This window comes from Polyodon spathula, unplaced genomic scaffold (assembly GCF_017654505.1).
Source record: "Polyodon spathula isolate WHYD16114869_AA unplaced genomic scaffold, ASM1765450v1 scaffolds_825, whole genome shotgun sequence".
In the NCBI taxonomy this organism is placed as follows: Eukaryota; Metazoa; Chordata; class Actinopteri; order Acipenseriformes; family Polyodontidae; genus Polyodon; species Polyodon spathula.
The window spans coordinates 17754-139649 of NW_024472312.1; the positions used below are offsets into that span (position 1 = coordinate 17754).

General features: G+C 42.6%; 8 protein-coding genes and 4 non-coding genes across 59 annotated transcripts in view; 4 read left to right on the top strand and 8 right to left on the bottom strand.

The window, feature by feature from the left end:
• The window catches only part of LOC121309002 (RNA-binding motif, single-stranded-interacting protein 2-like), a 20890-nt gene extending 17252 nt beyond the window's left edge, over positions 1–3638 (top strand). Inside the window, exons 9-13 of one of the 2 annotated variants that reach the window (XM_041241791.1) lie at positions 47–97; positions 219–329; positions 1085–1165; positions 1970–2070; positions 2811–3638. In XM_041241791.1, coding sequence (XP_041097725.1) covers positions 47–97; positions 219–329; positions 1085–1165; positions 1970–2053 — 327 coding nt within the window. In that variant the 3' untranslated portion in view covers positions 2054–2070; positions 2811–3638. The remainder of the gene's footprint in view (positions 1–46; positions 98–218; positions 330–1084; positions 1166–1969; positions 2071–2810) is intronic. The other variant, XM_041241792.1, reaches the window with a different exon arrangement.
• Positions 3639–10171: 6533 nt separating this feature from the next.
• Positions 10172–38449, bottom strand: baz2a (bromodomain adjacent to zinc finger domain, 2A). 5 transcript variants are annotated; one of them, XM_041241837.1, is made up of 30 exons: positions 38139–38449; positions 32976–33110; positions 31157–31858; positions 29783–29995; positions 28964–29290; positions 28039–28452; positions 27538–27598; positions 27093–27201; positions 26684–26785; positions 25959–26175; positions 25574–25635; positions 24949–25014; positions 23607–23909; positions 22542–22796; positions 22062–22276; positions 21843–21917; positions 21373–21544; positions 20987–21049; positions 20287–20431; positions 19321–19883; positions 18969–19218; positions 18421–18576; positions 17906–18066; positions 17491–17556; positions 16168–16466; positions 15387–15522; positions 14721–14867; positions 13871–14133; positions 13087–13230; positions 10172–12578 (listed from the first exon to the last, which is right to left on the bottom strand). In XM_041241837.1, exons 1-30 carry the CDS (start codon positions 38140–38142, stop codon positions 12422–12424), a joined length of 5982 nt encoding a protein of 1993 aa, XP_041097771.1. In that variant the 5' UTR covers positions 38143–38449; the 3' UTR covers positions 10172–12421. The 5 variants fall into 5 exon arrangements, with proteins under 5 accessions (XP_041097771.1, XP_041097770.1, XP_041097773.1 ...); XM_041241836.1 differs by lacking the exon at positions 38139–38449 and adding an exon at positions 35129–35219; XM_041241839.1 differs by lacking the exon at positions 38139–38449 and adding an exon at positions 35052–35195.
• A 1469-nt stretch (positions 38450–39918) lies between these two features.
• LOC121309010 (prostaglandin E synthase 3-like) lies at positions 39919–46347 on the bottom strand. Its single transcript, XM_041241841.1, has 8 exons — positions 46181–46347; positions 43481–43594; positions 43140–43209; positions 42853–42951; positions 42439–42528; positions 41932–41991; positions 41380–41407; positions 39919–41193 (listed from the first exon to the last, which is right to left on the bottom strand). Coding segments are annotated over exons 1-8 (483 nt in total). The 5' UTR covers positions 46183–46347; the 3' UTR covers positions 39919–41173.
• Positions 46348–49057: 2710 nt separating this feature from the next.
• naca (nascent polypeptide associated complex subunit alpha) lies at positions 49058–69717 on the bottom strand. 42 transcript variants are annotated; one of them, XM_041241815.1, is made up of 21 exons: positions 69611–69717; positions 68294–68365; positions 66151–66327; positions 64860–65036; positions 63989–64165; positions 62769–62930; positions 61908–62069; positions 60981–61157; positions 60112–60273; positions 59242–59418; positions 58383–58559; positions 57511–57687; positions 54349–55040; positions 54265–54294; positions 52848–53934; positions 51664–51743; positions 51208–51285; positions 50720–50866; positions 50219–50347; positions 49775–49897; positions 49058–49189 (listed from the first exon to the last, which is right to left on the bottom strand). In XM_041241815.1, exons 2-21 carry the CDS (start codon positions 68361–68363, stop codon positions 49175–49177), a joined length of 4176 nt encoding a protein of 1391 aa, XP_041097749.1. In that variant the 5' UTR covers positions 68364–68365; positions 69611–69717; the 3' UTR covers positions 49058–49174. The 42 variants fall into 42 exon arrangements, with proteins under 42 accessions (XP_041097749.1, XP_041097743.1, XP_041097734.1 ...); XM_041241809.1 differs by having other exon boundaries at positions 52848–54126; XM_041241800.1 differs by having other exon boundaries at positions 52848–54234.
• LOC121309032 lies at positions 49298–49369 on the bottom strand. The gene has a single exon (XR_005948594.1). It is a non-coding gene; the product is annotated as a small nucleolar RNA SNORD59 (small nucleolar RNA).
• Positions 49996–50070, bottom strand: LOC121309030. The gene has a single exon (XR_005948593.1). It is a non-coding gene; the product is annotated as a small nucleolar RNA SNORD59 (small nucleolar RNA).
• LOC121309029 lies at positions 50609–50684 on the bottom strand. The gene has a single exon (XR_005948592.1). It is a non-coding gene; the product is annotated as a small nucleolar RNA SNORD59 (small nucleolar RNA).
• On the bottom strand, positions 51024–51099 carry LOC121309028. The gene has a single exon (XR_005948591.1). It is a non-coding gene; the product is annotated as a small nucleolar RNA SNORD59 (small nucleolar RNA).
• Positions 69718–71022: 1305 nt separating the features above from the next.
• prim1 (DNA primase subunit 1) lies at positions 71023–77801 on the bottom strand. The gene is made up of 13 exons (XM_041241787.1): positions 77551–77801; positions 77145–77302; positions 76161–76267; positions 75973–76046; positions 75678–75814; positions 75267–75325; positions 75049–75158; positions 74130–74221; positions 73917–74049; positions 73008–73077; positions 72519–72616; positions 72098–72196; positions 71023–71559 (listed from the first exon to the last, which is right to left on the bottom strand). Exons 1-13 carry the CDS (start codon positions 77654–77656, stop codon positions 71540–71542), a joined length of 1263 nt encoding a protein of 420 aa, XP_041097721.1. The 5' UTR covers positions 77657–77801; the 3' UTR covers positions 71023–71539.
• A 1671-nt stretch (positions 77802–79472) lies between these two features.
• dtx3 (deltex E3 ubiquitin ligase 3) lies at positions 79473–88896 on the top strand. Of its 2 annotated transcripts, XM_041241852.1 has the most exons (5): positions 79473–79901; positions 80244–80291; positions 82507–83219; positions 84450–84667; positions 85417–88896. In XM_041241852.1, the coding sequence occupies exons 2-5, from the start codon at positions 80279–80281 to the stop codon at positions 85490–85492; spliced, it is 1020 nt and encodes a 339-aa protein (XP_041097786.1). In that variant the 5' UTR covers positions 79473–79901; positions 80244–80278; the 3' UTR covers positions 85493–88896. The 2 variants fall into 2 exon arrangements, with proteins under 2 accessions (XP_041097786.1, XP_041097785.1); XM_041241851.1 differs by lacking the exons at positions 79473–79901; positions 80244–80291 and adding an exon at positions 80409–80660.
• Positions 88897–89878: 982 nt separating this feature from the next.
• On the top strand, positions 89879–93427 carry LOC121309001 (probable E3 ubiquitin-protein ligase DTX3). The gene is made up of 3 exons (XM_041241790.1): positions 89879–90900; positions 92087–92304; positions 92903–93427. Exons 1-3 carry the CDS (start codon positions 90496–90498, stop codon positions 93006–93008), a joined length of 729 nt encoding a protein of 242 aa, XP_041097724.1. The 5' UTR covers positions 89879–90495; the 3' UTR covers positions 93009–93427.
• A 16914-nt stretch (positions 93428–110341) lies between these two features.
• Positions 110342–117125, top strand: LOC121309024 (rho-related GTP-binding protein Rho6-like). Its single transcript, XM_041241869.1, has 5 exons — positions 110342–110631; positions 111257–111344; positions 115034–115143; positions 115252–115386; positions 115959–117125. Exons 1-5 carry the CDS (start codon positions 110512–110514, stop codon positions 116202–116204), a joined length of 699 nt encoding a protein of 232 aa, XP_041097803.1. The 5' UTR covers positions 110342–110511; the 3' UTR covers positions 116205–117125.
• The last annotated feature ends 4771 nt before the right edge of the window (positions 117126–121896 follow it).

Consider the following 121896-nt stretch of genomic DNA (forward strand, 5'->3'; position numbering starts at 1 on the left):
TGTCTTCTCATCCTTTATATAACTTTTAATTTGGTCTCCCTCGCAGGTCCACAGCCCCTCCTGGATGCATCACCAGTCATACCTCATGCAGCCTGCTGTGAGTCTCACTGATATTCTAATACTACTAATAATCAGATCGTTCTTGCTGGTGTATTGATTCCTATGCAGGGGATCCCCTTTGATAATGTCTCCCACTCACTGCTGCTTCTCTTCTCCAGGGCACAGTACTGGCTCCCACCATGGATCACACCATGTCCATCCAGCCCACCTCCATGATGGGACCCCTGGCGCAGCAGCTCAGCCACCTCTCGCTGGGCAGCACTGGCACCGTGAGTCACATGACTGGGGGAGCATGCCGCCTTTGGCGATTATTTTAAGCGGCTTTACTCACATGCTGAAGAATGTGCTTGACTAATAGACGTGGCAAGCATAACTATAGAGGAGGCAAGAGTGCGTCTGCCTGTGTCTGTCTCCTCTGAACATACTGCGGTGACTGAGTGCAGAACTGGAATCGGGTGTCTGTCTCCTCTGCCTCCTCTAACGAGCCTCCACTCGTTCACACAGGCCCTGATCTGTGGAAATTCAGTATGTTGACGTAACATTGTTCAGCAGATCTCATTGGACTTTGTGAAGCAAAATTAGTTCATTCTATAGGGTGATGCAAAACCTTTGGTCACAGCGGTCCATCTACATGATGATTCATAATTCACACAGCATTGTTGTTTTCTGTTCCAGTTCAGTGTTGACATCATTGAACAGCCACCTAGTGGCCAAACGGTGCATCACAGCGCGTCTCTGCCATTGACATTTCTCCATTGCGTCTCACCTCCATTGCATAGATCGTCAATCTATCAATATACACACACGTGTATCTAGAGGGTCAAACCTCAGTTTAGAACTACGTGATAAGTGTGTAAATATAAATGTCTTAATGTGTCAATGTTCAATATTTCTGCATTTAAATGTCTGCGTCGAATTATAAATTAGAAGTCATTGTCGCGATTGCTGAACCAGAATCCGGTCAATGGCTAATCCTCACTATGAGAACGCTGATCTAAATCTTCATCTCTGTTCTCCTCTCCAGTACATGCCTGCCACCACGACTATGCAAGGGACCTACATCCCGCAGTACACAACAGTGCCTCCTTCCAGCGTCACAGTCGAGGTAGGGTCTCGCACAAGCATCTCTCTGCAAGGCGTTTACTGTACACTGGGGTGCAACAACAAGAGACGAGGGGCTGGGTTTGAACAGAGCAGGAGTGGCCAACCCTGGTCCTGGAGAGCCACAACCCTGCAGGAGTTTCTTCTTTAAACCATCGATTGTGAAAGACCTGGTGAAAAACCGTTTGTGTTGACCAATTGGTTCCCATTGAGAACTCGGGTGGAACGAAAACTAGAAGACCCTGCAGCTCTCCAGGAGCAGCGCTGGCCAGCCCTGGATTAGAACCTTACAAAATGATTATTCGATTATTCGGATCGCGCACTCCACAGGCGAGGGTCGCTGGTGTGGATCGGGTGTGATTCGACCATTCAGAGTGAAACAAGTGAAGAAGCAGCTGCCTGGCTTTGTGTGGATCGCTGTTCTCCGCAGAGTCTTAAGAAAAGCAGCGATCGCCTCAGATTGTTTTCTTCAGTTGTTTCAGCTTGAATGGTAAATTAGCTCAATTCAAATACGAGATTTGATCACCCTGCGTCATAACACATGCAAATGAAGAATGCAGTTGGATTCAAGTGTTCCTATTTTTTTTCAAGCCGTAAATGCAATGCAGCTAGGCATGGTATCACTGTGGCTTAGCTGGCTGTAGGCTGATTTGAATAGTAGAAACAGTTTTGTCTTGTCCATGATTTTCCTTTAGTAAAATGGTAACTCCTGGATGCTTTGTCTTTGTTGTGAAGTATAGGGAAGCAGGCTGATTGATTGCGATCCTTTCCCAGTGTAATAATTCAGTTACCTGATTTACAATGACAGGAAAGCAGCAATCAGCAACAGTCGCAGGTTGCCATAGAGACGCCTTCTGAACACACTACCTACGCCTACCAGCACAGCAAGTGAACCCAAGCAGAGGACAGGTGAGGAGCTTGTGGGTCTTTAACAGGATCATTAGAGTCTGCGTTTTACAAAGGGCTTGCAGTGGAGCTCTGGAATTGAGATCTGTCTGATGCCGCCACTGACTGAAAGCTGGACCATTGTGTTAATTTAAAGAGGCTGAAGCTGAAATAATAATTATTATTTTCTGACGCCTTTACCCAAGGCGGCTTACAGAGACTAGGGCGTGTGAATTATGCATCAGCTGCAGAGTCACTCAACGTCTCACACGAAAGACGGAGCACAAGGAGGTTAAGTGTCTTGCTCAGGGTCACACAGTGAGTGAGCTGGGATTTGAACCGGGGGCCTCCTGGTTACAAGCCCCTTTCTTTAACCTCTAGACCACACAGCAGGGCTATTCAGAATCTAGATCTGAAACGTGTCATTTGGATAGAAATCTTTTTTAGAACATGATATGTGGTACTACATGAGTTCAAGAAATCTCTGTTTGCACGCCTTGCTTTCAGTTAGTTTTGCACTTCCTGGGCCTTTATCCTGTCTTTAAAATCTTTATCAAAGCATTTAATTGCATCTCAGGGTCCTGAAGATCATCGCTTTCCTGATTTATGGTGTCAAGAGAACCCCTCGATGTAATTATAACCTTATAATTCACGGCAGCCCATCTGTTATTCTAGATATAAGGGAAACTGTTTCTCAGTGTGAAGTAGATTACAGGAAAGCAATCTCATCTGTAATTAACTGGTTTCTTCCATCTTTATTTCAGATTTGTTCAGCAAGCAAATTCAAATAGAAACACAAACAGGAACACAGACTGCCAGCGCTGGGGAAAAAAAAAAGTTTCTTCAGGACAGAACTTGAGAGCAACAGTTTTTTTTTTTTTTTCTTTTGAAAAGAAAACACTTGTGTCGTCGCAGACTTTTCTTAAGTCGAACAACCAAAGTTGGGAGAATTTCTGTGAAGGAGATATCTATTTTAATAACAGGAAAAAAAAAATAGAACGATTTAAAACAACAAAAAAAATAGAAAAAAAAAAAAAAAAAAAAAAAAAAAAACGTTATTTTTGTGCACGTAACATAACAAAATTGTTATTTTTTAAAACGTTCTGGAGATGTCCGGGTTGAGGAAAGGAAATGAGTTAAAATAGTCTTTTTTTTTTTTTGGCTTGGTTTTTCTAAAAAGAAAAAAAGAGTTTTTTGTGTGTAAAAATATGCAATCTGTTTCGTTTTTTTGGTTGTTTTTTTTTTTTTTTTTTTTTGACATTTTATTAGCTGCGTTTAGAGAATTTTGTACAGATTCAAACCGTGTGATCAGTGCATTTGTCCAATTGTGCGATGTTGTAGATTTAATCGTTTTTTTAATTGTTCTTTTTAAAATAAAGAAAAAAAATACAAAAAAAAAAAAAAAAAAAACAACACACACAGTGTAAAGTAACTTCTTTATAATCTGTTCCCATCAAAATGATGTAGGTGTGCCCTACACATTTCAGAGAATACAGTGCAAGCAATAATAGGGCTGGATTATATTAGAAAGGGAATGTTTTAAGGCATTTGAATTTGGTTGGCCACATTTTTGCAATTTCTCCCACTCAAAAGACATAACAAAAGCAAAAGACAATCAAAGTATTTAAATATATGGGGGTGTTGGGGGGGGGGGGGGGGGGGGGGGGGGGGGGGGGCATCGTTTTTTTTTTTTTTTTTTTAAACATGTTATAACATTCACTAATAGATAAGCTGCAGTTTGTGTCAATGCATTCACCACACATACAAGCTTTTGAAAAATGCAGGTTTTCTTTTAGTAGGGAGAAAACTATAATAACAAGCACACATCAATTCCAGAAAGCAGCAGTTATTCAATATTTCAAGAGAAACGCGTTATGATTAATGAACATGGTCAAATAAAAACGCATTTCAGCAATATTTCAGATGAAGATTAATTTGCAGCCTTAATCTGCTCTAAACGGTGTCGCGTCTGATACCGTTGCTTTGCAATGGGAACAGATTTTAAGAGGTGCTTTGAAGCTGTTCAAGTAGGTGTCAAAACGCTAATGTGAATTTGCTTGGTTAAAATGAATTGTCTTAGTCTAGCGAGTAGTTCCGTACGGGGCAGTAGAATTGCTAAGAATTAATGAATAAAGTAAACACTTGGACTGGCTTGTTTTGGTCCATCAACGCTTTTGTCTTTGAGGTTAGGGGATTAAAAGTGTGTGTGTGTGGGGGGGGGGGGTCGTTTTTAGATTTCGCTTCACAATGCTGCTGATTTTTTCTTATATCTGTTTTTTTTTTTTTTTTTTTTTTTAAAGAGAGAATTAAGAAATTTTCTTTGACTTTGGCTTTTAATTCACTTGAACCATTTTTTTTTTTTTCCTTGTAGACGCGGTTTCTTTTAAAAAGTAGTTTTAGAGATTTTATAGGAACGCAATTGTAGAAATGTTTTAGGATTCAGTCTTTTCCTTTTCAGATTTGTAGGACTGTTTCGATTTCAGTCTGTGAGTTTGCGTGCGGCGAATGCAAGCAGTCCGGTGAAGTTCTGTATTTCTGTTTTTTACTGACAAACGTTTTTGGGTTTTTTTGGTTTTGTTTTTTTTTTTTTTTTTTTTTTTGCTTTTTTAAGAATTTTTATTAATGTTGATATTCATTGTTTAAATCATATCGTTACAAAAGGCCACCAATGTTGCGGGGTTGTTTGCAATTCCATCTGTAAAAACAAATTTGAAAACCACCTACATTTTTCAGCATGTCTATATTAGGGCTGTCAATTAATGTTAATTAACGCGTACAATTTTTTGGGCGATCCATTTTTTTTAAAATGCACATTAAGCACACTCCTGTCTTGTCCCTTAGCAAACAGTAATTCATTTCCAGCAGCACCATTTCAGTGCATGCCAGGACTTACTGACTGCAGTCATTGTTTGAATATAAAATTAGTCACGGAACTGCATTGTGCAGCAAAGCACTCAAACTGAAGGACTTGTGAATGGGAAGCTGTTTTCTTTCTGACGGTGCATTGGTTAGAAAGTGGGTTACTTGTATCTGTTGTGGAAGTGAGTTTCCAGTATCGCAGAAGTTCATCTAGTCTGCTGCACCACCTGCGTGATAAACATGCTTCCACTGCTCCCAGTTACACCTAGTAGTTGTTCTGTTATAGTCAACAATACAACAACACATGCAACCTGTCAGTTTCCACAGAGCACTCTCTGAGAAATTCAGGATCGCTGCAAACCCATGAATCAAGCTCAGTATGATACTATAACCAGTGCTGATGGATAGCTTCCCACTGCAGCCCTGCTAACATTGCAGCTCTGTTTCACTTCAATAACCACATTTATTTTTCAAACAATATCATTTACAGTTATGGAGGATGTAGCCATTACTCAGTAAATGTTTTGTTTTATTTAGGAAATTTCGTTATTAATAAAAGAGAATTTAAAATTATTATTATTATTATTATTATTATTATTATTATTATTATTATTATTATTATTTATTATTATTTAAATGACAATGAAAAACATCAGTTTTATGAGTCAAGGACACTGTAAAGGAAACCAATAATTGTAAATGCAGTAAGGTGAGTAATGAAGTGACTCCATTGTGATTCTGCAGTTGCTTCAAACATTTTAACAGTAAATGCTGGATTGTAAATAAATATAGAACTATAAAGAGAATCCAGAAATAGGAAAACAGGGTTTTTATGCTGGGTTGTTTTTTGGATAATAATAATAATAATAATAATAATAATAATAATAATAATAATAATAATAATAATAATAATAATTTAAATGAGATGGATGCAGTAATTGTATCAATTAAATGTGCGATTAAAACCAAGATTAACTGAGATTAATTTTTTTAATCTCAAAATTAACTGAGATTCATTTTTTTTAATCTCAAAATTAACTTTTTTTTTTTTTTTTTTTTTTTTAAATCTCAAGATTAATCGGGATTCATTTTTTAATCGCTTGACAGCCCTGTTATAAATATTTATCAGTTAACCTTAGAATTGACGTTTTGTACGTTTAGCTTTTATTCTTGAGAAACCAAAAAATAAATAAATAAATCGGGATGTTATTTTTTTACTAATATTATTTTTATTAATCAATTGTCCTGCTCATAACTGTATTCACGTGTACCAAGTTCAACAGCGCCATCTGAAACCAGGGGGCAAGCTTCACCAAGCACTGCCAGCACAAAGCAATATTTTAAGATATAATGATGAAGTTTATAGTAGAAATCCACTCACTAAACATACAGGAGATATATATATATATATATAATATAATATATATATATATATATATATATATATATATATATATATATATATATATATATAGTGTTACTGTTACCTGGAAGGACTTTGTGCAACTAGCCCCGTGTTTTCATATAATCTACATGTGCAAGGTCTTTGAAATAAAGGAGAAATTAGTTATTTGTTAGAGGTTTTGGGCTGTAGAATTTTGCACCTAAAAAAAAAAAATCTTACAAAAAAAAAATCCCCACACGTTGCAAATGAATTCTCAGTCAGTGACCGGAGCATAAAGCGCTAGGCGGAGTTCGCAAGGCTTTCTGCGATGCTATATAAACCGTAATATAATAATTGAAAAGTCGTGAAATGCTATCGCATTCATAGGCAATGCGCATACTGTATGCAGATACGGGAAGTGACGCAGAAACATGCAAATTAAAAAATAAATTAATTAATAAATCCAAGAGCTAAATCCAGAATCATAATTCCAGCCCCAGCCTGTGTTCATTATCACGACTGTGTAGTTTTATAGAGGGTGCTGAGCGCTTGACTGGCCTTCATTCTTCCTCTAGTCTTCTATTTGACAGGGTGTTCAAATCTACTTCCAGTTAGAGATTTTTGTTTTTCATTATTTTTCCGTCCAGCATTTTCGGTGTTTATTTATTTTTTTCCCCCTAATGATGTTACAACTCCATATAATCTATTAATAGTGGGGCTGGATCCACATGGGATCTAGAAATTGCATATACAAAAATAAATAAATAAATACATTGAAAATTCCATTTTTTTTTTTTTTTTTTTTTTTTTTTTTTTTTTCCAGGCTCACTACTCTGGTACAGATCGGTTGTTTTTAAACTAGTCGTGTTTGAAAACTACTGCTCTGTGCTTCAAATACAGTGCAGTGCAACACGGACTGCAAACGCAGATACAGCCCGTTTTTTTGTTTTGTTTGTGTGTTACCAAAGACTCAGAAGCCATTCACCAGTCAGAAAGCTTTATCTTCAACGTTGATAACAGCTGGACCACCTGTCAATTTTGAGACGCTTTTGTGATTTGTTTTGATTTTGTACAGATGTACATATTACCTTTACAGGTTCTCCGTGATGCACCCATGAAGGACAGAGTGTGTTTGTTGTATCTTGATCAAAGTTTGTATCAGCCACTACGTAAAGTTTGAGATAACATATATTAAAAAACGGTTTTGAAACTATGAAATTGCAGCTGTAGAGTGCTTAGTACGGGGCTGTTCCAGCGAGCGCCCTCCCCTCCCTCCGCAGACAGCAGCTTCATTCGGGATTCCGGCTGGAGGGTGGTTTGCAAATCGTTCTCGGTGCACTGCAAAGCTCAAAAAAGGCTATTAATAAAAAAAAAAAAAAAAAAAAAAAAAAACGAGGCACATTCAGCAGTCTTTGGATTTCAAGTGTCACCGTTGCGTTGAACCCCTGACCATTATAAAAACACGCAAGGATTTAGTGTTACTGTATGTCAGTGGGAGCGGTTCAAAAAGCGTGTTGAACGGTTCGGTTTGTCAAAGTCCAAAGACACCGGGTATGGAAACTGCAAAGCTACAAGCCCACGGCCATCGCCTGTATTTCTTTCTTTCCTGCCGTATAGAACCGCAGCCCCCCTGAAATCTAATCGGCTTTCAAGATGATTTTCATAGTTTCAAAACGTTTGCTGCTGCTAATGATGTGAAAGTAGTCTCTAAATTGTGGGGAGCGTGTGTTGGATGGTTTATATATATATATATATATATATATATATATATATATATATATATATATATATATATATATATATATATATATATATATATATATAAAATGTGTGTGTTTATTTGGGAGAAACCTGGAGGCGAGGAGGGGGGGGGGAGTTAAATGCTGAATTTATAAGTAGAATGTGTTCATTATTTTCCACATGGTTGAGATTTTACGTCTTTAACATGAGTAGTGTTTTTAATTAAGAATTAAACCGACTGTATTCCACTGGGAGGATAAAGACTAGCGCCAGAGAGTTATATTAGATCGGCTTCACAGACCCTGATCATTCCAACCCCATTCCCAAACCTGTACAATAGATACGGAGGTGAAATGCTCTTATTTAGATACGCACTACAACAGATGCAATGGTGTTTCATTGCAATGGTATTAACAGTAGATGTCGCTATTACTAACACTACTTAAAGATTGAATTATTAAATGATATTCTGAATCAAGTGCTATTATGCATGTAGTGTATTTTTTATAGTACAAAGTCTAACCCTGATCCTACATAACAGCGTCTTAGTTGCTATGCACAGTAACCATATAATGTGTGCTAAATAACACAGTATATAAATTGTCTCAGTTACGCAGCATCTTAGTAGAATACATAAGACGATTTCACTAGTATTTATTGTACTGTGAGTGGAGAGCGTGTTGCACCCTCATGCATGACTTAATGTTATTTTACGCTGAATCGGGGTCTGTGAAAACTAGATGCATGTGTTTAACTGTGGATATAATAGAAAAGTAACACTGGCCCCAAGTCACAGATTTAAGTGCCTTCAGTGCTTCCAGTTAGCCTGGCCCTCAGCATCCAGGCTTCAGTCTGGATCCAGAGAGCAAGACTTTTCCCTTCAGGTTTCTGCAATCCATATTCAGTAACAAAAGCTGGCCCCATCTCTCACAATACAGCTGTCTGTTAATGCATTTTTTTATTATTATTATTTATAAAAAAAATCATTTTGTACAAAATTAAGAAAAATTCAATTTTTTTTTTTAGTTTTGTATTGTTTCTTCTGTGCCATAAACTCACTGGTTATAGTTACGATCGTTCTTGTTTGATCTGTTTTCACGGGAGCTTTTTTTATTTTTATTTTTTGTTTTGTTTTGGTTTGACTCTTGAACTTCGTTTTGTCAATTTTGAATTTTTTTGGATTAAAAAAAAAAAAAAAAAAAAAAAAAAAAAAAAAGTTTTCTCCGTTTTTTTTTTTTTGTTAATTATTTTTGTATAAAGATTTTGCAAAGTTTTAAAAAGTGTCCAGACTGTCAGGATTGCAAACTCAGTGTACGATTCACCTCGCCTCGTTTCCCTGGTAGTGCGATACACCTCAGATTTGACCTACTCTACATACAGCTGTGGCCAAAGACGCTGCATCACCCCATAGAATTAACCCACTTTGCTTTATGAAGTTGAATGAAACATATTGAATTACATACCACTTTGAAGTTTATTACACTTGACAAAAAACTGACAAACTGGAAAATGCCACATTTTGAAATCTGACATGAAACAATACTACTGTTATGGCTTCTGGTAGACTTTTGCAGTGTCGTTTTGTAGTTTCTTTGATTGCATGTTAATTAAAAGATCTAAAATTAATGTTCAAATATAATTTTATTACAGTCACAATCCAAAAATTCTATGTGATGCAAAACTTTTGTCCATAGCTGTATAAGCAGACAGAGTTTGAATTAAAACAAAAGCCTTCTAAAGCAATTTATTTAAAAATAATATATATATATTTCCACTAAAGAGATAGAGTATAATCCTTTTCATCCTGGATACACACAGGAGGAACGCTGAACTTTGACACCTGAACTGTTTCCATGGCAATGTCTCTAGCACAGCTCCTGTGTATAAGGCATTGCTCCAGCCCTTTCCCCTCTATACCCCGCCAGGTAGACAAGCAATTGAGCGGTTGTTCAAACTGTTTCTTCTTAAACACATCTGAGAGCAACTTAAGTACAGCCAGGAGGAAACTGAACATTCGGATCAGATCCAGCCTCAGTAAATTTTAAACCCCGTTTTTCGTGCATTGCAAAAAATAAGCAGCACCATTTTTCTCGGACACATGTAGCTCAAAACAGATAAACTCAAGAGAGACACCAGACATGCTCAACTAGATGTGGTTTATTCAACTCACAGTATATTCTACAGAGATGCACAAGTGTTACATCACATCAGTACAACATGTTCCAGAGACTTTGTTTAATACCTCCTTTTAAAAATGATATATTGGTCCTAAAAATATAGAAAGGAATAAATTTAAAGTCACAAAAAAAACTGTACATTATTACAAATTATTCACTAAAACACCACATTTTGGTTGTAGAAAAGTAGTAGTCCCGTTTCGGGTCAAAAGGAACGTTGCATTTCTTTTGTTTCCCCATCACTTTTTGTAGATCTTGTTCTCACCTTGAAATAAAACTGACTAAGGTCACATTACAACTTCAAAATGGAGTTTAATTCATGTAGTTGCAGTGCGGTGTCACACTTGTACCAAAGAAAAAAATAAAGTCTACACCTGATCCATCACTAAAATCAGATCAAACTTCAGGAGAAACAGACAGACCTATATATCTGTAATAAAAATAATAAAAAAAAAAAATGAAAAAGTGCCATAACAACACGTTGAGGTTACAACGCCCACAACTCCTCAACCTGGAAACAACCGCACAGAATTACAGCACAGCAGTTTGTAACTGGTGGTCTTGAACCAGACATCAACGGCGCAACGCAGTTCAATGAAACTATGCAGTGGGAGGTTCCATCTGACCGGGAGCAGATTTCCACAGGCGTGATAAATCGGAGCCGGATAGGTCACTGGGTTTAATATTAAAACCATTCCTACAAGGTAAGAGGTTATTTTAAACACCACGCAGGCAGAGCAAGGTGGGTTTCGGCTCCACGCTAGTCTTGTTACAGTATCTTGTCCCCACAGCATGCTGGTTAGCATTGCAATGTTCTAGATTATGCACCATGGGTGATTTTAGTTAAAATATTAACCAGTTGGCTTTTCGGAAGGGTAAAGGGTTTGAAACTCTAGCAAGTATAAACCCTTCTAGTAATGACACTAGTCCTTTATATAAAAACAGTCCGTCCGGCCTGGCAGGCTGCTACATTAATTACATCAGAAGTTAATTTAAGGGGCTACTGTTTAAGCAGGTCCTGTCAGTTAATATTTTGTGGATAAGGGGTGTTGAACTTTAAAACCAGGCAAGACATCAATTCCACATTGAAATCACGAGCTCTATTTCAGTAGCGATAGTGTTACACAACACCTCAAAACAAACACCGTTTTCAAGAAACTGCACAAGGAAGGGTTTTTTTTTTTTGTAGCCATCTTAAAATAAAAACATGTTTTGTATTTCTATGTTGAGGTAGCAAACCCCAGCCTGGAGATCTCAAACAGAACTACATACACTGAGAAGGGTTCTGTATGTGTAATATTGGTCATAATCACACACACAAGTTCAAGTTTAAAAGTGAAGATGCCTTTGAACTGCATACAATGAACACATGGACTGGTCAGCCCAAAGAAATCAACTGAAGCTGTATGCTTGTTACAAAAATCCCACCATACGAAACATCCAAACATTTTCAAATTTTAAAAGAAAGCTACAACAGATCTCCCTCAGAACAGTTTATTTACTCACTTCCAGAGACAGCCCTACCTACACACAGACCAGCGTCAATCTCTGCAAAGTGCCTTTGAAAATATCGTTTTGCACTTCACCCCCTCTTGAAATAGAAAGAAAAAACAGTGTTGCACTGAACGCAGAGAAGTCTCCAGAGCCGAACGCACGCGCCAGTCAGTCAGACACAGGCCTGGTTTGTTTTCCAAAACAACAAGGAGGATATTTGCCATCTCGGCACCATCAGTGAAGGAAAGCAGCATGGTTTTGTGAAACAACACAAAGAGTTAGTTTTACTGGCCATTTAATGCATTTTTCTTGGAGACATGACTAACATGTGGTCTGTACACATTCACGATCATCTATTGCTATTAAATATTCCCAGCTATTTTTTTTTTTTCTTTTATTTATAATATATATTTATATATCAAAACAAAAAATCTACTTTATTTTTTGGTTTGGAGTTCCCAGATTCTTTCAAAACTGCCTGGGCTACATCAGATTTGACCCACAGCAGAGAAAAATGTCAAAACCAAAAACGGAGAACTTTCCTTTTTATATACACAAACCGAAAACCAGCTGCGGCCTCCAGCAGTAGTCTTAGCAGTGGTAATAATAGTAGTCGTTGTCGTACAGCGGCCACCTCCAACGCCCGCGCCCTCCCTGGCTAGGATCTCTTCACTGGGGGGGGGAGCGAGCGTTGCCTCTGGCCTCTTTCCTGCATCTTCTTTTACTTCTTTGCCTGATAAAACTCATCCCAGCGGTTTTCAAAGAATTTCCTCATGGAGTGTCCAGCCATGCCTACCTCGGAAGTGTCTTCGTTGAACAGCTGGCAGTTATCAAACACCAGCTGGGCGTCCTCTGAGAATTCCTCACAGCTGCAGTATCTAGGAGAGACAGGGAGAGATGGGTTAAGGGCTGATGTGTTGCAGTGAAGAAGGGTTTGGGAATTTTGCTGTCTGATCACCTTGTAAAATCTATCAACTGATATTTTCTGTACAGCTGTGGCTAATGGCACTCGACATGCTTATTTTGTATCTCTAGCGCTTGTCAGCTTCACAACCTTCCTCACCCTTAAAGTCCCTTAAACACCTGATGAACATAATTTAGATCTTATTTACCATGTAATCAAAGAAACTACAACATTCAAAAGTCTACCGGCAGCCATAATGGTGGTACAGTATTTCATCTTAGAGTTCAAAATGTCACATTATTAAATGTCAGTTTTTTGTTGAGTATATGGAAAACTGCAAAGCGGTATGTAATTCAATATGTTAGCGTTACATTATTCAGCAGGTTTCATTTGACTTTATGAAGCAAAATTAATTCTACAGGGCGAAACTTTTGGCCATAGCTGCAGACGTGGCGTCCTGTGGTCCAATGCCAGACCCTTACCCTCCGTGCAGCAGCTTCTCCCGCATGCTGAGGAAGTCCATGGGGTTCTTGATGATCTTGCGGTACCCCGGGACCAGTCTGGGGTTCACCGGCTCCAGGAAGGGCCAGGCATCTTCATGAGACTCCATCTCCATCAGAATGATCCTGCAGACAGGGGGGGCAGTGGAGTTGGAAACACAGAAAACTACAACAGCAAACCTACACCATTGGGAGAATCGAGAGAAGACCTTCAACTGAGTCTAGTTGGTGCTAAACGGGGCACTAAAGCACATGTTCACCCTACAGCTTACAGGGATTACAATTATGCTCAAAAGACTGTCTGCTGCACTACTAAGAACATACGGTTTTTGGATATTCAAGTGGCTACAGTGTCTTACAGTTAAGGCAGTATAGGCATATTAAAACTGGGGTGAATAGCCAAGCAAAGAGGAGCACATTCAGATAGTTTTGATTTTTGGTGCAGACTGTTATAGACCGGATGCCAGACTTGACACTGTATATCGAGCTAGGTGTTTGGTGTATCCTATCATATCCCCTTCGGTCACAGTGTGCATAATTGTATCAGGTTAAGTGCCCTATCTATGTACCTATCTTACAATGTAATATGATTTTTTGGGCAGGGTAACCTCTCCAGTTCCACTGAAATAAAACAAATGGTTTTAGAATTTCTAAAAAAAAAAATCTAGCTGAAATTGTGAGAAAAGGGGGTACTGCAGTTTAAGTCAGTCGCTAGATCCACATGGCAGGCATTGGTGCGTATGGACGGACGGACGGACGGACTCACTCGCAGAAGGCCAGGTCGGGCTGGTTGCGGGTGGTCATCCTCCGGCGCTTGGCCGGAGAGAGGCCGTTGTCCCCTGAGAATCGGGAGTGTGCGAGCGTGGGGGGGTCCCTCCTCCGAGTCTGCATGCCACTCCTCCTGGGGCTCTCGTCCTCCTCTTCCTCAGAGCACTCCGACGAGTCGTACCTCCCGCTGTACCCCCGTCTCTTCCGCCCGCGCTGGGATTGCTTCGGGGAGCGTTTCTTACGAGGGGTCCCGCCGTTCACCTGCACAGAGATTGAGGAGGGGTTAGTGCCAAGACAGGAGCAATCGCATGAGATGCATCAGCGCACTCAAGCATGCTGAATTGTAATGGCTAAACAGTCAATGACACCCATATGACATACTGATATAGACTGAAAACCCAGCACTACAACAGCGGCTTCCTGTTCCTCATCATCACACAAGTGGAAATGTCCAAGCATGTGATTTTCAACCCTGTTGATTAAGACCAAGTTTAAACTGTGATTAAATAATAATGAAAACAGTTATTTGGCAGACTCCTTTAGTCAAGGCAACTTACAAGGTAGTACAGGGTTACAATGCAAGGTCAATCGTTCAATACAGTACAGTTTACAGCAAGTGCAAATTATACTACTAAAATTACAAGTTAGGATTACAAGTTATATCTAGTAACGTAGCGCTGAGGTCAGGCGAATACAGCTCATAGCAGGAGCGGTAGATCAAAAACCGCCCAAGAGAAAAATTACACACCAATCAGAAAAGGGAATTCCTCCTCACACTCTCCAGATTCAAAATGCAGTATGATGTGATCAGGCGTAGAGCGAAAGCGTACCTCGACCCCCTCTCTCACCTTGGAGACGCAGACAGTACAGAACCAGTCTCCCTCTGGGATGTCAGTGATTTTGGGGCGCAAGCAGTACATGTGGCAGCCGCGATCACAGCCATCGCACAGCAGGAGGTATTCATCGTTGTCCCCTTTCCTGCACACCAGACACGTCTGCAAAAACAGGGAGAGAGCCCATGAGAGGGGGGCAGACCCTAGCGATTAATACAGATTACAATGTTGCCTTGGGCAGGGTCGGGGTGAATTCCTGTTTTTCAATCCCAACTCCTTTTTAAAATCCCACTTTATTTTGAAGGAATTGATATTTTAGGAGACATCGTTTGTTGTGATGGCTAGTCCATTCAAAATCGGCTTCGAATGAAAGCAGATGCAGAAGTCACGTGTAGCCGCTGTGAGAAGCCTGTTTTAACAGAACGCTGCTAACTGCAATTCTGATCAATGGTGTGTTGGAATTGATTACAAGGGAGTGGGAAATTGATTTAAAAAAAGGAATTAACCCCAAGCCCTGGCCATCAGTATTTGAGGTAGTCAAAAAAAAAAAATTAGCAAAAGATAAAATAATTCCAAAAGCATACTCTTGGCTTAATTTGGTTTGGCATATTTCACATTGTATTCAATGCGTTTGCCTAGCTGTACAGCTGGGAAGGAAGTGCGATGGGCAGGCAGCATTACCACTTTGACGATGGAGCGCTCCCAGGCGATGGCTCTCTCCAGCTGCTGGATGCACAGGGAGACCTGGGCTCCACTCCGACAGCGATCCAGAGCCTGGCGCCACAGCCGCAGACGAGGGGTGATCTCACTCTCAACACTGCAGGGGGAGGGGACACACAAACACAAGCACCTTATTAAGAGTGCTTTATTAATACCAACAGCGATTCTTAAAACGGCTTGAGGTCTTTGTCTTTCTAAAAGACACTCAGCATAAATTAATCCACGAATACAATTTAAGCAAAAGGGAGCCTTTATTGTAAAAGGCTCTAGTAAAATACTGTTGCAGTTTTTTTTCAAAACCGCTCGTGTCGGTCCTCCAGAAATATAACCCTGAATGTGACCAATTAAGAATTGCATCTTATTAAACATATCCTACAAGCTCAGATCTACATATCTGGCTAAAAAATCATATATAATTTAGATTTTATCAAAATGCCACAAAAAAGTCTACATTTGTCACTTTTTTGTTAAGTATGTGGAAAAACTACAAAGCGGTAAGGAATTCAGTATGGTTAGCGTAAAATTGTTCAGCAGGTTTCATTCAAATTCATGAAGCAAAATTAGTTTTACAGGGTGATGCAAAACTTTTGGCCATAGCTGTAACCAACATAGTGTGATGTGGCTAAATCCAGCATAATGGCAGTGTCTTATCTATGCAAGAAGGATCATAGAGAGTAGAAGGACAGAATTTCATAATTGAAAATCATAATTCCAAAAAAATGCAAGCAACAGTTCCCCATACCCCTCTGTTCCCGGGGCGCTGTCCGTCCCGTCCTCCGTGCTGGGCGGAGGAGTCGGGGTCCCCTTGTCGGCGATGACCTCGCTGAGGTTCCAGAGCGGTTCTTTCAGATAGCGCCGCTCGATGTTGTGCTCCAGGCTGGCTAGCCGCTGCACTGCCAGGTCGAGGGGGTGGGTGGGCACGCGCAGGCACTCGCACGGCTCCTTCTTGGTCTTGATGATCCAGTCATCGAGAGGGTCCACCGGGTGCTCAAAGTACACCAGATCGTCCCGGGTAGAGTCTGGGTCCGGACAGGTCCAGCCCTACAAAGATTGAAAAGGGGTCTAGTAATGCAAATTTTTACTATTGCCCAGTTTGAACAGAGATTTCCAATAGCTCGCCACTCCAGCACTGCACTACTGGGAGCATCGATTCCTTGTTTTATATAGCTTTTGTCAAAATAAGCCAGGCTTGTATTGTGGCACTATCACAATACAAGGGCTTGCTGCATTCGAAGTTTTGCACATCGTTTTCATAATCCAAAAACAGAGACATGCTACCTAAGTCGCAAATACTCGAGTTTACCCTCCACTGCAAAGCCACATTACATACAAAATAGAAACAAGCTCTGATTCACTGTGGAAGGGAGGGGGAGTGCGTCACAATCGAAGGCTAGTTGATTCAAACTAACTAGCATCAAGACGGCTTGCACTTCAGTCTCAAACGATCAGTGGCACTGCTGTAGAAGTAGAGGGACAAGCACTGACAAACGTACAACGGCGATCTGTTACAGTGCATTTCACACGAAGCATCAAATACAGCACGTGTCACAATGCATCACATCAATTCATCTGCAGCCGCCAGCAGCGAGCCAACGCAAGCCTAGTCTTGACAGTGTGTGTTTTAGTTCATACAGGAAATACTTAACCCTCTGTTGCAAGGCAAGACTGAAACTGCCAAAACGCAGTGTGTGTTCAACCAAGACTAAATACTGGAATTAGCAAATGGAAAGCTCAATGTATACAATTTATATAAAAAAGGTGTTTTAATTGTTAAAACGTCTATAGCTTGTGTATGATAAAAGACTAGTCAATTACATGATTTAATCTTGTAAAATATATATATATATATATATATATATATATATATATATATATATATATATATATATATATATATATATATATATAAAAAAAAAAACAAAAAACAAAAAGGAAAAAAACATATAAAGCTACAAAACCAACTAAGGCATGGCATCTGCTGACATTAAAAACCACACAGCATCTCATTATTGTTTAACAGGTCCACCAAAACACCCAGATCCCCAATGTGCACCCAGCGTTGTACCTTGGTTCCAGAGACAGCATTTTCCGCACAATTTTCATTGTCGATCCCTCTGCAGTTGGGTACCATCTTGAAATATAAATTGTGAACATGTGATAACTGCCATGGGCCTAACCCTGAGTCTTTAGGGCACAGACATGCCTTCTCTATGTCCATTTTGAATGGAAAATGTAAAATAACTGCTGACTTCAGCGTGCTTTACCCCGACCCAAAATGCTGCTAACATTTTATTTGATGAATAACAAAAGTAAGAGAGAGCAGATCAGAAAGAGGACAAGGTCTTTTCTGGATCGCAGGGCAAATGCACCTTCCTTGGCATGACATCTCTACCCCATCATGCAGGGGTTAGAGGACACCAGAAGCAGCCTTAGCCATCACTGCAAAACTACATTTCCCAGAATCCCATTTGGTGCCTCACCTTGCGCTGTAGGTCCGCCGCCAAGACCCTCTGCTCCAGGTCCTCGACCCACTGCAGGACGCTCAGGTCAGTTTCAAGTGCCCTTTGGGTTATAGACCATTTCTGTAAGGTCTCCTGAGATACTGGGCTGGCCTCATCTGGAATGAACTGGAAAATTGGATCTGAAAGAAACCACATGTTTTATATCAAAGGCTACATCAAGGATATCCATGCACAAATAAAACAGCAGAGGCTTGCGTGCTAAAGAAAATGAATTAAAGCATGTGTCACTTTAAAAGGATCAAAATCTGAAACTGTAAAGCACAGGACTAAAGTTTCACGAGTGGGTAATTGTAATATTTTTGACAAAAGACATTTCTTCTCATTTCAAAAGACAGACAAAGATTAGCAAGCCTTTAATGTCTGAGAACTCAAATTCAAGCTACGTGTGCCCAACTTTCCCAAACCCCTAGGAGATTTATTTCCACCCGTGGAACCGTGTGGGAAGCCTGTTGAGTGTGGCTGCCAGGACGTACCATTCTTGGGCCGGGTGCAAACTTCAGAGAGGTATTCCAGGTGTTTGGAGAGGTGCTTGTGCAGGGCTTTCTCGCGGATCCCTCGCGGGTGAAGCACCTGAAGGAGGGCTTTCAACTCCTCTGGGTCCTTGATCCACCACCAGCCCCTCGTCATCTCTGCAAGGGGACAAAACGCACAGCTCAGACACACCAGCTGGGACTCTATGCTGCACAACATCCCCAAGTGAAAAACATGGAATAGGAGTGCTGGATTACAGTCATATCACAAAAACAAACCCCTAAACATTTACCACATTTCAGCCGTCCATAACCGATCCAGGATTTCCACAAACATGATGTTTATGGGTAAGAGATTTTGAATAAAATGACATTTAAAAGCATCAAGAAGCAAAACTACCTTCAAAAATGTTTTAGGGTATTCACAGCCTTTTAAGAACCAGCGCACATTGTATAGTTATGCTAGCTGAGCCCGGGGGTGTGTTATATTGTGATCAAATCTTATTACTACAAGCCTACAGAGCCTGGTCTTTGGAGAGGGTCAGACTTACCATATGGGATGGGCTGGGCTATGAGCTGGGTGAAGTATTTCTGCTCCACCTGTTTGAGGAACTTGGTGGGCGGCCGTCCTCTCCGTTTCTGCAGGCCTGGCAGGGAGAAGCCCAGGGGTCCTTCGAGGGGAGGGGCAGCACGACCGGGGCTGGACCTCCTCCTCCTCTGGGGCCGTTGGGCCGGCGTGGAAGAGACTTGAGGGGAAGCAAGCAGGGCTGTGGGCTTCCCGCCCATGAGAGCGCCCGTCGACTGTGGAGATAAAGGGAGATCATTACATAGCAATCGCAAGGTACTGGACTTTATTTTCAGTATCTGACTGTTCCTCCAGGGCTGGCCCGCTGTGTATCGTACCTGTGCGCGAGGGCGGGTCTGCTTGGTCAGGGAGGTGCGTGGAAGCGTGTCTTTGGAAGGTGTGAGCGGGTCAGAGCCGGAAGCCTCGCAGGGAGTCTTGGGCAGCAGGTTGAACCACTGGCCCTGCTTCTCGGCAGCCTCTTTAACACTGTCTGTGTGAGCGGAGCCGTCGAGCCCCGAAGAGTTCCGATCCGCCCCGTTCTGCAGAGAGCCCTGGGTCTGGCTGAGCCAGGACAGGAATGCAGATTGGTTGAGGTCTTGCTGGCTGTGATTGGGCAAGTCCAGAGACTCTTCTGGAAGGCCACTGGCCAGCGTGGCTTTGCTGCTCCGCCTTCGCCGCCGAGCGCTCTTCAGGTGCAGCTCCACCTCGGGTTTGATCTTCCTGGGGCGCCCCCGAGCCCTGGGGCTGTTCATTAGCGAGGGGGCTTCCGGATCAGGGATTTCGATGGGCGGATGAGGAGGGGGTGGGGGGCTGACCTCTGGTTTGGGCTCCTTCTTCACAGGGGAGATCACCGGGACTGTGATTCGGAGAGACTCTTCTTTCACGAAAGGTTCCTCGGAGGCTGGAAGACCATGGAAAAATAAAATTAGTACAAGGACAAAAAGATATCTGGTGGCAATAAAGCATTTTTGTAGCAATTTATAATGTTCAAAAATCATGCAAAAGGAATCCTGTGTTTCTTTGTTTAGTAGGTAATTTGGTGGGTTTATTTTTATTACATTTATTATTATTATTTTTATTACAATTATTTTTAGCATGTATTTGAAAGAGTGGAACATAAATAAAATTAACTCATGTTTGTCCCAGCACTATTATAAAATACACATGCTGCTCAATACAGCACAACAGGCAATAACTTGCAGAATAACTCAAACAGGTTGGCCATTTAGTTGAATAAGTTTTATGCACGCAACCACCCCCATCAAAAAAACTGAACTAATCCAATAACTGCTATTTGCCCCTACCTTGAATTTCCTCAGGCCCCTCCACTAGCACGCCCCCTGTGTGTGGGAGGACCCAGTAGCGCCTGCGATACCGATCCTGACCCAGAGACAAGGCGCGCAGGGACTGGGAGGAGTGCAGCAGCTTCTTCCGGAAGAAAACCTGCCTCTGCAGCGCGGACAGAGAGAGAGAACACCAAGGAATTAGGATGGAGAGGTGCAATGCAGTCTTGCCTGTATACACTAATCAATATTCTACAACTGAGCATTGACTTTTCAGGTCAGCATTTAAACATTTACAAACATTTGTTGTATAACAACATGATAATTTTGTAAATGCAACAATGCTATTTTTTTTCCTGCTTTAATATATGTTTAAAAAGTGAAATCTCAAAATACATATTTTTAGACCAGGAAATGCCATGAAAAGTCATTTTTCACTGAAGAAAAAACTACCAATAAGACTACCTTGATGAATCCAGTGCTAGAGGCGTTTACCACTTACATAGAAATACTGCATTTACTGTGAACACCTAAACAAACATCATTAGCAAGGTACTCCCGATAAACACTGATAGAATCAGTTAACCATTACACATTACACGTGATCAATCCAGATTATCAAATTTAGAACGACAACCAGGTGGTTTCACAAACCCTGATTAGCACCACCCTTAGGGTCTGTGAAACAGACCATTATTCTAATATGATACAAATGGTTTACCTTTGTTAGCTTATCTATCTGTCTCTCCAGTTCAGGGACACTGGCTGTGGATGGGCTATCGCCCTGTTGAAAGAAGCAGAAATAGTAAATAAACCAATAGATTTTTGCAGAGATGATTTGAAGAACCTGATTACGCCACCTGCTGGACATCTCACTCTACTACACCAATAGACAGGTAAATAAATGAATTGTAAAACGGGACTTTGGGCAACTGAACATTAAAACAAGCATTATTACTCTTTCCCTTGAAGTGTATCATTGAAGAACAAACGGTTGTGCTCCATGAACACCAACATGTGGTTAAATCGACAGGGACCAAATGGTGTATGAATATTTAACTGGAATCTGGCACAGCGTGGCTCAGTGAAGTGGTGCACAGACAGTACCTCGCTGAGCTTGGCCTCCTCCCTGTGCGCTCTGCGGGCCCCCCTCTCCTGCTGAACCCCCTCCTCCATGTCTAGGGTCTCCTCCTCGGCGACACGGGCACTGCGGCGCCGCTCCTCCAGGCTGAGCGCCAGCTCCGAGCGCCCCGTCTTCTTCGCCAGCGCCATCTTCAGCCTGCGTTAAAAACAGACAAGTTTATAAAATCAGTTCGAGAAAAGGCACGATTTAGAGGTTCCAGGGTTGGGGTCAATTCCTTTTTTAAAATCAATTCCGAAATCCATGTTTTGAATCCACCCATTTAGCAAGCTTATTTGTTACAATATAATTAAAATCTTCCGTCACAAGGTGCAACAGGTAAGACCACACTGCAAGACGGAATGGCACGGGGAAAATCCTGCATTCATTGTATTTAAATGGGAGGAATTTGTCCATTGACACACGCTGGTAATACATTAGAACTAAATTGAAATACCTTCGCAGCTTGCCTTCAATGACCCACTTGCTCTTCCGGTACACCGACATGTTCTCCAGCGTCTTGTCTATTTCACTGCGGTGAGAGGGGGGGGGGAGAGGTTCAGAAATGGGAATCTTCAAAAGGGCAGCTACACGTTACACACAGCGGTTTGCATCCACCCACGTCCGAGCTTTTGTGCTTCCGCTGTGGGCTCGCTAGCCCTGCTGCTGCTCCTACCTGATCACGGTGTTGCTGCCGTTGAGCTCGTTCACCAGGAAGGCCAGGATGGCTGCCTTCTTCTCCGGAGGGTGCACCTGGAAGGGTTTGCTCTGCAGGCTGTCGCAGATTTCCGGCTCGAACCCGCACCCCTCCAGGAAGATGCGCAGCCCTTCAGAGACGCTGCTCCGATTCAGCTGGATCTCCGACAGCTTCTCCCCGAGGATTTTCACAGACTGGGCAGTATGGTGGAGGGGAGAGGGGGGGGAAAGGAAATGGATCACAGGTAAAGGATTTTTAAGAGACTACGATAATGATTTTTCAGGAGAATCACTTTCTAACTAACAAAAGGAATACTAAAAACATACATTTCACAAGTGGTTAAGCAATTTTCAACAGCGCAGCGCAGCACGCATGCAACACAACTTAAGGTGACCAATTACCCTTCTGTGCATCTCTTGTCTATTTGAAATCAAACAGAGATGTTTCCACAGCACTCACCTGGTAATAGTGAGGTAGGCCGGGGTCGTGCAGTGCGGCCTGCACAAGCTTCACCAGCAGATCCTGGACCTCGCCCAGGCTGTCTCCCACGTTGAGGAGCCCCTCCTGTAGGGTGCTGAGGGTGGGGATGTCCCGGGCTACGTCGAAGCCCAGCACCTTCCCGTAGCTGTGCAGGAACTCCACGATCATCAGGCAGTCGGAGAAGGCACGGCCAGACATGACCAGGCCTGGGATCCGGGAAAACTCTGGCAGAGGCTGGAGAGGGAGAGGAGACAACAGCAAAATAAATACTAAATTAATTTTAAAACTCCCAAAAATCGCACTAATCTTGGGCTACCTGATGTCATTTAAGATTGCGCTAATCATAGCCTGTGAAACCAGAAGTTGCAATCTGAAGATGATGTAATCTAGCACTACAAATATTAGCAAAGTAGGTCTGGCAATTTATTATTATTTTTTTTTAAATGCAGTTCATTTTTCATCACAGAAGACAACTGCAAGAGACAAACCAGTCAAGAGCTTTAGCAAACGGCCATCTGGAATTTTACTTAAATACCTGCCGAGTGTCAGACAAAACCTGCTGAATGCCCTTTTTCATCCTGCAATGAGTCTTGATTATACAGCAGCTTGTAATGTAAACAGCATACAGTGTAGCGTATAAACAGAAATGAATGCCAAGCCAAATAAATGTATAAACACGCGAACTGTCCCCTTGTACTGGGCAGAGCGATCTTTAGCACACATATTTCCATAAGATGCCGCTGGTGTCTTTTTCGCTGAAGACATTTTAAAGAAATCGTGCAACTCCATGCAGTGTGTGTTCATTTACTAGAAGCAAACTAAACCAACTGCCAGGTTCCTAAATGCAGTGTAGCAGGTAGGGCGTCAATAGAGCAAATGCTTCCTGTATGTATTTAAGAGATACAAACTGCTTAAAGTCGACTTACACTATTCTTTCAGAAACTGAGTTCTCGTAGGGAATTGCATATTACAAAAAATGTCATTTGTCGTTTTGTAAGGACCCTTTCAGCCTGTAACCCAGGCAGCGCCCCAGTCAGTACTGACCTGGTGGTCTGTGATGCACATGTCCTCTGTGGGTTTCTTCAGCTCCTCCAGGATGAGCTGCTGTCTCTTGCGCTCTTCCTGCCTCCTCTGAGCCAGCACCTTCTTGTCCACCACCTTGCGGGCTGCCTTCACCTTGGCCTTTCCTTTCTCTTTCTCCTTGGCTGCCGCCACCTCCTCCTCCTCTTTGATCTTGTCCGCTTTCCGTTTGCGCTGCCTCCTCTTCTTCACGGGGGGCTCCCCCGACTCCAGCGCTGCCGCTTTCTCCGCTGCGGCCGCCTCCTTTTTTTCCTTTGCTTTTTCCTGCTACAGGAGGTGGGGAAAAAGAAAAGAGAAGAGAAACACCAGCTTAAGTTAAACCGAAAATCCAGCACATCAGAAAAGGACAAAGGTCTAACAGAGTGTCCCTCAAGACCCATTCCAACCAGGTCCTGGACTGATGACTCGCCTATTAGCAGGTTTAATCCCAGCAAGCTCAAATAACTATTTCAGAACCTGCTTGGGAGTAAAAACCTGGGCTGGACTGCACTGGATCTCGAGGGCCAGAACGGAGTACCATTGGTCTATCGGATGGGAATTTTGGCAACAAGCGAGCCAAATGTTAAACTTAACTATGAAAATTGTTTAATCTTTAATTCATCTACTTGAGTATATTAGCAGAAACTAACTTGTCTTTTCCACCCCCGAACCCCCACACGGGTGTAAGCCAGCTTGTGAAATTGTGCCAAATTTAAAAAGGTATCTTTATCTTTTTTCTTTATGTGAACAGCCACTTTAAAAGTATCATATTCCAATATTTCTCACATTTCATAACGCAAATCATACTGAAGTTGTTTAAGTATGACTTGATTGCAAGTTACATTTAAAAAAAAAAATTAATTCGTAAAATGACCCATGTGGGCCATACACAAGCTATACCGCTAGCTAGTGCTTTTCATGGTTCAGCCACAATAAATAAATGAAGCGCTTCAGTAAAACAAGACCAAAGAATAAAAGAAGAGCAAAATAAAAACATGAACTATAAAAATCACACTCCAAAGGCTTGACAGAATAGGCCTTGAGCTTTGCCAGGGAATCAGCATCTCCGATAATCCCTGACAAAGCATTCCAGAGAGCCAGAGCTCGGTGAGGAAAAACCACAACCTCCTAGCCTGACACACCAGCGGCCCTGATCTGGCAGCCAGGGTTATGTGGAGGAATAGACCCCATCAGAATGTCATTGAAGGCAGAACAACTTAAGTTTCAGTCTTCATGTAATCTTCCAGCGGATAGGTTCAATATCTATTAACCTGCGAATGGCCGTAATTATTTTTACCACGCTGGACCCAGAGGTTAAAGCTTTTACCTTTTCCTTTTTCTGTTCTTGCTTTATCTTAGCAGTTTTGGCTTCTTGTTTTCTTTTGTCCCTGGCCTAGGAACACAATTCAAATCAGAGATTTACCACAGGAACGGCAACACATCCCTCCCACCAGGACTGGGGTCAATTCTAGCTCCTTTTTAAAATCAATTCCCCATTCCCTTTTAATCAATTCCAACACATCACAGTTAGCACAATTAAAATGAGCTTCTCACAGTTCACTCCAATTGAAGTCGCTGTTCGTCAATCAATTAAATCTGCTTAAAAATAAAAGCAGTTGAACAAATCACAACCGTCTCTAAAATTGACAATTGATTATAAAAAGGAATTGGGATTGAAACACAGGAATTGACCCTGCCCTCCACAGTAAAGGATGCCTCTCCCTTTACAGCCATTACTCACTATGTGTGAACTGCAAAGCCACAGAATTTGCTAAATGCAGTGACATCACCGGACAACTGGTCTGGGTGTGAACATTTCTTATTTACATCATGGTGTACAATTTAAAAGCACCAACAGTACAGACGTTTTCTGACCGTCTATAACAATACATATGCTTGCATTTGTTGTTACAGATGCATACAGTTAAGTCAGCACAGTTTTATGCCTCTACCTTTCTTTTCATTTTCTTCTTGATCTTGCCGAGTTTCACTTTGTCTTCATCGCTCAGGGTTTCTATCGGGAAGGAAAAACAAGAAACGTTACAAGAAACGTTTAAAATGACAAACGTTTTCGACTAAAGTCTTTCTCGATGCCCTGAAAGCAATGGCAAGGTTTAGCACTTTGAAATGTATTCTCCAATAAAAAACGAACACTCGCACAGATTAACAGGTTCAGCGGACTCTGATTAGATACACGTGCCAAAGCGAACAAACCACCACGTCACGATAGAATTAACCTGTATCCTAGAGCGGACGTTTCGAGTTTTGCTTAAGTGTAGCGTGTGGGTAAGTGATTTAAAAGCCTGAGGTTTGGAGGAGAGAAAGCCTCAGCCTCACCCTGTGCCTCCAGCTTCTTGAGCAGCCTGGCGTCCACTTTGCTGAGCAGATCCACCATGTTGGTCTTGGCCGGCCTGCCTCTGCTCTTGCGCTGCCTGGGTTTGGCCCTGGATTTGGGCTTCTCCTTGTCCAGGTTGCGGGGTCGGCCCCTCTTACCAGTGATCGCCTGGATCATGGATGGGATCTCCTCGTTGGTTAACTGGAACCACTCCAGACCCTGGACAAAGTAAAAATAAATAAATAAATAAATAATTACATTAACATTGTGGCCTTAGCCTTTTTTTTACCCCCTAACTAAGATCAGTAGTTAACCCTTTGCAGTTTGTTTTCAGGCATTGAACTGCAAAAGTACACTGCATCTCCAGCCAAACCCCACCCCTTGATCGCTGCATTTTTCACATAGCTCTTTATAGTCGTGCATACTGATAAATCCTCTCCTGATCACTCGTTTTATCACCAAACTCCTCAATAATGCGATCCGAGTCTTTATTTTACAATAACATCAAATACAAGCTCTGGAAATGTCTGTGATATTCTCCGAGCGCTGGATGCAGAAGCAGCTATTTCCTTTGTTATGTTTTGATTTTGGTACATCTGCCTGCCAAGCGTTCTCCGTGCCTGAGGATTAACTGGGCACAGTAAAAGCACTGACATTTAAAGTTCACTGTTCTTTAACAAATATATATACAGGCGTTCAAGTACTATACTTTGATAAGTCTACCAACCTCTGGAGTTTCTCTCTCCTCATAGTAGTCTCCCACTGGCATTCGGGGACTGAAGCTGAAGTGTTCCCTGGTCACAGCCTGGCTCTGATGTCTGTTGAGGTACTGAAACAAATAAGGAAAGAGATTCACGTTACTATCAGTATCCATTTCTCTGACACACCTAGTAGAGAGTGTCTGGACCAAACAGCATTGTAACATAACCAAGTCAGGTCAAAGACTGAATTGACTCCTGCAGCTTTTACAACGTTGTTGCAATGCAAACTAGCGATGAATGACGAACACAGCACGGTAGGAGAATGGAGTTTTCCAGATTCTGCACCGAGAATAAAACACGTTATCCCAACGTCTGCTACGGGGCACATGCGCAATCAGAAAGCAGGATCGTGTCTTGGCTGGGAAATGGCACTACCTTAATGACTTCAGGAAACTGCTTCATTCTCTTTCCACAGGGAGCGTAGTACCAAGTCTCTCCTTTCAATCGAGATGCACTTTTCTTAATCCGAATCTCTCTCCTCCACCTGCAGGACAGATTCATTAGACCACTACATTTAAAAGGCTCCGTGTCCAGTTAAGAACAGCTTCCTCACCACACTGATACACGAAACCGCATCACTGCCATTCACAATCACATTTAATTGGCGATATCAGAGTATTAGTTAACGTAATCTGATGTTTGTTACCGGAATCAAATCGGGTAGCTATTTCAACACAATATCTTAAAATCCCACGGATTTGCACCATCAATTCATTTGTAGGTCTTTTTCTCCCCCCAGGTAAATTAATTAGTTTAGAAGCTGTCTTACATTTAAATTCCCAACTGCAGATGTATATTAACAAAAAACAGAAAGCATTACCCATATAGAAGAGGGAACCGCACTTCCTGCTCCGATGCTATTCTCCTCCTAGCACCCCTTCCTGAGGAAACATCAAGCACAAAATCAGACATTTAAGCACAAAAATTGTGGTATAAGACTAATACAGCACTCAGGAAATCACTCCTATCACCTTGGGGATATCTGCAAGACAGGACAAGACTTTGGCACCATCTTCAGCTAATGTGTTTCTAGGCCTTTTCCCACATTGTTTTAATTTCCATCACAACCAAGATACTTATGTAGCACATCTGTTTGCAGATTAAATGAAGTCTTTGGGGTCACACAGAACTGAATGCAAACTGTTACAGTGTCTGATGACCGACACCATTCACGACAAAGGCCTGGCTAAAAGACTGAGCAGTTCTGTAAATAAGATAAGCAAGGGCACATTTGCTTATTAATAAAGGCACTGCTGCAATAGGATTGCAGCATGATTCAGCATAGCTCTACAGAAGCCTTTTGCAAATCAGGAGCAGTTACCATTGGGTGTGTCCTCCCCATGCCCCTCCTCTTCCTCTTTGACATGCAGAGGGGAGGGGCTGGGCTGGGCAGGCTCATTCTCGGACACGTCGATCTCCGAGGTGGGCTTGAGCGCAGAGTCTGCCGTGTCGTCACAATCCTCCTGCTCTTCCTCAGCTGCCTCGTCGCAGTCCTCCTCTGTCTCATCACAGTCCTCCTCCATCTCTCCAGTCTCCTCGCAGTCATTCTCCTGCCCCTCCATCTCGCCAGTCTCCTCCAACTCTCTGGTCTCGTCGCAGTCATTCTCCTGCCCCTCCATCTCGCCAGTCTCCTGCCCCTCCATCTCTCCTGTATCCTCGCAGTCATTCTCCTGCCCCTCCATCTCGCCAGTCTCCTCTTCCCCTTCGGAATCGCCATCAGACTCATACTGGGAATCTGCAACACAGACATGGTTATTTTTCGCTCGCACAAAAACAAGACTTCGATCCCACATATTGGGAAAGTCACTATCAAACTGAACAAACAGTTTCCACCCTTCCTCCTTTCTCTTCGTGCTTTCATTGATCGCTACATACCATGATATTCATGGAAAAATCATTTTGAAAGAAGTTACATTTTACTATACCCCTTTGCTGGATCACTGCAGCTTCCGTGGACCGAATTCTGCGGTTGATACATAAAACCACACAACGGAGAAAAAGGTTTTGGGTTTGAGTCAAGCAACCCACTTGAGCTGTGATGATCCACGCAATAAAATAACTGTCACCCATCTGTGCTTATTATCCAGCCTCAAAAGCCAGCGTTTTCATACACACGCTGTCGGACAGATCTTTTATTTTGTACAAGGAACACCAAGCATTTGGAGTAAAACCTGGAATGGGTGAAACTGCCATACAACAGGATTCTTTCATCCCTGCATATACAAGCAACATCTGATCAGACTCACGATTAACTGGAGAGGAAGCCGTGGTGTTGAAGAAGGATGTGGAGTGCTTGCTGGAGTCATCAGCCATTGCGTTGAAGGAGGCGGAGTCTGCAGTGTCGTTGAAGGAGGCGGAGTCAGCCAACACATCGTAGGAGGCGGAGTCTGCACTGGCGTTGAAGGAGGCGGGGTCAGCCAACGCATTGAAGGAGTTGGAATCGTCCAGGGAGGGGATGTGAATGAGAGAGGGGGCATCGCTGTCCTCCATCCCGTGGACACTGGAAGAGTCTTTCTGTGGAGAGGTGTCCACGGCTGACGAATCCTGCTCATATTCGCTGTCCGAGTCTGGATCTGTCGAGAAAATAAAACACACCAATATTAACCCAGCACTAAATTCTAGACTTTTCTGAACGAATGTTAACTATGGGAAATGGAGCAGTATCTGTAAATGATGTCATAGATCATCTCCTTTGTTTAAAGCATATAACAACATAGATTAAGAAAGACAAGCAAACACCAGTAAGCATTTTAAGGTTGCGTTTCAGGCCATCTGAGCAAGGATACAGTCGATTCCAAACAGACCTTACTGGAGAGTCTATCTAATATTGGACCTTAAATTATGCATTCACAAGACAACTACATTAGACGATGCAAGGGGCATCATTGAGTCTAAATTTCATGTCAACTTGCCTTAGTGTTTTTTTTTTTAAGTTTAAGCTCATTATTGTGTTAAACAAACCAGGAGTTGGCTACTAGAGCACTTGGATGTAAAAGTTGAAGTTTACACTGTATGGGATCGGGGTGACACAACCAGGCTGAGGATTAGGGGGAGTGCAGTTTTACCCTTTTCAGATGAAGAGCGTACAGACACCATGTTATCGCTGGTGGAGTTGAGGGAGTCGTCGATCACAGAAGAGTCATTCAAAGGCTTCTCCGGGTCCAGCTCGGGTGCGAACGCTTCCGGTTCTGGACAAGGGCTGGCTGCTGCTGCTGCTGCTGCTTTCTTTTCCATCCCATTGTAACTGTTGGCCTCTTCATACACATCATTCAAGTGCTCTGCGGAGACGAGAGACAGCAGGAGAAATTGATCCCAGGCTCACAGCCGATGGGACTACAGCGTGGGAACGCACAATAAACTGTACAGTGCTGCTAACCAGGGCTTTAGTACCAAGACATGGCAGGATTCACAGCAATCGTGACTGCCCTCTACAGGCAAGGGACTGTCAGCCACTTTACCCAAGCCTTACAAAATCAGGTGTTGCAACAGACCTTTTAACAAACTCCCATGTGCATCCTGTTGTCTTACAAGTTTTTGTTAACCTTATTGACCCTGTTTAGGGTTTGAACGGTGACAACAGATCGGGATCAATTGCTTTTTCAGGCCAGCTGATGTGGTAAAACAGTTTTATAGCACCTTTTTCGGCTCCAGATGGAATGAAAACAGAGCAGTACGATGTGCAGTCATGTTTAACTTCCCAAGCCTTCCAACAAATAAATTATTCACAAAGCAGACATGCAGCAACCTTCAGGAAACTGCCTGAAACGGCACTCAAGCTCAACCAATACAGTCACATTTGACAGATTCCATGCTTTACTGCAGGAAGCATCCACCAGCCACCTACAAGAGGAAGAAAGGGCTGATGCAGATAAGAACACTGGCACCCAGCAAGAGCCACAGTTATACCCCCCCTGCCCAGCCCCTCTACTGGCGCCCTGTGCCCTACACACTGGGTAAACTGGCATCACATGAAAATCTGAGGTTGCAATGTAATTTATAGACAGTCTGGTTCTTTATTTTCAGGATCGCAAAATAAAGCGAACAAGTAATTGTCGCTCGGTTAATAAGCTGCTCCTAATTTTGCACAGCAGTTGGTGCCATTTCAAGTTCTCTCCCTGCACTGCTTGTGAGCACCCTGCAGGTGAATCCAAGCTCGGGTCCCTCCCTTATTAATTGCTGCCAGCAACGGGGAATCAATTGCTTTATTGATCAGTCACCTATTAGATTACATTTAACAAGACCAGAATCGAATCCCGGTGATCAGTCACAGTGGTTGCTACTTTCTATTTTGAAATAACCCAAGGGTTTTTTTTTTTTTTTTTTTTTCTGTATATAGCTTGGCCACTTTCGTAGATCTTTACATGGCCGGCCCCATATTCCGTTTTTTGAATAGATTACTAGGAACACGTCCTTTAAAACTGTGCATTCAAAAAAGTTACCTGGTCCGAGCGGTGGGTGGCTGGCACTGACAGTCGAGTCACTGATTGACGCGGCTCTGTTCTCAGGGGTGCCACTCACTGGCGGACTGACTGCCACAGCTGGCGGTGCCTGTGAAGGTAATGAGTTACTGATGCTAACATGCTGCTGCTGCTGCTGCTGAGGACTACGCTGTGAGGAGGAGAACGTCTGCACAGCAGCAGGCATCATCTGGGGCTGGGGCTGGGAGACAGCGTAGTACGGAAGTCCATTGGGCACCATGCCATAGTGCTGCTGGGGTGTGGGCGTATGGGGCTGGCTCTGGTAAGCGCCGTACATGCTGTGGGAGTTGAAATTCATCAGCGAGGAGGGGGAGGGGTTCTGCTGCTGGCTGCTTGTGGCGTCGCCGCCCCAGAACTGCTGCCCAACTCTGCCGGGGTTGGCTGCTGCGTTCGGGGGCTGGCGCATCCCCACGCCTCCGTTGAGTTGGTACTGTCCGTGCCCTTGGAACTGTTGTTGAGTCGCCACTCCCGCGGGGCTGTCCTTATGGTGCGTCCCGCCCCCCATTGCTGAGGGGTACTGAGCCAATTCCCACAGATAGTCATAGCCCAGATTGGGCTGGTGATGGTTGCCCATTAAGGAGTAGGCTGTCGAGGGCAGAGATCCAGACCCACTGGTACCAATTGCAGTAGTGATGCCGTTGACATTCATCTCGCTGTTCAGATCTGTAGGATAGAAAGCGGTAGATTAGCGTTTGTTACTTTGCTTGCTGGTGTTGTCTGCAAGGTACACTGGATAAGGACAAGGAAGTGCAGACAGAATTGTTATCAAATGGACAAGTAAAACCGGCAGGACAAAGATTTCTTATCTTATTATTTACGTTAAAGGAAATGTCTGAAATGTGGCGTCTGCCGCGTTGCTAAGTGCACACAGCCCCAGCTGTACCTCTCAATAGAGGAGTCTATCTTGTGCTTTCTGCTGACTTTATTCTTACACATGGGGCTTGCAGTTTGGTTCCCGCTGTTCTGGTTCGTCATGGCTGAATGCACAACCACGCAGCGAGTTGCATGGATTAGAGTCTCCTGCAGCATGCTGCTCACCAGAGTGAAAAAAGGGGGGGGGTTCAGTCTGGCCACGCACAGCCTACCAATAGTACCTTTCAGCAATCTGGGGAGCTTCGGATTTCTATACATTTATCCCACACTGAGCCAATGTAGGTCAACACAGTCCTGTATGTTCGTAACTAGGCTACATTTACTCCCTGATAAAGTCTAGAAGGTTAACAGGTGAAGTCTTTAATAGAATGGAAAGTAGTGACAAGTTCCCTCCCATCCATGAAAGGAGCTATTTACAAGCACTGCCTACCATACTTCAGCATGGGGATCAGCCTAACCCTGTTTCTCTTGCATCTGGTGCATCGCACATTCCCCTTAAGCATCTGTACTGCTACATAACACCGATGAATGCACTAGAGGAACATTCTGTCTCCCGATAACTTTCCCTTAGATTACAAGTGTTTTTTGAAGTGATGGATGTGAAGTAGAAAAACACCACAAACAGATATAAGCCATTTTGCTCAGGGATGCATTGCATTTGAGGTAACCCAAGACCATGAATGAATTTTGCAAGCATTATTTGGCCTGTTAGTCCATCCAAACTAACCCTAACACTGATGAAGGTGTAAACAGCTGAAAACACTGGCTACTACTAAGGTTTCCACCGCAATCAGAAATAAAAGCCTTTGTTTCACAAACGCATTCGTTTTGAGCTCAATCAGCACGCAGTAAAACCTGGGCTGGCTCGCACTGCTACACACTGTACTCTTCTGGAAAGGGTACTCACTTTTCCCCTGCTGAGGGAAGCTCATGGTGGACCCGTTTGTATAAAGCGTCTCCCCTGAAGTACGCTTCAGTCCTGAGGATGAAGACATAGAAGAAGAGTGCCCGGAGAAGTTATAATGGTTATTCGCTTCCATATCTGCAAAGAGAAGGAAACTTCAGCTCATAATAGAATGATAATAAACTATTTACAAGTCACAGATTAAACCAGTTTGGGGGTCTTGGTTTAGACGGTAGTGTAGCCCACCTAAAAGCAGTGGACAATTCATCTAAATTTTTAAAAGTCAGTCCAGTGCACAAAAGGTAACTCGCCACAGCTTGTTCATTTCCTGCTATGTGGACTATTTACATAAGCAAACTTTCAAAAGTGCTTGTTATATGCACCATATGCAAACGCATTTCAAATATGTATAGAAAACATGCATAAAATCGGGGGGGGGGGGGATACTGGCAATACATTTATACATTTGCAATGCATGTAAACATCCTGTTTATGTTGGCCTAGGCAGTGAGGCTAAAATAAATAAAAAACACAAGTTATTCCTTTCAATACAGTAAGTTATCTTGTAGACAGTCTTGGTTATAAATGTAACTTCAAGCACACATATACTGCACTGGATTGTACAATACTGACAAACCCTGCGTTTGCATTATTGATTGCATGGATCGCAACACCCCACCAAGCGCAGGCTCCTAGGGAGGCAGTACCGCGTGCAGGCGTTGTCATATTAAGGCCGTGTCATAACTGACAACAGCTTTGCAAAACCACTTCCCAAACATAATACAGCCCAGCGTGCATGTCGCAGTAACTGAGGGAACATCCCTCATTGTATTAGGCACCCCTAATTCAGTCAACCCATTCCCCGCTAACAACAAACCGTAATCCCTTATAATGCAAGCAGCTACTCCAATAATACCGTATGCAAGCCTGGAATAATGCACGATAGCTGGTACGATACGACAGCACAGGGTCAACAGAATTAAGATTTTTCATTTTTACAAATGCAATAAGCTAAGAATTAGAAAAACATCTGTTTTAAAACATCAAATACGTTGTTTTTGTTACCATCCATCACGCACTACTATGGCTTTTTTTTGTTTATAAAACTGGCATTAAAATGTAATAGAGTCACAATGTAAAGGAAAAAATAAACGTTTGAATGTAAATTATTAAACTTTTAGGGTACCAGGCAAATGCACCTGGGATCCTAAACATAAATCGTGCGTTAAGTGCCAGTGTTTTAACAAAATGCACTTCACCCGGCTTTTCTTTAAATGTTATCCTTTAAATTAATGGTATCGCTTTCTATGTGCAGTAAAACTTCGTTATTGTACAAACGAAATTAAATAATGTGGGGTGAAAACGTGGCCCTAAAACGCTTAATGTTTTCTTTTTTTTTTTTTTTTTTTTTTTTTTTAGTGGAAACCGATATTTAAAAAATTACAGAACTTCCATTAAGAAAAACTTTAAAAATGACGTCTTTTTTAAAAACATCAAAAATGACTAAACACGATTGGGCCTTTTCACAAATAACAGAAACGATGGCCACCCTGAAATCGTACTTAAATTTATTATACACTTAAACATTTAATAAAAAAAAAATTAAAGTCTAAAGTTAAACGCCGTGTGTTCTTCAAAAAAAGAAATGCAAATCTAATTATTTCTTTCTAAAATAAGGCCGGTTTGTGTACACCGAGGCCTTCGCTTATTAGCTGAACGACACATCCACATCAAGGTTATTTAAATAATTATGAAACTTAATAAAAAAAATGCATCAAAACAAAACAGAGAGTCCCTTCAAAAAACTTTTTCAGTAAATTGGGTTTTTTGTAAATCGTTTTACCGTCATAAATTCACAAGTCGTCTTCAAATCGGGCCTTTAAATTCTGCTTTTTTCGGTGAGCAAGTTGGATGCTTCTCTTTTGTTTAATAAACTCACATTGTTTTCCTCCTGCACTGAAGAAATTTTGAAACAGCAGCACCAGCAACCACACACACACACCAAAAGTTTGTCCCCCAAAAATTTAATTAAAAATAAATCCGATCCCAAAAGTTACCCCTGGTAAAGAATAACAGCACCTTTAAGCTTTCGGCTGAAGGAATATACAGTTGAAGGGGGTATAGGAGATGTAAATAAAGGACAGGTCGCCGCTAACCTTTAGGTTTGAAATTAGCAAACATGGCTGGTGCATTTCAGTGAAGCCATGATCATTGAAAAAGAAAGAAATTGAGCCGAGAGGAAGTGAATGGGGCTTTACACACACCGGGAGATCCGTCTCCCCCCCGGGTCATAAAGCCTGATAAATTACATTCGCATCTACATTGAAGCCCTCGATTAGCATTGGTAATATTAATTGATTTATTAAAGACCCTCTCAACAAGCAAGATCTAAATCATATTGCAATCTCACATACTGTATAATACAGTGAATCTATAGTCATCTCAATATAGCAATCATATTTAAACCCTTTATGAGTGATACAAACTAGCTGTCAAACTAGCAGCATACACAACTAATCTATTTAGTTCAAGTATTTTGTCAGTAATATAGATGTGTTTTTTTTTTCCACATATGAAAATCACTGTTGTGGATTTGAAGGGCTGGTTCCACAGATCACGAACAGCACTAATCTTGGACTACCTAATGTAACCTTAGGTAAGATAGTCCAGAATTAGTGCTAATCAGTGTATGTGAAACAAGCCCAAAGTGTTGCCGACTCTGAGATATCACCTTTGTATACCCAACCCTCATGTAGAGGAAGAGATGTCAGCGGTATTAATAAAACAAGGATTAAGTTTTATTCTGCGTTCAAACTTGCTTTTCCAATCCCCACAGAATTCACTGCCCATTGTTTTATATACAGGGACTGGACATGAATACAACACACACGTGTGAAAGTGGTCTGTCACTGACTGCATCGGACTGATTTATTTGCCATTGACAAAATCTTTCTGGGTGGTGATTGGTTCTGATGCTCAAAAACTGAATTACATCATTAATTGCTAAATCGCCTTTTACCAAGATTGTCTGGAGACTGGACTGAGCAGTTTCCCTCATTCCATTCAAATAATGTGACACTGTGACCTTTCAACTATGCAAGCGACCCCATACTGTACATCTATACAGACAGAGTAGGTGCAGCCTGCAGATATAAAAGGTTTCACATGGTTTGAATAGAACAGAATAAAAGGTTGTTCAGTCCTGGCTGAAAAGAGCTCCAAGCCAAAGCAAGTTATATTAACAAATCAATACTGAAGGAGCAGAACAGCAAGCACCCAGAGAATGGATGCAAAAAGAAGAATGTACAAAAATGAAATTAAAATGATACCTGCAAGCCACTCTTTAATCTGTGCATAACTAACACCCGGATTCAATTAAAAAATGTGTGTTTCATTTAATCTAAGACCAGGAAATGTATAACAGGAGGCAAAGCGTTTCTAGATTTCGACTGCTGTTTAACAGAAGCTGCAGGAGCAAGTGTTAGATGTTAAGAGGTTAAAAAGTAAGCCTTGTGTCTACAGCAGTTTTGTGAAGCAGGATTCCCAAGCTGTACTACAGTGTAGCTAATCATCTGTTTGGGACTGTGTCAAAAGCTTTGATCACAGATTTCTACTTGGTGGGTTTCTTTATGAATCCTGGGCAGCTAAAGCAATCTGTTCTAAATGTGGGGAGGGGGAGGGGCATTTGAAAGCCACATGGCAGTTCATAGCAAACTAGTCAGAAGAGAGTTTTACTGCACGCTTTCCAAGATGTACCAAAAATCGCACAGCCTTTAATCCAGGAACAGGACAGCCTAATGCACTGTGGATTACAGAAGACAGCCACACCCCGATGACAAGAGCAGGAGCTCTTTGCAAGCAGTGGCAGGTCACACCAGTAAAGCTGAATAAGGGATTGGACACTGGCATGAATATTGCCCTGATTTATTTGACACGCAATTCTATAACATGTGTATTCTGAAAATACATTCTGAAGCAATTGTCCAACCCACTCCTTTTACTATGGCATGAAACTGGCTGCATACAGCAAATTGCATATTATTATTATTATTATTATTATTATTATTATTATTATTATAATAATATATATATATATATATATATATATATATATATATATATATATATATATATATATATATATATATATATATATATAACCACATTGGTACAGTCTTGGCTACTGTTTTGGGTTAAAATGAAGACACATTCTGAACTGGAAGTACAGTGATAATATTTAAACTGCCACTGCCATTGTGCAACCAGCGTTTCATTATTTATTTCTTTTTTTTTCATATATTTAAATAGGCACCTTTCATCACAGTAGGATAACTCGTTCTAAAGACCCTTTGATAAGACCACTAAGAACACTGTCACTGGGGTGTGTCTCCCAGCAAGGGAGGCTAATTCTATAAACAACAGCCTTCCTTTCCTCCCTGTTATCTTTCCTCGTCTCCTGATCCCAACACCAAAACCAGAACCAGACCACAGGAAGCAATTTCCTCTGTGGTTCAAATTCAGCACCTCACCCTGGGATAGGTTTAATGAAACCGCTTGCACTGCTCACCGTGTCTGCTGCAACTGAGCCCCCTGGTGGACCCAGTGCGTAACTGCACCCTGCATCCCAGATGCTAAAGTGGGGTGATTGAGTTGCTGTGCGTAAATGTAAAATGGTACAAGGTTAGGCTAAGTATGCATGACACCGCCAAAGAAAGAAAGAAAGAAAGAAAGAATGAAAGAGATGCATTCTATAGTCACTATTTCCTTGGTTGTCAATATCACACAACCCCAAGCTTCAATTCTATTGCGTCTAAAGCATAAGTTCTCCTGTTATAATTTGAAATATAAGAGTTAAACTGAGGAAGCTGGGACTGTCATGCACGCCTCGTTTAATTTCTGCTGATCCTCTCAAGAGGACCACTTATTCCCAACCACTGTATCTGACAGAAGAGACATTGAAAAGAAAGAGAGACGCTAATCTGGATACCTTTAGGACACTGGAGACACCGATGCGCTCTGCAGGAAGTGATAAAGCACACGGTCTGCGAGAAAGAGGGATACAAACAGGAGGCGTGGGACGAAACAAAATGGATTTCAATTAATAGATAGCCGTTGAGAAATTAGCTAACGGACAGGCTTTAAAAAAATTAATCTGTAAACACATACCCATATTATAGAAGCTCGGGCTGCAATCCAATGCAGTTTAACAGTGATGTTTATTTTATTTTTTCTTGATTTGAGCAGACGCGTGTTTCAGATAAGAAGTGAGATGAAACAAACGTTTAATCCGTGTTTTTTTCGTCCCGTTTGTGTTAGGGAAGGTCGGCTGGTTTTTCTTTGGTGGGGGAAAGCTGGTGATTTCTGTGATGTCAAGCGGATCAGATTAATACTACACAGCAGCAACACTATACACACAAGCGTTTATAATTGCGTGAAACAGTGTTTCTTAATATCGTTATAATCTATCTTTTTGTTATCGCCACCTTGTCGCAGCCAGCATGCTGGGAGTCAGTTCGGTTATTGTCACACTCCGGTTAAGACCATCAGTGAAAACTGATCTGCCCCCTGATTTACTATCACGTTGTTAATCGTATGCCATTATCCATAGTTACGTGTAAGTAAATCGCTGTATTGTGCTGGAATGTTCTGACACATACTGTAAATCAAGCTGCACAAACACGTTTTATAACGAACGCTTTTGTAAGTCTTATTTCGAGTTGGTGAACCGTGATAAAGTCTACTATGCTTATTATCAGTCTCTCTGATTTGACATTAAAGAATTTTACCCCAGCCTATAGTAATCATTAAACCAGATTTGTGGCACCGTTTCTATTGAATTACTGCAACTGAAATTACTTATTTTAATTATAATTTGTTTTTTGAGAATGCAGTTATTAAATTTCTAATACTTTAAAAGCCACACATTTTAAACAAATAGCACTCTTGAATTATCGTACACGATACAGAAACATACCCAAGGCAATTCATTTTGTGTAACTTGACTTCACGGCTGAATATGGTTTGCACATTTAACCCCTAGTGTTTTCTGTAGCTGCATCTCCTTGTATCAGTTTCAGTCAGGATAGGCAAGACAGCTAGTTGATAGGTTATCAGTTGTACTCTGAATAACATAAACACAGCTTATTCTGAGAACCAATCATATTTTATAAATGTCATAAGTTTTATATAAAAAAAAAAAAAAAAAAAAAAAAAAAATTGATTGATTGGGGGAAAAAAATGAGCTAATTGGGTCGGAGTCTGAATTCAAGTGAGTTTGATGGTCTGAACATAACCCTCAGCTGATACAGGAATCCACTTTGCAGGGAGACTCTGCTCTCTCAGCCCCTATAGGGACCACTGCTGCTTGTGTTGTGTCTGATCTGTGGACCGCTGACATCTCCCTCTGGAGTCCGGTTGACCAGATGTCAGTACAGGAGCACTGACAGACAGGTAACTAAATTACACAAGCACACGCTATACAGCATTTACTCAGACTGTGTGTTCTTGTGCTCCAGTGCCAGCTCCCATCAAACAAACGAAAAAATCTTCATGGACCCCATTTATAACTAACTTGTTTTGGCCCCAAAACAGACAGGTCGTAAAAATTGAAGCATGTAGCTTGGAGTTCAGTTCCAACACAACTTTACTGCCTTTTTGTGGTATTCATAAAAAATACTATTTGATAAACTCTTATATAACAAAAAGCAAGTGTCTTGATAATTTTCTCCCCAAATAAGCACAGAAGAGACAGAGTATTATTATTTTAAGAAATGGTCTAACAGTGATGCTGTAAAAACTGTTACATTAGGTAATCCAAGATTAGTGCTAATCAGGACACGTGAAACCAACCATAAATGGCCACGAAAAATATTTTGTGAAAAAACCCCTGGCAGACGACTACAACAAGAACTGTAACATTGTAAGCAGGAATACAAAAGGGAATATGTGAGTCTCACACAGTTTATTAGAAAGATGTAGACAACAACAAAAAAAAAAAATCCACTGCATTCAACATAAACTGAAGTTCTCCAACCGGCAGGCTGACACACATACCGTGAACAGTTTTTTTTTTTTTTTTTAAATCACTTGTATTCTTGTTCTGACAGTGCAAATACAATTTGGTCATCTAAATGTATATATAGTTCACTTTTTCAAGAGACAGAAGCAACACATATACAGCTGCAGTTACTCTGCTAAACAGTTGTGTAGGTCCGAGGGTCAAATACCAAAATGTACAGGCTTCATTATTGATCTTCAAAATGTTTTCTTTTTGGAAGCAAGAAATGTGCATTGTCAATTTGTCTCAAAGTAACTGCATCCTTTTACTCTGATAAAACAATTTAACACATGGTAACTACTTGCAGTAGTTGGGATTAGCACAATATAGTAGTGGATGTAATATTTAAACATGTTTTATAAATTAATTTACTTAACGTTGCAATTAAAACCAATTACCTGGAAAAAAAACATCAATTTGCGATGGATATGTAAGCAGGCACCACTACAAAAAATAAACTCTACTGTATCAGGATTAAAAAATGCTTAAATCCTACATATTAAAAAGTTTACTAAGAATGTGGAAAAGGGAGTCGCTCCCTTTATTTGCAGTTTTATCACAACACTTAAGATTGCTTATGTTGTAACAACCCAAGAACTCTGTCTTAGATGACGAAAGGATGTGGAAAAATGAATTTCAGACAACACCATGAACGAATGCTACTAGAACGTCAAACCATTGAATTGATTCTGTAGTTTGCGAAATCCTTCAGTTGTTTCTTTTTTGATAAATCAGGACATCAGAACAATCCCAGACAACTTAAATATATTACCCAAGTGATAGTGAATCGTAAAAAGAACAATTGGTTTATTTTTAATTTGTACACTTCATGTCAAACCTTTTCACACACCTTTCACCATAGCTTGTTTTTAAACAAATAACTATTCATTATGAAGAGTCTGGTACTATCCCATGCATAAACAAAACATTTAAGTACAGCACTGTCAATGGAGTTAAGACAGGCCAGTACAATGGTGTGTATCAACCCTCAGTGAAGCCTTTTATACTGGGTGAGAATGGCTTTAAAAGATGCAAGAAACAGTCTGGTACAGCTACCAACTCAAATCTAGTTTGTTTTTTTTTGTTTTTTTGTTTAACAGTTGTGAATTCTTCTTTCCAGCTGTATAAGTATTCATATGTTTCTTTACTCCAGATCTGGCATTTCTAGAAAAAAAAAAAAAAAAAAAAAAAAGGTTAACGAAGGAGGAAAATAATTGATAAAATGAAAACCAATACGACAGGCATGCAGTTCAAACACAACCCAGAATTGAAACAAGGATCACATAAATTAGACGCAATCTGTATTTAGAAGCTTTTAGACATGAAACCAGAATAAATATTTCAGCTTACTTTCATCATCACTATCAGCAGATTCCTCCTGAAGAAAAAAACAAAAAAAAGAAACATTTAAATATTAAATGAAACTTAAATGGAAAACTGAAATTTTGCAACAAACCTACACTGATTAAAACAAGACTGGGCAGGCACAGTTTAAAATGCACAGGATCTCAGGAACAGTTCTAAATAGAGCGGTCTTTATCCTACAGTACACGCCTTCATGGGAATCTTGAAACTTACAGACTTGAATGTCAAGCAGCCTAGAGTGCAAAATATAAAAGCAACAGGTATTCACACACTGACAGTTTCTCCAGTTTATAAAAGCATTAACATTCTCATCAGCAGTTACCACCTGTAGTTAGCTTTTGCTGCAGCTGACGATCTACAGATAATGACTGTTGATGTCAGATATTAATTTAATTAGCATACGTGAAAGTATGAGTAGTCCTACGAGGCACTAGAAAACACAGCATCACCTGCAGTCTTTTTTTAGCTTTCCAAAATCCTTAAGTACTTTGCCGTTTACACATCGTTACAAGACCTAAAAAATAAACTGTTGCTTACATCCTCTGCTCCATCGACATCTGGCAAGTCATCTTCACCACCTCCCATGTTGTTCATCATCTGAAGAGAAGATTACATTGAGTTGCATGCAAGTAACATTCCCACCAAGGATCTATACGCCATGCTATAGGCGTCTACCGTGAAATTACATCAACATTACTTAATGTAACTCAATGTAATCTTTTTATATATATATTTTATTCTAAAAACCAGACAAGCCTATCAGTTCTCTAGACCATATCCGATATTTTCATGCATAATATTTCCCACATAAAGCTGAACACCTAGATTTACCCTTCCGTCCAATAAAGAGGGCCTCCCAGCTGTGGTACTGGCTGAATACTTGATCACATATGACTGAGTGAGCACCACTACTTTTAACAGTCTAGCTGTTCCCTAGCAGTTTCCCCATGGGCCCAACCGTGCTCAGAGCTTACAAGTATAATCAGATCACAACACAAAACATTTAAAATGATCCACTCTAATCCTACAGCCAGCACTACTTACATCTGAGAAGCGATCAAAGCTGGACACTTCTTCATCTGAATCATCTTCCCAGTCTTTCCAGTTATTGAAATCAACGCTGAGCCAGTTCAGCTGTGGATACATAACAAAAAAAGGTCCATCCAATATTTAGGACAAAATACAGCTCTACATATAAGGACAACTGAAAGGTCAAGTGTTAAACAGACAAAACTCGTCACAGTGGCTGCACATGTGTATGTGCAAACAGTTATGTAAATGGACAACACTAGCAATATTCAGGAAATCTTTACTAGAAGCGATAATGTATTGTAAACTACATCCAACATTCACCTCCTCTGACTGCTTACTATGCAGTGAAGACTAATGGTCCCTACACTAGTGCAGAATCCAGCTGGTTGCCTGCTTTTACTTTCTACCATCCTCTGTACGACCAACCTTTGTCTTGTCTTTTGTGACCCTAGGCCACGACTTGCCAGCTTCAGCTTTCCGTAAACAGCACAAAACAGATCTGTCAGTACGTTTGTGTTTGGATACCTGAAAAAGATCAAAACAGCTCAAAAGACATGCTCCTGTTTTAAATTTACAATCAATTAAAATGCTGTAGAGTGACAATAACTCATCCAACAGTACTCTTTATTTGAAGTATGTTTCTTTGAATAAAAAGAACCAGTTACAAAATGTGAACGCGTTGCAGGACATGGTGCATCACCCAATATACTTACATTTGGATCAACTGCATCAAAAAGGTCAAGTTCATTTAGATATTTAACATTATCTACTCCTCCAAGACAACTACAAAGAAAAACAAAAGGACACGTCACTGCATTGTACACTGTATAGGAAACCAGAAACGTGTTACACCTTATATGGGAAGTGAAAACTGCACCAGTAAAAAACAATATAACTTGGCACATGTCAATGAGGTATCAGAAGCTTTCTTTAGAAGAGCGTAGCCACAAACCAACCTAGTTAGTTTACTGTACATTGTGTGTGTGTGTGTGTGTGTGTGTGTGTGTGTGTGTGTGTGTGTGATATATATATATATGAAAAAGAATGAGCTTACCTGAAACTAAGCTTTGAGTTTTCAAAATTAACTTTGACATCTTTACTGTCTTCAACACAAAACTCAATAAAGACTGAGTCCCTTCTGTCATACCACTTTCCAGTAGCTGGCTGCCTACAGAGAAGGTGGAAATCAAAGCACAGGTCAAAATAAAACAGAAAGCTACATTTTATATGCACGGCGTTTAAGAGAAACATTCAAATGCAAGAGAGGCTTGGCTTGAGCTCCGTTGTGTTTGTAGAGGAATCACACTGGCAGCTTAGGGCACTTTCCAGGGTGACTGGAGTAAGTTCAGAATAAGATGTTGACCTTTCAAAATGAAGTGTCCGAACCAAACCTTGTGCTTCTGGGAGCTGTCATACCTCATGTGGTGACTGGGGTCTACAGCACCTTGCATGCCCAGCAATAAAACAGAAAAGCTGAAAAATGTGATGGGCGCAGATTCGTTCTGCTTGCAGTGCCACGGGCGGCAACAGGGAGGCCGAGAAGCTCGTTCGGTTATGCTGGTATACTTGTGAAAAATCCAACTGCCTCTCTAATGCAAAAAGTCTTGAACCCGTTTTAAACTGTTACACATGGCTAAACGCAACTAGAAACAGGAGAATGAACAAAAACCATGCAACCACTGGGGCAAAATGTAATGCATCTACTGCATGGCAACATGGCCTGTACATTAGAACATAAAGTGTGCTGTTTCTATATTCAAGAAATGTGATCACATCACTGCAATGTGGAAGGCCAGGTCACCAGCGCATTTAGCATGCAGGCATTGAAATTATTATGTCACTACGGCAAGTTATGTCCGAGTGGCGGCGGCATCTTTGTGGCATAAATCATTTATCTTGTACAACATGTGCACCAAGTATAAAGCAAAAAACTCAAGGTGTGATGTCATCATTTGGAAACCAAAAAGTCACATGACCCCCAATATGGCAGCCATCTTAGGGTACTGTTAGATTTTTCCCCAATGAGTTCACTGAAGATCAGAATTTGGCAGCTGATTTGGCTTACGAAATATTAGCAGCAGGTACACAGAAAAACCACACGCTCCCCCACTGAAGGATGTTTAAAGACTACCCAAGTTTCCATTACTGCACTGTGACATGCATCACCTGAACATGTGATTACATTCAGCTACTGGCAGCACAGTCCAAGAAAATACGCTGTTCTTTCTTTCAGTTTGAGCAGCTAATAATTATTTTAAAACTTTTTGAACAATGACAGCAACAGGAAAAACGTGATGTTATATGTAATTATTTTTTATTTTATTGATTTGTTAATTTTTTTTACAAAGTTGTATAGCACCTCAAAACTCAAGCTGGGATCCCCAGAGTGATGTAACAAAGAAGTTCAATGGATCCGTCAGCTATTAACTTGATTAAAAACACAATGCACTTGGGCGGGTTTTTTTTTTTTTTTTTTTAAAGCAGGTTTAACAGTATTAGGTTGCCTGTGTTTGCAACATACCGCACATTGAGAGTCTCACACCAGAGAATTCTAAACTCGCGTCGTACCCATGATTGAGATCAGAATAATTAGCCATCACCTACATTATCACTCCTATTACTGGATTCATACAATATGAATGAGGTCACACTGATAGGGCAAAAATATTTCATTAACTATGCTGCAAGGTTTCTTTCATGTCTTAACCCTTACACTTCCAAAGGTTAATTCCATGATGTTTTGAAGCAGGATCATGAGCGATAAAGATTTCAGTTCCTCCTAGAAATACATAACGTACTTTTCTTTGGTTCCAGGTACAAAGGTAAAGCATATTAAAATCTAAATACTGTGGATATCAACCACTAACAAAAGCCATGCACTACCTACCGTCTAAGTTTAAATGTTAAACGATGTATTTTAATAATTTTAACTACATCCAGGTACTCAAATCAAACGCAATGAGGACGGCTGTGGCTTCTGGCCAATAACTGAGCACCTGTACGTGAAGCACAGGCAGTCTCATAACTGGAATGAGACAAAACAGTTTAATATGCTAACTCATCGAAAATAACACGTTATATACATATATATCTCCCATGCCCATCACGTTTCATGCTGAAGTTTAACGCCCTTCACAAAATCCAAAACCAATAACTTAATTTAAGGAGTTAACAAAATGTGCACAGTTGTGTTTTATAGATGTTTAATTTCCGAAGGGCTCATCATAAATCGCCTGCAATCAATTTGATCACGAATTGCAAAACGCGCGGCCGCCTTCAGACACACAACGCTCACATTTTCATAAACTCGCTGTACACATTCTTTAAAAACTATCAGATTTTGTTCATCCGATTTCTTAAACATCTTATTTATCTAATATATATATATATACACACCCGCGAATCTGTCGGGATAGTGAAACCGGTACCGATGCAGAGACGCGGCTAAACATTCCCGAAAAACAACGTACAGTCCTCGGACCCAAGAAACTGACATGCATATAACCCGCAGCACACAAACCGACCCCGAGGATTATCTCTCCAGCAGCTCTTACTCATTAAAAAAATAAAAAATAAAAAAAAAAAAAAAAAAAGCGAGGCCTACCGCCCCGGCCCTCCGTCCCTCTGCAGCCCGCCTCACTAGCGTGTGACCCGGACGAGCTCTTCCCTGGCTTCAGCCTGCACAACCCTATTTAAAATATAATATCCAGCTACAATTACAAAGGCGCGTCCCCCCCCCCGGACCCCCACTCACATCTCGGTCTCTGTCGGGGGGTTTCTTTTCTGAACGGGTTGTTGTTTTGTGTGTTTTTTTTTTTTGAATGAAGTGAAAAGCCGAGCACGAGCAGCACTCCTCCTCGCGTGTCTCTGTCCTCGCTTCTCGCCCTGTGTGACGCAGCTCGTTCGACGCTTCTAGAGCGCTGAGAGATTCTCTCGCATTCGAAAAGCCCCCCCCCCTCTCTTGTGTTGGGTGCCATGGTTACCAGGGGAAGGTTTAGAAGGCAGCGTGAAACTGGCGCGCCGTGTTCGCCATGTGGGCTCCACGATCTCTATAGCTTAGCGGTGCAATGCAGCCCTGTCCTGGAGCCACAATGGCGTCGCTTCAACAACGTTATTTACAGGATTTTTATTTATTTGTATGTTTGTTTCACTTCAACTCGTACTTGATATCATCGATATTCGTTAACCAATTCAGCCAGCATTGCTGTTTATCGAACCAGCACGACCGGTTAAAAGCTATTAGCTTGTTGATCAATCTGCGGACCGGTCTAACTTTTCTATAACGACGAGCTGGAGCGATAGAGGTGGAGACTAAGCAGCTTTGTTTGATGTGTCTGCACTACACCACACAGCCGCTGTGTCCTGCCCTGTCACGCACAGACTCTCTGAGCTGCTTCAGATAGGACAATAAATGCTCTGTACACGCTGTACTATATCAACGAAGCAGTAGAAATAGAATAAACATTAAACAATAAAGAGAGAGATTTCAATGCAACGTCAATTATTGTCTTTCATGTGAGATTGCTAACATGTCTCTCAAAGTGTGACTTGCAAAGATCCACAATGTGAACGGCAACTTCCCGAAAAATGCGTTTCTCGTGTTTAAACGCCCTCGCTCTCTTTGCTGAAATCCACGCATTCGTTGAACTGTGGAGTCTTTCGTACTGTTGTGTGCTGCATACACGCATTGCCATCGGGTTTTATTCTGTAGATCAGCTGCTATTGCTAACGTGGATACAAATAAAATACGTGTTTGTTTGTTTTTTTTACTGTGACAGTCATCAAAATAATAACTGGGACCTGCCTGTAGGAATAAAACCCCTAATCGTTTGAAACCTGGAGTCTGTGATCGAGTCTGGAGAGGTCGAGTCGCCAGCGCATGGAGACGCGCTCTCTCTCGATCAGTGTTAATATCTGAAGCCTTGCTCTCCTCTCCATAATGGCGTGTGGTTGGTAACTCCCGCCACTGTTTCAACTCCAAACACAAGAGTATTTGTACTACCCACTAACACCTTGCACTGATGGTAGTTTCTGCTAAAAAAACAAAAACCTTTTATTCCTTTTCTATTGTCTTCAAGATATTTAGATCATATGAATTTTGATGCACATAAGGTACACTGGCACCAGTTTTCAGATCTGGAAGCCACTGTAATTCCATGCTGACCGGAACTCCACTTCCTCGCTATTCATGTGATGTTTTTTTTTTTTTTTTTTTTTTTAATATAATAAAACATATAAAAAAATATTAAATAATTTAATATAATATTTAGTATAGTGTCCAATTATAATTTAATTTTGCTTTAGTGCCAACTGGTGCTGGTTTCTGCTCTTCACTGTGAACTGCAAACTGTAATAAAGCAACATTAACAGCGATGTCGTTTTTTATTTACGCCGTTGCTGCAGAGTCTGCCTTTAAGGTACTCGGAGTTAAACAAGCTTCACACTCAGATGCTGGGAATTTAAATCTGTTTACTTTTTCACTTTAATCCACAATCCAGCTAAAGGAGACATCTCTCCTCAACAAAAAACAGCACTATATAAATATCATGTGTTATTACATCCTGCATCCACTATTCTCAAAACAGTTTTGCCAAATTATTCTTCAAGCATAATTTCCTTCAGAACCCAACCTCTTTATAAATCAGATTTCAGAATGGAGGCATTTTAAATAAAACTTGTGCCGAATTAAAAGGGTCCTTTTGTACATGTATATGATTTCTTGTTTGACCAGAAAATTACACCAAACTTTTATTCTTTTGCATGTGTTTGGGAAAAGGGAGGAATAACCAAAAATAAAAGCTTCAAAGGATCAGTGAGGATCACAGGTTTGAGGTAAGAGAATCCAATTCAATGGATAGCGAATGGGTATTTACCTCTTAAAGACCCAACACCTGAATAAATTACATGAAAGCTGCTAGCATAGCCTGCGACACAGTCCTGTCCTAACCCCCCTGTCCAAATATATACGGATAGGGTCACGTGAATGTTTATGGACTTAAAACGTTTGCCTTTAACACAAAATTCGTCCCAGTTGCTCACGTCGCTCTCCTCCAGCGTAGAACCACCTTTACGTTGTTCGATCCCTGGGAAGGGGAGACTCAAACTGCCGGCTTCACACAGTGCACAAGGCCGCAGCGGGATGTAACAAACAGGCTGTAGTGCACAATATATGCGTAATAAAAAATAAATTGTTTAAATAAATGAGCGCATAAATTTTGAAAAATATAATTTGTGAAAATGATACAGTAAAACAGTAACAAGTACTTAAGAGACTCCTGTCAAGTCAGTTCTTGAAGAAAAATTGCAATGAGATGTGTGTATGTCCTCGTGGGGGCTGGACAGGACTGGGTTACAGGCTAGGCTAGCAGCTTTGATATATCTTATTCAGGGTTCACGTCTTAAGATACATACCCATTCTGTAATGGTTACATTTTGTTCTTGAAAGGGAAACCCACTTTATTCTGGATAATCCCCAGGAGGCGCATCCACGCTTCTTTCCTGCTCTAGCTGTGCATTAGGGATCGACGTCACCAGCAGTATCAGAGCTAATGAAGTACCTTAAAAAGCATACAAATCCTTAAAGGATCGTTACAATGTGATGGGAACACAAAAGAAACACAGACCAGGACAGTTCCATCGCATCAATCCACAGCTTTATTAAATCTCCTCAGTATAAATTGTACAAATGTTATTTGTAGCTACAACAGCAAGACCTCAAATAACCCACAGCTCTCTCCTCCTCAGACGTTTACATCGTCAACTCCTGCAAGAGAAAACAGAAAAACAACGTACAGGAGACAGTCAGAGGAGTGCTGTGCTTTACGGCTCATCTAGTGAAAAATGTTTTTCAATGCTGTATATTCTCCTTTTTCCTTCTCAGGACAGATAGTTTGGCTTCATGAAACTCAGAAGAACGAAAGTATGTTTAAATCATCATCAAAGGAAAAGAGGAATACAGCTTTCTCCTACTGGATCTTTCTCCTATTGGGGGGCAGGGGGGAGGTCTTTCAAAGAATTTCATTAAAGTCGCAAGCGGTCTCAGTCTTCCCTTGGTCACTCAGTCCTGTGAAATACGCACTGCTGCGGTAGTTCTAGCCACTGCAGATTACCCCTGGATTATTTCACACTTGGACTACAATTCCCATTCGTCCCCAGATTCTGATACTCTTGTAAAACACAATGAACGCAAGTGTGCCTTTAGTACAGATCTGTCATTGAGTTAATAAAACAGTCTTGGTTAAAACCAATGGTGTTCGAGCTATTGAAACTGTGTGCCAGGATCGGTAAGACCAAGACCAGCAGCACCTAGTAACTGGACTAACACAGCAGAAGCCCCCATGACTCTTACCATAATAGCATTAACAATATCGTTGTTGTTGTTCTTCAGTGCACGGACAGCCTTCGCTCGAGACACGTTCGCCTGGGACATTACCAGCTCAATGTCCTTGATCTCGACACCGGTCTCGTCAATCTCAAGAGGAAATTAGAGGGTGACATTGTTAATTACAAATAAATAAAAGTCACTTCCAGCATAGCGTGCTGTATCAGATTGTGCACCCCCCTCCCCTCTCTTCTCAGGACAGATAGCTTGTCTTCAGTAGACTCAGAAGAACGAAAGTCATACTGTTTAATCATCACAGAAGAATACATCGAAAAGCTCAGGACTGATACACCACAAGTTTAGCTAGAAAGGTTGGTCGCTATGCACAGATGGCTTTACAGACACCAGGGTCCATGCATCTGCAACATACTGATGAGTGAAAGCTACACCAAACTCGGGCAGCCTGCTTACCTCTTCCTCTTCGCTCTCCTCCTGTACGGTAGGAGTCTGTGTGTTTTCTTGGATGTTTGAAACTGCTTCTCCCTGGACCTTGAACTTCTCTGCGGCTGCCAGCTGTGCCTGCTGGGAGAGATCTTCAATCTGGGAAGGAAGAGAAAAAAAAAAAACATGACGAGAATTACTAAGTACTTGTTTATGTGCACTTCATATTGTCTGTACCAGAGTTTTAAAAATGTAGATTTTAAGCCACAATTTCTGAACCTTTCAATGCGCGAGATGATCTCGATTGCATTTCTTTGTGCAAACAGAACGGTACTAAAACTGTGTAAATAACTCTTAATAAATTACTTGTTCGTATCAACTGTCAAATTTCTTGGACTGAAGACAACGTTCCCCACTTTCCCTTCTCAGGACAGACAGTTTGTCTTCAGTAGACTCAGAAGAACGAAAGTCATACTGTTTAAATCATCATCGAAGGAAAAAGCGGAGCTGTTTAAAATGCCGAGGGCTTACCTTGGCCTCTCCGAACACAATGTAGGTGTCTGACGCGGGGCTCTTGTAGACGTCTGGTTTCGTGATGACAAACAGGATGTTCTTCGATTTCCTGATAGTGACCCTGGTTACCCCTGTGACCTGGCGAAGCCCCAGTTTGGACATGGCCTGGAGAGAAGGAAACAAAAAAGTCTAAACCTCATCCACAGCTTTCAGTTATATTGAACTTTGTGCAAAAGACAGGTGGCACGTGCTCCGTCACGACAAAGGATCCTCTTGAATGACCGCAATGGTAACCATCAATCTTTTCTGTAATCTCACTTTCCCTTCTCAGGACAGATGGTTTGGCTTCACCAGACTCAGAAGAACGAAAGTCATACTGTTTAACTCATCACTGAAGGAAAAGGAGACTGCTTTCGTAATTCAGAAACACTTTTACAAAAAACGCCTTCGCAAAAAAGGTTAGTCTGCAACTTGTCTACGAAGTCAGCCCTCATGCAAAATCTTACCTTGCGTGCTTTCTTCTCACTTCGGCTCTGTTTTGCTTTGCTGACTGGTTCTTCGTCAATCTCGGCAGCTGCAGCAAGCTGGGCAAATAGTCATTCGTTAGGATGAAATCAAAGACATGCGAGGTGTATACAATATGTTTTAATTGTGCAAGTATCTTTTCTTAATTGGTGGCAACTCGAACCATCTATACAGGTTTGCCTTGCATGTAAAAAGTAGCATACCATAAAACAAATGTCTGCTGCAAATTAACAGGGCTTTTGCTCCAAGTAGGATGACAAAACAGAGTTTTACCTTGGTGCTAACTAAAATAAAAAGTGGTTAGAAGTGTACAAACAAAAGAACGATCCAAACTTGCTAAGATCACACAGCTATCAATCCGCAGTGGACTGAAAACATGCATCCGATGTGGCCAAAGGCAGTAAAACTGAGCACAGAATCTTCCGTCCCTCCCTTACCTGTGCCTGCTGCGTGTGCGTGGAGTCCTGTTCCTCAAGATCAGGCACGGACTCGTCACTGTCGGACTCCGTGCCAGACCCTGCAAGGTAACAAAAAGGAAATGCATTTTAATACACTCTGTTTATACACGTTAGGATCCCAACAGAAACATGACCCATAATCCACTGGGGTTCACCAAAATGCAGAAGCATTAATGGGTTTTAAACCAATTACAATGAACCCGAAGCAGACAGGGCCCTCCATCTACTTGGGATCCTAACACAAGCCTAACTGTCAGGGAACCAGCAATATTCTTGTATCATTAGATTTAAAAAGACTGATTGTTAGCATACTAGCAAAGAGACGTCCATGTTGATAAGGTTTTCAACTTTTCTGGACAGAACATAAAAAAAAAAAGTGACCTGACATTTTTAACCTGCATTTGTGTCACCTTGCAAGGTGATTCTTGATCTTTTGTTTGGTAATTTCTGAAAACGAGTCAATAAAAAAACAAAAAGATAAAAAAAAAAAAGCATACCTTGAGATGCCCTTTCTACATCAAACCCCGGCACACACACACATTTCCGCTGTTACAAGCGCAACACCCTTTTTAAAAAAGCAGACCCACACTTTAGTAACAATAGTGGTGACACACACAAACAGGCAAAGGATAAAACTACAGAACAATCTAAACACAGCGTAACACAAACCAAACTATTGCAGCATTCAGTAATCCCAAGAAATCCTACATTGTTAATGTGATTAGAACATAATCCCCTACCAAAAAAAAAAAGTGCATTTGCTATACATCTTTGTCTAAAAACCTCTACATTGTTAACATGCAAAACACACAGGATCTAATTCACACCATTTAATGCACTTTCGCCACCTGCAAAATGCCACGATCGTAGCGCTAGATCAGGGTTAGGAAACTACAGCCTTACTGCTGCAGACTGTTCTACTTGCACAAAAAAAACACCACACCAATCTGAACCACCAATCATTAGACTGGATGGGCATGGAGAGCAGGTATGAGGCATGCTAGTCACAGGATAATGTGCTGATCCCTCATCACTATACATGGGGAATGACAGGACTACCTGGTTTTTATCAGGAGGGGCTGAGTTGTCTGCCATTTATTGGAACAGGTTACAGCAAGGGTAGGAAGACACCATGCGCATTTAGAAACGAGACAGAATTATACCCTTGTCATTCTTGATCACAGGCTCCTGCTTGGCGGGAGCTTTAACCGGGGCTGGTTTGGGGGTGGCAGGAGCAGCTGCTTTGGGCATCTCTACCAGGATGGGGGGCTGGAAGTCAATCTCAGGGGTTGGCTCTTCGGGGGGAATGAGGGGTGGCAGGTCTTCATCGTCATCCACGACAGCAGCAGCAGGAGGAGGAAGAGTAGATGCTGGAGCTGGGGCAGGTTTGGGGGCTGGAGGGGGGGCAGAAGACGGAGCTTTTTCTGCAGCAGATGGAGACGAAGATGGCTTAGGACTCAGGGAAGAGGAGGGGGCGGCAGGCACTGCAGCCGCCACAGGAGGTTGAGGCAGGACAGGGGCAGAGGAGGAAAGAGGAGGAGGAGCAGCAGCAGGGAAGACAGGAGCAGGGGCAACAACAGCAGGAGCAGCAGTGCAAGGCTGGGCCACAGCGGCTGCCTTTTTGGAGGCAGGCTTCTCGCTGGGTGCAGGGCTAGCTTCCTTAGCAGGCGGGGGAATTGCCGCAAACTTGACCTCCTTAACTTTGATCTCTTTTGGAACAATCTTCGGGGGTTCGGTGCCGGAGTCGGCAGCTAGCTCTGGGATTACAGGGCTGGCTGTGGGAGGAGCGGTTTTATCTTTGGATTTGGGATCTGCAGGAGCAGCAGCAGCAGGTGCAAGCGTAGATGCTTGTTGCTGGGGCATAGCAGCTGCAGCAGGCTTGGATTCAGTTGGGGCTACATTTGAGCTGGGGGTGGTAGGGGCAGTTTTGGGAAGACCAGAGGCGACGGCTGCAGCAAAGGAAATTGGAGGAGGTGCAGCAGACTGGGTAGTAAGCTTAAATTGGGTGGGGGCTGCAGCAACTTTGGAGGGGGCGGGAGTATCAGCCTTGGACAGGGTATGTGCTTCAACATTGGAAAGGACATCAACCCCGGATGGGGCAGGGGCGGGTGCATCAGCCTTGGATGGGACAGGGACGGGAGTATCAACCTTGGAGGGAACGGATGCATCAGTCTTGGTTGGGGCAGGAGCATCAGCCTTTGGCGGGGCAGGGGCGGGAATATCAACCTTGGAGGGAACGGGTGCATCAGCCTTGGACAGGGCAGGGGCATCAGCCTTGGACAGCACAGGGGCAGGTGTCTCTGCCTTGGATGGGGCAGGGGCGGGAATATCAACCTTGGAGGGAACGGGTGCATCAGCCTTGGACAGCACAGGGGCAGGTGTCTCTGCCTTGGATGGGGCAGGGGCGGGAATATCAACCTTGGAGGGAACGGGTGCATCAGCCTTGGACAGGGCAGGGGCATCAGCCTTGGACAGCACAGGGGCAGGTGTCTCTGCCTTGGATGGGGCAGGGGCGGGAATATCAACCTTGGAGGGAACGGGTGCATCAGCCTTGGACAGCACAGGGGCAGGTGTCTCTGCCTTGGATGGGGCAGGGGCGGGAATATCAACCTTGGAGGGAACGGGTGCATCAGCCTTGGTTGGGGCAGGGACGAGTGCATCAACCTTGGACGGCACAGGGGCAGGTGTCTCTGCCTTGGACGGGGCAGGAGTATCAGCCTTGGACAAGGCAGGGGCGGGTGTATCAACCTTAAGTGGGGCAGGTGCAGGCATCTCAGCCCTGGACGGGGCAGAGACCGGTGCAGCAGCCTTGGATGGTTCAGGGGCAGGCATATCAGCCTTGTCTTCAGCTGGACATTTTGGTAGAGCTACTTCCTGGGCAGCAGAGAGATGAATCACCTCCCTTTCTGGGATGGGAAGAGCCACTGCCTCTTCTGGCTTGGCTTTGGCAGCTTTTGAAGCTTGCTGCTGCTGCTGGGCTGCCTTTCCCCCACCTTTCTTGGATTTGCCTTGTTTGCCCGCATGGACCACTTTAGGGGGAGGACCAGGTTTGGCTCCCTGGTCTGGGGTAGGGGCTGCAGACTGGGGGCTTGCAGAGGTCAGGGGGGAACAGGGGGGTGTAGAGCGAGGAAGGGAGGCAGATTTCGAGGAGGATGGAGACGAGTCAGAAGCAGACAGGGACGGAGAGTTCGGTTTGGCGACAGGCACAGGATTGGAGGAAGGCAGAGGAGAAGGAGTAGACTTATTTCCTTTTGCTTTTTTAGCTTTTGGGCCGGCAGAAGTGTTAGCAGTTACAGAGCGAGGAGGAGTGGCAGAGGCTTTCTTGGAAGCAGCAGAGGAGCCAGAGGGAGGAGCAGCTAAAGAAAATAAAGGTTGTGAAAGTTTGAAACACAAAAATACAGTTGAACTTACAGGGGAAAAAAAAAATAGACACAAACCCAAGCATGCTTAGAACACAAACCGGAGCAGAACTCAGTTAGAAATCTACTGGAACCTTAATTTAGTTCAGATCATACAATCCTGTTGGAGTCGTTTCTAAAATTATTTATTACTGTACAGTATTTTTAGTTGTACACTTTGAAATTCAAAAATTACTAAATGGGAAAGTAACCCGAACAAACCAAAGACCAACACACAATCATACTGGAAAACGGCAACTAACAGATAAACTAAAGATTCTTCGTAATCACCTGAACAGGTAAATGAAGTGAAAGCCTAGAGAGTTAATTCTGCTTCAGGTTAACAAAGTGCGTTAATGAGGCACTGCACGCCACAGACCGTTAGTCAGTTAGGGGGTCATTTCAGTCTACCTGGCTCCTTTTCTGCATCAGTGACCATAGGCACTGCTGCATCAGCAGCAGCAGCAGGGGGCGCTGCAAGCCGAGCTGCAGCTGAACACAGTGAATCAGAGTAACAGTATTACAAGATCCCATTTTGCTAGGATGTTTGTAAGACACGTGTCCACACCAAATGTTGGCTTGGCACACAGCAAACAGAGCTTCGCGGCTTCTTTTATATCGCATGTTGTGCAGCACAAAAGTTAACCACAAAACAAACAGAAAAAAAGCAGAGTGAAGAGTCTGAATCGTAGAGGTTTAGACTCTAGCTACCACTGCAGACATTACTTGAGAAACACAATTTACTACTTTTCCCGTCTGGAACGAATCACTCTGGGATCTGTGCTGGATCCAATCCTATCGGCTTTTGTGTCGAATGACTTTCAGGTAACTGCTATTGGTATGTCCAGAAGGTGAAGCTTGTTATAATTTTTACACTTCGTATTTCCACGCTGATTTACATGTTGATCTCCAAATGGTGCTAACCCCTAATCCTCCTTTAACATGCATTTAATAACTGAAGGCACTGTCCATGTTTGCAATATCCTCTAAATGATCAGGGATTGCAGAAGGGCAAGTCATTCTGAATTACAGAGACCCAAACAAATTGAACCAGGTCCTGAAGAAGCCAGCTCTGTATGGAAACAGTTGCTACTTAAAATCACTAATTGGAAGCCAGCAACACACCACACCCTAACAGCCCCCCCCCCCCATCTTTATACACAGTACTGCACCTGTGAATCACAGGACGCCAACACCCCAGTTACTGAGCGCGTCAATGCCTGATCAACACAAAGAAAACCACCAGCACAGCTAGAATGCAGATCTACACAGTTGACTTTGGGCTGTGCGCTCAGACTGACTTGTGCTGAACAATAGCAGACCAACGGAAACCCTCTCAGTCACTGATAAAGCAAAGAGCTCACCGTGCTGTATAAACATGTAACCATTTAACGATTGAATTACATGTAAATGGACACAGAGATAAAAAAAAGCCGTTGGTCACCATTGTGTTTTCAGGAACTGTAAAAAAAAAAAAAAAAAAAATAGAATCACTCCCCTCCCTCCCTCTCGATCTTTTATTAGTGATTAGTGTTTGAACAGATTAGGTTTTGTTTGTTTTGTTTTTAAGTATTTACTTATACCAAGCTTAAAACAGCAATGAAATATGTGTCGGAGAGGAGGGGTTGGTGGTGCCGATGCGAGCTTTTCAACTTGAAACACTTTTTTTATTTCAGTTTTAGAAAAATAGCTTTGCGGAAAAAAAAAAGAATTCACACTTACAAAACGCTCTGTATTCTGGACAGCTGTTTGAAACCGAAGAAAACGAGGTGGTTTATCCAGTTAATGAGAACAAACACACTAAACTACTGGAAACAATTAAACAAGAAGCAAAACACACACGTACAACAGAGACCCTCCAAGTCCACAGCTCTGTTTCTGTTCAGTGTAAACCCATTAAACGCCTGCTAGTGACACTGCCTGTCCAGTCTTAAGCGTTGGTCAGCATTTCGTTGCTAAGATATAGCAACGACATGTTTTTAGGCTGCAAAGGTCTGTTTACAAGCACTTTTGTGTGCATGAGTGCCTAATCTGCTCCACACTGAACTGCAAAATCTAAAATCAGTGGTTCAACACCTGTCAACAGTGCCGTTTCTATTTGAACCAGCACAAAGGATGTATATACGATTTGCCTTGATCACACAATATCTGTAGCTGTTATTAGTCTGCATGTGTAATCAGGATTATGAATTTAAAAAAAATAAGTCTGAAAGTTTAAACCGGCTTTCGCCTTTAGAAAGGATCTATACTGTCTTGGTCAAATAGAAGCCATCAGGATTGTCACAAATGTTTTTCATGACTTAAAACAGAAATCCACTTGCATGAAAGGAGACTGAATTTCGGGGTCAGTGACGCTCGACTCAGCACACAAAGCACATTCAGAAGGCAGGGGAGAGAGGCGGGCACGCTTCTGCTAACCGGTACCCACCTGAAGGCTCCTGGGCAGTGAGAGCCGGGGCGGCAGGGCCTGAATCTGCCTCAGTCTGGGCAGCCTCGCTCGCCCCCTCAGGGCTGGCCCCCTCAGGAGGGCTCTCTGTGCCGGCCTCTTTAGTCGTTTCAGTTGCTTCCGTCACTGGAGCGGAGGAGCAGCTCACTTCCCCCGAGGCTGGGAGGAGTCACGGCAATGACATCATCATCATTATCAGCTGTTTTGAACTCTGTCCACCTCCACCACAACCCGTGCTACCCACTCACTCCGCGTTCCCCGCTCTGTGCACGCCATCACCACATGGTGCAGGACACTGCGTTTAACACTGACAGGACGGTGTGGGTGTGCAACGGCCCTTACCTACCAGGCCGGCGCTCGGCCAATTGTGTGCCACCCCCTAGGAACCCCCGGTCACAGTCAGCAATGACACAGCCTGGATTCAAACCTGCGATCTCTAGGCTATAGGGCGCATCCTGCACTCCACGAGGAGCGCCTTTACTGGATGCGCCACTCGGGAGCCCCTAGATCACATTTTAAAACAAAGACAAACGCATTTTTTAGGTTTATACCAATAAGGGGAGAGGGATTCTAAAGCTCATTCCTAGCAATACCACACACGCACTGTTCAGTTTAACGTGCTCGAGTGACTATAGCATGCTGCATGAAACAAGTGTACCGTTTAAAACAGGTGTATTACCAAAGCCTGACATTAACTGCTTCCCACCTAATCAATCCCTGCTTCCACTAAAAGGATCATGCAGTGCCCACAGCCACTGGACTACAATTCAGGGTCAGTGACGCTCAACTGAGACAAAACACATTCAGAAGGAGAGAGAGGAGGGTACGGTTCTGCTAACTGGTACCCAACCCACCTGAAGGCTCCTGGGCAGTCAGAGCCGGGGCAGCAGGGCCTGAATCTGCCTCAGTCTGGGCAGCCTCGCTCACCCCCTCAGGGCTGGTCCCCTCAGGAGGGCTCTCTGTGCCGGCCTCTTTAATCGTTTCAGTTGATTCTGTCACTGGGGTTGGAGAGCCGCTAACTTCCCCTGAGGCTGGGAGGAGTCACGGCAATGACATCATCATCATCAGCAGTTGAACTCTCGATCCGCCTCCCACCACAACCCGTGCGACCCACACACTCTGCGTTCCCCGCGCTGTGCACTCCATCACCACATGGTGCAGGACACTGCGATTAACACTGACAGGACGGTGTGGGTGTGTGCCGGCCCTTTTCAACTACAGACTAAGCTGTCAAACAACCGAAGGTTTTATAATACAAGGCAGTCTTCTACAACAGGTGGGCTTTTGACACACACAAGTTTAACCTTTTTTAAAATTACTCAGCCCTGAAGCCTTGTTTTCCCCACTAGAGCAAATTTTAAAAAAAATGGACACAAACATACTTCAGGTTTATACCAATAAGGGTAGTTGGAATTCTTAATCTCAATACCAGCAATACCACACACCAACGGTTTAGTTTCTCAAGCAGTTCCTGGTGTGCTTGTGTGACTACAGCATGCTGCATGAAACAAGTGTACCGTTTTAAAACAGGTGTATTACCAAAGCCTGCGATTAACTGCTTCCCACCTACCAATCCCTGATTATCCTAAAAGGATCATGCAGTGCCCACAGCCAATGGACTACAATTCAGGGTCAGTGATGCTCAACTGAGACAAAACACATTCAGAAGGAGAGAGAGGAGGGTACGGTTCTGCTAACCGGTACCCAACCCACCTGAAGGCTCCTGGGCAGTCAGAGCCGGGGCGGCAGGGCCTGAATCTGCCTCAGTTTGGGCAGCCTCGCTCGCCCCCTCAGGGCTGGCTCCCTCAGGAGGGCTCTCTGTGCCGGCCTCTTTAGTCGTTTCAGTTGCTTCCGTCACTGGAGCGGAGGAGCAGCTCACTTCCCCCGAGGCTGGGAGGAGTCACGGCAACGACATCATCATCATCAGCAGCTGTTTTGAACTCTGTCCACCTCCACCACAACCCGTGCTACCCACTCTCTGCGTTCCCCGCTCTGTGCACGCCATCACCACATGGTGCAGGACACTGCGTTTAACACTGACAGGACGGTGTGGGTGTGCAACGGCCCTTACCTACCAGGCCGGCGCTCGGCCAATTGTGTGCCACCCCCTAGGAACCCCCGGTCACAGTCAGCAATGACACAGCCTGGATTCAAACCTGCGATCTCTAGGCTATAGGGCGCATCCTGCACTCCACGAGGAGCGCCTTTACTGGATGCGCCACTCGGGAGCCCCTAGATCACATTTTAAAACAAAGACAAACGCATTTTTTAGGTTTATACCAATAAGGGGAGAGGGATTCTAAAGCTCACTCCTAGCAATACCACACACGCACTGTTCAGTCTAACGTGCTCGAGTGACTATAGCATGCTGCATGAAACAAGTGTACCGTTTAAAACAGGTGTATTACCAAAGCCTGACATTAACTGCTTCCCACCTAATCAATCCCTGCTTCCACTAAAATGATCATGCAGTGCCCACAGCCACTGGACTACAATTCAGGGTCAGTGACGCTCAACTGAGACAAAACACATTCAGAAGGAGAGAGAGGAGGGTACGGTTCTGCTAACCGGTACCCAACCCACCTGAAGGCTCCTGGGCAGTCAGAGCCGGGGCGGCAGGGCCTGAATCTGCCTCAGTCTGGGCAGCCTCGCTCGCCCCCTCAGGAGGGTCCCCCTCGGCGGCCTCTTTAGTCGTTTCAGTTGCTTCCGTCACTGGAGCGGAGGAGCAGCTCACTTCCCCCGAGGCTGGGAGGAGTCACGGCAATGACATCATCATCATTATCAGCTGTTGAACTCTCGGTCCGCCTCCCACCACAACCCGTGCTACCCACTCACTCGGCGTTCCCCGCTCTGTGCATGCCATCACCACATGGTGCAGGACACTGCGTTTAACACTGACAGGACGGTGTGGGTGTGCCGCAGCCCTTCCCTACCAGGCCGGCGCTCGGCCAATCGTGTGCCACCCCCTAGGAACCCCCGGTCACAGTCAGCAATGACATAGCCTGGATTCAAACCTGCGATCTCTAGGCTATAGGGCGCATCCTGCACTCCACGCAGAGTGCCTTTACTGGATGCGCCACTCGGGAGCCCCTAGATCACATTTTAAAACACAGACAAACGCATTTTTTAGGTTTATACCAGTAAGGGGAGAGGGATTCTAAAGCTCATTCCTAGCAATACCACACATGCACTGTTCAGTCTAACGTGCTCGAGTGACTATAGCATGCTGCATGAAACAAGTGTACCGTTTAAAACAGGTGTATTACCAAAGCCTGACATTAACTGCTTCCCACCTATCCCCGCTTCCACTAAAATGATCATGCAGTGCCCACAGCCACTGGACTACAATTCAGGGTCAGTGACGCTCAAATGAGACAAAACACATTTAGAAGGCAGGGGAGAGAGGGAGAGGGAGAGGAGGGTACGGTTCTGCTAACTGGTACCCAACCCACCTGAAGGCTCCTGGGCAGTCAGAGCCGGGGCGGCAGGGCCTGAATCTGCCTCAGTCTGGGCAGCCTCGCTCACCCCCTCAGGGCTGGTCCCCTCAGGAGGGCTCTCTGTGGCGGCCTCTTTAATCGTTTCAGTTGATTCTGTCACTGGGGTTGGAGAGCCGCTAACTTCCCCCGAGGCTGGGAGGAGTCACGGCAATGACATCATCATTATCAGCAGTTGAACTCTCGATCCGCCTCCCACCACAACCCGTGCGACCCACACACTCTGCGTTCCCCGCGCTGTGCACTCCATCACCACATGGTGCAGGACACTGCGATTAACACTGACAGGACGGTGTGGGTGTGCGGCGGTCCTTTTCAACTACAGACTAAGCTGTCAAACAACCGAAGGTTTTATAATACAAGGCAGTCTTCTACAACAGGTGGGCTTTTGACACACACAAGTTTAACCTTTTTTAAAATTACTCAGCCCTGAAGCCTTGTTTTCCCCACTAGAGCAAATTTAAAAAAAAATGGACACAAACATACTTCAGGTTTATACCAATAAGGGCAGCTGGAATTCTTAATCTCAATACCAGCAATACCACACACCAACGGTTTAGTTTCTCAAGCAGTTCCTGGTGTGCTTGTGTGACTACAGCATGCTGCATGAAACAAGTGTACCGTTTTAAAACAGGTGTATTACCAAAGCCTGCGATTAACTGCTTCCCACCTATCAATCCCTGATTATCCTAAAAGGATCATGCAGTGCCCACAGCCACTGGACTACAATTCAGGGTCAGTGACGCTCGACAGACAACACATTTAAAAGGCGAGAGAGAGAGACACAGGATTTCGGGGTCAGTGACGCTCGACTCAGACACAAAGCACATTCAGAAGGCAGGGGAGAGAGGCGGGCACGCTTCTGCTAACCGGTACCCAACCCACCTGAAGGCTCCTGGGCAGTCAGAGCCGGGGCAGCAGGGCCTGAATCTGCCTCGGTCTGGGCAGCCTCGCTCGCCCCCTCAGGAGGGTCCCCCTCGGCGGCCTCTTTAGTCGTTACAGTTGCTTCCGTCACTGGAGCGGAGGAGCAGCTCACTTCCCCCGAGGCTGGGAGGAGTCACGGCAATGACATTATCATCAGCTGTTGAACTCTCGGTCCGCCTCCCACCACAACCCATGCTACCCACTCACTCTGCGTTCTCCGCTCTGTGCACGCCATCACCACATGGTGCAGGACACTGCGTTTAACACCGACAGGACGGTGTGGGTGTGCCGCAGCCCTTCCCTACCAGGCCGGCGCTCGGCCAATTGTGTGCCACCCCCTAGGAACCCCCGGTCACAGTCAGCAATGACACAGCCTGGATTCAAACCTGCGATCTCTAGGCTACAGGGCGCATCCTGCACTCCACGAGGAGCGCCTTTACTGGATGCGCCACTCTGGAGCCCCTAGATCACATTTTAAAACAAAGAAACGCATTTTTTAGGTTTATACCAATAAGGGGAGAGGGATTCTAAAGCTCATTCCTAGCAATACCACACATGCACTGTTCAGTCTAACGTGCTCGAGTGACTATAGCATGCTGCATGAAACAAGTTTACCGTTTAAAACAGGTGTATTACCAAAGCCTGACATTAACTGCTTCCCACCTATCCCCGCTTCCACTAAAATGATCATGCAGTGCCCACAGCCACTGGACTACAATTCAGGGTCAGTGACGCTCAAATGAGACAAAACACATTTAGAAGGCAGGGGAGAGAGGGAGAGGGAGAGGAGGGTACGGTTCTGCTAACTGGTACCCAACCCACCTGAAGGCTCCTGGGCAGTCAGAGCCGGGGCGGCAGGGCCTGAATCTGCCTCAGTCTGGGCAGCCTCGCTCGCCCCCTCAGGAGGGCTCTCTGTGCCGGCCTCTTTAGTCGTTTCAGTTGCTTCCGTCACTGGAGCGGAGGAGCAGCTCACTTCCCCCGAGGCTGGGAGGAGTCACGGCAATGACATCATCATTATCATCAGGCTGTTTTGAACTCTGTCCGCCTCCACCACAACCCGTGCTACCCACTCTCTGCGTTCCCCGCTCTGTGCATGCCATCACCACATGGGGCAGGACACTGAGATTAACACTAACAGGACGGTGTGGGTGTGCGGCGGTCCTTTTCAACTACAGACAAAGCTGTCAAAAAACTGAAGGTTTTATAATACAAGGCAGTCTTCTACAACAGGTGGGCTTTTGACACACACAAGTTTAACCTTTTTTAAAATTACTAAGCCCTGAAGCCTTGTTTTCCCCACTAGAGCAAATTTTAAAAAAAATGGACACAGACATACTTCAGGTTTATACCAATAAGGGTAGTTGGAATTCTTAATAATACCAGCAATACCACACACCCACGGTTTAGTTTCTCAAGCAGTTCTTGGTGTGCTTGTGTGACTACAGCATGCTGCATGAAACAAGTGTACCGTTTTAAAACAGGTGTATTACCAAAGCCTGCGATTAACTGCTTCCCACCTATCAATCCCCGATTATCCTAAAAGGATCATGCAGTGCCCACAGCCACTGGAATACAATTCAGGGTCAATGACGCACATTTAGAAGGAGAGAGAGAGAGAGAGAGAGAGAGAGAGAGAGAGAGAGAGAGAGAGACGGGCATGCTTCTGCTAACTAGTCAACAGTCCAGTTTTTATTTGAACCAGAATTTATATGCGCTTTGCCTTGCACACACAAGATATCTGTAGGTATTCGCCTGCGTGCCTAATCAGGGTTTTGAATTTTAAAAAGTCTGAAGGTTTAAACTGGCTTTCACCTTTAGAAAGGATCTATACTGTCTTGGTCAAACAGAAGCCATCAGGACTGTCACAAAATGTTTTTCGTGCCTTAAAATGGAAACCTGAACTGTTGGAGTTTGGACTGAAACCCACTCGTGTGAAAGGAGACAGAATTTTGGGGTCAGTGACGCTCGACTCAGACACAAAGCACACTCAGAAGGAAGGGGAGAGAGGCGGGCACGCTTCTGCTAACCGGTACCCAACCCACCTGAAGGCTCCTGGGCAGTGAGAGCCGGGGCAGCAGAGCCTGAATCTGCCTCAGTCTGGGCAGCCTCGCTCGCCCCCTCAGGGCTGGCCCCCTCAGGAGGGCTCTCTGTGCCGGCCTCTTTAGTCGTTTCAGTTGCTTCCGTCACTGGAGCGGAGGAGCAGCTCACTTCCCCCGAGGCTGGGAGGAGTCACGGCAATGACATCATCATTATCATCGGCTGTTCAACTCTCGATCCGCCTCCCATCACAACCCGTGCTACCCACTCACTCTGTGTTCCCCACTCTGTGCACGCCATCACCACATGGTTCAGGACACTGCGTTTAACACCGACAGGACGGTGTGGGTGTGCCGCAGTCCTTCCCTACCAGGCCGACACTCAGCCAATTGTGTGCCACTGCCTAGGAACCCCCTGTCACAGTCAGCAATGACATAGCCTGGATTCAAACCTGCGATCTCTAGGCTATAGGGCGCATCCTGCACTCCACGAGGAGTGCCTTTACTGGATGCGCCACTCGGGAGCCCCTAGATCACATTTTAAAACAAAGACAAACATTTTTTAGGTTTATACCAATAAGGGGAGAGGGATTCTAAAGCTCATTCCTAGCAATACCACACACACACTGTTCAGTCTAACGTGCTCGAGTGACTATAGCATGCTGCATGAAACAAGTGTACCGTTTAAAACAGGTGTATTACCAAAGCCTGACATTAACTGCTTCCCACCTAATCAATCCCTGCTTCCACTAAAAGGATCATGCAGTGCCCACAGCCACTGGACTACAATTCAGGGTCAGTGATGCTCAACTGAGACAAAACACATTCAGAAGGCGAGAGAGGAGGGTACGGTTCTGCTAACTGGTACCCAACCCACCTGAAGGCTCCTGGGCAGTCAGAGCCGGGGCGGCAGGGCCTGAATCTGCCTCAGTCTGGGCAGCCTCGCTCACCCCCTCAGGGCTGGCCCCCTCAGGAGGGCTCTCTGTGCCGGCCTCTTTAGTCGTTTCAGTTGCTTCCGTCACTGGAGCGGAGGAGCAGCTCACTTCCCCCGAGGCTGGGAGGAGTCACGGCAATGACATCATCATCATTATCAGCTGTTTTGAACTCTGTCCGCCTCCACCACAACCCGTGCTACCCACTCACTCCGCGTTCCCCGCTCTGTGCACGCCATCACCACATGGGGCAGGACACTGCGTTTAACACCGACAGGACGGTGTGGGTGTGCGCCGGCCCTTTTCAACTACAGACTAAGCTGTCAAACAACTGATGGTTTTATAATACAAGGCAGTCTTCTACAACAGGTGGGCTTTTGACACACACAAGTTTAACTTTTTTTTTTTTTTTTTTTTAAATTACTCAGCCCTGAAGCCTCATTTTCCCCCACTAGAGCAAATTTAAAAAAAATAGACACACACATACTTCAGGTTTATACCAATAAGGGCAGCTGGAATTCTTAATCTCAATACCAGCAATACCACACACCAACGGTTTAGTTTCTCAAGCAGTTCCTGGAGTGCTTGTGTGACTACAGCATGCTGCATGAAACAAGTGTACCGTTTTAAAACAGGTGTATTACCAAAACCGGCAATTAACTGCTTCCCACCTATCAATCCCTGATTATCCTAAAAGGATCATGCAGTGCCCACAGCCACTGGAATACAATTCAGGGTCTGTCGAGCGTCAATGACAACACATTTAGAAGGCGAGAGAGAGAGAGAGAGAGAGAGAGAGAGAGAGAGAGAGACCTGAGAGAGAAACCCACTCGTGTGAAAGGAGACGCGCACGCTTCTGCTAACTAGTCAACAGTCCAGTTTTTATTTGAACCAGAATTTATATGCACTTTGCCTTGCACACACAAGCTATCTGTAGGTATTCGCCTGCGTGCCTAATCAGGGTTTTGAATTTTAAAAAGTCTGAAGGTTTAAACTGGCTTTCACCTTTAGAAAGGATCTATACTGTCTTGGTCAAATAAAAGCCATCAGGACTGTCACAAAATGTTTTTCGTGCCTTAAAAACGGAAACCTGAACTGTTGGCGTTTGGACTGAAATCCACTTGTGTGAAAGGAGACAGAATTTTGGGGTCAGTGACGCTCGACTCAGACACAAAGCACATTCAGAAGGCAGGGGAGAGAGGCGGGCACGCTTCTGCTAACCGGTACCCAACCCACCTGAAGGCTCCTGGGCAGTGAGAGCCGGGGCAGCAGAGCCTGAATCTGCCTCAGTCTGGGCAGCCTCGCTCGCCCCCTCAGGGCTGGCCCCCTCAGGAGGGCTCTCTGTGGCGGCCTCTTTAATCGTTTCAGTTGATTCTGTCACTGGGGTTGGAGAGCCGCTAACTTCCCCCGAGGCTGGGAGGAGTCACGGCAATGACATCATCATTATCATCAGCTGCCGATCTCTCGGTCCACCTAGAATAACCCAAACTACCCGCTCACCCAGTGCTGTGTACGCCTTCACCATGCCAAGCACTGACAGGAAGGGCTGTGTGTGTATGCGGCATCCCTTTTCAACTACAGGCAAAGCTGTCAAATAACCAGCCTTTGTCCAGCTTGGTCTAACACAGGAGGCTGTCTGCAATAGGTTTTAAATTCATGACCAAATTTTTTTCCACAGGGTTTTTTGTAAGACATATTGTCTTCTATAACAGGTGGTCTTTTGAAACACACACACACATTTCTCAAGTAGTTCCTGGAGTGCTTGTGTGACTACAGCATGCTGCATGAAACAGGTGTATTATCAAAGCTTGCGATGAACTACTTCTCACCTATCAATCCCTGCTTTCCCTAAAAAGGATGATGCAGTGCCCACAGCCACTGGTATTAGGTGCCACTTTCAGCAAAGCTTATCCCCTTTATCAGTATTGAAATAGTATTTGCCACCACCACACATTGCTACTAGTTTTCTACACTTGGCGGTCGCAGCTCCACAGATCTTACAACTTCTGTGTATGTCTGCAACACTAGTGTCACACTGGCTAGATCTCATACATTACATGCATGCTGGTATAGTAACTGGTCCTCACACTGGAAAAGCTGAAACTGCTTCAGAAAAACCATGAAAATAGGATTCCCAAATATCTTTTAGTATTGAATGATGCTTTAATTGCTTTGTAAAATGTTTTTTTTTAAAAAGTGTAAGAAATTGTATTTAGTATATTACATGCCTTACTATCAGACCCAAAGATAAAATGTAATACATGTTCTTAAGACCTGCCCCCTTGAGTTCCCTAAGCGAACATGTCGAAATCCTTAGTCTGGTTCTGAGTAAGGGGATGCAAAACCTCAGGTAGCGTGCTTCTAAGCACAGCCTAGGTTGACCCATTTCAATCACCATGCAAAAAAAAAATGAAAATCATCCAAGTGCACTCCATGGCAATGGCTCATGCAATAAGATTACCGCACATTAAAAAGTTGGTGCGTGTGTTAGTACCGGTGTACCACAGACCCAGTGACCATTCAACAGTGCATATCAGTGTGTGTGGAGGGGGTCCTGAAATTCCCATAACAATTCAATAATCGCTTGGTTATGACAGAGGGCATATTGAGCACTGACTTTCCCAAGGCTGTGATTACATCTGCACTGCAGAAAAATCCCATTGAAGTGTTTGATGCAAGACTAGATGAGCTCTAAACAATTAAACACCACTATCCTTGGCTTGCTGGGTGCTTGGGCACCAAAACCAAACAAACAAACAAAAAAAAAATCATGCTTTGTCTGTATTTAGTACAAGGAAAAATACAGGTTTTTCAGTAGGGGGGCATAGGGACACAATTCAGAATTTGACCTATTCTTGCATCAAGCCATTACACAATACACAAATCAGCAGCCTGTGACACCTAATGGCTATCTGCCCTGGCAATTACAGCTATGACTGCCAACAGCTGACCAAAACAGCGAGCAAAGAAAACAGTTTAGCAGCTGCAGATTCAATTTAGCTACAACTGTTTCTAGTGGGGGAGGTGCACGTTAAAAATTGATTGAGAAAGGGCTTTTAAAAATAAAGAAATGAGATTCACCTTGAAAAACAGATCGATGTGTGCCTCCAAGTTTTTAGGCTTGATCAGTGGCTCTCAACTTCGTTCCCCCAAAGCCTTGCTTAATATCGGCATTATCAGACAGGTCTGCCGAACAACCGCTATGGGTTACAGAGAATCTCAGCAGCGGACGCGTTCACGACAACACATCTAAAAGCGATGCAAATCTGAAATGCTGACTGTCCCTGCGGACCAGAGTTGAGAGCTCCTGATCCAACGGGCTGATTCCAGGACCCCTCCCTGCCAGTGTGTGCATGCGTGCGAGGAGAGCGATACAAACCTGTCTCTGCCTGAGGCTGCTGCATCTCTTGTTCCGTTGCTGGAACGGTTTCTGTGGCTTCACCAGGCATTGCTGTGGAAACAAGTAACGACGTTTAAAATAAATACAAAAACAACCCCCCCCCCCCCCCCCCCCACAATCAAATACAATACGAGCCATTCCCCTAGAAATGGTGACCCCTACTAAAGTTACACAACTGGGGTTTCATTTTATCTGAGGCAACCAACGTGGTTTGTACTGGCACTGTATCAAATAACAGTTACAGCTTCACTGTAAAAGCAGAACTTGTAAGCACGAAGTGCTGTGGAAAAAAGCCTGTATCTACTAATGCAATGAGAATAAGGCCACCACACGAGCTGTATTTAAAGCATGCTGTTTTAAAAAAAGACGCATGTTTGACAGCAGGTTACAATGAAGGCTAGTTGCTTTTTGCAGTTCGGATACTACACCACAGTGCACACACTGGCACAATCTTTACATCTGAACACTTTCACTGTACCACTTCTGAACAAAACCAGCCGCGACTACTCCACGACAATACCGGTCTTTCATTCAATGTGAAACACCGTCGGCTTGGCACATTCATACTATATATAATAAATCATGTCCAGGTGAAGAGAAAACTAAACTCAAAACCAGTAAGATGACGGCTTTAACCGCTGATAAGCAAGGTGGCTAACGGGAATGCACTTCAATGCAGGCCTGGGACTTCTTGCACAACACAGCTCTGCACAGCATTTCCACACCTGACTACACACTCGCTCCCACATTGCAAATCACATGCCAGCCAGACACACACACACAAACACACACACCCGAGAAGCGCCGAAGAAAACCACAACACAGCAACACGGCGTGTGCATCAAACTCCAGGCAGCTACCGAAAATATACCTCACTTTGGTATATTTCCGCAGCTATCTTGAGTTTTTAGTAGTATTTGAACTTCACAAACCAGGCGAACTTCAACGCAACGCACTGTTACAACCGGCAATCTTTTTGTGGTTTATTTTTTTTTAATGTTCCCATGCAGGTTTCCTCTCAGTCTGGCAGGCGCTCTCGCTTGTGCTGTACACGCCGAAGTTGTAGTTTTTGTTTTTTAAAAGCAGTTGGCCGTTTTCAAAGACAGACCCCCCCATTTTGTCCCAGCACTGCCTTCAAAAAAGGGGTCGTTTGTTACCAAAAGGACCCCCAGACCCCTGAAATATCGGTATCAATCGGTAGCCGGGACCCCGAGGTTTCTAAAAAGCCGGTTTCGGGGTGATTTTAGGAAGCCTGCGATAGCAGATGCGAGCAGATTTCGCGACAGAAACACTCACTGTGTCAGGAGCTCAGATCCAAGATGGCTGAAAGAGACACTGTGGCCTCCGGCTCGGAGGGATGTGGGACCCGCCAGAGCTTTCTGCTTCCGGGGCTGTGGGCGTCTCTGCTGCTAAAATAAAACAGAGCAGAGGGAAGCGTGTCGAGTCAGGGTCCGAATCCTTATTTGGGGACGGAATCCAGACCAGGAGACAGTTTTGTTTTAATCTTTACCCCCCCCCACCCCCTGCAACACCCTTTAAGGTGTTTTTGTTATCCATTACATTTTGTAGCAAACCGTTTAATGTAAATATCACAGAGCGATTTCTCTGTAAGATTGACGAGATATTTAAAAACAAAATGTTAGTGTCTGTTCCGTAGGAGTTATTTATTTATAATACGTATTTTTCATATAAACATATGCAGTATTTTTTTTTTTTTTTTGTCGATGAAATAATTATACAAGTTGTACTTGTTGTGAACGTTGTTTTATTTCTATTATATTTATGTACACTACGAAACTAATAAAGTTTTATTATGTTAAAAAGTTTTCGAATATGCCAACGTTGATATATTCTACAAGTACTATACATACATCATTTGTGTAATACCGTATATATATATTTCTGTTTTGCTTAGAAATGTATACCCTCAGAGTGGGAAGCAGTTTCCCTGATCCAGTGTATAAACTGTCTGTTACATAAGGGCTGCTTTCTGAGCAGACAGCATAGCTAAACTACAGAAGCATGCAGTAAGGAAAACTTGTATACCAGAATACATTTAAGTATAAAAGTAAAACATTGCAGCTTTAAAAGCAACATAAGAACAGATGAAGCAGGCTTACAAACTAACAAGTACCACACATTATTCATTTACATGCATTGGCAACTACATATCCAGTTCAGAAGCATGCTTCTACATTTTGGGGGATGCTTGCTGTATTGTAAACTGCTGTGCCTACCTGCTTCTGTCGAAGCTTTTCAGAAGACGGAAAGAACCACGACTCCTGAACGCTGCCACGTACTGGTCCGGTGACAGCTGTGTCCTCACAATGATAACACAAATATAAAACTCTGCAAGCACAGGCCTGCCAGTCAGCCCCGAGACCAGGGCTGAAAATAAAATCAGTTTCTCAATAAGCAGCCTTCGGTAAAACAGCAGTGTAATCCACATTTAAAAAAAAAAAAACACACATTTCAGCACAAATGTGGCCATTGAAGAAATAGATGCAGAGTATGGAGACGTGTGTCCCAGCTTGACGGAGGCTTACGGCACTCTGCGGGGTGGAAAAGCCACATTGCCGCTGCTTGCGCAAGCCATTCTCTTTGCACAGAGACCTCGTCGTTCACATAACTTAACACCGCAAAAGTTTAAAAAACACAACAAACCCACTTGCCCCTAAAATGTACAGCGTTTTAATGAAACAATGAGATATTATTGTCATATAAAATTAATTTTATTACACCTTCATTACAGCAGCGCACAACTTATTTTTCAGCGGCACAGAGTACAAACTTGTATTTAAAAATGAAAATACACAATTAGGAGATCAAGGGTCCCTGCATTAACTCAATCTGTACAAAGCACCTGGCACAGATGGGAAACACTAGAATCTTTGCAATCTCTCATTCTGCTGGGAAATGAAGAAAAAGTCTCTGCTGATTCCTACCAAACTGGTAATGTAATAAATCAGTAGGAACACTCCAGACTACATGGTCTTTACAAACAGTTTTTTGACAATCTAAATGAAACACAATACACAAGGCAGCCTGGTGTACCTAGTTTCAGATACAGGATACTCAACCTTTGGGTTGAAAACAACTCTGTACTATAACCGATTCCTGGCTACAGCAGCACAATACTACTGCAGAAGACAAAAAACACTGCACAATGAATTCTTCTGATACAGTGCCTCTATTAAAGCTTTCTGTTTCCTGGAACGTGTGTATTTAGAAGTCCTTTTGCAGATCTGGAAGACAAAAAAAAAATGTTATACACAATAGGGTAGATTATATAAGCCTTTGATCTAGTACTAAAAACTAAAAAATAACTTCAACTAAATACTTTCTTGTTAGCTTTATAACTTTAGAACTTCAAATCATTAAAATCAGAATTCTAAAGCAAAACTGTAAGGAATGTTGACCCAGCATTTCAGCCAGCGCCTTCCTCTGCACACACACGAATCCCTGGACTTTTCTTATTTAATAGGTCTGCCTTAAAATGCAGTTTTACGAACAGCTTCGTTTCAGAGGCCCAGTGTGCAAGAAGCTGTTCTATTTCCACTCATCCTCAGAGTCGTATCGGTTCATCCTGTGTGTGCGTTTTCATTTCACGGCACACACTTTTTACTGGAGTAAATGCTTTGTTAATATCATACTTTGTTAGGTTTCTAGTTTTATTCAGTTTCACATTCTGGTTTGTCTTGACATTCAGATCAGTGTTAAACATCTACCAAATCCTTGCAGTATTGATTTTTTCCCCAGTAGGATTCAGGTCCGTTGTCTTACCGCTTCTTTTCAGTAGCTCCCCTTTCCAAGACTGCTCCATTTTCTCCACAAACTGCTCAAAAACCTTCACATACTTTGCCAAGCTTGTTTTCTTGTAGTCTGCAAAACAGCATCGTTCGTGAACGAAAACCCAGCGCATTTCTCATACTGTTAAAACAGTCCTTTAATATCTCTGTGAGCCGTAAGATTCATTCAAACAGTAAAAAACAATTAGAAACCAAGTACTTTAAAATACACTATACATCCACTTCACCGCACGTCCAAACATGCAGATTTTTCTCTAAAATGTTTATATCTAATTAACCTGGATTTTATGTGTGCTTTGTCGCAATGGAAATGGCAGTTCTTTGTGACTGGAGAAACTCGTTAAGTTGCAGTGATTTCTCCAGGGGGAATGTGCTCCGTTTTGCCCAGCCCTCACCTCGGACTCGTCGTTTCTGCTCCGGCTCTCCCTCGTTCTCTTTGTCGTTCGCGTCTTCGTCCCCTTCCAAGGCCTTGTCCAGCTCCTGGCAGATCAAGCTACACACATTCACAACTGTTATTCCAGTAAAGCTGAAGGAACATGCAGCCACTCTGTGGTGTGGAACGTGGTTTCAGGAGACTGGGTTTCAGGGCTCTGCACGGCACACCAGGGGAGACTTGGGGTTTGATACAGGACATTTTTGTACCATAATTAAATAGAACATATTACAGTGTAAATACAAATATTTCTACGAATCACACTAATTAAATGCACTGCTGATATCTTTCTCCTGACACAGTGTGCCAAGAGACAATAGCTGTAACTGGTGAGCCATTTACACGACGTATTTTCAGCAGACTGAAAGAGATAAAGCTTGATGAATAGCATGCCTGGGTCTGATGAATTTCTCAGGAACCCCAGCACTTGTGAAGCACCCAGGAGGCATACCTGATCGTGGGCACCGCAAAGGGATCGAACTGGTCCAGCTGCTTCAGATCAATTGGCACAGAAACACGGCCTGGTTACAAAACAGGGGCGTGGGGAATGGGGAAGCAGAAGAGCCATTACAGACAGCCACTCTCACATCACTCCAAACCAAGTCTGCAGCAAAGACTAGAACCGCACTCAAATGCAGCGGAAGCAATGCAGTGAGTCTGCTTGACTGCAATGCATCTAGTTTATACTGAGCGCGATTAGATTGTACGGAGCTGCTTTTAATTTGTCAAAAGCAACACAACAAAATTACAATGTGGAAGATATTTCCTTTCATTGCTACACCACAAAAATCAATCAAAAACTGGACTGGTACAGAAGGATCAATCACTGCAGTGCTAAAGATATCGACTGTTGCAGCACTAGTTTGCAGCAAGTGAAAAAAAAAAGCAGAAACAGTGACCGAATCCATTGAAAAAGGCATGCGTACTAGAAAGAAACTACCTGCTTGTCTTTGAAAGCTATGCTTTGATTCAAAAGGTACTGGATTAAAAAAGGCTGCTAGGAAAGACGTCTACAGACATGGCCAAAGGTTTTGCATCACCTTGAATTTTAGGCTTGAGACATCATTTAAAAATAACTACATGAACACACATTTAGATATTTTATTTAACATTATGTAATCAAAGAAACTACAAAAAAAAAAAATATATATGATATGGCAAAAGTCTACCGGAAGCCATAGTAGTTAGTACAGTATTTCATGTTAGATTTTGAAATTTTTCGTTAAGTACGCGGAAAACTACAAAGCGATGTGCAACTCATCAGGTTAACATAACACTATTCAGCAGGGTTCATTAGACTTCACGAAATAAAGCGAGTTCATTCTAAAGCCGCAGTTTCCCACGTCTCTGTAAAGGTTACCTGTTTTGGGGTGCACACTGAAAGGGCTCTTCAGCAGGTGGTTTACTCCTTTGCTGACGTTAGTGTCCAGACGAGGGTAGCAGTACTGAAACATGATGTCCCAGTCTCCGTGAATACCTTTCTTTAGAACTCCCTAGATGAAAACACAACGATGCAAATTAGAGTTGAACGCCAGGGGGGAGGGTGAATGCCAGCTTTAGACCAGATGCCTACCTTCATTTGGTTTACCCTTTTCTTCAAACATTCCCAGCGCTGGGACGCGGTTTTGGCTTTCAGGAAATCACTCTGCAGCAAGTCTCTGACCTGTGATCAGCTGTCAAGGAGATCCACAAACCCACAACTGTACCGATTCACACTGAACACACACCCTGCATCAAACACGCCACTGTCTGGTGGTACAGCCAGATATTGAGGTTTGAGGTATTTGGATTTACAAAGCGACAAACACAAATTTCACAAACTTTTTTTTTTTTTTTTTGTATTCAGCGCTGTTAGTAATCCACGGTTTACATAACTGCAAGGGGTCCAATCCTTTTCTCAAACTACTAGTACACTGAGGCTATTCAATTGATCCTAACTGTGGCAGGTCTGGTGCTGCACAGAACCATTATTCGGACCGAGCTCTCCACTGAAATCAGGTGCTGACAATCAGGCGAGGGTCGCTGGTGTCCACTGGGCTAATTCACCACTCAAAGTGAAACAAGGGAAGAAACAGCTGCTTGGATTTGTGATGATCGCTGCTTTTCTTAGACTCTGGAAAACAGCAACCCACATAAATCCAAAACTGCTGTTTCTTTAGATGTATCACTTGGATTGGTAGACTAGCCCGATCAACACCAACGATCCACACCTATGGAGAGCTTGATCCGAGGAAACCGGTTCACACAGCACTATCAAATACCAACACCCTCCCATGAACCCGCATATCAGAATGATGCAAGCGGTGGGGTTTAGATCCGCGCCACTGTTTGGTTCATATGAACGTTCTCCCGTAGGTTTAAAGGCATTTGTGTTGAGCAATTTTGGAAGGCTTCATTTCTTCAAAGGCGCTGTACAAATGTACTTTTGTTGTTGTACTCTACCATTCTTCTTCAAACTGCATTGGACAGTGGATTTCCCTTAAAAAGGATATCTTCAGGCAGTAGAGCCAGGACCTTGTCGATAGATTCCTTGCTTCCGAGGATGTCCTGGTTGACCAAGGCATACTCCTCAAAGTAATGCTCCAACACCTTCAACGATTCCCTGCAAGAAGCAAAACAATCAGCACTTACAAAACAAGCTCTCCAGCGCTTAACACTTGCATCGGCATGTGTGCTTTCACATGATAAAGACATGTGCTGCAGTACTGACTTGATAAAGGGGTGTATGGGGTCTGACAGCTGCACCTTTTTAACAGCTTCTTCACCTCCCTGTGTGTAACAAAAAAGAAAAAGAATGTCATATTTACAGCCTGAGTTAATATAAGAAACTAATGGCAGGTTTCACAGAACACCTGGATTATCTTAATGTAGGTAAGGTAGTGCAAAATTCAAAATCAGCCAGGCAAGGGATTGAACTGAATGCCACAGAAACAAAACCTACTCTGCTTGACTTTCTTGCCTCTGGTTTCACAGACCTCATCCAAAATTAACACTAGGACAGCGAGGGCCACTCAATTCATCAAAACAGTGGCCCCTCTGTGTAAACCTCCCTCTTTTTCATTACAAGTAGCACCGCATCAATGACGCAGCCCACGAGGGCACTTTGATGGCACAGACCTACCTTCACTGTGCTGAGATACTCTGCCACGGCCGAACGTGCAGACTGGGTGAGTTTTCTGGCTGCTTCGTCACAGACCCAGCAATGGACACCTCGCCTGCCCGAGTAAACCCACAGACGGTGCTTGAAGCCAAAATCCTCTGACCAAAAAAAAAAAAAAAACAAGAGAGAACCGAAAGAGAGTTTGCTTTGCATGTCGGCGAGAATTTGAAAAGCAAAGGCGCGCGCTGACACCAGCTTAAAACAACAGCAAGCTGCAAGATGAAAACCTGCAGCCGCTGTGCTTTAAAACCCCTACCTTTCAGAGCTCGGTCCAGAATACGAATGGCTATGGTCATCAGCGTCCAGCATTTGGAACAGATATCGGCAGCGCTGCAAACGGTGAAGTAGTAAGATTTAACAAGACAGAACGGTTACCCCAGATGAGTCGGGTCTCCGGCACGCATCAGAAGTGCCGACTCTCAAACTGGGCAAAGCAAGCATTACCTGCAACACTTTCTAACATCATCATAGTCCGTCATGTCGATATCGAAGACCAGCTCTTTCTCCAGCGCCTGGAAGGTCCCGGATTTCACTGCGTTGTGTTGACTCGGCTGTAAAACAAAGCATCTGCTTTATTTACTCCAGTTCCCAAGCAGCCGAGCCCTTTCAGGAATGACAAAATCACATGGGGACGAATCCAAACGTTTTTTACATACATAAGGCAATGGAAAAAAACAGCAAATTTTTTTAATCAATGAACAATTTATTTCTTATGTGTCCAAACTACTTTAGTTCAGCTATTTTCAATACTTCACTCAGGAAATGAGTTAAATACCAACATACCCCGCATTACAAACATGATATGACTGGCTATACAGTCCCAACCAGTCAGGCCGTCCCCTGTTGAAATAAGCCGTTTGTTTGTAGCGCATTCAAAATAATACTAGCCATTTAAATATAAACTACAGAGACATCTGAAAATGTTTTACATACAGAACTACAATACTAAAGTGTGGTTTCTACAGCTGTTATCAGCCTGCATGCCATTGCAATAGCATGGGGTTTGGATTAGAAAGAGTGTGTGCTGTATTTACTAAACACATATCCATAGCAAGGATTTGCTGTCTTAATCTTGACTTCGTGGCACACCAGGCTGGTAACACACAGTAGGGCACTTTTTCTGGTGTCAGAAGAGTTTGCCTCCTTCTAATAAATTGAAAACTCCACTCCAGACATATAACAGCGATGGAGATAAGACTCCCGTTGCACAGCGGTTTGATTCACTCCTGGTTTTACTACGAGTTTAATAAGACACACCTGAGCTTGTGACCTTTAAAGTGGAGCTAATCAAGCTCTTAGTAAAACCTGGAATGGGTAAAACTGCTATGCAACAGGAGTCTTATTTGCATCCCTGTAAGTTGTGTCTTTCTGGGCTCCTACTAAAACGTGGAAACGGATGAGGAAGGCTATGAAAGAAGGTAAACGAACCCTGTGTGAGTACACAGCACCAATGTCGATCTTGTACGGGTTCATTCTCTGCATCTCTTTCTCGAGTTCGCTCTGATTGCTGAAACACTGGTACCGCACGTAGATGTCGTCTTTCAGGGTGAAGGAAAACTCGCGGTTCTGGAAATAGTTCTTTGTGACTAGGCAGAACAACAACAAGAAAAAAAACTCTTTAGTGTTTAGTGTTTATGGTAAAATGCATACTGTTGAATGCTTCAGTCATGTGATGCTATGCTGAGGTCCTGAACCATCGCCATAGCAACGCCAGCGTTCTGACAAGGCGAAACTGATCTAACCCTAGGCTCGCACAGCATGTTTTTCTGTCTGCAAAACAGAAGATAGCGGTAAGATGTGAGGGTTGAACCCCACTCCCGTGCCCTTTACTCACCACCTCCATAATTAAGCCAGCGAAAGTACTGGGAAAACGGGAAAAGCCGGCGATAGTAAAGCGGCAGCAGGTCCGGCAAACTAGCCTGGTCATACTCGTAAGACATCTTCTTCTGTCTTCGACTAATTGTATTTTAGACAAGAAATCTGAAATGCAATGCGGCTGAGAAATTACACAAGTAACTCCTGAGAGCAGCGGCAATACGAACTGCGCGGGAAAGAAGACAGCAGGCCGGATACACAACAACGCGCGGGTTTGTGGGAGTTGTAGTCTTTTGGTCGTGTGCGTCATTACGGCCTCCGCAGTCTAATTAGTTAAGGAACTACGATTCCCGAAGTGCAGTTCGACAAGTCAGCGTTACAGTGACGGGGATCCTGGGAAGTGTAGTTTTTGTTTCACCCTTGAACGCAAAACACGTATCTCTCATGAAATCTTTCGAAAGCAAGTTTGCATTTCATATTCATACAGTAAACAGTAAACTGTTGTCTTTTTACCTAGCTTTGAGTTGCTCGAGTTTGTCTGGAGAATGCGAGTGCCTGTGTTGCGTCATTTTATGCTTCTCGTCAGTTTTTGCTTTTTGTACTGCGCATGCTCTCTGCTGTTTCACATCTCTTCCACACACTGCGTCTCCCGACTCACATCGTTTTAATGTATTAGTATTAAGTAGAAATTGATACAGTTATTATTGTTGACTATTTTTCCAACATAGCGCTGCCTTCCTAAGATTATCTTAAATGAAAATATGTAGTATGACCAGGGTTTGTTGACTATGCCTCAAACACGGGTAATTCATCTTCCCTTTCTCTGAAACATGGGCAGTGTATATTCATAATCATAAAGTAATGTGTTGAAGGCATTTCTTCTGCTTTTATATTTTTGTCTGTTTTCATTGCATAAGAAACGGTATCAGTTTCTGAAACCATAATAAGACCAGTCAGAATTTATTACCATCTTTTCTTCCCATTGCATAAACAAGGGTATCAGTTTCTGATACCACGATACGACTCATCAGAATGTATTACCATCTTTTTTCTCATTGCATAAATAAGGCATCTATAGCTGTCACATTTTGCTACAGGTAGCAAATTCTGATGGGGGGGGCATATTGTGACGGTACACCTGGACTGAACGGCCTTCCTTATTCTAGTCAAATTATGTTACAAACTGACCTTTCAACTGTGCCAGTCCCACGCTGTATTTTTTGGGTGTATTATGTATTTTGGGTGTAAATACGGTTGCTTATTAGTGTAAATATGTGTATTGTTGCTATGGTGATGGGTGTGATTGTTATTTGTGTTGTATAGTGTATGTTCGTATTATTATTTTGGGGATGGACGGAAAGGGGGAATTGCCGAGTTAGGATAATGACTGGATTCATGGCCCATGGTTGATATATGGTTGGCCGCCAAAGTTGACCCGCCGAGAAAAATGACGTTGTGCTTTCTGGGACCTTGTCTAGTTAAATTTAAACAATTTCATTGCGATTGAAGCGACTTTGTAACTATTTATTTGTCAAAGGAGAAAAACTGTCTAATTGGACGAAGCATTTATCAAGGGGTTAGATGTTTTTTTTTGTTTGTTTTTTTTTTTTTTTTTTTTTTTTTTTTTTTTTTTAGAAAAGACCGTCACAAAACTTTTAACTTAGTTTTCTTGCCATGTTTTTTTTTTTTTTTTTTTTTTTTTTTTTTTTTTTTTCAGTCCGGTTATTTTCTGCACGTTACAATTTTTTTTTTTCTGTGGATTTATTTATTCGTTTATTTGTTTGTTTAATAATGTTGCAAACTGGACTTTGGGGTTGTTAAATATCTGCATTTATGAGATTCTGTTCTTGCTTAATCAGAGAGAATAGGCTGTAGCTTTAAATTCCCCAACGCGAGTGCTGTGGCAAATGACGTAAGCGACTGAGGGCATCCGAGAGGCTCTCTGATCGAGCAAGAGCAGAAACAAACACAGCTGCAAAAGACTGGAAAGCATGCATGACGAACTTCCAGCCACGAAACTTGCAAAAATAAAAAAATACATCAATAAATATATAGACACAGAGCTTGTCAAAATGTTGCAAGCTGTCTTCTTGTTTTGAATTTGATCTAAAAGCTTTTTTTTTTTTTTTTTTTTTTTTTTTTTTTTTTTTAGCAACACTCTTCCAGGAAGGGAGCTGCTAATGGTGTTTTGTTTGTTTGTTTGTTTGTTTGTTTTTTAAAAGCAGCCCAAGCATCAAATTGCAAAACTCTTCGGTTATAATTAAGTTTTCACAAATGATTAAAATGTTAATCTTGGAGCCAGGAGCGTGGTCGACGTTATAAGTTTTTTTTTTTTGTATTTAGAAGCGCGCTTCTCTTCCGGTGCAGTTGGTAAGTTTATTATTATTATTATTATTATTATTATTATTATTATTATTATTATTATTATTGTTGTTGTTTCTATTTCTTACAGTTTGTTTACACTTAAAAAAAAAAAAAAAACAACAACAACTTAAATTATAGATGGACCGTTGCACCAGTTATATACGTTTTATTCCAAAATAAATCTGTACATTTTATATCGTGTGGACTTGTCTTGCAAGCAGGTTATTCATGCTTGGGGCTTGTGTATACTACCAGTGTGTCTTTGTTTTCCAAGCTATTCGGTTTTTTAAAAAAAACAACAAAAACAAAGCAAGTAGATCGATATAACTTTACCATTTTCTTACACAGAAAAAGCTTATATACTTCCACAAGGCCGGGATCATATGGGATCGCAAGGTAGGTAATATTATGATGCTGAATATTTTTAAAAAATATATTTTTATTTAAGGTTTTTATGACCTTTTTAAAATGCCCTACCTATCTACCCCCCTGTGAAGTGATATTAGAAACAAAAAAAAAAAAAAAAAAAAAAAAAAAAAAACACAACATGCATACGTGTTTTAAATGTAAAATATGTATTGCACATATCATGAATTAAATGTAGCAATCAGACAATGGCTGCAGGACCGATTCATTGTTTACATGGCGTGCGTGTCTGCCGTGCGCGTTTACGCTCTGTGCGATTCTAACGTGTTGGCATTTGGCTGTGCTTGAAATGGTATGGCGTAGGCTGAAGACTCATGGATCTCCGACCCCATACAACAAGTAAGACACTCTTAATCTGTCATCTGATAAAGCAACCCGTGGGTTATATATATATATATATATATATATATATATATATATATATATATATATATATATATGTGTGTGTGTGTGTGTGTGTGTGTTACAGGGTTGCTGTGTGATATTGCAAATAGTGTTTTTCTATTTGAGAGCTATGAAGAATTGCAACGAGTTCGATCGTTAGTTCCGTATAGAAAGCCAGGCACGACTGTTCACTCTAGCCGGCTGCCGTAGCTGTACGTGGGGCTGAACGGGTAACGATAAAAAAAAAAAACGATTTAAAATGACCATCAGTTCGCTAATAGCGACATGGACAACTTGCATTTCATACTGTCATGTATTGCATTTGGGAAACAGTGCTGTCAGAGTGTTCATCGTTGTATTATATTAATAATATGGAGCTGGGTATAATAATAATATACCTTTTAATTTCATCTATGGAAATAACCGACTTGTACCATCCGTTTCAGTGTTGTGCAAGTGTTCATAACGAAACCGTGTTGTGTGGGCTTGTGGTACAAAATATATTGTGTTATGAAAATATAGTTTTCCTGATCTTCTAAGGCCTTTGGCTTATTAAGAAAACCGTTCAGAGTGTTTACCCCCTGAGAGGTACGCCCCATTCAAACAGACTGAGAATGCTCCCCCAACGTGCAGCAGTCGGAGGTTATATGTGACTGTGGCACGCTGTCACGCTCGTTACTGGCAGGCAGAGGTGAAAGGTCACATTGTCGCATGGTTTGAGTGGAAATAGGAAGGGTGGTCAATGACCAGACATGAGAAATGTTATTGGGACGACTCGGGAATGATTGCAAACACCCTACAGTAGTAAAGGTTGTGACACGCCTCTACCTCGCATGGAGTCAGGCAAACGAGACTCCTATTGCATAGCACTTTAAACCCAGTCCAGGTTTCACTACCAGCTTAATTAGCCACAGCTGATTAGCGACAAGCTCAGGTGTTTTAAACTCTTAGTAAAACCAGGAACACTGCAGTGCAACAGAAGTCTTATTTCCATCGCTGTGTGGCTGGCGATGACGTCTTTTAGAATTTCAGTTAAATTCCCACTGTGCGGGGTATGTATTGCAAAAAAAAAAATCAAATTAAAAAGTAACATTTATTCCCGTGTGCCCGAGATACAGGTATGGGGAATGTGTTACCTCCCCCCTTGCTGTGAGGTTAACTGTTACCTAGCAACCACACACTGGGGAAAACCTAGTAGTACTGTCTTGTTTATATTGCCTGTTTTAATATTGTAACCCAGGCAGCTTGGTAGCTTTTTCCAGTATAATGATTTGGATATATATATTTAAATAAAATCAATATTAGACAGGTAGCAGTCGACAAGCAACACATTGAGAGCACTTTAGTATTCAAAAGCAAGAAGCAAAAGAAATGTGCAGATTTCACCACAGCCTTCAAATACTTCGGAAAGCATGCTTCTGTATCTTATTATACATAGTAATAGAATTTGTACCACAAATGTGGGTAAAATAATTCCTGAATTAATTGATTATAAAAACGTACACATTTTGTTTGAAAGAGAATGTTGTACGGTCGTTCGTGGTGTACGGTTTTTATTCGCTTAGGAGGCTGTCCTTGCATAAACCTCTCATCCTTATCGGGGCTTGGGGTTTATCTTCTTGTGGCGAATAAAAACCGCATACTACAATCAATCATTCATTGTCCTGTAGATATACACTAAAGTTTAGTATTAAAAAGCAAATAAAAATCGAGGCAAAATGCAAATCAATGAATCCACTAATTGAATCTGCATAGTTCATAGATTAAAAGCTATAACTTTGCCCCCCCCCCCCCTTCACAGTATCTTCAGCCACGATGAGCGTGCGAGCGGGGAGGAACAGTGACGAGGTGGTCCTTTCTCAGCCCCTCTGGGACTGTTTAACTGCTGGCCAGCAGCGCGTGACGGATTTCCAGGCGAAGCACGGTCTGTGTGTGGTGAGGCAGAGTGAGAGCCCGGGCTGCTGCACAGTCAGGCTGCGGCCCGCTGAGGGCCAGGGCCCCGTCTCCATGGCGACCCGCAAGGCCTTTGTTTCCCTGTGCAGGGCCGTCCACAAGGAAATGACCAAACAAGTAACGCCCAAGAGAAAGCGGTCTCTCCGGGAGGCCCTGAGGTGCGTGAGCGGGAGGGACAAGGGTGGCCCACGCAGGTCCCAGAGGCAGAAGCTGACGAGGGAGCAAGCCATGGAGTTTGAGGAGCAGCCTCCGAGCCAGGAGAGCTCCAGCGTGAACATCGAAGGGGAGGAGGAGCCCAGCTGCTCCATCTGCATGGGTGAGATGGTGGATAAAAAGACTCTGGACAAGTGTGGCCATTCCTTCTGCAAGAGCTGCCTGGAACGGGCTTTCCAGGTGAAGAGGGCCTGCCCGGTGTGCCGGCTGGTCTATGGGCAGCTCGTGGGGAATCAGCCCGATAACGGTAGAATGACTGTGGAGAGGGACCCCGACTTGGAGCTGCCGGGACATGAGGGCTACGGCTGCATCTGCATCATTTACAGCTTCCTGCCCGGGATTCAAGGGGTGAGCATTTCAGCACAAAGTCCTGGAGCATCAACTCTGCCCACCTGTAACTCAGACCTGCAGGCTGCTATTGCAGTACAGCAAGGCTGCCCAAAGTTTGGCTACATTTCTTTGAGTGTTTCTTACGGCTCTGTACAAACTCCCCGGTCACCAACGATGTGGCTCCTGCAGCTAAAAACTTTGGGCAGCTCCTTAGTACAGTATAGGAAAGATCGCTCCTCACACGTGGGCTGTTTACGGCCGTCCAAGAACGAGTATTCTCTTTTATATAACCGTTACAGTGTAGAGAAAAGTGCGTTTCAACCTCAGTTAAACAGCTTGGACAACTGCTGTCCGTAAATCAAGCTCTGCATTAGCTCATCAATGAGGCATCGTTTGGAGCAGTGTGATTTGCCTACTCATTCTGTCATGGGGTTTGAATGAAGGAAAAACTCTGTAGTTTTGAAAGCTATTTAATGCTAGAACGTTTAACCCTTTGTAGTCCTGTGTTGGACCAGGTTTACAATTTTTCCCTTTTTAGTCCAATGTCATCAAAAAGACATAACGCTAATCGTTTTTTCTCTGGAAAAAACAGAGAACACCTTTCAATGGCCGAGTGAGACAGATAGGAGCCGAATGAAGCTGGAAAAAAAGGGTGTATCTGATAGCCCCGTCCACTACAGAGATAACACAGACATAACAAAGGAGGTGCTTCTGCATCCAGCACTCGCAGAATATCTCAGACATTTGCAGAGCTTTTTGAGATGTTACAGTAATAAAATAATAACTTGGATCGCATTATTAGGGAGTTTGGTGATAAAACGAGTGATCAGGAGAGGATTTATCAGTGTGCACGACTATGAAGAGGTATGTGAAAAATACAGCGAACAAGGGGTGTGGCTTGGCTGGAGATGCAGTACTGAGTGTGCCTTTTGCGATTCAATGCCTTTTAAACATGTTTTACTCTGAAAAAATATTTGAAACCGCGCGTGTAAAATAAACGGTGCTTATGAATATAAATTGGACCTGATGCGCCTGGCAAGAGCTGAATAAATGGACTGCAAAGTGTTAATAGTAAACTTATCAGCAGTGACCCTCATCTGATTGTCAGGGACTTAATCAGTTTGTGCAGCTCAAGCGAGGACCTTTAACACTTGTACGTATCAATTACAAATATATCACAGTAAACAAAGTATGTTTTCATGTAGTTTTGTTTCTTGTTTCGCCCCCCTCCCCCCCCATGTTTTGTAGGAAGAGCACCCCAATCCGGGGGTATGTTACCCGGGCACAGACAGAGTGGCGTACCTGCCGGACAGCCCAGAGGGGAACCGCGCCCTGGCCATGCTGAAGAAGGCCTTCGATCAGAGGCTTATCTTTACCATTGGCACCTCCATGACCACGGGCATGAGCAACGTCATCACCTGGAACGACATCCACCACAAGACCTGCATCTGGGGCGGCCCGCGCTGGTATGAGGACCTCCCGCACGGGAAGCTGCATTATAACCCATTGGCACGCATCAGTTAGAGCAGCACCAACCACGAACGATTATTCTGAGATTGAGCTCTCCACACGGATCCGGTGCTGACAATCAGGTGAGGGTGGTTGGTGCTAACTGGGCTGGTTTTACTATTCAGAGTGTAACAGGTGAAGAAGCAGCTGCTTGGGTTTGCGTGGATCGCTGTTCTGCACAGAGTCTAAAAGCAGCAGCGGTCATCACAAAGCCAAGCAGCTGTCTCTTCACTTGATTCACGTTGAATGTCCCTCCCCTGATTGCCAGCACCTCATTTCCACGGAGAACTCAATCAGAGGAATCAAATTATCGTGTATCTCTGGTATTAGTCACCTCTACACTTTGAAGCGTTTCCTTTGAAGAACTTTCCCTGAATTATAATGGGGATTATCAAAAAATAATCATTAATAATGGCTACTACAGAATTAGTTTTTTACAGTGTAAAAAGGTCAAATACATCCCTTGTAAAAGCATAGCAAAAAATGGTTAAGCATTGTAAAGCCTATTTAAAACATGGTAAACTATAGCAAATGCATGGTCTAGCCATTGAAAAAGCACAGTGCAGATTTAATGGAGGTAAACTTGTATAAGGGATGTTACTGAATATACAGCAGTTTCTTGCAAAACGCCAACACGCCCTCGCTTAACTGCAGTCAGAATATTCAAACCTGGTGATGTGCGTGTGCCTTTCTTCTGTCCACTCAGCTTCGGTTATCCAGACCCAACCTATCTCGTGAGAGTGATGGAGGAGCTTCGAGAGAAGGGAGTCACTGCCGATTGAGGGCAGGGCAGCGGGGGGGATGCTCCTATCCACCCCCTTCCACTTCCTGCTGCTTCTGTGACCAGCACAGGGACTCCCGACAGTCCCCAGCCTCTGTGAGGCCCTGTTCGGGACCCTCGGTCCGTGTGAACCATTCCTGTGGAGCTGAGGTCCAGTCTGCATTGCAGGTGTAACTGTTTTGTCTCTGTTCACACTAGCTCTAACCCACTGCACTTGTGAGTGTGCACATTTGTTGATATCGTAATCTACTTTTTGTCGTTGGGTATAGGGGGGTGAGTATTCTTTTTTTGTGCAGGATCTTTGTAAAACCTGTACAAGTGGGGATGTTCGCTTGCCCTGCACCCCAATCCTGTTTTGTGTGTTTGTTTTTATATGTATGTTGTATTGTTCTTAAAATCCATCTAAGCTTGGCTGCAGTTATTGCAAGAATTATCCCAGAAGTAAACCTTCTGCTCTGTTTGTAGAAGGTTTATTGATTAACTGTTGGAGTTAAAGGGATCATCAATATTTTCTTAATATTTAATTTCTTTATTTTCTGTGTGTTATGTATAAATCTTTATAAAAAGGCTGTGCTTTTCAGGTGGGTGGGTCAGTGCACTGTATCCCTCAGGTGAAGCCTTGTGCACTGAAGCCCCCCCCCACGCACACGAGACGGTACTGTATGTTTGCAAACGGGTCATTTTAGCAGCAAAGCAAAGAGACGTTCTTGTTCTGCTCAGAACTGCCTGCCTGTGCTTTTCTCTGAGAGGGAGATTAAGGAGACGAAGGGAACAGAAAAAAAATAACCAGGCTGAGTATATTTCGGCAGAGCCCCTAGTGCTGGACGTTACTAAGAGACGGGCTCAGCTTTCACAGAAACCCCATTCTGATCCGAAGCGCGCAATGCTTTCGATTCCTATCTGCGGTCTACAGTTGTGCAGAATCTGTGTGAAGGTTTTCAGCTCCCATTTTGATTCTTGAAGATTAGGTAGCTTCATATTTCAGTCTCTTTGTGTATTTCCCCCTTTTCCTGTTGACCTGTTTGGTTGAAAAAAAAAAAAAACAGACTTTATTGGATTCAGAACCTGCAAACTTCATACAAAGGTAGAGCCGAGTTTTTAAAAATCCCCAAATCTGCTTTTCAGTAGATCGATCTCCTTCTCGTTGCGACTGCCGTGAATCATTTCTTCACAGTTTTCCTTGTTTGATCTGCTCTGTCTGGTTACGTTTCAACACTCTCTCCAGATTAAAAGGTGCTGTCTTTAAGAATAATAATACTGAGACGAGCTGTTCTGTTTATTGTGTAAATAGGTCATAAAAAAAGGGGAATGTTCTTACCCGTTTCTGTGCGTTGTGTTTTGTCCTAGCCTTCGTGGCTGGCTTTGTAACCATCAAAAGCAGCAGTCTTGGGCTGCTACCTACAGCTATGGCTAAAGGTTTTGCATCACCCCATAGAATGAACTAATTTAGTTTCGTACAGTCGAGTGAAAGCTGCTGAATAATGTTACAGTAATGTATTGAATTGCATGCCGTTTTGTAGCTTTCCCATATACTTAACAAAGTATATAGTACTATATAGTCTCAATCCTAAAATGGTTGGTGATGCAAAACTTGTGGCTATATGAAAGGTTGAAATAAATCTACCTAGAAGTTGTTGTTTTTTTTTTTTTTTATGGTCTTGATTTGAAATGCAAGCCCTCCCAACATATCCTCTGGTAGCATATCGCCACTATATCTGTTGCAATTCTAGCACAAACTGGCACTTTTCATTTGCTGAAAGGCCTTTCGCCTTTTAAAGGAGGGTTGTGAAACAAAGACTCCCTTTGCAGAGCACTTTGGCACATCCTGGTTTTACTGTGGGATTAAACTGCTAAACTTTCTTACTTCTTACCAGATCTAGCTGGACTATCGCTGGCCCCTCATTCTCTTTTGTTAGATATTTTGGTGCTTGTATTTTGCACTTGATTTAGGAATATGATTTCAAAGACAACGCTCTAGATTCCTTCAAAGGAATTGATGTCTTTAGAGACATCACAATTGCGATTGTTCAGCTGTTGTCATTTGAAGCCAGTTTAATTGACTCTAACAGTGACTTCAATGGAAGTAATTTGTTACCACTGTGAGAAGCTCCTTTTAACAGGATGCTGCCAATTGCAATTTTGCAATCAATTATGTAATTGATTAAAAGGGAATTGGAATTAGGAATTGAATTTAAAAAGGAATAGGAACTAAAGAACAGGAATTGACTCCGAATCTGGTTCGTGGTGATCGATGTGAGGTAGCAGGATACAGCAGTTTATCTACATATGAAAGCAAGCATATAACCAACTGATTCCCAGAGCAATAAGGGGACAGTAATAACACTAATAAAACTAGTAAGAGGAAATAAAATCGCTTTAGTCTCGAAATCCGAAAAGGCTTCAGTCTCCATCATTAATCCAGCACCTTCAGTAGCACTACATCTTAATTTATTGTTTATCATTATTGATACAGCTGAAATCATTCTTTGTTGCAGGATGCTGTTAATATCATGAATGTGACACAATGTGGAATCATAACTTTTGCAGGTGTATTTGGTTTATTAACAAAAGTTGCATTGTAAAAAAAAAAAAAAAAAAGTTGAGGTATGAATGCGTTCCAATGAGATTGTAATCTTTCGTTTCTTGCAGCTGTCAGTTTGTGTGCACACCAGAGTTGTTTTCTGTCGTGTTTGTGGGTTTATTATAGCACAGTGCCTTACTTGCTCTATGCGGTTTTGGAAGACAGAGTCTCGCTTTTGCTTGGCAAATTGGAAAACCTGCCTATGGGAATTCAATCCCGAACGGTCATGGCTGGAGTTTTAACATCAAGACTGCTCTGAAAGATTTCAATCAGGTTTGCAAACCAGAAGGCACCAAGGTCAACTTCACAATGCAGTTTGCACAGTATGGACATACAGGAGATCTTTCTGCTTTAGAGCCCACCTCTCACTTTAACCACGATTTTTACAGTCCAGATTTACTCCTCGCTATGCCAATGTAAAGTCATGACTAGCTCCTCGATGGATAGCTGTCATGCCTTCGACAGTGAATAACCATGTGGCGATTGTCTAGCATTGTCACTGATAACCAGACTATGCAATGACAGTCATGAAACAGTAAGGTCCAGGGACCGGCTTCACTATAGAGATTACAACGCATTGAATGAGTGTATTTAAAAAAGCAAAAGCAAATGCTACATCCTCAGCTCTGTCTTCTATGCACTAGCAAATTAATTGCACTTTGATTGTTGTCTTTTAAATTGGGTGCAATCTTGCTTTTTTTTTTTAAATAGCTTTGTTAATTTCTATTTTCAAACTTCTTTATACAAAAAAAAAAGAATTTAAAAAATGACTTTGCTTTGTCGTACTGGTCATCGATACTGACAATAAAGTATTTCTGTTCTGAAATGAGTTGGGGGTTTGTTTTTTTTTTCTTCCACTTTTTTTTCCAGATGGCCAAAAATGAACTATTTATAACGGAAGTCTTTACCTGTTGAGAACCATTAACCACCTTCGGTGATAGGCCATGTTGTGATTGGTTGAATCGTCCACCTGTTATTTTAATTTTTTTTTTTTATATTGTGAATACTTACTCTAATTTTGTTAGCTGCAAAAGTTACACCTTAATGTATCGCATGACTTTAAAATTCTTTGTTTTTATATAGCGCCTTTCATAGTGGACCACTATGCTAATAGACTAGGGTGTGTGAACTATGCATCAGCTGCAGAGTCTCACCTGAAAGGCAGAGCACAAGGAGGTGCAGTGACTTGCTCAGGGTCACACAACGAGTCAGTGGCTGAACTGGGATTTGAACCAGGGACCGCCTGGATACAAGGCCTGTTTCTTTATCCCCCAGACCACACAGCCTTCTGCATACAGCTTCTGTTCTGAATTTTTTTTTCAGAAATAAAATATATTTGGTACTTAATTGGTAATGGAACGACCTTAAGAAATGTTCACAGAGATTAATGTTCTCTCTTTTATGTTGATGTGTTTTGAATTCTAAGAAGACGTTTAAGAGCATTTTGCAGCACTGGGAAATCACCTTGCATTAATCTCTGGTTATCCTGAGTGTTTGATGAACTGCAGGTGGATTCCCCAGTGCTGCAAAATGCTCTAAACAAACCTGCATTCGTTTCTCTCATTTATAAACTTACTATAGGAAACCCTTTATCGTTCGAAGGACAGCGTTCCACAAATGATGCCAGCGTTCTTATTTTTGCACAAAAAATGTACTGTCTAAATGGGCAGTTTCCTTGTGATGCTTGAGTCACTCTCAAATGTATTTGAAGAGAAAAACGTTTTGAACCACTGCTCAATTCCTTGTCTACCTTAAGGGGTTAAGATCGTGATTAATAACTTACCATGAATTAAAAAATAGTGTTCCAGTTTGAGAAAGAATAAATAAATCACACACACCACTTAATTTTATGCACATATTATTTTAATCGATGTGTGTATAGCCTTGCATGGCTCAAACGAACAGCGGCAAATATAAACAAACTGGACAGTCAACTGCTAGTGTGATAAACTAGGATTCACACTGCAGTCCAAAAAGGGCAGCGATTGAGGGAGAGGGCAGGCAGCTAAGAAACAGACAGAGAGAGGCACACATTGGATAGAGCATGCTCCAGAAAACGAAACGAAACGAGACTTGAGCAGGAAATTAATAAGGTCGCATTTTTAGCCGTCATAGCAGTTCAGAAAGCAAACCACAAGGCAAAAGCATCTTTTTTTCCCCCCCTTTCACCAGCACCTTGTAACCTAGGCTTGACTGTAAGAGACAGCTTTATTCAGCAGTCGGGTATTTTTATATTTTTATTAAGATATTTTCAACGTGGGAACTACTTCCTATTCCGACCAAAACAAACAATGACGGGAAACGAGAGCCAGCTAAACTGAGGAATCAGATTCAGAGCTCGCTGGAGCGAATTTGCAAATGCTCCCGAGTGACAAAAGCTAAAAAGTGACAAAAAGAAATAGAAAACGTTACCAACGCGTAAAATGAACTACAGAAACTTGACTTCTGCCGGGGCGAGTGGTGGCAAAAGTTCTGCCCCGTTAAATGCTTTTGTAAACGGACAAGGTAGTGGCTCCGGTGCCAAGTCGCCGGGTGTTGTTGGACCGAACCCGTGTGACCAGGAAGACTACTGTTGTATCTGCATGGACAAAATCCAGTGCAAAAAAACGCTGGACAAATGTCTCCATTCGTTCTGTCGGGAATGCATCGACAGCGCTTTCCAGGTCAAGAGCTGCTGTCCGGTGTGCATGACGTTTTACGGGAATCTCACCGGGAGTCAGCCTCGCAATGGACACATGACAGTGGCGAGGCAACCGTGCCCGTTACCGGGCTACGAGGGCTACGGGACCATCATAATAAACTACAGTTTTTCCGATGGCATACAAGGGGTGAGATACAGTTTTGGGTTTAACGAGCGGCATAATGTGCACACAAAATAAAACACAGTTTTTGTTTTGGGTTTAATTTGGTAAAGCTGAGATACTTGTTTTGTAGGGTAAATAAATGTTTGCCAGTGCAGGTGGATTCCCCGGTGCTGTAAAACGCACTAAAAATTCCAGGTTCACGAATTGGCCTCATTTAAAAACGTCATATATCTTGCTTAAGAGTCTGATCATAATCACTACTGTAGATTGTAAATAGCATTCCTGTTTAAAGAAAGAAAAGAAGTCCCACAAACCACTGAAACCTGCCCTTCATTTTCTGAACGTGTAATTTGAATAGACGCAGGAAACCCTGTACGGTTCAAGCAAACTGTGGGTCATATAAACAAGCTGGACAATCAACTGGTGTGATCAAGTAGGATTCATACCGCAGTGCAAAACCGAACGAGTGTTCTGCCCTTGCTATTCAGTATATGCATTAGGGAAGGAGCATCTCCCTGTTGCAAGATGGTTTTGTGCACCGTGTTTTATCAAACATGTATTCTCATTTCAGATCGTGATATCAGGTACTACACAAGGATATACAAGTCTCTGTTTGCAAGCTGTTTTTTCGGACAGCCTTGCACTTCCGTGGTCATTTCAGCTGCAGAGCAAAATTGTCCCCACCCCTTCAGGCTTCTTTCCTGGCGTTAACCAGCCAGGTGCTTCCCCCCCCATTGAATGCCAGATCCTCCTGAATTGAAAAGACCCAGGAAGTGTTCCATACGTTCTGAAACTGAGAACTTCCTTTAACCCTAGTGCTGTTTTAAAACAATATGTATTATTCTGTTGCTTTTTGTTTTACAAAGCAATAGGAAAAAAAAAAAAAAAATTGGTAGTGTGTTTCTTTCAAAACTGCACATTTGAGGCCTATAGCAAAGGTGTAGGCTAGTTCCCATGAGAGGAAAGGACCCTGAGACAAGGGTACGGCTTCAACAGAGGCACTGCTGTGATACCAGACTTAATTGAACCAACTTTGACACCACATTGACTTTATCTCTGGTGTTATCCAATGTTATCCAATCACAGCAGTCTCATAGCTGAAACCACACCCTCACCCTTCCACTATGCCCTTTTCCTCTTAAGAGAACCAGCCTCGACTCTATAGGGCGTGATAGAAAAGGTGTTTTTTCGTTGGCTCTGAATGTTTCAGCCTGAGCATCCCAGTCCTGGAGTCAGCTACAGGGGGACCCATCGGGAGGCGTACCTGCCCGACAGCGCTGAGGGGAACAAGGTGCTGCGTCTGCTCCAGAGAGCGTTCCAGCAAAGGCTGGTCTTCACCGTGGGCACGTCTGCCACCACGGGCAGATCCAACACGGTCATCTGGAACGACATCCACCACAAAACCAGCTGGCATGGCGGCCCACAATGGTAACCCAGGCCTGAGTCATGCAAACAGGTCCCTTTAAAATCCTCTTGCATTTAATAAGTTCCTTTAAGAGAGCTATCGTCCTATTGGACAACTCTTACATTCTATTGGGTTTTTTTAAATCTGTAAAACCTTCCCTTATTAAAGTTTCCCATAGCAAAGTGTGATAGTGCACAGTAAAAGCATGGTGTGGCGTAGGCAAGCATTGTAAAGACTAACACATGGCAAACCAGAGTAAAATATGGTAAAAGCATCATATAGCCATAGGAAAGACATGGTAAAACTGCAAAAATACACTGCAAAAATACCAGGGCAAACTTTTAAAAGGATTGCACTATTGTGTGTATTAATAATAATAATAATAATAATAATAATAATAATAATAATAATAATAATTTATATGACTTTGTCTTGTGGGTGCTCTGACGGCTATATAAACTAATCACTGTTTAAGGCTTGTGAGTCCCAGCACATCTGATCCATTGTACAGATGTCGCCCTGTGCACAGAACTCAATTCTAAACACAGCCAGGCTTTTTCTTGTGTTCAGTGTGTTGAATCTGTAGGCTGTAAAGATCGCTGAACTGTCCCTTCCCTCTAGCTTCGGGTATCCAGACCCTGGCTACCTGCTCCGGGTGCAGGAGGAGCTAAGAGTGAAGGGGATCACTGAGGAGGGCGTGAGTGAGCCTGCAGGGAGAGTGCAGTGATTCTGGACTGAGAGAATGGAGCCTGTGGGGAGAGCGAAGGGCCGTTTCCTGTAATCAGCAACCAATCTCCTAATCCGACGACAATCAGCACAAGCATTGACAGCACATTATTCGCAAGCAAGAACGGGAGAAAAATCCTGTGCAGAATGCATGTGCATATTCTCATACATAGTAATACAATATATGATACATAGCAGTTTCATCCAGTCCAGGTTTTACTATGAGCTTGGTTAGCCCCAGTGTGTAGGTAACAAGCTCTGGTGTGTCTTATTAAACTCCTAGCAGAACCAGGATCAAACTGCTGTGCAGTGGGAGTCTTATTCCCATCCCTGAATATATGCATTGAGAAAACTTTGCCATTAAAAACTGTGAAAATCTTCAAAGATATAGGCTGGTAATATATATATATATATATATATATATATATATATATATATATATATATATATATATATATATATATATATATATATATATATATATATATATATTTATGTACAATTGATCGTGTCATTATTGAATCTCTGCTGTTTTTGTGTCACACTGCGGTGCGAGTAGACTCCAAACTGAAGTGTAAAATACAACCAAAGTCAAAAATAAACATTTGTTAGCACAGAGAGTTTTTTGTTTGTTTGTTTGTTTGTTTTTGTTTGATGTGTCAAGTTTTTCCTTCCAAAACAGGCCATGTTTTTGTTTTGGAGAAGCAAGAGAACTTCTTCCAGTCGGCCAGCAGAGGGCGCTCTACACACACACACACACACACACACACACACACACACACACACACACACACACATATATATATATATATATATACATACACACACACACACACACACGCTGCATAATTTTCCAAACATGCTACTCATCTCCTGAACACTATCCTTGGCTTGCTGTTACAGTAATATTGAGGACCTGCACCTTTATAATAATAATAATCATAATAATAATAATAATAAAAACAATAAGATGTTTATTGAAATTATGCTTGGTCTTTTACTTTTTTCCCTATTAAAGCTGTTTAAAAATACAATTTCCAGTGGAACAGTTGTGATCATGTTTTCCATTCCGTGGAATCCATTAGATTCCGTGACATTAAATAAAGTCTTCGTTTGTTGTCAGTGTTATTCCCCTGGGTAATAAAGCAGCATGCATATTTTAACACAGTGGGAGAAACATCACAGTCTTTGGTTGATCTGCAGTTGTGGATAGCATGAGGGCGAAGGGCAAGAAAGCAGGAGGCACTTTTTTACACAGAGAGTTATAAATGCACAGAATAGCATATCAAGTGAAGTAATAGGATCTAAAACAATGGGAACATTTTTAAAAAAGACTAGATTAGTGCGCTAACAAGGGATGGGCCTTGGTGGGCTGAATGATCTATTTAAAAAGTGGCAGAAGACATTCCCCCCTGACTTACGCTCAAAAGATTTCCCCTCGACTTGCAAATCCCACAAGCCAGCTAAAAGCTGTGCTAATCACAAAGCCAAATCTGAATTCACATCCTCTAAATAAGTGCCAAGACTTCTCTTTGGCAAAAGCATGTTTATTTTGGCCTGAAAGATACAAAACGTGTTGTCATTGAAAGACGAACAGTGTATTCCAACAGCTAATTGAGCTTAATGTCGAATAATAGATATTACGGAATTCTCTGAATTTGATTCACAGCTTTGAAAACTTTAGACCGAGTATATCTCCTTTCTGAAAACCAAAAGCTGCAAACAGCTGCTGTTTCTTGGCTGATTGATTGGAGTGGAGGGAGCACTCTTTCTCTTAGGGGGTGAGGGAGCAGTTCAGTCTCCATGCCTCAAACCTGCCCTGGTCTGGAGGGAGCACCCGTTCTCTTAGGGGGTGAGGGAGCAGTTCAGTCTCTATGCCTCAAGCCTGCCCTGGACTGGAGGGAGCACCCTTTCTCTTAGGGGGTGAGGGAGCAGTTCAGTCTCCATGCCTCCAGCCTGCCCTGGACTGGAGGGAGCACCCTTTCTCTTAGGGGGTGAGGGAGCAGTTCAGTCTCCATGCCTCAAGCCTGCCTGGACTGGAGGGAGCACCCTTTCTCTTAGGGGGTGAGGGAGCAGTTCAGTCTCCATGCCTCCAGCCTGCCCTGGACTGGAGGGAGCACCCTTTCTCTTAGAGGGTGAGGGAGCAGTTCAGTCTCAGTGCCTCAAGCCTGCCCTGGACTGGAGGGAGCACCCTTTCTCTTAGGGGGTGAGGGAGCAGTTCAGTCTCCATACTCATCTTAGCCTGTCAGCAAAGGTGGCGGTTGCCAGTTGTGCTGAATTGTAATGTTGTGGATTAATTTGGATTGTAATATCTAGTGCAGATAAATGGAAGCATTGCAGTGGTTTTAGAAACCGCCGTGCAGAATCAGAGGTAAAGGGGTTAAATCTACAAACTAATAACATTAAAAGGTATGCATTGTTCTGCGCTGGAATGATCAGGAAGCTGCAGAGCATCGAAATCGCCTATAAAACTCGCGCCTCGTCAGTACTCTGTCCTTGAGTTCCAGCATTTGCAGAGTTCTAATGAGATGCACAGAGTAATGAAGGGCAGAATAGTTGTAATGAGCGAGACATGCACATTTTGTCAGCTCTGGCTCAATTCTGTCAACTTTGGCATGAGCAATCAAGCCAGGTCCGCTGGGTTATTTTAATGGATGAGAGGCAGAAAGGATTTTGTTCTGTTTTCCATTGATCAGGCAGCCTGTCGCTCTACTGAAGGTTTCCTTGCAATGGCCAGGCAGCAGCAGTATGCTATGGCTCTGAATTATAGGGTTTTAAGTCCAATAGTCTGTCACGCACCTGCAGCAGGGAGATGCAGCTTTTATATAGTCCATATATATATATGAACACCTCCTAAGAGAACACTTCAGCTTAGGGAACACCCTTGTGGTGAAAGGGAATTCTCGCATTGTTGCACTACTGTGTGTAGGGGTGCTGAGTTAATAACCGTTCTGCTAAAATTCGTATTTGGCACTGAACAGGGCCACCCTTCACAGTCCAAAACATATCAAAACCACCCATTTACTTCATGTTGCAGATATTGCAGGCTATCAGTCAAAACCGCGCTGTCCACATTGATTAAGGCAGGCTTTCTATTTATTTGTAATGTTGTAAATCATACGTTTATTTACACATGCTGTGGTGTAGCCGTGCAGGAATGCCAGCCAGGGTTTTTGCTGCTGGAAACGGCATTGACCTTCACAGTGCCACGCAGCAAACAAACCCGACACGCGTCATTGCTTGTCAGCGGCAGGCAGCCCAGATAATGAATTCATTTGTGTAAAACAGTAATTGCACCGAGTTACATTCAGTTCTGTGTTTCAATCACTTACCGGCATTATTATTATTATTATTATTATTATTATTATTATTACACAAAACGTTGCTATGGCGACGGGCTGCCGAGAGCAGCCCTTGAGTCCTCGAATAATTAATGTATATTTTTAGATTTTCTGTTAGAAGAATATGGAGCAAAGGCTGTGTTTATTATTATTTGCTCTCTATATTAAACAATATTGTTAGGCGATGCGGTTCAGCGCTGATTATGATTGAAGTACTATAAGAAGGGTTAAGCAATCAGCACTCGTGTGTAATACAGACATGTTCAGGATTATCATGAAGACGCTTCACTCACTACCTGTGCTGTGAATTTTGAAAAACAAAACAACAACAAAAAAAACAGTGATATAGTAGCGTGCTGTCTCCTATATGCCATGTTCTGCAATTGAATCACCAGTAGCCGTGTGTATTGGTTTACACAACGCGCCTCAGCGCCCACCCTTACGGAAATGTCCTATAAGATCCTATATAGTGGTACTAGGACATTATGGGACTCAAAAGGTTTTAGAGAAATCCTAAAGGATTCTTTAAAAAAAATACCCTCCTATAGTACTCAAAAGGGTCTCCCTACAGTGGTACTATAGGACTAAAAAGGTTTTTAAAGAAATCCTATAGGGTATTCTATATGACTTGACCAATTTCCTACAGGACTTGGCCAGTTTACTATAGGACTTTCTATAGGTTATTCCGTAATACCAAAATCTATTAGCAATGGCAGCCTCATACCGTTTCCAGTTTAGGACAAAAAAAAAAAAAAAAAACCTATTGCATTGCTGTTGTAATGTATTGCCACTAAAACTGTGCCGTACTGCTTTGAGTGTCTGTTTATAAAATGCTCTAACACCAACCCCCGTTCTCTTGGAGCCCAGAGCAGTGCTAATCACCGCTGTAATCCACATAATCAGTTTATTATCCCATTATATTAGTTTACTGATGAAAGGCTAGTAAACATGGCCGTGAATGCAGAGAGCATTCTAGATTTACTGGACAGCAATTATTACAGTGGAATTAATGAGGTCATTATCTTTCATTTATAAATGCTAATGATTAGGTTAAGAGACTAAAAATGAAACGAAATATACATCATACACTCTAATATCCTATAACAGAGCTGGTTATTACTGGTAAACGATGAGATTTTTTTTTAATTTAATGAAAAAGCAGCAGTAGTTTTTTTTTTTTTATAGGGGAGAAAAAACTGTAATTGAGTATGAATGGTTGTATTTTTAAATAGCGTGCATGCTGCATTTGACCAATGCACAAATTAAACAGAACAGTGCAGTATTGCAATTAGGCACTAATAGCAACACTAAAAGAAAGAAGTGGGGGGCAAGCGTGCCCCAGTTTCAAGCCACTTTAGGACTCCTAGTATAGCTGCACATGGTTCAGTATTGAAGGTGGGGGGGCTGTGCAGGCATTGCAGAGCAGGCTGTCAGTCTGCTAATCTGCGGTCGCATCGCTCCCCTTGTCGCAGTACAGACCCAGGCTCAGAGCACCGAGCCCTGGTTTAACAGTTTGTGTCTCTCCATAATTACCCTGCGCCGCTGTGGCTCTCGCCTCCTGTCAGACAGGGCTCTGTGCTGAAAAGCTTCTCCTTATTATTGTTTAAGCGTGCCAGCCTGGCAGGGTGCGCTGACAGCTCCGGTGTAAAGGGGGAGTAAACTCAAACTCACAGGCTTGCAAACGGCTGAGTTCAGGTCTCATTACTCATAGCACAGGGGGGGACTAGAATAGAAGCTTTCTTAAACCAGCATGTGCTGACCAGCTGCACAGTTACAGTAAGATGATTCTGGAGTTATAAGGACCGTGGTGCATGCACTGTTTTTTTTTTTGTTTGTAGCCTGTGTGTTAAGGTCTTGTGCGCTGCTCTGCCGTTACGGATTCGGTCCTCCTGTCGGTGAGATGACATTAAACGCTCCAGAACCACGAATGCATACGAGCCTGGACTATTGCATTGTGGTTAAGACGCTGGCTTGCTGTGCGCAGGGTGCCGGTTTGTGATCACGCCTCTACACTGCTCATTGCAATGGGCTTGATCTGTTTCTGGATACAGGGAGCATTTAGAAACAGACCAAGCCCAATGTAATGGGCACCGTAATGCTAATCGGAAAATATGCAAATATCAGCATTACCAGAGCCAATCAAATTGCGTGAAAGCACAAAGCGGGCAGAGCTAATTTGCATACAGACTCCAGATTTAGCTGGCCAATTAAAATGTTAAATCTAGTTAAGAGATTTAAGATATAATTAAATATTAAGCTAAATGTTAAATCACATAACTAGATTTATAAATGATATCTGATAAGGTACACATTTTAAAAAATATTTATGAATCTGGGAAAAAAAATACAATATTTAAGTTGTATTTACGCAGCCCAGGGGGGCTGAGATAAGAGTTGGCAGAGTTGTGGGAAAACACCACAAAAAATATAAAAATAAAAAACTCCGCCCTGCAATGTGATCCCGGCCTTTCTCAAAGAACAAGGAGCTTCAGTTTAATTACTTTTTAAAAATCATTCTGACTGGGTTTGTTTCTCCAGTATTTGATCTGCCGTCATGTTTCTCTAAATGTGCCTTTGCTTGGCTTTGAGCTTGTCTGGAGAATTCTAAATGCCGGGATCGAACAGCGCTGCTGTTAGGTCTTTACAGAGCAGGTGGGGCGAGTTGAGAAGTCACACTGTCACATGGTTTGAATGGGAAAGGCTGATCTGTGTGATAGATGCTGTGGCTTGCTAATGGTTCCTCTAGCTAGCTAGGGTTTCTTCAGGGTAATGCACTGGAGTAGGAATGGGATTCCAATGGAAGTCACCTCACTTTTCTATCGGGAGAAGGAATCTACAATCTTTTTTGAGTGAGTGGCTACACACAGCTCCTTTATATATATGTGTGTGTATAGATCTAATCACCATTTAGTTTTCAGGTTCAACTATTTTGGCAAAGTGAATTATCCTCCATGGCGGTGAATGTCCCTGACGATGTAATAGAGTGGTGTGGAAATATCGTGAGAACCGGTTCTCCAGATGTGGTGGAACATTTAGCACATCTTGAGATGTCATTGTCATGTCATTGTCATGTCACTGAGGGGATCACAGCCTCACCTGGAAAAAAAAACAGCACTTTAACTGAAAGAAAAATGATACAATTTAGTATTGGACCAGTAAGATTGAATAAAGTGCCATTTCAATCTTTTTTTTTTTTTTTTTTTTTTTGGTATTGTGCACGCCAACGCCTGCATGACAGTAACAAACAATAGGGTTTAACCCTTTGATTCACCTTCCGCGTTGCTGGTTTAGTGTTTGCTGAAGACCTGATTCACGATGACAGACTTTCCATTGCATCAGCACTGAGCTCTGATTCATTTCATACAAATATAAACCGTGTTCACAGTATTGTTGCAAACCACATAACTGCATAAAAACAATACAGGCTCTGTCACAAGCACAGACAAAGGTACACACTGATGACGTTTCCCACATTGTCACATGGCAGCTCCACAATCCGGGAGAATATATATTTTCCCCTCCAAAATGAATTATAAAGTGCAACGACAATCACATTCTCAAGTCTGCAAAACATAAAAGTGCCTAATTTTGGTTTGAAACTGGAAAATAAACGGCTACCAGGCACAGGCATGATGAAAAATACTGTACCGTGACTGCATCTGTATTTGTCACCACCCTTTGTTTTTGTGCAAACTCAAGGGGGAAAGCGCATGACACAATCACGCTGCCCCGCGGTGAGGGGAGAGTTTGCCAAACGCACTAATGAATCACCCGTGTGCGTTAGAGCGGCAGCGCACAGGGCAAGGCTACTGCCCAGCGGTCTAGCCCTGGCACTGGTAGAGGCACTGCGCTTGCTTTTTTTTTTTTTTGGGGGGGGGGGGGGGGGGGGGGGGGGGGGGGGGGGGGGGGTGGGGGGGGGGGGGGGGGGGGGGGGGTGGGGGGGGGGGGTGCAATTATAATAAGTCTTGAATTGTATAGAGCTCTGTCTGTGCGCATTGACAGGTATTTTACCTTCTTTTTTTGGTTCATTATCACGATTAACGTCGGTTTAGAATCACTAAACAAACTGAAACAGAATAAACGATTCTGCTAAAGCATAGAAACCTTGATCATTAGGAAAATCAATTAGAATTTCCAAAAAGAAATTTACCAGGAAGAAATGGGAATAAGGTATGTTTTGCCTTTTCTCATTCAGTGCCTAACTACAGTCAGCATATTATATTTTTCAGATGTTATAAGGGTGTGCTGATACCCGCACTCAAACTTGGAATTGATTTTAAGAAGTATTGGTCAGCAGGTATCCAATAAAGCCATTAATTAACGTGTTTGATTTAAAAACAAGAAAAGCTGTCCTTCCTTCACCTTTACAACTGAATACAAATCAAAAGGCAACTGACTTCCGCACTGATTTAAAAGCCGGCTGGAAGATTCTTTTCCCTCATCCGGGGCGCTGCTATTTTTACAGCTGTACTGCCAACTTTGAAAATAAGTTGCAAAACTAGCAAATGCAACTGAGTAGTCTCATAAATTGGTCAAATACATAATTTATATAAAAAATAAATAAATAAATAAAACAATTTAAGTGTGTCGACTGGTCGACCTATTCGAATATTTGTGCCTCAACTATTCGACTGTCAAATTAGTAGTCATTATACATGAAGTGTGCTGTAAAAAAAAAATTAAAAAAAAGAAAACTGCATTGAGAAAAACGCTAATGCTTCAGAAAGACCCAGAACTGAACAGCAGAATTGATGCTCGCTCTCTCTCTCTCTCTCTCTCTCTCTCTCTTCAAAGCTTGGAGGGATAGTTTCATCTCCATATCTAATTGTACTGTAGTTCATTTCTTCGTTTCATTAGCACAATAACACAATGGTAAGAAAGCCAATGTCTTTTTCTGCCTCCCGGCGGTCACATACGCCCTACTGATTATATGGCATCTCCTGGCAAGCCGCCTTCTTGAGATCTCTGTTTTGCTCCGGCAAGATCATTGACTGGTGCACCTGTTTCCTAACTGGCGCGTTTTGAACTTGAACAAATTGTGTGATGAAGGAAACGTCTCTGAAGTGTTTGAAATGCACAGGCAGTGTCAAAGCAGAAGCGGCAGCCTTGTGAAGACACGCGGAATACATAACGACTGAGACAAAGGACTTGCCAGCACTGTGTGTGTGTGTGTGTGTGTGTGTGTGTGTGTGTGTGAGAGAGAGAGAGAGAGCTGGGGTTGTATAAGGTTACTGCAAGATGTCTCGTTCAATAATTGAACACAAAGGAACACGTATGGGTTATTATTCAGGAGTCCGTGTGCTGAATGTCTGATCGCAGCATGATTCTTGTTTTCAATTCCTGTGATTATATGAATAACTGACAATTCAAAGCAAGGAAACGAAATAATTCTTCTTCTTCTTTTTCATCTTCTTCGGAAAAAAACAGATTTAGTACAAGTATACAAGCTTAGATAGAAATGAACAAAGGAAATCTAAGCTAAGTCACTATTGTTAATCTTTGAACAAATTAACAATATCTATCTATCTATCTATCTATCTATCTATCTATCTATCTATCTATCTATCTATCTATCTATCTATCTATCTATCTATCTATCTATCTATCTATCTATCTGTCTATCTATCTGTCTGTCTGTCTGTCTATCTATTTATCTATAGATAGATATGGCATGGTAGATGTCGTGCTAACTGCAATGGTGCATTGCTTGTGCAATACCTCTTCCAAATCCATTGTGTTTCTATTGCCGTTAATGCCTGTGTAAGGTAATAAAGTGATATTGTAAAGGTAATGGAATGGCTTTGCTGTATTTACTGTGTATCTCTGCACAAAAGCACATGCAGCAGCTGACAGGAGTGCTGAAGGGTTGTGACTGCTGGGGTAAGCACTCGCTTACAGGTCAGTGGGACTAATCAGCATTAAAACCCTTGGCTTGCCTTGCTTAGCGAGCCATGCACATGAATTCATTACAACACCTAATGAGCGTTCACACAGTCACGAGCAAGCCTAGCCACATGAGCTTCTAGGAGGCTGCAATGGTAAAAGAATGGGGCTTGATACCAGGAGGTTCCAGGTTCAATCCCAGCCACTGACTCACCCTCCCTCTTAGGGGTGAGGGAGCAGTTCAGTCTCCATGCCTCAAGCCTGCCCTGGACTGGAGGGAGCCCCCTTTCTCTAAGGTAATCTGCAGAGGCAATATAGACCCTAAGCATGGTTTGTCTAAAAATCTCACTACCAGGTAGCTGATCTACTTAGAAAGAATTTCTATAGTAGTGCAGTAGGTTACCTGTGCGTGTCGAATGTTCATAGAAATAATATTGATTTGTCACAATTACTACACTGGTACTATTCTATCAGTGACCCTACCAGCGTTGTTTAGGACAGCGTGCTGGTATTATGAAAGGGGATAGAGTAGCCATGCTAAGGGAAGCCAGCGATGATTATACAAGATCTTCCCACCTACCTAAAACACCACAAGGCTTCTCTAATGCTAATTTGGCTCAGGTAACAGTTGTTGGAGAGTTGCGTTTTTTTTCCCCTTTTCTGAAAACATATTGCGAGGTGGCTGTCAGCCTGCTTGTTTAGCAGTAACACCCATGTGTTTATTTACAGTGGCTGCTGGGTTCAGCCCTGAGGAAATTCAGAAGACGTTTTTCTGAAGTGCTGGGATCTCTCCACTCTACCAGCTGGCTCTCAGACTAACACCATGGCCTCAAACAGGCCTCACACCCGACCTCGGAGTGGTGGCTTTACCCAAAGAGAGGGCCATTTGGGGCCTCATGGAAAGTCAACATATGTAGGCTAGCTCATAATTCAGGCTGCTCGGCTGTTATTTTTGAGGGTTAAGGTTAGGGTTTATCTAAGGCAGATGTTGTCGTGTTTGTTTAATGTTTTCTTTTTAGGTTCATCTGAGAATTCTGTGGAAGTTTAATCAAAACTGAAAACAAAACAAAACCGCTTTCGGAAGCAAAATTGTTGGTTGCAGTTTTGTAAAATTAACATTTGTTTTTGTTTCTGTGTGTGTGTGTGTGTTGCGGAGGTAGGTGTTATTTAAAAAAAAAATCAAAAATCCTCCAAAAGTCTTTTCTCCTTTACATTCGGTTTCTTATTTCAAGACCACTTTTCCTACAATACAAAACAAATTAAAAAAAAAAAAAATCTCAAATACTGTTGGGGGGCTTGGGTATGAAATTCATCGTCTTTAAAATTCCTAAAAGTCTTATTCTATTAAGAAATACATTTGTGGCAGTGACTGTGGGTAAAAATAGCAAAAGCAAAGTTTTTATATGACTGGGACTCAAAGTGTTTTCAGAAAGAGAGAGCAATACAAAGACGTTGGAGATTGCAAGAGACAGGAACCACTTTCCTCAACAAGACAGGGCATGACTAGACTGGCACCCCATCTACACAGCGGGTGCATCTTACATCTACATCTTCTTTTATGCTGTCCTGCTCGGATACATCGTTTTAGCTGGAGTCGATGCTGTATAAAGCTTCAGTGTGATCTAGTCAGTGAAGAAGGATATTCACAAGCTGTTCTTAAATGTTCAGGGGCTTTCCTCACTCTCCCATCTGCTCCTCTCACTAACACTTCACACAGGCTTTCACACCCCCCCCCCCCCCCCCCTTCACACCGCTGTCCTGGGGAGGCCAGGTCCAGGAGACTGCAACCCTGGGGAGAGAGCAGGTGTCCCGGGATCTTTTGCTCGAGTTTCAGGGTATTTGCTGATTTATTTAGCCTGGGGTTCATCACCTGACAGGTAGCTGCAGAAAGCATTCTTATCATTTACCATGGGACTTTGTACACTCTGCTTTCCCCTTGCTCACACTGTGCTGCAATCCTGCTCCCCTGTGTTGAACCATGCTCCCCTGTGCTGTATCCTGTTCCCTGTGCTGTACCCTGCTCCCCTGTGATTTACACTGCTCCTCTGTGCCGTACCCTGCTCCCCTGTGCTGTACCCTTCACCTCTGTTCTATAACTTTGCTCCTCATATGTTTTCCCTAACAAATCAGAACTCAGTAGTTCCATATTAAGGGACAGCGGAAGCACAGCAGCTGTGTTCCGCAGTACAAACACAAACAGTAACACAGAGTTTGCTACTCAACTTGCTGATAGGTGCCAGATAAAGCTGGTAACAGGAACTCTTGAAAACTCCGGTACCGCAGAGGGCTGTTTGGGTGTCTGAGCGAAAAAGATTCCATTCGTTTACTGGAAACCCAGAGAAATCCAGCAACACTTCACTAACGCATAACGCATTACCAGCTCTGCTTGACAAGAAGAAGAGCTGCCAGCTTAGCGGAATGTATTTATTAATGCAATAGATTCTAATCTCAGTGACATGCCAACCCAAATAAAGCGAAAAAATGACAAGACTGTATCAGTCTGTATCCAAGTGATCTGAAATAGATCTAATACATATAGAATTTGTTTTGCCCATGTTATTAAATGTATTCTAAAACACAAATAAACCATATAGATACTGTATATAATGTTTTTTTTTTAAAAATGCAATATTCCATGTTTTATTTACATCAGTCACAAAAATAATTATCCGCTATTGTTAGAAATTGAAAGTTTTCAATTGTAATTAACCATGTGATACCCATTTCTGTACCACACCTGATCCCGTGCTTAGCCTCCCCTCTATATTATCGTTTTCATATCATTTTCATATGCAGAACATTATGTGTTGCCAGAAAAGCTTTTTCACAAGAAACGGAATCCAGTTAAAAGCAGGGTTTTTCATTTAAAAAATACTTGGGCATCGCAGGGTTAATCGTCTATAGCAATTTCTAATCAGGAGTCATTCTCAACCTGGGATTAAAGTGTATGTGTATATATATATAACAATGTATGCAGCGTTATTGTGAAATACATTTTCATTATTATTATTCACTATAATTGAAATGTGGTATCCCCTTCTCAGAGCATAGCAGAGTGGAATAAAGCATTAGCAGTTCAAATTCTGGAGTCATTTTATGTCAGCTTTCTGCTCCTGATGAAGTCGTCCGCTTATTGTCCTCGCTGTTGCTCGGATATTTAAAGGGTTTGACTCTATATCTTCACCATGCACCTGGAAGATGTTACTGAAATCAACGCTGCTGTAAACTGTGCAATGCTTACGGGATATTGCAGTGTTTTCTAATAAGTGACTGGAACAGGAACACGTATGATGTTTGGACGCTGATAATCCGAGGCAGTTAGGAGCTGTTTTTAACTGGACTGCAGGAAACATTTACTCCTCATTTCTTTCAGTTTAATAAAAAAATTCCCACAGTAGAAATTTCCCTTGGCTGGCCCTTCTGGAAAAACAACCTGGCTTCCTTGTGTTACTTATTCATCCAGGAGGAATGCCTTCTGCGCTGTGTGTGGGGCATTTTGGCAGGTGACTCACTGTTAATATTAACAGTATTTTGGCAACAGACTTTTCTCTCTCCGTTATAATTCTGGCAGAGAGATGGAATTCTGGAGCACTCTTTAGTCAAACTTGATGCCATTCAATGCTTTACACTTTTTAATGTAATCTAGTCAGTTTCAATGTAATCTAATACTATATATGAAACCAATAAGCTTTTAAAACAGTGTATCTCCAAGTGTAACCTTTATGAAAGTTAAATTTGCACAGTAAATGTGCGCTTTTCCCATGGCTCCACTGTGCCATGCTTTTCATTACAGCTCTCTGAGCTTTACTATGCTTACCCTGTCATCGTTTCACTTTGCTTTATCACACTTTGCTAGGCTTTTACTGCTGGAAACATCTATACTGGATTCGCACAATGACACAGCATTTAATTGCCTATTAAAAAAAACAAAAACCCTAGCCTTTCTAAAGGAACTCTGTGACCTGACAGTTTCACATCCAGTCATGTAGTTTCCAGTATTGTAGCAAGAAAGCAGTGGGGGGTTCCAGACACAGAGCAGTGATGCAGTTTCAGCTTGGCAGACGGGTCGATATCTAATGGCTCATCTCAGCCAGACCTGCAGACCACATCTTCCTGAAACCCTGCTAGCCCAATGCAAGCCAAGCATAAGGAGGCTTTGCACTAGATAGCAGCAACAGTGGAAAGAAAACAAATCGTCAGGCGTTGATTATTCTGTCTCCCTTTCGTCTGTTTGAAGATTTTTGCAGCCTTTGAAATGCAGATTCACAGCTCCCTTATAATAATCTCCATATTTTTTTTAGTTTGGAGTTAAAAAAAAAAAAAAAACAACATTCCGTTGCTTTTCTCCAAGGAGTAGGGATGTCCTTAAAAAAGTTTGCCACTGTAAAGGCATGGGAAAGTTTATTAACAGTGAAACATGTTGCTCATTGTAAAATGCAGGGTATGATGCATTTAAAAATATGCCAAACCTTCATGAATTATGATAAATGCATAGAATAAGCATAGGGAAAGCTTGAGAGGAATGTGTGCGTTTGTATAAGGGTAATCAGTAGGCCATATTGCCTCAAGAGCTGGCATCAAGAGAGCCCTGGACTGGTGTCATTTCTCATTCCACTCAATCAAGGGTTGGTCAAATCATAACACATAAACAAACAGTAAACCAACAAAGCAACAGTATCAATATCTGATATCTTAAAAAAGGGCTGAACAACAAAAAGAAAGCAGACCTGCTTTCCAATCAGAAACCCAACGGCATCTCTTGGAAGCTGTATCGGAACAGCTTTTGATTTCGGAGTGTAAACTTTAAGGGCAAATGACTAAACGGCTCTTACACTGACTGTTTGGATCCATTCAGACATATAAGCATAAAGTCTAACCCTCTAGATTTGCCTTGAACCTCAGTCTAGTATATGCAGGGTGTCCTGTACACCAGGCAGCATTAGCAATATTATATATTATGTGGATATTCAAAGTTAAAATCGACCGTTATATTACATATTATGCTAGGATAATCAATGTTGAAATTGACCATTGCCCTTATAAAGGTTTCCTATAGTGAAAGCACATCAAAGTGGACGAAAGCACTGTGAAAGCATGATACGGCATATATTGGCATTGTAAAGAACAGTGAGGCATGGCATGGCATATTAAAAGCAATGCAAACCAGGGTAAACTATGGTAAATGCCTCATATAAGCACAGTAAGATTAAAGACATAGTTTAGCCTTTTTAACCTGATTTACAAATATAATTGAAAACTGCAGAAATACCGTGGTGAATATTTATAAGGGTGGCTACACCACACATGAAATCATCTGAATTTGTTTTGCTTGAAGACACACTGATAGAGAGACAACCAACATTAACAATCACACAACGTCTGCCTCCATAATCTGTCTCTTCTAACTTGCCACAGCTCAGGCCTCTGTGTTAGTCTCAATCTAAAGATAGGAATGGCATTTTAATGAGGTATTCGCAAATCTCACTCATGTGGACAGTCTAACTTTCTGACCAAGCGACCTCTTAGATTCTCATAACAAAACAGAAATAAATAAACCGGGCAGACGAAACCGAGTGGCTGGCATATGAACCTCTTGGCTTCTGCTATCAGTCCCATCAGATCGTGCCTTTCGATTAAACTCAAACAACGATGCGTCTTTCATTAATAAAACCAACTTAGACCAATGATGGCCCATCTCTGTCCGCTAACGATTGGTAAACTGACTGATAGACTATCAGTGATTCAATCTGAATTAATAAAATACAGGCAGGCTGTGCTGGCTCCCAGATAACCTTGATCCTCTGGGGGTGCAAACCAAAAGCCCCTCTCAAACTTCCTAGCTGCAGACAAATGGGCTCCGACTGCCCACCTGCTCAAGCTGTGAGTGTAAACAGGCTCGGCATGCCTTAGCACTTCACATGTCAGCCCACTGCCCTAATCAACCACACCACTGTGGCTGTGCTGCTGTATTAACATCTGATGCACTGAAATAGGTTAACGAGGGCTGCTGCAGCTGAAAGTCTTATCGTGGTGGTTTTGCGGTTTTAGCAGGCTTTTCCCATGATCGTGCTATATATAGTTTACCCTGGTTTGCCATGCTTTAAAAAACATGTATTATGTTTTTTTAATTAATTTCAAAGACAATGCAATACCTACATACCTCTGTGTGCTTTACAATGCATCCCTATGCTTTACCAGACCTGTCTGTGCTTTACAAAGTTCCTGATGCTTTACCAGACCTCTCTGTGCTTTACAATGCTTCCCTATGCTTTACCAGACCTATCTGTGCTTTACAATGCTTCCCTATGCTTTACCAGACCTGTCTGTGCTTTACAATGCTTCCCTATGCTCTACCATACCTCTCTCTGCTTTACAATGCTTCCCTATGCTTTTCACTGTGCTTTGACACTTCGCTATGCTTTTACAGTACACAACTTTTATAAAGGAGGTGATAACTTAAAACCACAAAATTCCCAAACTGCTACTTACTGTACTAAATGAGATTATTGCAAATCACCCTTATTTAAGTCAAAAATTTTGGGTTGTCTAAATAAGACTGATTGTGAATAAACAAAAAAAGGGTGCTATAAAAAACTAATAAACAAAACAAAGTGTTTGAAAAGGTGACACAGACATCAGGCTATATCTTGATCAATGGCCAACTTGGTGGACTGGGATAATTGGTCACCGTATTCTGGGCAGAGAGGAGATAATGACTAGCTTTGTTGCTTAAGTGAGAATTATCTTAAAAGCAAATAGCTATTGTTTTTCATTTAGGACACCACAGTGATCTAACAGTAGACAATAACGGTTTGTTGTTTGAATCTGTTGTCTTGTGAAGCCTTGGTGCCACCAAGAGGCTACACTGAAGCTTGTTTGATCACCTCAGTCTATGAAAGACACAGCTCAATACAAGTGTAAATTAACACAGTAAAAAAACAGAACCAGCACCAGCAGTTATAATTAGAGGTTAAAAACACCCCTGTGCTCTTAAAAATTAGGGCAGATTAAGGTTACATATGCAAAACACTGGGCATTGTACTTTTTTTTTTACTTGTGCAACTTTGCAGGGGGGGCTTCTCGTTTTGTCTTGATTGTAGGGAATTGTTTTCTCTTTTTAGGGAAATTGAAGTTTAAGTATAATTAATGGTAGCTGTACCTTTGTTTGACAATAGGAAAACACCCATCAGATCGCAATTGATTGCTCCTGTACCGAAATCTGACAGGGTACCACTTTCAATGCGACAACGTACCAGATTAACTTTTGGTACTCCTATCACATTCTGACGATGTACCACTTTCTGGCACTACACCAGGATTGTGTTTGCGATGATGCCAACTTTACCCGCCAGCAAAATATAAGATATTAGTCTCCTGCATACAACACCTTTTGTTTTTTGTTTTTTAAATCAACTGGGTTAAAAGTTGAGAAGAGCTTGAACAAGAACACACGTTTATTGCTTTTATTTAAATTTTTATCAAAGAGTAATTCTTATATAAAAAAAAAAATAATGATTAGCAAACGTGTATTAAAAAGAGATGCGTCGGCTTGTCTTTTGAGTCTGCGGCAGAAAACAACATGCAGAGATGCTAATTGATTAGAAAATGTGCGAAGGTGACAATTAAATTAACTCAGACGCGTCTGGTATTCAGAAAGGGTCTCTCCGCCGAGACGTTTACCTTGCCTTTGTCGAAGAAGCTGCTTGCGGGTGGATTATAAATATTTCTAACCATACACATTGCATTTCAGCGGCTGTTTAATTTCCAACTCCCCATTGTGCATCACATCGGATACAACGCTATTCAAAAACACAGAGATTGCGTATTGTTTTTGAATAGCCGTGGGTACCCGTGTTTCTTTTTTTTTTTTTTTTAAGACAGCGATACACATTCCGTCTCTCTCCAATAACATAGTACCGGACTGACTAACATTTCAAAATAGTCGGAAGAGTATACGGGAATTATTATTTTTTTTTTTTTGGGGGGGGGGGGGGGGGGAGCAACACAACTTTTGGAAATGCCAGAATTCCCCCGGAGGGCGTCACAGCCAGACACTGGGATTCTGATTGGCTGACGAGGCTATTTAAAGGAAGGCTGAGGTTGTCGGTCCTCATCAGACTGCACTGCAGAGAAGCGCAGAAGAGATTTCCAGGGATCATCGAGTCAGGGACTGGGGCGATCCACGGGGGATATTAGTGTCGTGACTACCAGCAACAAAACTGTACCTTCGTGTGTATATATATATTTTTGGGGTCTCTCAACTCAACACCCAAATTCAAAATGAAGGAAAGGAGAAGTATACAGCCATCGGTGGTGCGGTGTAAACTTGTCCTGGTAGGGGATGTTCAGTGTGGAAAAACGGCGATGTTGCAGGTCCTGGCCAAAGACAGCTACCCAGAGGTATGTGCAATTAATTTCGCTTTTTTTTTTTTTTTTTTTTTTTTTGTTTAATGATGCAGGCGGCATGTTTAAACGAGACAAGCACCTAACACGACGCATTCAAATATCATCCACGTTGCATTATTATTCAGGACTAGGACAAGCGCATTATTACAGTGTTGTCAAAATGTTTCAACTAAACCTGAAATGCCGCGTCTCCCTGCGTCTCGTTTGCAGCGAGGTTGCAGAGTCACGCAGTACAGATTGTTTCTGGTTTATTGTCTTGCAGAAGGCTTTAGATGCTGGATACGTCTTTAAAAAAATAAATAAATCGTTAGTTAATGAGTTGATTTTGTTGTGCATGTTTTGCACTCTTTATGAATCCTGCTACAATTCATGTGTTTTGTGTCCTTTCGTTTACCATATCGGTATTTTGTTCAAAGATCATTCGTTTTTTTTAACATTTTAAATGTATTTTAAACGGTTTTACAAAAGAGAAACTAATAGAACATATATTCTGTAATACGTGAATGTATAGAAGGGTGTGTAGTTGCATGCGGAGTATCGCGTTTATTTAGCCTGTATAGCGTGCAGTGTGTGTGTCGTGATATTTTATAAAGAGGACCCGTGTGTGTTTCTATTGCAGACGTATGTCCCGACTGTGTTTGAAAACTACACCGCCTGTCTGGAGCTGGAAGACCACCGAGTCGAGCTCAGCCTTTGGGACACATCAGGTAAGAACTGATCAATAATCAATACTGGATTTCAATGGTGTATTGATTGTGGTTTACCGGTGGTGTGTGTGAATTAACGTTCGTCTACGGGAATTGTTTTACTGTAATTAGTCTTATGTAACGGATTCTAAACATTTTAGTGTTTGTTTTGTAACGCCTTTTTTGTCTGAAGTAAAGCCTAGACAAATGTATGTGTGTGTGTGTATATATGAGAATAATTGTCTGAAGGTGTCCAGTTTGACCCATTTTCAATGTAATGACATGGGTATGGTTTGGGTCGATATATTGATGATCTTTCCGCTTTGTGTCGACAAATTCTCTTGTAGAAACAACAAACTTGTTAAATTTTGCAGGAATTGATTTCGAATAGTTTTAACTCGCATCTCCTTCAAGGCAGAAAAGGGAAATCGACTGTTTCCCCCCCCAGCCAGACTTTAAAGAATAAAACGCACTAAACTGTGCGCGTTAACATTGCAAATGTGAAAAACCCTTTCTCGCTGACGAGTGCCACAGAGCAACCGAACCAATACAATAGTTTCATTTATATTCATTGAGGTTAATTAGCGTAGTTTAGTTTCTTAATTATTAATTAGCAGGGAAGAGGAGAAATAGATTACAATATAATGGATCGAATGCAAAAGTATTACATTTCCCACCGATTTCGTTATCTCCTATTGCTTTATTCTGTATTGAACAAGTCTTCCCGTTCCGTATATGGATCATTGCGGATAGTAACGAGTTTTGATGTGTGGGGTGCTCAAATGACGGCTCTTTGTTCAAAAAAAGCAAAGCGCTTCAGGCTGAACTGTGGCATTTCAGATGCCTGTCGACCTCCCGGGGAGGCTACTGTATACATTTGCACATTTTTGCATGTTTTCAAAGCAGGTGTCGTCAGAAGGGGAGCAAGCACAGCGCTCCATGTTCAATTCTTATTGAACGGTATTAAACTAGCACCCAAACTAGCGTTATACATTCCAGAAAAAAAAGACTTGCAGCATTCTGCTTTCGATTATTTTTTTAGTTTTCAGCACACCAGAGCAATCGCGCATCAGGCGCTTCATTTCAAGTGAAACAGGCTGTTAACCCATGCAGCAACCATTTCCCGCTTGATGCTAGTTTTGGGCTTGGCGCTGTTGTCTTGGCATGGGTATGGTGAGCAACTATGTCATTGTGGCCTCTGCTGAATTTGGAAACTACAGCAACCTTCCCTTTTGATTGGACCCGTGATCACCTGCCGCTAGCTTTGACAACACGGTTTGCACAGTAATTAAATAATTAAATAGAACCTCACTTGCATAGCAGAGGGTTCTAAAGCAGAACTATTACAGGAGCCATGAATTGATTCATCAGATTTGAGAACCCCTGATTTTAAGGGTTGTGTGTTTTTAGTATTGGTTACAACAACACTGGAGGGAAACAAATACTGTCTGTTCTCTGCCAGAGTATTGATCAATTATTGATCCTTTTCCTTGCTTTTATTGTAGCATCCCTGGTCCCAGTCTACAGAGGCCTCTGCTGTAGAGATTAGTGAATCTGGCATTTATTAGTGCCTCTGTGGTGTACAAAGGGTTAACATTGTCAGGCGTTCTCTTCAGATAAAGATTATAGATGAAACCAATAGGTTTGCCAGCCTAATTTAATGAATGAATCCTGATGAACTGCAGATGACGTCGAACCTTTAACTATTCTGATTAGTTGCATGCTTACCAAGCAGTTGTGTAATAGTGTGTGCAATCATTCATAATATCCAGCAGAAATCAAATCTCAAATTCCAGAACAGTACTAATCTTTAACTGGCTTTTACCTGTACTATTCAACCTTGTTTTGGATTTAGAATGCGTTAGCTGGTTGCTCCTCTGAATTAGAAGTGGACACCTGTTCAGCCATCATTTTATACCAAGAATACTACTGACTTTTTGCCAGATCCACTTTGTAGGAAACAAAAGTACTCCACCCACAGTCCCTGAAATTCCTGTGGAATGCCTTTTATATCTTTTAACAGCCTCCTTTCAGAAGTGTCATTCTTTCCTAGCTCAGACCAAGAGAGGCTTCTGATGCAAATGTTGCCTCCCACTGGGTGAATAGGATTTCTCTATTGTAAGAGCAGCAGCGAGGTTCCACTTAGTAACTATCAATCCGTCACATTCCATCCCTGGGCTGTGGAGAGAGAGACCCCCACATGCACCAGCTGTCTCGGGGGACTTGGGGATTTCTCCCACGGATATGGAGGGGGTGCGTGGTGTGATTAACCCCTTAACCTCCAACAGATTTGTTTTGGGCGTAGCCACGCCAACAATGCAATGACAACAATCTGCCCAGCTTGCTTTATCCACTGTCTGCAGCTAGCTTTGTGAACTTTCTGTAATGTCACGCTGCCTGATACTGTTCATTTTTTATGAGGTTAGGGTAACCTAGATACAGACCATCGTTCAAATCAATAACCATTTAAAATGTTCATTCATTAATGCTTGGATGGACATGGGTTTTCATTAATTGATTTTAAACAAAACTAATTTTGAATTGACTGGGGAAAGTAGAATTTATACCATATTGCAGTAAAACAGTTGCATTACCTGTTGGTTTCTGTGCAGTAGGATGTGCTCATGATCTTTGAGGTAGTCAATTTTTATAGATTTTATGCAGGAATTCAAACACTATCTGATACATTTCAAGCAGTATTTGTTAGTTTCTCCCAGCACTGATTCTTGTGTACCTCGCAATCCTGCTCCAAGTTTAAATGAGAGGATTGTCAATGCACGCATGTAATGTCGCATTTCCACGGTGCTACAGCAGTTCAGTGTTCTCCTGTAGCACTGAGATTCCTGCTGTTACCGTCTGCATCCCTGAGATTGGCGCAGTTGACAGCGGTTACCTCTGTCTGCATATTAAGCAGGTCTAGCCCTGCTGAAATTCCAGGGCTGGTGCAGCGGGGGTCGGCTCTTGTTCTTTTCAATTCTTTAATGTGTTGCTGTCTGAAGTGTAGGTTTTGTTTTCAGCTCGAGGCCGTTGTTTTGATCCCCTTTCCCGTGGGCGGTCGGAGAGTCCTGCCAGTTTTGTGTCTTGCCGAGCAGATTGTAAAACGGATAGCTTGTCATTTTATTAAGATCTGGATTTGTTTTTAATTAGTAGGCGCTTTTAACCGGCATCTGCTTAAATATGTATTTATTCTAAGTTGGGATCCTAGAATAGACTGTAAACATGATTCAATAAACTTGGACAACACAATCGATTGGGAAATAGTAGCAATTCATTATTGGAAAATGGTAATAAAGGGGGGGGGGGCAAGCATTGCAGCATTCAGGTGAGGTTCTTAATCTGAGGGAGGGTGGGGAAGGAACACTGATGTTACAGCGTTGGTTGTCAGCGGGCCTGTTGCCATGGCTACGCAATACTGCAGGTACCAAATGAGAACCTGCAAGAAGACCCTGCTTAGAATTCAGAGCATGAGGAGTCTGGCTCTGCCAAATATTCCAGATCTCACTCTACCTGCTTGCATATCCACATCCCAGAGCAGCAATAAGGATGAGCCTGGGCTTTGGAACTTGAACTGCAGCTGTGCTGCGATGACGAAGACGGTGGATCCTGGTTTCAGCGCGGCTAGATGGCTGAGGCTTGTCTTTTCTAACCTGCATTTTGATATCAAATCCTTGTCTCGTCTCTCTTAACCAGTTTTTCTTCGTCTCTTCCAGGGTCCCCCTATTATGACAACGTCCGTCCTTTGTGCTACAGCGATTCGGATGCTGTCCTCCTGTGTTTTGATATCAGCCGCCCGGAAACCATCGACAGCGCTCTTAAAAAGGTGAATAGACTTTTGATTGTGTTCATTTAGCCCAGTGCCTCGATACAGTTTTTAATGTTGGTGGTTTAATGTCTGCTGTGATCTTTAACAGTCTCATTATTCCTGCAGTGGAAGGCAGAAATCCTGGACTACTGCCCTAGCACCCGAATCCTCCTGATTGGTTGCAAGACTGATCTGCGAACGGATGTCTGCACTTTAATGGAACTGTCCAATCAGAAGCAAGTACCCCTCTCTCACGAGCAGGTAAGCTTAACACCTGGCATAAAAATAACTGTAGATACAGTGGGGTGCTCATGTACTGGAACACCCCATTGCCTCAGTTTTGATTGGTTGTGCATATGAAATCAAACCTAACTGAAAATCAAAATTAAGCACATTTGTGATTTGGTTAACTATTGACTTTTGCAAGTTTTAAAATGTTAACAAAAGGAACAAAGCCACACATGGTAAAATCCATGAGACTTTAGAAGTTTAAATGCTGAAAAGCGGTGTACGTATTTTGTGAGAAATAAAAGCACTCCAATAGAGAATACTACTAGTGTACAAGACTAATTCCTATTTGAAATAGGCTGTGATTTTAACACTGTATTAAATGCTCTTGCATTCTGTAGTTATTACTCTTTTTTTTTTTTTAAACACAAAAGGCAGTCTGTATTTGACATGCATATTTCTAATAACATTTTAGCATGTACGGAACATTTTTGCAAACCACTACTTGTGGCAATGCTACTAGATAAAAGAAAAGGGCTTGATCAACAGTAAAATGGAGTGCTCTGAAGTTGGGTTAATAAGCGTGCGCTGTTTTGTTGTTGTAGGGTACCGCCGTCGCTAAGCAACTGGGAGCCGAGGCCTACCTGGAGTGTTCAGCCTTCACCTCTGAGAAGAGCGTCCACAGCGTCTTTCGAACGGCCTCGCTGGCCTGCCTGAACAAACTGAACCCCAAAACCAAGCCGAGCCCCACTCGCCGGCTATCCAAGAGACTGCTGCACCTGCCCAGCAAATCAGAGTTCATCACATCCACCTTCAAGAAAGAGAAAGCCAGGAGCTGCTCGGTCATGTAAAAACAGGACCATCCTAAAGAAAACCGTGAGGCGTCATTCATTTAGCACAGCGCTTCCCATCTCCTCAACAGACCAGGCTTTTGTTTAAAACAGCTGAATTGATTTCTTGATTTCTCCTCCGAGGAGAGCAGAAGACCATTTTAAGCAAGATGGCTTGTTCCCGAATTGCACCCTGGGCTGTGTTTTGAAACAAGTGTCGCAGGCAGTGCCCTTGTTGGCAAGTCTAGGTTAGGAGCGTGTAAGCTTTTGCCTAAAGTGAACCTAGTTTAAGCAGCTTTCTTGGGTGCATGTTTCACAAGAATTTGCCATAAATGATATTCGCAGAACAGTCTGTCACTGTATTGAAGTCCTGGTCTGTTGTCTGAACTGAGTTTGAGAAGCGTTGCTGTAGCAAGCGACCGGACCGCGCAATGTGAAAATGTTATGCTGAAAACCGAGGACTGATGGGAAGGGGGGGGTGAAATGGGGCTTTAAAGCGACGGGCTGGACCTGTCTGACCAAAAGTTATTTTTCCATTTCAAGTCGGAGAGAGAACAAAGTCAAATTTTTAATTTGGCTGAATTTATTTTATTTTTTTTTTTTTCTTCTGAAGTTAATTGCCTTGGCGCTGTGGACGGCTCCTTTTTAGCCTTTGACTTCAGGAAGCGATTTGCACAGAGACTTTTGATTGGGCATGCGCTGGATTCTTCTGCGTTGCCTAGCGACTGGCAAAGGGGATGTGGATTCGGAAAGCCGAGAGAGGAAGGATTATCTTGCAGAATAAAAGGGGGACTTGTTATCAGTGTTCATTGTAGCAAACATCCTGCTGAATAAGAATACACATCTGGCTGTACATATCCTGTTTTATAATCTTTGCAAAACTCCAGGATAATGTTGGAAGGGGGGGCAAATTGAAAAATGTGATTTTGATGTAAAATACTGTAATCTTGTTTATTTATTAAAATATCAAAAGGTTAAATATCATTTGTTTTGTCTTTTGCATTTATTGTCGTTCTATTTGTTTGGCCAACCATTGTAATGATGGGAGATTACAAGCAATCTGTTTATAAGGGGGAAATCAACCCTTTAAGGGACCCATGGAATTGAGCGCTTGTTCAAACGGTTTCTTCTTAAAACACATTCGAGAGCAACTTGTATCACAAGGAGGAAACTGACAATTCAGATGACCGGATCCAACCTGCCTGTACATTTTAAACCCTGTTTCTGGTACCTCATTGCAAAATAAGAAAGCTGTTGGTGGGACACATGTCCCTTGTACCTTTTACAGTTAAAATATACCATTCAGGTCTCTTGGGGTTTGAAACGCTTGACTTATACCTCCAATTAAAATAACCATATTAGGACCAATGAATAATCCGCAGTAAGCAAATAATCCTAATGTTGTATACAGTAGTAGGGTTCAAGAAACTGTTCAGAATTGCAGAGCTGTGAAAAGTTAATGTAAACTTGGCAAGGTTTTTCAATGTCTATTTATAGAGAACTTATACTGATTTGGGGGTATATAGCTACACTAAACAGAAGCAGAACAGTGTGTACTGTAAGGTATACAAGGCAGACACTTATAAAAGTATTAAAACAATAGTTTTTTCGTTCATTTTATATACCTATCTGCATGAAAGCGTCAGGGTGTGAATTGACATTTGAGCAGTAATTGGAGATATAGAAACAGTAAGTACTCCTGTGTGAACACGTCGGGCTGCTCTGATTTAATTGGGCATCATAAGCAACATCCTGAAGTTGCATGCATTTTACCACGTAGCTGTGTTCCTTTTGAATGAAGCGATTGTGTGGCTTATTAGTCAGCAATTCACTCGCTAATTTACCTGTTTGAAGATTTCCAGTCAGTGGTTTGATTTCATAGGCACAACTACAGAAGCAATGGGGTGTTGCAATACATGTGCAGACCGCTGTATGTTGCTATTGAAATAGAAGGCATGCATCATGGAAACACAGCGGATGCATTTTCCCTGTGCTGATGCCTTTGATATGAGAGAAACTAACAAGTTTCATCACCACCAGGCATTCCGGTAACAGGAAACCATTAAAAGACAAAAGGGAAGGAAGTTGCTCCAGGATAAGGACAGTGTTGCTTATTTTTCTCGCAGTGCAAGCCTTCTGGAATGTTGCTGGAGGTAATGGAATTCTAAGGAGTCAGGAAACTTAGAAAAGCCATTAAAAGTTTAAATAGAATAAGATTAGACCAAACCTTAACGTTCCCATTTTTAAAAAAGCTATTTTTTTTTCTATAACCCCTTACACTAGGAATTGAACGCTTATTCAAACATTTTCTTAAAAAAAGATTTGAACGTGACAATTTAGATGACCAGATCCAACCTGTTGGCACATTTTAAACCCTGTTTTGTGCACCTCATTGCAAAAATATGAAAGGGAGCATCATTTTTTGTGCGGGACATGTGTTTCTTGTAGGGTGGAAGCAGGTTTTGGCATGCACTGAGCTCTTAACTGTTTTGCAAAAGTAAAATAATAATTTTGGACCACTCAGGTGTTTATTATCCAATTCGGAGATCAAATAAAGTGAGGCAAACCTAATTCACATATCTGAACCCATTAACAAACTAACAAATCCAGAAATATTGGTCCTCTCAACTCACGTCTTAATATAAATTCTCCTGAACGATACAGACTTTCTGGGCTGAATTTAAAAAATAGAAAATATATCAGCAGTTAAATCTCTCTCTACCAAAAAGTTTCAACTTGGAACCCTGGGAAGACCAAACGACAGAGGTGGACTTTTGTCACCAGTGCTTGTAAATTCCTTCCTAAGAGGTCAGTGAAACATGTTGTGTTTTCTCTTTGAAACATGTATACTTCTGGCTGTCAATAACGAAGACCTCAGTTCAGTACAGACGGCCTTGTTGCTGTGCAAAATGGGGTCGTGACCCAGCAGACTTAATTCATGTTGTTATTCGGAGTCTGTCTTGGAATGTGGAAATGAAGGCAGGGATTTCAAGGGTAAAGGCAGATGTATCTCCTCCCGTTATGAAAGCAGAGCCTGTAATCAGAGGTCTGGAGATCGTTGTTGGATTGGAGATCGCTTCGTCAGTCAAGCGATCGTGGCTCACGAACGCACGCAGAGACCATGAAGGACAGAACTCGGGTAAAAGGGCAGCCAGCTCCCCAGCTAATGTTTCTTCTGTTCCAATGAAGTCCTGTAATTTATAAACCGCTGTTACCTTATTATGACGGCAGAGTATCTAGGAAAGATAGTGGCTTGTTTTCAAGGCAAACCAATCTAGGTTTTTTTTGCAGACCGGGTCTTGTGTTAATGGCACAGTACTCCGAGTTCTGATAGTAATACTCGGCATGCAGGAGCTGCCTTGAGAAACCACACGATGCGTTCGTCCCCATGTCACTGCGGCAGTTAGCACTGAGAACTGCTTTCATTAACACCTTATAGACAACAGACAGCCATTATGGACCTGCTATTATTTCTCAACGGTCTGTAATTTCCAATAGGTGGGTCCTTGTTGCTATAGTACATATCAGTACCCTGATAGCGATGGGATGCATCTGAAATGTCTTTGTATCGGCTGACTTGTAGTACGTAGTTTGTCAATGAAAGTAAAAATGCTCTTGCATATCTATTAATATACAGCCTAGGAAGGCATTGTAATCAAAACTACAAGGTGCTCTACACTCTTAGGAAAAAAAGGTTCTGTCTAGAACCATTCTTTGCACCAATGTCATAGATGAACCTTTTTTGGTTCTTCAAAGAACCTTTTCATATGGTTTAAAATTGTTTAAAAAGAACCACTTGAGAAGGTATAAGGTTCTTCAAAGAACCTTGAAAACACCCAAAGAACCCTTTTTTATATGATTGCCGTCTGCTTTTCTGTGACACCCGAGACTCTAAATAAGCACATTATAGCTTACCCTTCCAAAAAAATATTTCTACAGAGTTGAAACTGGCGGTGAGAGCAATTGGTAATATTATCTAACGTGGCACTACCATGGCAATGGTTCTGCACTTCAGGGCAGTGGTAGCAGAAGGTAGGCAACTGTTGTAAGAGCCATTGAGATCACAATGGTGTTGGCATTTCCTATCAATGGTATCACAATGTTACAAAAGCAAACCACCCACCCTACCCTGGGAACCACAGCAGAATAGAAAAAACCGATATAAATCAGGTGGAAATAGTTTACGAGTCTCCCAGACTGCTGATGGGCAAAGCTGAATTGATTTGCACGTCACTTTGCTAGTGGAAGGGGGTCGCGAGGACTAGTACAACTGTTTTTAAAACTATGCCAACTTATTTTTTTGCAATGAGGTGGACGCAACAGGGTTTAAAATGTGCTAACAGGTTGGATCTGGTCATCCAAATTGTCAGATTCATTTTGTATCATTCTGTTATTGAAAACCTGAAGCAGCTGATTTTAAACCAACCCTTTAACAGGGATGCTGTGACCCTCGTTACTGTTAACATGTTCACCCGCAGCCCCAGCTCATTCACACTATTTTCTTGAGCTCTAGTACATTCTCGGTATGGGTTACAAAGTGCTGCAAGCACATCAGGTCCTGTTAGATCATGCCTCCGTTAGTTCATAGAAAAGCCCCCCCGAGGGCTGCTAATCCCCTTCCGAAGTTGGGCAATTAGCTTCAAAGGCACAGGGAGGATGACCAAATTGTCAGCCTTTTGTAAACATCCAGCTGTTTAGGAACACATGTGGGGATTATTAAGAATCAGAGATCGTCCTGTAAGATTCGACACATTGTATTGCTTCCCGGGGATAGGAAGTCATTTCCACGCTGCTACCACCCCAAGGAAAGCTTGCTTAAGCTTGTTTAGGGAAGTGCTGTTAATTAAGTGGCCTGCTGTTCATTCTTTGTCATTTCTTTCTTTCTTAAACACTCAGCATTAAACGCTAAGCAATGCTTAATTTAAAAATACAAAGTAAGCGTATTCAATTCAGTGACAGGCAATTTGTCTTTTCCAATGCCCTCAATGTTAGTAGTTGGTTCTGGAAAAGCTACTCTCCCTGTTAGAATATCATCAGGCTGATCGCGTGTCTCATCTCAACATGACATTGGCGCGGCTCAAACAGCTGCCTGAAGACACAACACCACCAGGAAGGAACATTCCACAAGGGAGACGTGTCAGCAGCCAAAGGATAAGTTACCAAAACAACCCTGTGAAAAACCTGCAGTGAGCCGCCAAAGCACACCGAGAGATGCAACGCTCTCCTAGACTCACATCTGGGGGAGAGTGGACCAGGCCGCATTATTTCCCAGCCCTGGATTTGTAAACAACATAAGCACTATGCTTTCCCAAATCGCCAGCCCGCCATTTTGTGGATCGTCAATGAAAATATAATACTGGCAGTGCAATGGCAATGGTTCTGCACCGAGGGGCAATGGTAGCGCAATGGAAAGAGCCATTGGTAATAATGGGATCACAAGCATTTCTTATGTGCACTTATCGGTGGTATCACAATGTTACGTGCAAAAGCACTACACCCTGCAATTCTGTGGGACCCACAGCAGTATTGGAAAGACTGTATAATCAGGTGTAAATGGGTTATCCCTCTCCCACTGTGCTGATGGGGGAAGCTGGATCTTTTTACACATCATAGACCTAATGAATTGGGGTTGTGAGGACCGGTGTTTAGTGCAGGGCTAGCCCAGTATTGTCTCTGAACAGCCCAGGATGGGTATCAATGGGTCTGTTAAGAC

Bases quoted from the DNA above. Each gene is read 5' to 3' on its own strand.
- LOC121309024 (XM_041241869.1), top strand. From the start codon at position 110,512: ATGAAGGAAAGGAGAAGTATACAGCCATCGGTGGTGCGGTGTAAACTT. The intron at 110,632-111,256 runs GTATGTGCAATT...TTTCTATTGCAG, and splicing joins CCAAAGACAGCTACCCAGAG to ACGTATGTCCCGACTGTGTT. The intron at 111,345-115,033 runs GTAAGAACTGAT...CGTCTCTTCCAG, and splicing joins CAGCCTTTGGGACACATCAG to GGTCCCCCTATTATGACAAC.
- naca (XM_041241793.1), bottom strand. From the start codon at position 68,363: ATGCCTGGTGAAGCCACAGAAACCGTTCCAGCAACGGAACAAGAGATG. The intron at 64,166-64,859 runs GTGGGTTGGGTA...GACTCCTCCCAG, and splicing joins GACTGCCCAGGAGCCTTCAG to CCTCGGGGGAAGTGAGCTGC. The intron at 51,286-51,663 runs GTAAGGGAGGGA...CTATTTGCCCAG, and splicing joins CGCACACGCAGCAGGCACAG to CTTGCTGCAGCTGCCGAGAT.
- LOC121309001 (XM_041241790.1), top strand. From the start codon at position 90,496: ATGAACTACAGAAACTTGACTTCTGCCGGGGCGAGTGGTGGCAAAAGT. The intron at 90,901-92,086 runs GTGAGATACAGT...TGAATGTTTCAG, and splicing joins TTTCCGATGGCATACAAGGG to CCTGAGCATCCCAGTCCTGG. The intron at 92,305-92,902 runs GTAACCCAGGCC...CCTTCCCTCTAG, and splicing joins TGGCATGGCGGCCCACAATG to CTTCGGGTATCCAGACCCTG.
- LOC121309010 (XM_041241841.1), bottom strand. The intron at 42,952-43,139 runs GTAAGTATATTG...GATCTTTTTCAG, and splicing joins TTGATGCAGTTGATCCAAAT to GTATCCAAACACAAACGTAC. The intron at 41,408-41,931 runs GTAAGCAACAGT...TTTTTTCTTCAG, and splicing joins ATGTCGATGGAGCAGAGGAT to GAGGAATCTGCTGATAGTGA.
- baz2a (XM_041241836.1), bottom strand. From the start codon at position 35,153: ATGTTTGCTAATTTCAAACCTAAAG. The intron at 21,918-22,061 runs GTAGGAGCAGCA...CTCTCACCGCAG, and splicing joins GGCAGCAACACCGTGATCAG to TGAAATAGACAAGACGCTGG. The intron at 21,545-21,842 runs GTATTTCAATTT...TTTTTAACGCAG, and splicing joins ATTGAAGGCAAGCTGCGAAG to GCTGAAGATGGCGCTGGCGA.
- dtx3 (XM_041241851.1), top strand. From the start codon at position 80,636: ATGGATCTCCGACCCCATACAACAA. The intron at 80,661-82,506 runs GTAAGACACTCT...CCCCCTTCACAG, and splicing joins TCTCCGACCCCATACAACAA to TATCTTCAGCCACGATGAGC. The intron at 83,220-84,449 runs GTGAGCATTTCA...CATGTTTTGTAG, and splicing joins TCCTGCCCGGGATTCAAGGG to GAAGAGCACCCCAATCCGGG.
- prim1 (XM_041241787.1), bottom strand. From the start codon at position 77,656: ATGTCTTACGAGTATGACCAGGCTAGTTTGCCGGACCTGCTGCCGCTT. The intron at 77,303-77,550 runs GTGAGTAAAGGG...TGTTCTGCCTAG, and splicing joins CTGGCTTAATTATGGAGGTG to TCACAAAGAACTATTTCCAG. The intron at 75,326-75,677 runs GTAGGTCTGTGC...TGTTACACACAG, and splicing joins AGTATCTCAGCACAGTGAAG to GGAGGTGAAGAAGCTGTTAA.